This window comes from Lepidochelys kempii, chromosome 2 (genome assembly GCF_965140265.1).
Source record: "Lepidochelys kempii isolate rLepKem1 chromosome 2, rLepKem1.hap2, whole genome shotgun sequence".
Classification (NCBI taxonomy): Eukaryota; Metazoa; Chordata; order Testudines; family Cheloniidae; genus Lepidochelys; species Lepidochelys kempii.
In genome coordinates this window covers 10,154,539-10,298,717 of record NC_133257.1, presented here as the reverse complement: position 1 = coordinate 10,298,717, position 144,179 = coordinate 10,154,539, and the positions used below count along the sequence as shown (strand labels likewise).

General features: G+C 40.9%; 2 protein-coding genes across 12 annotated transcripts; one reads left to right on the top strand and one right to left on the bottom strand.

The window, feature by feature from the left end:
* Nucleotides 1-19,911: 19,911 nt before the first annotated feature.
* CHRAC1 (chromatin accessibility complex subunit 1) lies at nucleotides 19,912-24,555 on the top strand. Of its 2 annotated transcripts, none has more exons than XM_073330050.1 (3): nucleotides 19,912-20,144; nucleotides 22,126-22,252; nucleotides 23,477-24,555. In XM_073330050.1, exons 1-3 carry the CDS (start codon nucleotides 19,956-19,958, stop codon nucleotides 23,614-23,616), a joined length of 456 nt encoding a protein of 151 aa, XP_073186151.1. In that variant the 5' UTR covers nucleotides 19,912-19,955; the 3' UTR covers nucleotides 23,617-24,555. The 2 variants fall into 2 exon arrangements, with proteins under 2 accessions (XP_073186151.1, XP_073186152.1); XM_073330051.1 differs by having other exon boundaries at nucleotides 19,915-20,102.
* Nucleotides 24,556-38,045: 13,490 nt separating this feature from the next.
* Nucleotides 38,046-143,943, bottom strand: AGO2 (argonaute RISC catalytic component 2). Of its 10 annotated transcripts, XM_073330047.1 has the most exons (21): nucleotides 111,162-111,245; nucleotides 110,587-110,650; nucleotides 109,640-109,733; nucleotides 107,319-107,439; nucleotides 97,076-97,260; nucleotides 81,751-81,887; nucleotides 81,461-81,595; nucleotides 76,913-77,000; nucleotides 73,901-74,048; nucleotides 73,597-73,716; nucleotides 73,040-73,162; nucleotides 70,912-71,045; nucleotides 67,650-67,834; nucleotides 66,366-66,525; nucleotides 62,507-62,597; nucleotides 61,174-61,368; nucleotides 60,194-60,328; nucleotides 53,846-53,947; nucleotides 52,486-52,602; nucleotides 51,597-51,796; nucleotides 38,046-51,011 (listed from the first exon to the last, which is right to left on the bottom strand). In XM_073330047.1, exons 4-21 carry the CDS (start codon nucleotides 107,421-107,423, stop codon nucleotides 50,903-50,905), a joined length of 2,469 nt encoding a protein of 822 aa, XP_073186148.1. In that variant the 5' UTR covers nucleotides 107,424-107,439; nucleotides 109,640-109,733; nucleotides 110,587-110,650; nucleotides 111,162-111,245; the 3' UTR covers nucleotides 38,046-50,902. The 10 variants fall into 10 exon arrangements, 9 of the variants coding, with proteins under 9 accessions (XP_073186148.1, XP_073186142.1, XP_073186143.1 ...); XM_073330041.1 differs by lacking the exons at nucleotides 109,640-109,733; nucleotides 110,587-110,650 and adding an exon at nucleotides 143,717-143,943 and having other exon boundaries at nucleotides 111,162-111,357; XM_073330042.1 differs by lacking the exons at nucleotides 109,640-109,733; nucleotides 110,587-110,650 and adding an exon at nucleotides 143,717-143,943 and having other exon boundaries at nucleotides 97,076-97,257; nucleotides 111,162-111,357.
* Between the last annotated feature and the right edge of the window lie 236 nt (nucleotides 143,944-144,179).

The following is a 144,179-nucleotide window of genomic DNA, read 5'->3' as shown; positions in this document are numbered from 1 at the left end:
ACCAGCAATGGGGCTGCTATGTGATGAGGACAGAATAGAAAATTTTGAACACAGAGTGGAATATCATATGACAAACAAATTAAGATTTAACTTCAACTTCTTTATCATCACTAGTGGTTCGACCCAATCTTTGTGCTATGTTTCTTGGGATGAAAGAAGTAGGAATTCATATCTTGATACTCCCAATCACAACAGCTACAGTTGAGCATTCTTTTTCCTCATTGAATAGAATTTTGTGTTCTGAAAGAAGTCATCTTCTGCCTGATCATGAGTATATCATGAAGGACTGGAAGTAACGGAAACATAAGAAAGCACCAAAGAGGGCAAAATTACAACAAGAAATCAAGAAGGATGTAGATGTAGTGCTTCATAGTAGGCTTGAGTAGCCAATTTTAATGTTTGTGATGATTTTAAAACATGAGTTAAATCTAATAAAATGGTCGTGAAACATTTTTCAGTTTTTACTATGGTGCCATACAGCTCACCTTCGCCCTCACGGTCTCAACCCTCATTGGCCCTCACCTCCCCCCCGAATATTCCAACACCCTCCAAATTTCAGTTCCTAGGGAAAACACTGGCTTCCTACTTTTAGCGTAGGGTGTACCTGGGTGCAGGGGTCATCCTCAGTCTCCCCAGGATATACCTCCAAGGGTAAGAGTAGCAGCTCCTCAGTGTCGGGAGTGGCAGGGCTCTCTAGAAGCTCGTACAGGCTCTCGGGGCAGCCACAGTTCTCCTCAGTGTCCTGCTCCAGCAGCAGGGAAGACGCGTCTGTCTCCCTCAGCAGCTCCTCCCAACAGAGGTCCTGGGTCAGCCTTTTATATTTCTTCTTCCTGTCCTGCCCCTCTGCTTCCGGCATATGGGGCATGGTCCTCTTGGCTCTGCCCACCAGGTGGCTTGTGGCATTCCCTCCGTGCCTGTGAGGGAGGCCACGCCTCCTGGATACATAGGATGCTCCTTAATAGCCTGTTTAATCTTGAGAGGCCTCCTTAATGGGCAATGGTGGGGGAACAATTCCTGTGCCTGGGTTCACAGGTTCAGAGCAAACGGTTTCAAAGTTTTCAAGCAAAGCTTATATAATTCCTTATAGCTAGGGCCCTACCAATTTCACAGCCGTGAAAAATGCGACCCGGACCGTGAAATAAGCCCTTCCCCGTGAAATCCAATGTCCCCTTGTTCCTAGGAGTGCCCCAGTCAAGGAGGCTCCTTGCTCCAGCTGGGCTGGGGCGGGACAGGACTTCTCCATCTCCTGCACAGCTGCTCGGGGGGGTGGGGGAGACTAGACCCACCTCTGGGTGCCTCCCCCTGCTGCAGGATGCCCAGAGGTTCCTGCAGCTGGAGAAGACTTATGGAGTTGTGTCTGATTTTTCCTGTGTCGCTGGGAGCACCCCAACAGGGGGATCCTACCTGCTAATCCAGGCGGGCCTGGGGCAGGACAGGAATTGCTCTTTCGCTGCAGGGCTACTCTTGCTTGGATTTCTTTCCCGGCTGCAAATAGCAGTGCAACCCTTCTTCCCCACTCACTTCCTGTCCCCTTCCCTTTGCAGCTGCCTGGGGAGGGGACATTGTACAGGGAACTGCTCCTCACCCTCCCACATGCAATTATTAATTTATTTAAATTAAAAATGAAAAGAAAGGTGATGCACTTGACAAAAATTTTTGATTGACACTTTACGTGGCAAATCACACTCTGAGCACTTGGTAGATATGGACATTGGGGAGGTTTTGTTGTGCTGTGATCTCAATTGACTGCCTACCAGAAGACACATACAATTATTGTAAAATGAGTGTCCAAAGGAAATTAAAAACCTCAAAAATGGTTACAGCAGTGGATCATGTGAAAGAATTTGGAAGCCAAACTTTACATGCTGATGGTGACAAAGCATTTTGTACAAACTGCAATGTTTCATTGGCTCACACACGTCGGACAATGGTTCAGTGCCACTTAGACTTGGAAACCCATCAAAGCAGAAAGACGGCTGCAGATAGTGCACTGTTGGTAAATGAAAAGTTAAAAAAGCAAAAAACAATGTCTTCTCTTTTTAAGAAGACGACAGAGAGCTCTTGAGACCTGTCATTCAGCTAGAATGGAATTGTGGATGCATTTGCAAATGCTAATATGCCGTTGGAAAAACTTGATCACCCAAAGCTCGATGAGTTGTGCAATGGAATGTGCAAAATGTCAGTTGCTTACCAAGTCCGAATAAGCTACGACAAGACTACCTTCCAAAGGTTTTTGCTACACATTTTGAGGTGATGAAATCTCAAATTAACCAGGGTGGATAAAAATCAATTATTTTTTCAAAAAAAATTTTAAAAATTGATTTTTTTATTTAAATCGGATGTTTTTGATTACATGCTTTTTGAGGAAAAAACATATCTAAAGATAGTTTTAATTAAGATACATTATAGTGCAAAGATATCTCATCATGGAATACGGATTATAAATTCTAATTCTACAGTATGAGACAATATAGTCATGTAATGTTTAAGAAAAGTTTTGTAAATGAGTTCCATGGATTAGGGACCCAATCTTATGGGGTTCCAGGGGCTTCTGTATAGATTATTTAGGTTAATCTTTCTATCTACACAATGAGACTCAGTGCTCAGTCTAGAAGATACCATCAGAAATGCTTAGTTTTGCAGTTCTCAAACTGTGGATTTGTGTCTCCAGAGATGATATGCTTGTTAACAGCAAAAATGTTTTTAAATAAATAAATAATATAGAGAGGTGAGAAATAACAGCCTCAACCCTACTGTCCCTCTGCAATTTGTGTACACAGAGTGAACCCCTTACCTCTCTCTAAAAGTGCAAAGTTTCAAAAAGTTCAGAAGATTGTTGGTGGTGGAATAGATCTGGACGAGGAGGAGAAGTCTGGAGATAAATGTGAGAAGGAAGGGACAGGCAGTAGAAACAAAAGTGAAATGGTTTGAGCAGCATATTCCAGAAGTCTTGAGGTCTTTCTGAGTGTAGCCTTCATTGATTTGAGATCTACCATACCATTCTCTCACTAGAAGGGAAAATCTATCATGGCAGCAGGGTGTAAAAGAGACCCAGTTTGGGAATATTTTAATGAAGTTCCTCAACCTGTGGGTAAGACAGGCATGCATGCAAAATGCAAACAGTGCAACAAAGAAATGCAAGGCCTGGTTGCCTGAATGAAACAACATCATGAGAAGTGTTCTTCTCAGGAGGAAGCTGTGTTGAAAATGGTTAAAGGAACATGTCTGAACATGCAGGATCTTCAGGTTGGTAAACTTTTTTATTTCATACTTCTTTCTTAAGGACTGCCTGTCTTCCTTCTGGACTATTCTTGAATTCTCATGTTTGAGCAAAAAATATAGTTGTTACTCTATGGTACTATCATTTTAGATGCAGTTGTGATAAAAAATAAATAGCTGAAATAGGCAGATCTTCCTTTTACAATTTCACCTTTAAAGTAGTACTGAGTGTCTGTGAAGGCAATCAGTAATACTAAATGAGCTGTATGGTAATAATAATTAAATAACTGCATTGACTTATTTTGTTTAGGAGAATCCATCCTCAACATACAGGATTCCGAAGACTATCCACCTTCAAGATCACCATCATTTTCAATAGTTTCAGAATTATCTGCCAATGATAGTGTTTCAGTCACATCATGTATGTCACATAGTCACAATATATCACCTGTAGCAAAAAGAAAAAAAAATCTCTATCATCCAGAAACAACCACAGATAAATTTGTGATAAGAACCAGCAGATTACAAAAAAGGTAACTGATGAAAAAATTTCCCAGTTTGTTGATGCAACAAACTCTCCTTTCCGTAAGATTGAGAGCCTACACTTCATGAACATGGTTTAGTCATTAAGACCAGGATACAGTCCACCCAACAGAGCAGATGTCGCAGGCAAATTGCTGGATAAAGTGTATGAAAGAGAAATTGAGCATTGTGCAAAAGGGCTAGAGGGTGAAATTATTAACCTGAGTCTTGATGGGGGAGCAATGTCCACAATGGTCCTGTTGTATGTGCTTGTGTGACAATAGAAGAAGGGAATGTCTTCCTTTGATACATGAGGAAATGCACACACAGCAGAATACTTGCAAGAAGTAGCAGTGAAAGCTTTAACAAACTGTGAAAAAAAATTCTAATGTCTAGTGCACAGCTTGATCACAGACAATGCTGCAAATGTATCCATGAGATGAGAAGAAATTTAGAAGAGAGTGAAGAGAGTCCCAAGCTAACAACATACGATTGCAGTGCTCATTTGATGCACCTCCGAGCCAAAGACTTCAGTGTTCCAGAAATAAAGGCTAATGTTGTTGAAATTGCAACATACTTCCGTAACAACCACTTTGCAGAAGCTGCTCTGAAAAAAGTGGGAGGAACCAAGCTAACTCTCCCACAAAACATGCAATGGAACTCAGTAGTGGACTGTTTTGAGCACTATATCAAGAACTGGCCTAATCTGATGACAGTTTGTGAACAAAATAATGAAAAAATAGATGGCACTGTCACAGCCAAAGTTCTCAACATTGGGCTTAAGAGAAATGTTGAACACATGCTGAGTACCCTGAAGCCTACTTCTGTAGCCTTGAATAAAATGCAGGGAAATAGCTGTTTTATTGCTGATGCTGTTGAAATTTGGAAGGAACTGAGTGAGATCTTAAAAAGAGAAATATGCAATGACAGAGTTAAATTACAAGCATTAAAAAAACAAATGGGACAAGCACTATCTCCAGCTCATTTTCTAAATACTTGGTACTAGGGTCATAGAATATCAGGCTTGGAAGGGACCTCAGGAGATCATCTAGTCCAAGCCCCTGCTCAATACAGGACTAATCCCCAATTTTTGCCCCAGATGCCTAAATAGTCCCCTCAAAGATTGAGCTCACAACCATGGGTTTAGCAGGCCAATGCTCAAACCACTGAGCTATCCCTCCCTGAGGTCAAACCTTAACTGCTGAAGAGGAGGAGCTCGCTATGACATGGACATCCAGCAATCATCCTTCCATAATGCCTACTATAATAAACTTCAGAGCTAAGGGTGAACCATTCAAGAAATGTATGTTTGCTGAGGATGTTTTAAAGAAAGTCACACCAGTGAACTGGTGGAAGTCACTTAAGCATTTGGATTCAGAGACTGTTGAAGTGATAATCTCACTTTTAACAGCAGTAGCCTCTTCTGCTGCTGAAGAAAGAATATTTTCTTCCGTTGGACTAATTTATTCCAAATTGAGAAATCGTTTGGGACCTGAAAAAGCAGGAAAGTTTGTTTTTCTTTTCCAGATTATGAACAATCAGAAAAATGAAGGTGAAGACGACTGAGTTAGTTGCAGAAGCCAGTATTTTAAGTTTCTCATGTTGACTTGGTTGACATAGTAGATTTAATTTTGGGGGTTTTTTTAAAATATTTAATTTAACTATTTTAGTTAAAAACAATTTTAACAAAAACAAACCTGGTTTTAAAAAATTTGAATGTTTCACTAAATTCAAAAATTCATATGTTTGTTTTGTTAAAATATTATATGTTTGCTGTTGAATAAAAAAATCCAGAATACATAATGTTTTTTTAGTTAAATAAAACAATTTAAATGTCTGTCTGGTGATGTTCTCCTCCTAATACAGCATGGCAAGAAAATCCTCCAAATATTAGTGATTAACCTGTTGAATTGGAGATAGTTCACCTCCCAATGACTTCATAAATATCTAGTTCAATTACCTTTGGCAAATGAAATAACCAAACAATTATTCACTTTCTGATAGAGCTGTAAAACTAATCTGAAAAGTTTTCAAAATAAATCGCTGAAAAATATATAGTGTGTACCTTCTAAAAATGAAACCTACATCTAACTCTGAGTTGTGAAGAATATATATTAAGGTTATAACAACCAACAAGAATGCACTTTTATGTAGAAATCCATGATTAAATCAAGTCTTCCCAATTAGTGATTTAAATCATGATTTAAATCAAATTGAATTAAATCAAATCCACCCTGAAATTAACTCATATGAGTCTTTTGCAATTAGTTTGGATGAATCCACAAATGAGCAAGACAACTAGGTACTGCATGTTCTGTTTGATTTTATTTCTGGCAAGGCCGAAGATGTACAGACAGGAAAGCTAACAACAATGCTCGCTGACTGCATTTATTTGGATGCTGTTAACTACAGTACAGTTTCTCATGGGATAATTAAAACTGTTTCAAAATACAGTGCGAACTTTGACAAAGTATCTGCTTTCTTTAGTGACAATGCAACTTACATGACGAAATCTTTCAAATTGGTTCTTTTAGGTCTAATGCCAAGTGCTGTCCATATTACATGTAATGCACATATAATTTCTCTTGTCAGTGAACTGTGGAGATGTGAGTTTGGTAAAGTTGATAAACTGGTCAGCTACATTAAAAAGATCTTTAAACACTGCCCTAGCCGCAAACTTCGAAACAGGCAGCACATTGCAAACACTACTAAAATGACTAAAATTGGGAAACAAAAAATTGCACTTTCCCCAGAGCATGGTTTGGGGCTCTACAATACCATGCAGCCCAGCTGAAGTACTACTCTGAGTTTGTCTCAGAAGAGCAGACACTGACACTGAAAATGCAGGTTTTAACAGAACTGTCAACTCTTCTAAACCATGCTCAGATGAATGAGGAAGTTCAGTTTGTTACCAAGAATGCCACAGGACTCAAGGACTTAATCACTTGGTTTGAATCTCAACATGTCACAATCCACCAAGCGTACAACAAAGTAATGGATGTACTGTTCTGGATGGAAGGACAGTCAAAAATCATTCTGACAATGCTGAGTTAAATGCCAATGCTCAGCAGGTGTTTTCTTGCGTGGCAAAGAAGCTCAGACAATACTACTGCTATGGGGAAGAGTCAAGCGATGTAGCAAAAACGGCTCAAACGTTTCAAAAACTTGCAGCAATGTTCCTAAAAGCAGTGCATGTTTTTGACCCTACACAAATGTCTGTTGATGGTGGATTTAACCTCGCTTAATGCAATTCCTGGCTTTGATAAGAATTGTAGGCTGAAGATACCTGCTTACCAAAATATTGCGAAAGAAGCAGATTGTAGTTTTCCTGTGCGACAGTTTTGGAACTCAGTGGAAGGCAGAATCCTGCATCTTGCAAGGCTAGCTCAGCGCTGTCTGACAATGCCAATGAACTCCATGGATGCAGAGAGAGCAGTGTCTAAACAGGGACAGGTGTTTTCAGCACAGAGACAGGGAATGAAGAAATATATGGTTGCTGGATGCTCCATGCTGACATTCCAATTGAGATCACTTACCCTACAAAACTCTCAGTTGCCGGTATCTCCAATCAGGGAGTTGAGCCCTGAGTGTTACTTGCTGCTGTAAAGTGTCAATCAATAAATCCTCTCAAGTTCACATGACATTTATTTATTTTATTGAAACAAGCTAATAATTGCATCTGGAAGGGGGGCACACCCTGTACAGTGACCCCTCCCCCTGCAGCTGCGGAGTGATGGGGGCAAGAAGTGAGTGGGGGGTAGGGGTGCGGAGCCTTGTGAAGCTGGCAGAGGTACCCAAGAGCAGCCGTGCAGAGGAAGAGCAAGTCTTGTCCCTCCCGAGCCGGTCAGGACTAGCAGCTAGAAGTGCCTGGCTGGGGCATTCCCAGCAGCACGGGGGAGATCAGACCCACCTCCACCTCCAGGAACCTCCTGCGGCTGCAGGAAGCCCTGCGGTTGCTGCCTTCAGAGTCTAGCTCTGAAGGCAGCACAGAAGTGAGGGTGGTAATCCCATGACCCCCCTACAACAGGTTTCAACTCCAGCCACCCCACAATCCCCTTTTGGTTTGGGACCCCCACAGTTATAACAGCGTGAAATTTCAGATTTAAACATCTGAAAATGTGAACTTTATGAATTTTCAAATCCTATGGCAGTGAAATTGACCATAATGGACCATGAATTTGGTAGGGCCCTATTTATAGCATAGAATACAGACATTACAAATAAGATTAATGCAGCAATGTACAAGCTGATAAAAACTAAATACACTCTGATAAGACTAATACCTATTTTTAACAAAACTAACTAACAGGTGAGCTGCCTTGGTTTCCAGCTTTGAGTTTGTCGGTTCTTAGCTAATGCCTACAAACTTGTGCAGAGCTGGCATTTGGTTATCAGCATCACAGTTTAAATCAAGGCTTCCTGCTTACTGATTTAAATCATGATTAAAATCTGTGATTTAAATTGCTTTAATTTACATCAATTCAGACTGTTTGAAAGTGTAGAGTTTTTCACCTTCTGCCAAAACCCTTGGCTTCCATCCAAAAACGCTTGAATTTTTAATTCCTGACCTCACCTGCTGTTCTAATGAGGTATCGCTTGTATTTTATAGACTTATTTAAAGCTTTTGGAGCTATACACACCCTTAACTTATTTGGTTTTATTAAGATGACCACACTATTAAATCAGTCATTTTTTGTGTGTATTTGTTCAGTAACACCTAATTTTACCAGCCTGTCAAGTTCTGCTTCTGCTTTTAAATGTAATTGTGATATGCCCCAGGATGCAAGCTGGATTGTTGAACTGCCATGTCCCCTTAACTCTCCAGCCCAGGGTGCCTCTTACACTGCTTTGGTAGTGAACAACAGACCTCTGAAGGTGTTGATTACTCAGAGCCACCAGCATGTAAAGTCACTCCCACCTGAGTACATGAATGCTACACCCAGTCATCCATGAATAGGAACAGAGTGACACCCGCATACCACTCAGTCCCAGCCTTGCCACCCAGAAATGTGTGTCTTGTACCATTCAGTAGCCCACTGGACTAGAGAAGATCATAAATTAGTTTGTCACACCAACAAAGAGTAATGGATATTCATCAGCCCTGTTGACATGAGTACAGATTTCCCAAACACTTCAATCAAACACACTGGTTTAGATAAAACAGTAAAACAAGTTTATTAACTAGAAATAAATAGAGTTGAAGTGATTTATGTTGTAGGAGCAGCAGTGATCTGTATGCTCTGTATGACTATGCTATGTATAACCTGTATGCTCAAAAGGTCTGTTACACTTCTCCCCCCCACCCCGCCTTTTGTCTCCTCTCCCTCTCCTCTCCTCTTTGAATACTCTGAAGTGGCTTTCCCCCTCCCCCCCCCTCCTGGAATGCTTGTGGGATGAATGGGCTGGTTGAACAGCTGGAAGATCAGAAGAGCTCCCAAGCAGACAAGGTGTCTGGGACTCTAATTAGGCAGTACTCACACACCCAATGCATGGACATTGCATGGACACTGCCCGAGGTGGAGTGTGACCAACCAGATGTGGCCAAGTCATCTCTAGTCACAGGCCATGAGGAGCAGGTCCTTAAAAGGGGAAGGGGCCATGTGCTCGGAAATGCACTCACAAGTTTGTAACTCCCCTGAAAGCCCTTCGCCCAGACCGCCTGGCCAGTGGTTTGCCGCGTTGCACTCCATCGTGCCTCGGGAAGACTTACCTTAATCGAACCTTCCATCACTGTGCTGTGGGATGCTTACCTTGAAGGATCCTAATATCTCCAGTGCTGTGCCTGTCCTGGGAGCGTGAGTATGCGAGTGTGAGTGTGACCTCCCCCCACTTCTTTTGAGCTTAGCTATCAATATAATAAAAGTGGTGCGTCATTAGTCCTCCCTAAGCTTACCAGCTGGCCCAATTTTGGATAACAATTTACAAGTGGTAAGACATAAAGATCAGAATTGGTTACAAAAGAAATAAAAGATAAACACACAATCTAATTCCTAAACTTTACCAAGCTAAGTAAGATTTGAAGCACGCAGTTTTCTCACCCCACCAGCTGCTAAAGGCAATTCAGAGTTCTTATTTCACAGGCTGGATTTCCTTTCACTCTGGGACCACTTCCCTTAGTTCAGTGCTTCAGGTATTCACTGATGTTATGAGCAGAGAGATGTAAGGTGAAGAGTGGTAATTTGTGTTGTGTATTCTCCCTTCTTATACTCCAAGCCCCTATGCTGGAAAAGTCCTTGCTGGATCATAGTCTAAGTTCCCTCTAAGAGGCATGGTCGCACAGCAGGCTACCAAGAGCCATACAGGTGCGCAGCCCTAAAGGTAGGTGGTGGTTGGGGAGCAAGTTGGGGCATGCAGGGCTGCGGTAGGGAAGGGCACCTCTCTCGCAGCCCCAGCCCCAGAGCTGCTGTGGTGAGGAGAGGCACCTTTCCCTGCCACAGCAGTTCCAGGCTGCAATGCGTTTACTTCAACTAGTTTCACAGGAGGTAAGTCAGGGTAAAACTTGGCTCTTAAGACTATCACACTCCTGGGAAAGGGTGCTGGGGTTACCTATGGTTATAAAATTAGAACCTATTTAAGATCACTAATTATAAAGGCAGACATCTCTGCTATTGACTAGAAAAGAACTGGGAGTGCAAAAGAGTGTACACAGTAAGGTTTATATGGTTTTCTACCGCTAGCTGCAGTTTAATTGTAACTACTATTGCCATTTTTTACCAGCACAGAGCGTAGGTGTAATTTAAATGACAGATGCAAAGTTTTCAACTATAACAAACAATATCATCAAATAGTATGAGCACAAAAATCTGTGTTACCTTAAAATTGGTTGGGAATGCACTCTGACTTAAAGATTTCTATTAAATAATTAAGCAAAATTCCGTATCCCAACACGGACCGAATGCATGCAAGCCTGGTATAAACACAAGCCAGTAAAAAACATGGGGTGGGGGAAGAAACTGAGAGTTTCTGTACAATTTTATTCTTGTTTGTCAAAATTTCAAGGGAAAAAGGCTTTCCAGGTTTTGAAGCGTGAACATTTTTTACTATCTGTAGTAAAATCCTATTGCCATGTTTACGCTACCCTGAAAAGTAATTTAGCTCCCTCTGCTGGTTTTACGCCAGCAATGCTCTGTCCCTGAGCACATCCTGACATCAAAAATACCAATGCCCAATCAAGCAAGCTGTTAACAGAGAACTGTTGATAAAATGTAGCTTCATTAGGAAGAGCAGGTGATAGCACACAGCTGTGCTTTCAAATGGAATCATAAATGATTGAGGTTGGAAGAGACCTCAGGAGGTCATCTCGTCCAACCCCCTGCTCAAAGCAGGACCAATCCCCAATTAAATCATCCCAGCCAGGGCTTTGTCAAGCTGGGTCTTAAAAACCTCTAAGGATGGAGATTCCACCACCTTCCTAGGTAACCCATTCTAGTGCTTCACCACCCTCCTAGTGAAGTAGTGTTTCCTAATAGCCAACCTAGACCTCCCCCACTGAAACTTGAGACCATTGCTTCTTGTTCTGTCATCTGCCACCACTGAGAACAGCCGAGCTCCTTCCTCTTTCGAACCCCCCTTCAGGTAGTTGAAGGCTGCTATCAAATCCCCCTTACTCTTCTCTTCTGCAGACTAAATAACCCCAGTTCCCTCAGCCTCTCCTCATAAGTCATGTGCCCCAGCCCCCTGATCATTTTTGTTGCCCTCTGCTGGTAAGAAGAAAAATTTGGGAGGATTAGCTAGTTTAAAATAACAGCAAATATTATAAACTTCTATAAAGATATCTTTAAAGACATAAAAGGCAAACACCAGTGTTGTTGTGTGGGTTATTATTTTTTAAATAATCAGCTTCAGTGTGGAAGATACGACAAAGTTCTTTTAAAATTATAACTACTCCCATTTGTGTTAATAAAACTGCATTTGAGGAAGTAAGGACTAAAGTTTCTTGATGGGATTTCCAGAAGCACTTGTTGTTTGCTTACCCCTCCTTCACTGGAGTCAATGGGATAACTTCAGTGGGAGCAGAGTTAAGCCAATGCTGACTGCTTTTGAAAAATATCCCGCTCTACAAAAACAAGGTATGCCGACTCAGCATTTCACAAGCAAACCACTTGAATTCAAGTGGTAGGGCCTAAACCCCAACCCTCTGCCCCAGCCTGGAGCCCCTTCCCACACTCCGAACCCCCGGCCCCACCACACATCATCTCCATATTGGTGCACATAACAAAATTAATTCCACACATGGATTTAAAAAATTAGAGGGAACTTGGTCATGGGGTTAGGCAGGTCCATGGCATATGTGTTCTGCAGTCAGTCCTTCAAATGAATTGTAAATTCTTTTGTTTATACCTTCCCCCCTTCCATTGAACGTCCGATTAAAAGGTAATGGCTCCAACACCTTGCTGGTGAGCCAGTGTGCCTTTGTCTCTGAGAAATTGGCTAGGGGGTGTACCCAGAATTACAATACATTTCAGTAACAATCATACAGTAAAATCTTATAATTCCATGTACAATGTTGGTACACACATTATAACAGTACAACGATGTTCGGCAGATTATGAGTTTTCAAATGATACCTCAAGGCATACTTTACACAAAATACAACATAATTGAATAAAAGTGCTGAATATGGGATACAGGGTGTTATGGGGGTACAATGTGTCACAGTAATGTCTTACATTCTTTATGTATCCCAATCCATTAACTACTCATCAAATCCTATATGAATAGCTTTTCTCTCCTGTCCAATAGATAAGGAATACACCTTTTTGATTATCTGTATTTGTAGACTGCTATTCAACTCAAGCAGACGTAGGACTTCCTGTTCCACTACCCCAAACTCTACTGAAAAGTATCTGTCTTTATAAACAAGTGGAGCTGTGCCACTTGGGCTCCTTATAATTCACACTCTGAAACAAGAACCCTGTTTCTCATCATGAACTTGTGTAGTCCTCCAACTGAACATTCATGAATGGATTTTGCTTTTGTGAATCTTGTTTGTGTTTAGAGAATGCCATTACAAAATAGCTGTTTTATTACTTCCAAGACACTGTACCTCTTGTGCTGTTTTATTACTTTTATGACACCTTTGCATTCCCTTGCAAATAAATTTAGTCTCTGCCATTTGTTTATGCCTTGCCTGGATCTTTAATTAGATGCTCTTCAGTTCTTTCACTGCTTGTTAACAAGCAATTTAGGAAGCATAGTGTTCACTTGCCCTGGAAATATCCATGGTTTTTTATAGCGTCAAGTCACTTTCTGGTAAGAACCTTACTTGTTCTAATTATCAGTTACACCACAAATAATTCAACCTCTAATTAGTCCATCTATTAGCTGTTTAAATGCACAAGATTTAGCTTTAAGATATAGGTCTGTAACATAACAGTTGTTTCAACTGGCAGCTTGTTTAATGAGCAAAAAATGTATTCTTGAAATTTTTGAATGGCTTTGTCTAGCTGCAGTTTGCAGTCACCATCAGTCTCCTTCTGGAATACATTGTAGTGCAGGATTTCACCTAAGTTCTCTGCCATACAAATTGCTTCCAGAAAATACTGAAAATTCTGCAACTGTTTCCTCCAGTTCTCTGTCAAGTTACCTCCTACACTGGGGGATTTCAAAGATTAAATTTTCTTCTTATAACATACACCTCTACCCCGATACAACAGGGTCCTCGGGAGCCAAAAAATCTTACTGCGTTATAGGTGAAACCGCATTATATCAAACTTGCTTTGGCCTTGAGCATTTCCGTTATTAATACAGTATTTGACACAAGAAGTTTTATTCTTGGTGTTGTTTTAGAAAGGGCGCATCTGAAGTTGTCCTTCCCATCAAGCCCAGGGTCGGGGCTCGCAGCTGCGCGCCAGGGTCGGGGCTTGCAGCCAAGCGTCCCTGTCGGGGTCGGGGCTCACAGCCTAGGGCAGGGGTCGAGGCTCACAGTCCAGCACTGGGGTCAGGGCTCGCAGCTGCACACCGGTGTCATGGCTCGCAGCCACGCGTCCCTGTCGGGGTCGGGGCTCACAGCTGCACACCGGGGACAGGGCTTGCAGCCATGCATCCCTGTCGGGGTTGGGGCTCACAGGCTGGGTTAGGGCGTTGGGGCTCACAGCCTGTCACTAGGGTCGGGGCTCACAGCCACGCACTGGGGTCAGGGCTTGCAGCCACACGTCCTTATCGGGGTTGGGGGTCACAGCCCAGGGTCAGGGCTCGCGGCCACACGACAGGGTCGGGGTTCACGGCCCAACGCAGGGGTTGGGGCTCACAGCCCGGCACTGGGGTCGGGGCTCACAGCTGCGCACCGGGGTCAGGGCTTGCAGCCATGGGTCCTTGTCAGGGTCGGGGCTCACAGCCCGGGGTTGGGGCTTGCAGCTGTGCGCCGGGGTTGGGGCTCATAGCCTGGCGCAGGGGTTGGGGCTCACAGCCCAGCACTGGGGTCGGGACTCACAGCCGGGCACCGGGGTCAGGGCTTGCAGCCACGTGTCCCTGTTGGAGTCAGGGCTCACAGCCCAGGGTCGGGGCTCACAGCCTGGCACCGGGGTCAGGGCTTGCAGCTACGCGTCCCTGTCAGGGTCAGGGCTCACAGCCCGGGGTTGGGGCTCGCAGCCCGGCACAGAGGTCGGGGCTCACAGCCCGGCACCGGGGTCACGGCTTGCAGCCACGCGTCCCTGTCAGGTTTGGGGCTCACAGCCAGGCGCAGGGTTCAGGGCTTGCAGCTGTGCACTGGAGTCGGGGCTCACAGCCACGCACCGGGGTCGGGGCTTGCAACCACGCATCCCTGTCGGGGTCGGGGCTCACAGCCCGGCACAGGGATCGGGGTCTGGACTCACAGCCGCACGCTGGGGTCGGGCCTCATAGTCTCACAGCTCCAAACAGGGTCGGGGCTCGCAGTCATGCGTCACGGTCGGGGCTCACAGCCCGGCGCAGGGGTCGGGGCTTGCAACTTGCAGCCGCGCACTGGGCTCGGGGCTCGCGACCCCCCACATAACCAGGTTGCGACCCCCATTTTAAGAACCAATGTTGTAGACGAGATAGAAAACCATTGTTGCTTTACCGCATTATATCCGAATTTCTGTTATATTGGGGTAGAGGTGTATAAGAAAGAAAGGGGTAAAAATCATAGGCAGGAGTTGTAGACCAAGCTGGATGAGCAAGCATCTCAGAGAGGTGATTAAGAAAAAGCAGAAAGCCTACAAGAAGTGGAAGATGGGAGGGATCAGCAAGGAAAGCTACCTTATTGAGGTCAGAACATGTAGGGATAAAGTGAGAAAGGCCAAAAGCCATGTCGAGTTGGACCTTGCAAAGGGAATTAAAACCAATAGTAAAAGGTTCTATAGCCATATAAATAAGAAGAAAACAAAGAAAGAAGAAGTGGGACCGCTAAATACTGAGGATGGAGTGGAGGTTAAGAATAATCTATGCATGACCCAATATCTAAATAAATACTTTGCCTCAGTCTTTAATGAGGCTAATGAGGAGCTTAGGGATAATGGTAGGATGACAAATGGGAATGAGGATATGGAGGTAGATATTACCAGGTTTCAGAGTAACAGCCGTGTTAGTCTGTATTCGCAAAAAGAAAAGGAGTCCAAGTACTCCTTTTCTTTTTGTAGATATTACCATATCTGAGGTAGAAGACAAACTCGAACAGTTTAATGGGACTAAATTGGGGGGCCCAGATATTCTTCATCCAAGAATATTAAAGGAACTGGCACATGAAATTGCAAGCCCATTAGCAAGAATTTGTAATGAATCTGTAAACTCAGGGGTCATACCGTATGGCTGGAGAATTGCTAACATAGTTCCTATTTTTAAGAAAGGAAAAAAAAGTTATCTGGGAAACTACAAGCCTCTTAGTGTGACATCTGTAGTATGCAAGGTCTTGGAAAAATTTTTGAAGGAGAAAGTAGTTAAGGACATTGAGGTCAATGGTAAATGGGACAAAATACAACATGATTTTACAAAGGGTAGATCATGCCAAACCAACCTGATCTCCTTCTTTGAGAAGGTAACAGATTTTTTAGACAGAGGAAATGCAGTTGATCTAATTTATGTCGATTTCAGTAAGGCATTTGATATGGTTCCACATGGAGAATTATTAGCTAAATTGGAAAAGATGGGGATCAACATGGAAATTGAAAGGTGGATAAGGAACTGGTTAAAGGGGAGACTACAACGGGTCACACTGAAAGGTGAACTGTCAGGCTGGAAGGAGGTTACTAGTGGAGTTTCTCAGGGATCAGTTTTGGGACCAATCTTATTTAATCTTTTTATTACTGACCTTGGCACAAAAAGTGGGAGTGTGCTAATAAAGTTTGCGGATGACACAAAGCTGGGAGGTATTGCCAATACAGAGAAGGACCGGGATATCATACAAGGAAGATCTGGATGACCTTGTACACTGGCGTAATAGTAATAGGATGAAATTTAATAGTGAAAAGTGCAAGGTCATGCATTTAGGGATTAATAACAAGAATTTTGGTTATAAGCTGGGGACACATCACTTGGAAGTAACAGGGGAGGAGAAAGACCTCGGAGTATTGGTTGATCACAGGATGACTGTGAGCCGTCAAATGTGATATGGCCGTGAAAAAAGCTAATGCGGTCTTGGGATGCATCAGGTGAGGTATTTCCAGTAGAGATAAGGAGGTGCTAGTACTGGTATACAAGGCACTGGTGAAACCTGATCTGGAATATTGTGTACAGTTCTGGTCTCCCATGTTTAAGAAGGATGAATTCAAACTGGAACAGGTACAGAGAAGGGCTACTAGGATGATCCGAGGAATGGAAAACCTGTCTTATGAAAGGAGACACAAAGAGCTTGGCTTGTATAACCTAACCAAAAGAAGGTTGAGGGGAGATATGATTGCTCTCTATAAATACATCAGAGAGATAAATACCATGGAGGGAGAGGAATTATTTAAGCTCAGTACCAATGTGGACACAAGAACAAATGGTTATAAATTGGCCACCAGGAAGTTTATACTTGAAATTAGATGAAGGTTTCTAACCATCAGAGGAGTGAAGTTCTGGAACAGCCTTCCAAGGGGAGCAGTGGGGGGGCAAAGGACATATCTCACTTCAAGAATAAGCTTGATAAGTTTATGGAGCGGATGGTATGATGGGATAGCTTAATTTTGGCAATGAATTGATCTTTGACTATTAGCAGTACATATGCCCAATGGTCTGTGATGGGATGTTAGATGGGGTGGGATCTGAGTTACTATAGAGAATTCTTTCCTGGGTGTCTGGCTGGTGAGTCTTGCCCACATGCTCAGGGTTCAGCTGATCACCACGTTTGAGGTCGGGAAGGAATTTTCCTCCATGGCAGATTGGCAGAGGCCCTGGGGGTTTTTCACCTTCCTCTGCAGCATGGGGCACGGGTCACTTGCTGGAGGATTCTCTGCACCTTGAAGTCTTTCAACCACGATTTGAGGACTTCAACAACTCAGACATAGGTTATGGGTTTGTTACAGGAGTGGGTGGGTGGGATTCTGTGGCCTGCATTGTGCAGGAGGTCAGACTAGACGATCATAATGGTCCCTTCTGACCTTAAAGTCTATGATTCTATGATAAAGTGTGACACATGAATGCTGCTAAGAGACTAACCCTTATTTCCTGGCTTCAGTCACCGCTCACCAAAAATGGGTGAGAGCTGCAAAAAAATTAATACCCCTGCCACATGCCAGGAGTATTAACCAAATCCAGCCTAGTACACCTTCCATTGACCAGGAGGGTTAATGACAGTTGAGTAGTTCTGATTTCACCCAGAAAAACCAGTGATTCACATACTAAGTACTACACTTGATCTTAGCTCCAGTTGATTGACAGTATAAATTATTTCACTGAGATAGTAATACTAACTACTACCACAAGAGGTCATTACAAGGTAAGATCAAAGAATAGTTAGACACAGGGTTAAATACTAACATATAGGACCATGATGAATGATGTTTTACAGCAAACATAATATTTTATACCAAGTAAAAAAACAAATCCCTGTCCTAAAAAGGTTACAATCTAAATGGAATTTGTAACCCATGAGCTTTAGTTTGCACATGGTTACTAATTGCATAGGAGACCTCCAAATATAATGCTACTGGAGATGATGCTAGTGAGGCAGGACTTAAGCAGTGCCCCCCCACGGCGTTAGGGTGTAGGGTAGTGCTGCAGATGCCTTCTTTCAGATTAGATAATTATTTGGGTTCAATTCCGCGACACTTTTGCAAGAGATTATCCCTAGTTTACCAGTAAACTTCTAACTGCATTTGCAATTGGATATGTCTGTCTTCCATTCCAGTCCTAGGTTCATCAACTGTGTCCCGCTGAACGGAGCTGTCCGCCACGGGAATTGGGACAAGCAATGCAGGAAGCGTGGCTATGCTAATGAGACACTACCCCATGTCCTTTGTAGCTACAAGCCCCATTCCAGAGCCTAGCAGCTGTGCCACAACACCATCCAAGACTGACTAGTCAGAGCCATACTGCCACCTGTGAGAAAGGTGACCATGAACTCTGCCATCCCCGGAACGGACAGCCAACTGTGACCGGACATCATCATCATCAGTGAGGACCAAAAGATCATCATGTTGGTTGTCACAGTGCCCTTTGAGAATAGGACCCCGGCTTTCCACAAAGCCCGAGGTTGAAAGGTGGAGAAATACACCCCTCAGGCCGACACCTTGAGAGCTAGGGGTTACCAGGTTCTAACTCACACTCTGATCGTCGGAGCCCTGGGAGCCTAGGACCCCGATAAGGAGCGAGTGTTGAGAATGCGGAATCGGTGAATGCTACGCTTGGCTGATGCAACACTTCATGGTGTCAGACGCCATCAGGTGGTTGAGGGACATCTATCTAGAACACATCACTGAACATTGGCAATACCAGGAGAGATGAGCTGGAGTGCCAATGAGAAACAAAATCGGAAAGTAAGAGAAATACTTCTCTGGTGGATTATATTTTCTAAGGGACAACCTATCCTAAATGCTCAATTGCTGAGGGACAATCTACATTTATTCCTATATTTGCTCACTACAACCAACTGTCTGTATAACTTTTCCTGAGTGATGTACCTGAGTATTCAGAATCTCATATCTAAACTGTACCATTAAATGTATTCACCTAAATTTGGGTTATTGCAGATTATGTACTAAAAGTATCTTCTGACTTTTAAACCAGATTTTGTACTTTTGGATAGTCGAAGCACTTCACCCAGATGTACAGACACTCTTTCCTTAACCTATGTATTATATAATTTTAACATTATTATATACTGTTGAAAGATCCATGTTTCACCCTAGATATGAGCAGTGATAGGTTAGTTAAGGGCTCACCTTCAGTGTCTTACCTACATCACATGGGTGCTAAAGCCTGTTGTTTGTAGAATACTTTGAGAACTTCTGACTGAAGGCGCTATAGAAATGCAAAGTATCCATCATGACATGTAACTAATGTTACATTAGTTTAGCTAATGTGATTCTGAGCTGTAATGCAAGCCAGCCTATAACAATGGGCGCACTTACAGGTGCTCAAATACTATAGGGAAAATTGTGGCTCTCATTTAGCACACGCGGATTTGCATGGGACCAGGATTTCACCTGATTGTCTGGGTAGGTAGACAGATAAGACAAACATTATATGCACACAGGCAATATATAATAATGAAAGACGGGGAGCTCTTGAGTTTTCTTCCTCACAATCCGTCCTGTTGTACATTCACTCTGAAAGCACAAAGGTCCTGCTCTAATCTGCTCTGCAATTAGGACTACCCCTGAGCGCATCCGAGGAAGTGAGCTGTAGCTCACGAAAGCTTATGCCCCACTAGACTGGTGACTCCCTCCGGCGCCACAAGTCCTCCTTTCCTTTTTGCGAACACAGACGAACCGGGCTGCGGCTCTGCCACCTGCCACTAGCGCGCACTCAAAGCACGCTGTGGGCTCGCTACGGGCGGGGCCTCCGCCAGGCGCCGGGCGACAGAGGTGGGCAGATGCATGACGGGAGTCGTAGCCCGCCCTCTGTCACCCGGCCGCAAGGAGAGCAGGGTGGGCGAGGCGAGCTGAGGAGAGGAGCATCATGGGAGTTGTAGTCCTCCGCCTGCCCTCCTCCCAGCGTGCCCGAGCTGCCTTGCGGCAGAAAACTACCACTCCCAAAGGGCTCTGCTCCCCGGCCGGGCGCCTTTTAACGACGGGTTTGATGCCAGGGCTTGGAGCGGCGGCTGGCGGCGTAGGAAAATGGCGGCGGCGGCGCGGCTGAGCGGTGGCGGCTGCGAGAACCGTCTGGTGTCGCTGCCCCTCTCCCGGATCCGGGTGATCATGAAGAGCTCGCCGGAGGTCTCCAGCATCAACCAGGACGCGCTGTTCCTCACCGCCAAGGCCACGGTACCCGGCCCGGGCCTCCCGCCGTCCCTGCCCCGGCGCCTGGTGCGGGGCGTGGGGGGGGGGGAAGCAGCCCAGGGCCGAGCGGCTCCCCGCCCCGTGGGGCTGGGGCTGTGGCCGGGACGCCAGGGGCCTGAGCCGAGCCACGGGGCGGGGGGGGCTACCCTGCTTTAGACAAGGCTTTGGAAGCAGCTGCCCTCGCCCGCTTGCCAGCCCCTGGAGGGTGGGGGCAGGAGGAGGGCGTGAAGGAAGTAGTTCACACCGGTTCTCCAAAGAAAGGTGACTTGGTCTGACTCTTCAGGCTGTGGGTCTTTTTTTTTTTTTTTTTGGTATGTTGCAGCCTGTCACGTGGCAAAAATCCGCCTGTTAGGGGGGGCCTCTGCCATCCCCTGGCCTGCTTCCATTAAACACGCAAAAAGAAAAGGAGGACTTGTGGCGCCTTAGAGACTAACCAATTTATTTGAGCATGAGCTTTCGTGAGCTACAGCTCACATCATCGGATACATACTGTGGAAAGTGTAGAAGATCTTTTTATACACACAAAGCATGAAGAAATACCTCCCCCCACCCCACTCTCCTGCTGGTAATAGCTTATCTAAAGTGACCACTCTCCTTACAATGTGTATGATAATCAAGGTGGGCCATTTCCAGCACAAATCCAGGGTTTAACAAGAACGTCTGGGGGGGCTGGAAAACAAGGGGAAATAGGCTACCTTGCATAATGACTTAGCCACTCCCAGTCTCTATTCAAGCCTAAGTTAGTTGTATCCAATTTGCAAATGAATTCCAATTCAGCAGTCTCTCGCTGGAGTCTGGATTTGAAGTTTTTTTGTTGTAATATCGCAACTTTCATGTCTGTGATTGCGTGACCAGAGAGATTGAAGTGTTCTCCGACTGGTTTATGAATGTTATAATTCTTGACATCTGATTTGTGTCCATTTATTCTTTTACGTAGAGACTGTCCAGTTCAACCAATGTAAATGGCAGAGGGGCATTGCTGGCACATGATGGCATATATCACATTGGTGGATGTGCAGGTGAACGAGCCTCTGATAGTGTGGCTGATGTTGTTAGGCCCTGTGATGGTGTCCCCTGAATAGATATGTGGGCACAGTTGGCAATGGGCTTTGTTGCAAGGATAGGTTCCTGGGTTAGTGGTTCTGTTGTGTGGTATGTGGTTGCTGGTGAGTATTTGCTTCTGGTTGGGGGGGCTGTCTGTAGGCAAGGACTGGCCTGTCTCCAAGATTTGTGAGAGTGTTGGGTCATCTTTCAGGATAGGTTGTAGATCCTTCATAATGCGTTGGAGGGGTTTTAGTTGGGGGCTGAAGGTGACGGCTATTACCAGCAGGAGAGTGGGTTTGTGGGGGGGGGGGGTGGAACCTGGATTTGTGCTGGAAATGGCCCAACTTGATTATCATACACATTGTAAGGAGAGTGGTCACTTTAGATAAGACATTACCAGCAGGAGAGTGGGGTCGGGGGAGGTATTTTTTCATGCTTTGTGTGTATAAAAAGATCTTCTACACTTTCCACAGTATGCATCCAATGAAGTGAGCTGTAGCTCACGAAAGCTTATGCTCAAATAAATTGGTTAGTCTTTAAGGTGCCACAAGTACTCCTTTTCTTTTTGTGAATACAGACTAACATGGCTGCTACTCTGAAATTTATCATAAGTAGCAGAAAGCAGCAAGCTATTTTTGCAGTATTTAATCACATACCTGCAGAAATAATTTCTTGCTGTCTTCTGTTCCCATAAAGCCTGCTGCAGTGGTTAACTTGATAGTGGCACAAATTAAGGGTTAGTCTAAGACCCCAGTTTTGCAGTTGGCTACTCACAGAGGTACACATCATCTGCTCTCACAGAGCCATATCGAAATTGGTGGGACTCTGTGTAGGTGCAGGGCAGTGGCTGCATGCAGTTAATGGCAGGACTGGGCCCTAAACAAGGGCTTGAAGAAGCATTGCAGTCAGCTGTGTACACAGGAATTAATTTGACAGATTTCTTTTTGTCGGTTGTTTTTTATAGGAGCTCTTTGTCCAGTATTTAGCCACTTACTCCTACAAACATGGCCGTGGAAAAGAGAAGAGAGCCCTAACCTACAGTGACTTATCCCATACAGCGGAGGAATCTGAAACGTTTCAGTTCCTTGCTGGTAGGTATAGCAGTTGTGGCAAATCGATATGGGCAACTGGAAAATAAGATGCAGCTCTTACTGTAGCAGTCACTATTATTATTAAATTCTCTTTTTGGCTGTTAACCTCTGTTGCATTTAATTTACTCATGGTCCAAATAATTGACAAGCATTCTGTGTGAATGAATGAGCTGCTTTTTTTATTGATGCAAAGTACACAAAGTCATGGGACAAAATAATTGCACCTCCAATTATTGTAAGTCATACTTGACATTCCAATAACTTCAAGCTACTTCTTTCCAACGCCTTTTAATAGTATCCCTGGGTGGTGGATAGTGTCCCTAATTTAAAAAATGGGAAAGCTCAGGTTCAGATTGATTAAAGTAACTTTAAAGTCAGTTTTTAAGATCTAGGAATAAAATCAGGGAGGTAAGTGACTCCCATCTTCTGCTTTAACCAATAGACAACACTCCCTTAAATCTTTATAGTGTTTGGGGAAGCAGAAGAAGGATTTTATGAAACATCATATGTGCCCAGAACTCTCTATTGATTTTTAAATTTACAAATGTCCTTTCAGACATTGGTTTATGCCACAATCCCTGTTGTCTTAAATCCTGTACATTGATTGGGCATTTAGAATAATGCTTGCCCCTCTTCAAATAAATTCTTTGGTCTAAGGAGTGAGATCTCCTTGTTAATATTTAACTAGCGCATCAGCCCCACTTGTGGCACCTTTTAGCAATATTTCCTTACTGTTCTTGGACTCATCGTGATAGCATTACCCTGAACAGGCAGCCTACACTGAGTAGAGGGAAATAGCTTCTAAGGAGTATAAATAGAGTAGATATAATTAAGTAATACACTTAAGATGTACTTGATCAGTGTAAGTAAAAAGCAAAGCAGCATAAGTGAGTAAGACTTAAGAAATTATTATATCGGCATAATCACTTAAATTCCCTCATGGATTACTAAGAAATGATTATATCGGCATAATCACTTAAATTCCCTCATGGATTACTAATACCCTTAATCTGACAATCTCTCTAATATCACAATGGCTACATTCCTATTCCATGGATACCAGTTAGATTAGAATAACCTGACTATTCCATAGCCTAAAAAATTGCAGCCCATAGACTGTGAGGCTGTTAGTTGCTATGATCTTGATGGTACAGTAATAAATTATTCTAAATCTCTTTTGTAACTGTCAAAAATGATTACAAAAGAAGGAATTGTGCCTTTCAGATATCTTACCAAAGAAGATCCTCGCTAGCAAATACCTGAAAATGCTTGAAAGAGAGAAGAGGGATGGAGAGGTGGAGGAGGAGGATGATGACGATGACGACCAAGAGGAAGAGAGTGAGGAGGAAGATGCTGAATCTTAAGGGTGTCAAATAGCTAGTCTTTCCTGCAGTATAATGTATTGAATTGGCCCCCTGATTTTTTCCAAGCTAACCCACACTGAGTTTTTTGCGGGGAGGGGGAAAGGGGTTGTAACTTGGGAATACAGCAGCTGTATTCCCATCTGTCTGAGAATTGCTATCTTGTTTACTTTAAATTGAAACAACTGAATATTAGCCTGCTTGAAGGAAGGAATTCTGCCCTTGGAAATGGAAAGCCAGGGGAACTATACATGCAGATCTTGAGACAGAATTGGCTCAAAATATTTTAAAATATCTTCAGACAATCATTATCCAAATAGAAGCAGGCTTGTAGGCAACTTTCAGCATCAATTCCAAAGGCCCTGGCTCCATCTGGCTAGATGGGACTCCTCTTGTAGCTAATGCTTCTGCTTAACCAGTAGGGCTGTGGTGCATACTTTATATACAGTTCTTACTCTGTGGCAGCCAATGAACCAAGCACCTGAGACAGAATCTCCACCTGTTTTCTAGCATTCTGTTGGAGCGATACCCATGGACCAACGCCACAAAAACTATAATGTGGCTACTGTTGTAATACAGTCTAAATAACCAAGTCTGCAAGGAATCTGGATACAGGGATAGACCTTTTGCAATCCCTGGTGGTGCTCTGCAGCTGCATTGGTGTTAAGAAGTAGAAGCGTTAGCTCATGATGTAAATATGTATATCTAGATTTTTTTTTTTCACCCAGAGGATTCTACGTTTGTAGTTTGTCTATAGTACTCTACCTATCGACACTTGTTGTTTGAAGTTTATTAAATATAGATTGCTCTATGGCAAGAAAATGAACAGTTTTACCATTTGAGTGGTAGAGCTGGCATATTTTTACTACTATAAAAATGGAAAATGTCCTGTGTATTTTTTAAACATTTTTTACAATAAACTTTTTAAAATGTGGAAATTAATGCAGACCCTTGACAGCATTCTTTTTATAAAGGCTTTTAACTTATGCTTTGTACAGGGTTACTGTATTGTTGGGTCAGATGTGCCCACTATATATTTATAAGTGTGGATCATCCTAGCTAGTAAATAGGGGATGAGCGGTGATCTGCCACCCACTAGAAATGTGACAGATCCCTAATCCCAATTTGCCCTGGGGGCTGACTTTAGTATGTTCAGGGGAAATTGAGCCTGTGTTAGTCACCATGTCTCTGCATGAACATTAGCTGTAACATATATCTGAGAGACTGGAAGGCTACTTTACAACTGCTCTGAGAGCAGCGTGGGTGATGTCTCTTCAGTTTACACAAACTACTGCACAAGTAATAGATCAGATTGATTTAGATCTCTATTCAGGAAAAGAGATTAGGGTGTTAGGCCACTCATGACCCCCACATAGGCAACAAATGGAGAATCCTGATTGGTGACGGCTCCACCTGCAGAGATGAAAGGGTAACAGAGGAGAGAGAGAGATGGAGGAGACTGAGGGAGGGGGAGCCAGCACATGTTAGAGGCCTGCCTAGCATCAGTTCAGAGGAATGAAGGAAAATGTGCAAGCAGAGGGTTAGTTCCAACCTGCTTTTAAAAAAACTCAAAAGAGCATGTAGAAGAATGGGTGGATGGATGCTGCTTAATTCAGCACCTTTTTGTTAATGGTCATCAGTTTTTTCAGTTCAGATATTTGGGTCCCCAACATTCTTGCCCCAGGTGCCCCTTTCTACTTTCCACAGTGATGCTTGAGTTTAATCTGTGATTTTCTCCTTTTACAGGAAATATAATTAAAATGTAGCAATACAACAGCCATGAAAACTTTCTTTACTCATCTCCAAAAAGTAATTAACACCAGGTCTTATGATAAAGTATGTTTTGTAACAGATCAGTAGTACAAATACAGTAAGGGCATATCTACACTTCATAGTTAAGTTGACAGCTGGATGCCTCAGTAATTAAGTTGGTCCAGAGTATCTACACCCCACTCATTGTGTTGGTGGAGTGCATCCTCACTAGAAGCACTTGCATGATGCATAGAGCAGTGCACTGTGGGTAGCTATCCCACAATGGAATTAACCCCAAGGGGTTTTTGGGACAGGCTTGCGATGCCTTGTAGGACCAGAACCTTGTCGGGGGGAATGGGAAGATAGCTTTGATCTCCCATAATTCAGTTTCCTCCCTGCATCGTTCCCCAGATATCAAAGGCAAAGCCTGGCTTAGCAGCATGTACACCATAGCCCAAGAAACATGGACCCCCCCTCAACTGCATGCTTGTTTTGAACATTACAAACCCCTCATGCCTTAGCCTGTAGTATTTCCAGACCCAAAACGGGCCATCGGTGGATCATTGCAATATCATTCAAGCAGCCCTGCTGCAAGCCATAGAATGAAACAATTGCTGCTGGCAGTTGTGCAGCTGCTGAACATGGTGTAGCGCCATTTCTGGTCCTGGGAAACAGCACTGACTGCTGGGATTGCATTGTATGGGATGACAAGCAGTGGCTGCAGAACTTTTGCATGTGAAAGGCCACTTTCCAGAAACTTTGTGCAGAGCTTCCCCCAGCCCTGAAGTGCAGCAACACTAAAATGAGACCTGTTCTGACAGGGGAGAAGCAAGTGGCGATTGCTCTGTGGAAGCTTGCATTGCCAGACTGCTACTGGTCTGGGGAATCAATTTGGAGTTGATAAAGCCACCATGGCAGCAGTTGTGAGCCAAGTGTGCAGCGCCATTAATCAATTCCTGCTTAGAAGGGTAGTGACCTTGGGCAATGTGCAGGACATAGTAGATGGTTTTGCCACAATGGGTTTCCCTAACTGCAGTGGGACGATAGATGGCATGCATAATCCTATCTTGGCACCAGACCACCTTGCCAAAGAATACATAAATGTTGAGGGATACTTTTCAATGATGTTGCAAGCACTGGTGGATCACATGGGGTGTTTCACTGACATCAACGTGAGACAGTCAGGAAAGGTGCATGACACACGCATCTTTAGGAACACAGGTCTGTTCAGAAAGCTGCAAGCAGGGACTTTCTTTCCAGGTTGCAAAATAACCATTGATGATGTTGAAATGCAAATAGTGATTCTGTGAGACCCAGCCTACCCCTTGCTCCAATGCTCATGAATCCATACAACAGCCACCTGGACAGCAGTAAGGCTCGGTTCAACAATAGGCTGAGCAAGTGCAACATGGTGGTGGAATGTGCCTTAGGATGGTTGCTGGTGCAGTTTGCTTATTTGGTTAGACCTCAATGAAAGCAACATCCCCACTGTTATCGCTGTGTGCTCCATAATATCTGTGAGGCACAGGGAGAGAAGTTTCTGCAGTGTTGAGTTGCAGAGGTGAATAGGTTGGCAGTTAGTTTTGTGCAGCCAGATACCAGGGCAATAAGAAGAGCCCAGTGAGGAGCTCTGCATCTCTGGGAGTCTTTGAAAACCCGTTTCAGTAATGAGCCACACTAATATGCACTGCTGTCAAGGTTCCTTCCCCACTCTGAACTCTAGGGTACAGATGTGGGGACCTGCATGAAAACCTCCTAAGCTTACTTTTACCAGCTTAGGTTAAAACTTCCCCAGGGTACAAACTATTTTACCCTTTGGCCTTGGCCTTCCACTGCCACCACCAAACATTTATCTGGGTTTATTTTTATTAGAAAAGCGTCATTTGGAAACGTCTTTCCCCCCAAAATCCTCCCAACCCTTGCACCCCACTTCCTGGGGAAGGTTTGGTAAAAATCCTCACCAATTTGCATAGGTGACCACAGACCCAAACCCTTGGATCTTAAGAACAATGAAAAAGCATTCAGTTTTCTTACAAGAAGACTTTTAATAGAAGTAAAAAAGAATCACCTCTGTAAAATCAGGATGGTGAATACCTTACAGGGTAATTAGATTCAAAACATAGAGAATCCCTCTAGGCAAAACCTTAAGTTACAAAAAGACACACAGACAGGAATATTCATTCTATTCAGCACAGCTATTTTCTCAGCCATTTAAAGAAATCATAATCTAACTCATACCTAGCTAGATTACTTACTAAGTTCTAAGACGCCATTCCTGTTCTGTCCCCGGCAAAAGCATCACACAGACAGACCCTTTGTTTTTCTCCCTCTTCCTCCCAGCTTTTGAAAGTAGCTTGTCGCCTCATTGGTCATTTTGGTCAGGTGCCAGCGAGGTTACCTTTAGCTTCTGAACCCTTTACAGGTGAGAGGGTTTTTCCTCTGGCCAGGAGGGATTTTAAAGGTGATTACCCTTCCCTTTATATTTATGACAACTGCTTATCTGCGTTGTGCCTCAGATACCATCCCTGCCGTTGCATCAGTTTCCCTGTGCTGCTGCTCCTTCGCCCCCCAGCCCCCCAACCAGAGGGCCATGCTTGGAATAAATAAAGAGTATTTCATTCTTGAAACATTGACTTTTATTGCCCAAACATAAAGAAACTGAAAGAATAGGAAATAATTTAACTTTGGGCAAACGGTGTGATAAAATTGGGCGGGGAGAAACCAGGTCAGGCTGTTTGTGAAAGCGTGGAACGATTGTCCATCAAAAGATTTTTGAATGGCTGCCTTTTGTTCTTACTACCCTCCCTGGGTGTTGAGTGGCTGGGATAATGCACTCCCACCCGCTGCCTCCTGGAGCCTTTGGGGTAGGGGGATTGGGAACAGTTTGATGTTTGCAGGCCATTGTGCAGGGGCTGCAGAGGGCATCTAAGATCAAGCTGTTTTTCTTGAAGCGCAACCAGACACCTCAGGTCCTTCATAATCTGCAGCATCTCATCCTGCATGGCACATTCATGCTCCTCAGATGCTCTCCATGTCCAATTTTTCAACGTATGAACTCCAGGCTCTGAGCTCTGTATCTGCTGTCACAGAGGCATTCATTATCTCACTGAACATGTCATCGCATGTTCTGATTTTCTGCTTTCTAATCTGCAAAAGCTTCTCCACTGGTGTGGAGGGTGTGCAGGAGGCAAAGGCAATGTGCTGCAACTTGTGGGAAACCTGTGTCGGGAGCATAGGTGGTCAGGTGACCAATGCCCCCTCCTGCCTAGCAACATGGACATTGCTTTGAGACCAGGGACCATTAAGCCTCCCAAATTGTGGCTTTTGTCTGAAGTGGCTCACGGGGGTGAGGGGAAGGGTTGCAACCATGAGAGAACACAGGAAACCCACCACCCCCTTCTCGTAAAGCTGCTGGTAGCAGTCATCTTAGGCTTGCAGATGTTGAGGTCAATGTCCTCCTCACTGTTGCCTGAGGTGGCCCGGGACTCGGACTCCTGTGAGGGATCCCTGCTGTGTTTAGTGGTAGTGGTTGGGTTACCAGTTAGACTCGCATGCAGTTGGATTGTAGAAGCAGCATATCTGTGCTGCAGAACCAGCGCAAGTGTTCGCCTCCCTTGTCTTCTGGTATGCTTGCCGAAGTTTCATGTGGCACTGCTGTGTGTCCCTGGGGTAGCCCTTGTCCCCCATGCCCTAATGATCTTTTCGTAGATGTCTACGTTTCTTCGGCGCTTCACCACTTCCTGTGTATTCCAGCCTGGAGCCCGTTTGGGGCATTGAGGTGCCGTGATCAGCTGGTCTGGCAAACTTTCTATGCTGCTCAAGCAGGAAATGAAAAGTCAAAAGTTCCCAGGACTTTCAGAGGGAAGGGGCTGTTTCCTGTATATCTCGCTGCTGTGCGGCAGAGTTGAAAACCATCTCCAGCGCAGTCGCAGCGGAGCATTGTGGGACACCTCCTGGAGGCCAATTCAGTCTACTTACACAATGCTGCGTCTACACTGCCTCTCTGTCCACCCATCACCTTCAAATTAAGTGCAACGCCTCTCACAGAGGTGGAGTAATTAAGTCGATGTTACAGGCAAGTTTGGAAGAGACCCAGTAGTGTAGTCATAAGGCGGCTTCCATCAAACTAAGTTTGTATTGTAGACCACCCTAAATAATACAATGACATGTTTTTCTGGTAACTATTTCTGACTTTTATGCCTCATTACTTATACTCTTTGAAAATCTCTCTCTTTGCAGTTAATAAACTTGATTTACTGTTTTATCTAATCCAATATGTTTAAATTGAAGTGTCTTGAGAATAATCTGTCATATGATTCCTTTAATATACTTGTAATGTGCAGGAGAGGGCTAGGCAGTACCGGACATACATTTCTGGGGGAAGTTCCAGAACTAGGGGTGTGTTGGTGTTACCCTAAGATTTTAGATGCCATTTAAATTACCTACATATTTGTCTGACAAAGGGTAAACAAGGTTGTAGTCGGCCCTGAAGTGTTTTCCCAGGGTTCTTGTCTCTGAGCTGCAGAGGGCTCCCTAGAGCAAGCTAGTCTTGCTGACCCCTGAAAGGACACAGATACCACCCTACACTCAAGGATTGATGTTGGATCATATTAAAGAAGTTCTGTATTAAAATCACGAATAAGTTTGATTCCCCATAGTTTAAATTCCAGGGTATTACTAATTAAGGGGTCTCTTGGTTTTTGGTACTGTTTCTCGCCCTTTATGTGTTAAACTTGCAAGCTGCTAATTGCGTTAGTACATTCTAAGACAGAGTCTGTTCTCAAAGCAATTCTTTGTAATAACAACTACTCACACAGAGAGAGACTCAAAACAATACTCTGTAACAACAGAAACAGCACCCAGAGACTCCCCGCCCTTTTGTTGTATTCATCTGGCTTTGTTAACAATTGTGATTAAAATAGAGATAGAGGATGTATATGCATGGATGCTTGGTGTGGATAATAACTGAATGATCAGGGAGGTACCAGCCTAAGAATCCAGTGTCCATCGTCTGAAGAAGGCGTCAAGTGGAAATAACCAGAGGACCCCCAGAGGGCAGACTGGAATCCACCCAACAGCCTCAAGGAACCAAAGAACAAGATAACATCTAGCAGCACGGAGCCATCAGGAATGTGCCATCTGCTGATTGATTCAGCAACAGCATGATGAAGCAATTCCCATAGACTGGCATAGGAAGAAATTCCTATAAAAATGGATTCTAGAAAGTGAGAACTTTGGGGTCTGATTCTGCAAACCAACTTCCAGGAGCATCAGATGAGCATCTGACAAGGCCCTGCTCCCTCCTCATGTCCAGGCCCCCTGGCCAGTGGCTTGGCATGAGCAACCCTAAGGCTGGTAACTATGATAACAACCTTGCAGAACCTGTGTGTGTGTGTGTGTATGAATGAATGTGTGAATAAATATGAGATTGAATGGAATGGTATAGCTATAACTAACTGCTTACTATGATTCTTTCTGTATTCACAATAAATGTGGTATTTTGCCTTTTTCCCTTTAATAAGATCCTGCTGGTTTTTGTTTTTATTGGTATAACATTGACACACACAAGCAGCATTTATTCGAAAACAGAAATAATCATTTATTAAAGGAATTAAGTAGTTACAGAAACGCAAGAAGAAAAGAAGTCAAGTATGATAAGATATAATGGAGTTACAGTTTAAAATAAAACAGCACATCAAAAAAAGACACAGACTTTATAATGTACAACAATGTAATCATTCACAGAGTACTAACAGTAACATTTAACATGTAACACTAACACTTATTGATCATTTAATACCTAACATTAACTGTTTACATTAATATTTGCAGCTGGCTTTCTTGACAGACACACCCATACATTCCTTAATAATAGGTGGAGAGTTCCACACTTTATTTTTCTTCAGTATTTCTTGAACCCTCAATGTCCTTCTGCTCGGTCTCACTGCTGTTCCTCTCAGCTGGTCACAACGCCAAAGCTGGTTCTGGCGGGCAGCTGAGGTCCTTGGTTGCTACAGCAACCGCCTCCAGAGCAACCTCAGGGTTCTCTTGCTGATGCACGTTGAGGCTTTTTGCAGGCAGTGTCTTTCTGGAACCCCGAAGTAACCCCCTGCCAAAGCCTCACAAGCCTCCACCCCAAACATAGCTAGTCTTGCTTGCTGAGTCTTGTTGCCTCTTGTAGACAGTGGCTCTTCAGAACCCGCAAAGCAACCTCCACCCAAAGCCTCACAAGACTCCACCCAAAGCTGCCTAGGAACCCTCTTCTTTCCAGGTGGGAGTCTTACAGCTTCTGTTCTTCTTGAAGATCTTGAACCACTAGGAGTTCAACCTGTTGGCTGTCACCTTTCTATACACTTTTCAGCCTACTCTACTCATCTCTGATTGGTCGCCTTTCAGTTGGGGGGGGGTGTCATGTTCTCAGTCTCTGATTGGTTTCTCTTTCAATGGGCTGGCAGCTGATTGGCTAACTCTTGTGCACCTACATGTGACGGCCTCTCCTCCACCCCCCCCCTCCAATCTTGGGTTCTATGAGTTCCCAGAAAGGTCTAGGTGATCCTCCCCTATAGCCACCATTTGGGTCCACCATATTGGATTTTTAAAATTTAAACTATTATTAATTTTTACTTATTTAAGTCTCAATTTTAAAACTAATTACTATTTTATGCACACTAAAGTGTCCTGATACTATCACCACTTTTTTATACATAATTAAAAAATATAATTTTACAAATTTGAAACCCCTTCTGAGGTTTTTCTGCAAACCTCTGTTCAGAACATTCAAGGCAAAAATCCCCCACTACATAGGGGTCACCCTGCAGAATAACCGAGGTTGGTGAGAGCCAGGGTGTAGCTGGCAGGTTACAATTACAGACAGACACTCAGGGTGTGGCTTGCATAGTGGAAGGCTGTTTGTGATTTCCCCCCCCCCAGTCTGGATTGTGCCCCGGTATGTCACACTCACTCAAGATACATTTAGCTGCAATTGTGACTTTTCACAATACTGATAGATGGTAAATCTATAGTCTTACATGATATTGTTAAGTGATTGCTGAAAGATTTACTAAAGCGTTATCCCCCTGTGAGACAGCCTCTTCCCTCATAGAATTCAAACTTTGTATTATCACAACTTAGGTCTCCATTCTTCAACCCTTTATCATGTTGTTCCTTATTCCATCTGTTAATTAAAACTGTGTTTATTATAGCAATGTCAGCCAGGAGGATTAGTGAATTTCATGACTTAACGGCTGCCTATCCATTAAAATTTTTAATCAAGATAAAGTAGTTCTTTGGCCTCTCAAAATTTATACCAAAAGTAATATATGATTTCCATGTCACTCAATCCATTATGCCACCAGTGTTTTTTCTCAGACCACATGCAAATAAGGCAGAGTCAAAATTACAATATGCTTTTAGCATACAGACTATATCTTTCTATTTAAATAGAACCACACAAATGTTATCTTGATGGATCATACTATAGAAAGTTATAAAAATACCTTACACTCACTAGCGTGATGGCTGCTTCTACAGCATGTTTAAAGCATGTTCCCCTAATTGAAATGTGTAACACAGCCACATGGAGCTCAATATATATGTTTACTAAGCACTATGTATTAGCTATCACAGCTAAATTGGATGCCCAGTTTGGTAGAGTGGGTCCTGCAGTCCTTATTTAATTAGGACTCATTACCTGCCCTCTATTTTTTTCATATAGACGACTAAACTGTCCAACGAGTGGAAATATGCAGCTGACGCTGGAAGAAGAAACAAAGGTTATCTGCTTGTAATCAAAGTAATTTGAGATGGACTCTGTATATTCACACTCCCTGCCTTCCTTCCCCTTTTCTGCAGAGCCCTAACTACTCTGTATGCATCCGATGAAGTGAGCTGTAGCTCACGAAAGCTCATGCTCAAATAAATTGGTTAGTCTCTAAGGTGCCACAAGTCCTCCTTTTCTTTTTGCAGCTACAGACTACCACAGCTGCTACTCTGAAACCTAACTACTCGTGGCTCTGCATTAGTGCAGCAGAAACCAGAGCAGCAACTGTTGCGATACTCCCATTTATAGACCCACCCTCACACTCAAATGTTGAGAAGAGGGGTGGGAAAGGGCATGTGAATGCTTTAATAGGCACTACTAGCAGAAGACTGCACCGTTCAGCAGCACAAGTCAGTGCATAGCCCCAGAGTGTGAACATGTAGACTCCATCCTGAAGCATCTCAGTTAAAAAAAAAGTAACCTTCATTTTCATTCTTATGAAAAGATTTAAAGCACCAGCACTCAGTGCATGACCAGGTCAGCTTTACTCTTTGAATTAAATCACGCTTCAGATTCAGGGTCTATTATAGTGCTCAAACAATAAAACATGACAGTTACAATGAATTTTCTTAATCTGACCCCAGCATGATTTAGGAACATTCAACCATTAAATGAACCACACAGGCAGAATATTTCTTATAGGACTAATGTTAGTTTCATTCTCTAACCCTGATAATGAATAGTAGCCAATACACCCTAGGACTAAAACAACAAAAGAGAGAGAGTCTATTTTTTCTGCCCTCTGCCCCCCCCCCCAAACATCTGCATGAATATCTACAACCTGCTTGCCTCTGACACATTGGACTTGAGAATATGATTACGTGCCACAGATTTTGCTCTGTGAGCAAAATGTGCCTCAGGTGTGATAAAGCCAGGAAGCAGCCACTGTTAAACAATAAAAATAGCGGGGCTTTTCAGGTGCATATCCCTGCCAAAGCTCATGGTGCTCTTTGCAGCAATAGCTCCCTTTCAGAGACTTCTGACCGCCCCTAAGAGGCGACAAGCACCCAGTTATACAGGATGACACAACGGCAGCTTGGCTCCTGAGTGAACTATCTGTAGGCGGGAAGAAAGAGAGGAGAGACAGACATGCTGCATAGTCTTAGACTCAACAGGATTGGCATAGTGTGTTCCACTGAATCCATGGGCTCTTAAGCTTAAAGTGCACTCTCCTTTCAGGCCTCTCTGTCCACCCTACTAGGCTAACCTTGCAAATATTTCCTTCATTTTCTTTTCCTTTGCCTATCTATTTCTAGTTTTCTCATCCAGCTGTTTCCCCCCCATTTCTTTCCCTTCTTCACAGAATGTCACCCTGGCCTGCACTTCACTTTCCTTCAAAGGAGGTCTCTAGCCACTTCACCCTCCCTTTTCTTCACTTTTAAAAAAACTCTCTCTCCTTTCCTTTCTTTTCTCCTTGCTCTGTTTTGCTCCCTCCCTTCCTTGGATTACCCTCCTACCCACTTTCCTAAGTTTCCTTTCTATGCCTCTTTCCTGTTGTGACTGTACATGCCTAGAGCTGGGTACTTGGGGCCTGATTCTCTGCCACTGGAATCAAGTAACTAGGTGACCATTAATTGTGAATTAAATCCCAGTTCTGAGGTTTTACTAAAGTTCAGACAGGGTCCCCATCTGCCCAGTTAAAGAAAAAATGTCATGCGGAAGGAGAAGCAGGTGGAGAAGAGATCCTGCTCAGCCGGCTCAAGAGGGATAGGAGGCAAGCCAACAGTTAAGAGTGTTGAGGAGGGAACAAACAGTTAATGGTGGCACAATATTGTAGCACAGGCATGCGATTTTGGTATTCTTCTGGAGTGTGTTATCCTGAACAGCTGACTTCTCATACCGTACCTAGAGCTGACACTGGCTTTTAAGTTTTTTTTTCCAACAGGGCCACTGCCTCATTCAGTGCATAAGATGGTCAGTGCTCATTTAATAAGCAGCTAGTCAGTATTTGATTTTATATTTTTATTATGCTTTATTTACTGCACAACATTCAGACTCTGACCATTATTAATCTCATGGGCTTTTCTATGGCATTTATCACTATAATATACCCCTGTGAGATGCGGGCTTATTATCCTCATTTTACAGATTGGGAACTGAGGCACAGAGCGATGAAAGTAAAAAGCATACAGTTATTTTGAGTGACCAATTTTAGATGTCTAGGACTTGATTTTTCAGAGTACTTAGCAATATATAGTGCTTTACATGTCAAAGCACAGCTCCCATGGAATGTGTCTAACTATAAGTACCCAAAGCCAAGGAAAAAGAGCTAAAGGCATGACTGTGGTGGGAACAGGAGCCAGGAGGAGAAAAGGAAAACCTAGCAAATCAGCACTGGGCTCCTGCCCCTGAGAGTAGCAGTTTAAGGTGATTACCTCCATCGGGACATAGTCCTCAAAACTGCCTTTTCTTCCTCCCACTAGGAGGAGATATGGAGAGATTAGGGCTATGTACACAGTACAGTTTATGTCAGTATAAGTTATGTTGCTCAGGGATGTGAATAAGCCCCCCCAGGGAACATAAATTACACCGACCTAAGCGCCAGCGTGGACAGCGCTATGGCGGTGGGGGAGCTTCTCCTACCAACATAGCTACCGCTGCTTGCAGGAGCTGCTATAATGAAGTCAAGAGGAGAGCGCTCTCCTGTCAGCTTAGCGCGTTTGCACGAGCAGCGGTCCAGCTGAGCTGCTGTAAGCTCGGTAGTGTAGCCATGGCCGGTGCTGTTCAGAAATAGCCTACAGCTCAGATCTGCGCCTGCATCTGCCAGAAGTTGCCTGGAGAGGGCACCTGGTGATTATGGGTACAGGGTCCATGACAGAAGCCAGCATAGTTTTGTTAGTGACTGGTTCCCCTCCCCAGCTTCTTTTCTATGATGCTGTACATGAAGACAAGTCTACAATGCACTAAAGCTGACATCTCAGAGAGACAAGGTGGCCTAATGGTAAAGCACAGGAATGGGCTGTCAATTATTTTGGGTTCAATTCTGAACTCTGACAATGAGAATAATATAGTACCTGTCCCACAAGATAACATGGTTTAAGGTTTAATTAATTGGTATTTGTAAAGCACTTTGATTCCTTGATTGGATTTAATGACAAAGTATATTTTTGTAAGAAGGCAATCATAAGAACGGTCATACTGGGTCAGACCAAAGGTTTGGTTAGCCCAAAATCCTGTCGTCTGACAGTGGCCAATGCCAGGTGCTTCAGGGAGAATGAACCAAACAGGTAGTCACCCATTCCCAGCTTCTGGCAAACAGAGGAGAGGGACACCATCCTTACCCATCCTGGCTAATAGTCTTTGATGGACCTATCCTCCATGAATTTATCTAGTTATTTTTTGAAACTTGTTATAGTCTTGGCCTTCATAACACCATCTGGCAAAGACTTCCACAGATTGACACTGCATTGTGTGAAGAAATACTTCCTTTTGTTTGTTTTAAACCTGCTGCCTATTAATTTCATTGGGTGAACCCCCTACTTCTTGTGTTATGAGGCGTAAATAACACTTCCATATTTACTTTCTCCACACCAGTCATGATTTTATAGACCTCAATCATATCCCTCCTTACTCGTCTCTTTTCCAAGCTGAAAAGTCCCACTATTATTCATCTCTCATAAACTGAAACTCAAAACCCGAACCTCCTATTATGCTAATAAAGTGCAACAAATGTGTTTGTATTAAAAAAGACTCTGAACAGACAATTGTAGAGATGAGGAATTTTATGGTTTTTTTTTTTTTTTTTGCTGACATACTATGAGGCAAAACAAAATTGACACCATACAAAATAACTTTATAAAATATCATTCACATCATATTTTGTTAAGATTTACAGCATTTTGCGCTTGTTACAAGTCTTATGGAGGTGAAAAACACTATACTAAGTCTTTAGTATTAGTTTATATATACACAGTAAGAAAACAAAACAGAAAATAACGGTTAGTTTTTCATGAGTTTATTGCAAAAGTAGTGCAAACTATTTTACCTAGCAAGCTACAAAACAAACTTGAGAAAGGACCCACCTAAACTTAAAACATGACAATAAATGCTCAATTTCACAGCGTTAGAAGCTTCCTTCAACAGTTTCTTTTCTCAACAAAGATAATTCCCATCTGTGCACATTTTATATTTTAATTTACTTGGAAAAAGAACTAGAAAACTCATTAATCTGAATAATCAGACAGCCTACAATTTCAAGTCAGGATACATTTTGCTTTGAGTCACATGGGTGCAATTCCCTCTGAGATTTGCATTTGTGTGACAGAGTACAATTTGGCCCAGCCTTATTAATTAGGTAATACTGTTTATTCATTGGCCTGTATTTAAAGACCAAAAGGGCAGGGTTTTTTCCCCACTTAACAAGCTGCCCATCTTCTCATTCATGTTTGAGAAAAGAGTCAAGAAAGCAGCACGAGCAAAAAAAAAAAAAACCAAAAAATAAAAACATTAAAAAAAAGGATTAAGAACATATATTGTCTGTTTTAGAAATGTAGTATCTTTCCCCCGAAATCTACTATGTAAAGCCTACTTCCCCACACCCTCTATTGTTGAATGCAGGGGAAACCTTACATCAACTACTGCATTAGAAACAAGAAAGGATACTACATCCTACAAAATGAATACAGACCAACTTTCTAAACTCTATTGGGGTCCCAAAAAGCAAAACAGGTAGCTAGTAATAATATACAAAACAAATAATAAAAAGCAAACAAAATACTACATGAAAAAAGTTAAAGGAACAAAATGCAGCATATTCAGGCTTTTTTTTTTCTTGAGGTACCTATATAAATCTTACCTTCTGCCCAAAGTACTACTGTTTTGTTAAAAAACTGAAGTCTTTATCATGAGCCAATTGCAGGGCATACATTATTACTGAGAAAGTGCAACAATGCTGATAATTTATATGCAGCATATTAAAGGATGATTACGCTTCATAAAATATAGCTTAAGTGTAGACCTGACGGAGCAATTTTATAAAAACATTTAACAGAGGCATTTTCCCATTGTTTGAGTCTCTCTGCAGCAAAAAGCCTTAGGAAACAGTTATGAAGTCCTGCCACTAAGGAATGTTGGTACTCTTACAACTTCCACATAGAACTTTTTTTTTTCCCCCCCAATATTAAAACTAAATACAATTTACAGTAAAGATTCCCACTCTGTATTGGTTACTGGTATTAAAGTTTAATTCTTCAAACTTCAAAAACGATCGTATCACAACTTAAAATTTCTCCAAAAAGGATTTTTCTTAAGTAAAAAAGGTTTACTAATAGAAAAAATGTGTACATAATTGTAAACTGTTAAGATACAAAACTGCGCGGAAAACTCACTTTGACATTTTATTCCCTTACCTATCACACACACACACACACACCCTTTCATTTTCTATATATATATTCACACACAGATATACACACACAGAATCTTGTGCACAGTATGTACATACATATATAGATGGAGATGGATGCATAGAAGAGAGTTTGGGATGTATATATTTTGAAAAACATCAAGTTATTGGATTTTTATTTCTGTTCACATTACAAGAATTCTGCTGTGACACTGTACATTTTATGATTTGATACACTGAAAAATATATTTTCACTTTTTAAAACTCTTTTCCATTTTTTTTTTTAATTTGCTGTTAAAATTATTTAATTTGCTATTTTTAGTTAGGAGTCTGATGTTTGATTGTTATGCATTGGGACTCAACACAAAAAGGCACAAAGAATAAAATCCAAATATTTGTTGTTTCTAAACAATAAACCACAAAGATTTGGTTTGCAGAGTACTGCCTCTTAAGAGGTTTGTCATCACTTAATGTTTGGTCACTTTTTACCCAATCTCATCGACAATTTGAGTAAATAGCACCCAACTGTTTAAATGAGGTAGATCCAAATTGTAAAGAAAGCTGGGTCCCCAACACTTTTTTTTGCCTCTAATTAAAAATGTTGTAAGGATTAAATGTCAGTCATAAGAAGTAAAAATGATGGCATGCTCTGAAGAAACCACAGAACTTGAGAGCAGGTTTATAAACATAAATTTAAATATTGAATAATAATCCTCTTTCCGACATAAATAAATTTCAAATTGGGAAAAAAGATTATGGTCATATGAATCTTAGAAACAAAAAAGCCAAGATTTTAGGATACTTGCTTTCTGTATACTGCCATAGAAATGCACAATAACCCAGTTTCTGTAGCGCAACAGTGACAGCCAGTGCCTTGAAAGGTCAGTCACGGTATATATCAATCACTATAAGATTCCCTTTATTTCTTAGGTGAGAAACCTTTTTCTTCTTTACCATCTCCTTTACAGAACAACCTATCCTGTTAAATTAATGTTTTTGCATACTCGGACAATCAACGAATTTAACAACTTGTTAAGGCTTAAAGTGGCATCACCACATAGCATCATGCAAGCATTTAATTAAGTATTCAAGATACATACAGTGTATTTAAACTAAACAATATCTACATGAAGCCTCAATTTATATATAAATGTGTAGAATGAAGTTTACATCAGTGTTGTAAATGGAAATTATACAATGCATCTAATGTGTATAAATACGTTTTTACAAGAAGTGCCAATTTTAACAAAACAGCACCAGATGGTTTATATATATTGCAAGCACAAGACTTCTTCACACAGATGCAATACACAGGTATAAACTGGTTAATATACATTTAGTACCGCTTGAAACGAGGCCCTTAACTGCTCAACTTCTTAAAAAAATAGTAAACTTTAAATGGTCATAAAAACATTTTGATTCAAAATGTCAATTTTTTTTATAATCAAGAAATAAAAAGGGAGCATGTACAATCAAACTTTTGAGTTCTTTTTTGGTTCTTTTTCAGTTATTTTACAAAAATAAGAAAAAAACGGTTTAAAATTAAGGGTTAAAACCCTCAGTAGGTGTCAGTTAAATCTGAAGTGTACCAAAGGTAGGAAATATCTGGATTTAAACAATACATTCTCTTTTCCATACCACCTCCCTCATGATCAGTTAACCACTTTGTTGCACAGAAATTTGCAACTGGTCTCAGTTTGTGAACTTGACTTACCGTAAATTCTAAAGGCCAAATATTCTGCTTGTGTCAACTGATAAAACTCCACTGAAGTCAATACAGCTGTGTCTATTTGCCCCAGCAGAAAATTTGTTCCTAAATCTCTTATATGGAGGCAGCCCCTTCTTTTAACCAAAAACAAACCAACAAAAACCTCAAACAAAAAAGTATATTTGGATCAGAATAAGATAGCAATTTGTCCAATATGAATGGTAACATTTTTCAGAACAGAACACAGGAGAAAGTTGCCAGCTATAGTGCTTCATTATAACTAGTTTACATTTTAACAATAAAGGCCCTGATTTAGTAAAGGAAAAATATTTATTACAGATTCTTTTTAAAAGGAGTTAAATATTTTCTTGCCTGTATAAGTGTACACTATCTTCCCTACAACTAGTTTAAAACATGGAATCAGTATCTAAAAAAGCAAAAATCAAACATACATAAACTATTTGAAGTTGCCCAAGTTCTATCACACAAAAAGAAATGCAGAAGTTGGGCTAATTTAACTGAATCTGATTTTAATAGAGGCATTCCTGGGGTTAAACATTCCTGACAAGACAATGTATGTTAGTTGGATCTATCAAAAGACTTAAGTTCGTCAGGTGGTTTAGCGACATGTTATTTTACTTTATTGCAAATAAAAACAAAATAATAAAATATACCAAAAGGGCAAAAAAAAAAAAAAATAGAGCCCAATCTTTCAATGTACATGAGTAGTCCTAAATAGTTTAATGATTGTTTGAATGTAAATATGGGGTCTCAAAAATAGGGCCAATGTTTGCTTAAAAAAAAGCAAACAAAGTATTAAGGGCTTGACCCTGTGACAACTGAAGTAAATGTGAATATTGTCAACTTCAATGGGAGCTGGACACGTTAAGAATATCTTTATTGTGTGGTATATTCTCACACTAGGGGCTTCATCCTGCCATTTTTGCACACCCCAAAACTCCCATTAAGTAAATGGGAATTTTGGGTGCACAAGAAGTGTAGGAACAGACCCTTTGTAGTTAGACCTACTCACAAGTTATTAAGCTACTATAAGCCAGAATGAATGGAGAAGACATGGCAGCCTTAAAAAAATAATAAAATAAAATAAATAAAAAAAGTCCCAGACCAATGATATTCAGACATGACCAGCATTAATGTGCAATTTTACACACAGCTGCAAGATTTAGGGACAGTGTGGGTGCCAGGCCAAAGTACTGTATAATATTTCAACTTTTAAATTTGGGAGAGGAAAAGTTGGTAGGCACAGAACGAACCAAGTCCAAGTAAACATTACATACACTTTTTGAGTGGCAGCATAGCCTAATGGAACAGATATGGGCCTGGGAACCAGGATCTCCTAAGTTCCTAATCTTACTCTGTGCCTCAAATCCTTCCTCTGTGTACCGAGCTGGGCTTTTGGGACGTTTAAGTAGTTAAAGCTTCAAAGCTCTCAGAAAAAATAAAGTGTGAGGTAAGTATATATTTAAAAAACAAACAAACTTAACGTCCTGATCGTCATGTTGATCAAGTGTGCAACTTATACTGATGACTTGGCCCCAAGTGTTTCAGCAGGGTTTAAGGAAAAGAAACAAGTTGGAGCCTAGTACAACAGAGTGCATGCAAGGAATGGGGAAAACTGTGGTAAGGAGAATCAAATGTTTTTAAACAAACAGACTTTCTTTTAAAACGTAAGCGTACAAAGAATGCCACTTTGTTTTAATATGTCTAATTTAATTAGGCAAAACAAAAATTTAAAATACCTTTTTTAAAAAAAAATTAAATATAGCCATTCAATTTAAGGTCCATCAATACAATAAGCGGTCCAATTAAAGAGTAATCCCTCCTTTGAAGATATTAAGATGTATCCTGGGAACAGATATTAACAAAAGTCTGCATCTTGTGCCATGGATCCATTTTTTGGGGGAGGGGGGTGGTAGGATTCTTGTATCCTTATAAATCTTCAAGTCCAGTTCTCCCCAAATCCCTATACTTAAGCCAGTGCCCATGCCAATGACCTTGCAATAGCAGCCATCCCAAGCCAATCAGAATAGTCTTTGGCAGTCTGGGAGGAAGCCAGATGGATAAAATTCTGACATTCTTGTGGAGTTGCCTGCCAAGCCTCCCCTTCTTGTGAAATTCATAGGGTTGATAACTCAGTAATCTGTGCCAGCAGGAGCAGTTTGAATGTTGATTTTTGCTTCCAGACTGATTTATTGCCCACCTACCCCAAGAGCTGTGTTGCTTTTGGGTTGGCACCTTGCAGCTGGTCAATAGAAGCCACAAAGAGAACCTAAAGGGAGCAACGTTCATTCTCATTTGAATAAAGGCAGGATAAGCAGTGCTCTGGAGAACAGTCTCCACAGCCAGTCTCCGCACCTATCGTCCTTGGCGAATGGGGCAGATAATGCAGTAGAGGTTGCATATGCTCTCTCATACAGATCAGTCTGTAAAAGGCTCCCTCTTTCCACAGATTCCCAGGAGGATCTGGGCGTGGGTTTGGGAACAACAGCCAATTATCCAAAAGGTAACACATAATGCTATTGTTGTGTTATGAAGATGGGCTCATGGTGTGTTATGCTTAATAAATCTACACCGTGGAACACTCAGGGGCACTTCTTCTAGAACCAGTATGGCATAGAGATGGCACAAAAATCCGTAACACCAGATGTAGTGAACTGTCTTCTAAAAAGTAGCTATTGTACATGGGGCCAAATCCTGTGCTCCACACTCACTGGGCATTTTGCCTGAGTAAGGGCAGAGTAAAAACTGAGCAGTCTCAAGGATTCTGCCCATGAATAGCTGCTACTTGGCAAGCCTTCTTTTTGGGATGTGAATCTATGAGCAGTCAGTCAGTCTATAATTTACTAGACTATTTTTAATTTGTAGACAAGTTTGTTAATTATAGGAACATCAATGAGTCTAGCTCTCCCATTCATACACATAATTTACACTAGTGTCCATGGGTGCCATGCCCAAGCATTTCAGTGAGAAGAAACAGCAAAAAAAATATAATTATTACTTCTCACTCACCAACTTCTGTGGCTTAAAGAACCAAATGATTTTTAAGCATTAAATTTAGAAAATTCCTATAATACCGAGCTAATGTACTGTGCATAAGTTGATAAAATTTCTGACAACAAAGTGGTTAAATACAAAATAAGGAAGCTTGTCTGGATTCATTGTAAACAAAATATGATGTATTAACAGAGTTTTCTACAGTTCAGTTTCAGATCATTCAAAGCACCTTTTGTGTATGTGCACTTATTTTAAGATCGGAGGTGTGGCCAAGGCCTTGCACGTTATTGAGAGAACATATTCACAATACAAACATATTCAAGACATTTTCTGTGTTTAAAATTTATATCCTTATCACTTGGAATATAGTATCTTCAAGGTTACAATCTCAAAATTACCTAAAAGGTATTTTAAAAAAATATTCTAATACATAATTTTTGTCTCAGCTTCAAAATATGTTTCAAGCACCTTCAAATGTCACCTTCAATTAAAACATGATATATTTTTCAGCAAATCATAGAGCTAACACATGAAAACAATTTTTGCTGGAAACAGCAGCGTGAAAACTACTACAAGAGCGGACTATTTTAAGGTGGTATCCCTATTCACAAAAGTAAACATGAATGAAAATGAACATGCCAGACTTGTGAAATCAGTTGCCTCACTATTTCCAAAACTTTGACAGACAGCATTCCATTAACACCATCCCAACCTGCCCTACATAAAAATAATAAGTGGCAAGCAGATATCAAGAATCACAGTATGGCACATAAGTTCTCAAGCCAGAAGAAAACAATTCAGCTCATTTGGGAATATTCTGGCTGTTTACAACAAACGAAAGTTGCATTTCAAAAGCAAATATTAATCTGTGGAACAGTATAGGAGGTAGCTTTTAACTGCACCTGGTTGCGAACTAAAAAATAATAGGAAATCACCTTCTGTAGTGATTTGGCCAAGCCATTACATTTACTTTAACATTTCAGACAAAGAAACATGGGGGAAAAACAGCTGAAGAACTTTAAATGTTATATCATGGATTACACTTTACACCATTAAACACAAACTTTTGGATTAAAAATGACTCACTTTGAGACTTTCCAAGGTGCTATACACTACAGCCATTAAGCCTTAGAGCTGAGAGGAGAGATTTACCAACGTACTGTGTATAAAACAGTAGCAGTGCTGTAGTTTTGGTCTCTCCAGCCTCTAAGAAGCAAACAATCAATTAATGCAAATCACTAGACTGGTAGCTTTCTAATGTGGGTGACCAAGAAGGCAACTTGGTAGCCCTGTTTCCTAAGTCACAGCTCTAAAAAATACTATGGGGAACAATTCTGCATCAGCAGAGGAATAGCCTAGAAGCTACATTAGGCTTTTCCATCTCTAATTTCTATGATTCTATTAACACTGCCTCACAGACTAGTCCTTTAGAATCTGATGCCAGAATCAAGTGCTGGAAGGAGCTATGGTTATTAGCACAGATATTAGCGCTATTAATTATCTACCAGTGATATTAAAGAGAGGCATTTAAATGCTTTACAATCTGAATTTTGGTAACTTCAAAATGTTTTTACATTTTGTGCAGTGTGGTGCGGAAAACATGGGTTGAAGGGAGACGGTTAGGGAAGAATTGCTATGTAAATAAAGACGAAAAAACGTGACTCCATATTACAGAAACCAAATGAGAAACTGTACCCTTTATGAATGTATCTACCACATGCAAAATGAGAGTGTAATAAAATTAAAAAAAAATATACAGCTCATATCTTAATACTGTAAAGTGGGCAGTATCTCTAAAAATGCAAGTACAACAATGAATGGTATGTAGAACATTTCAATGTTTTGCTATTCATACTACTATTTACAGTATTTTCAACCAGCTACAGCAGATGCAAAAAAGTCTGTTACAGTAAAAGGGAAGTTTTCAAAAAATCAGTGCAATTATTTTCTGTTTAAATTGAAATTTTCCTTAGAAAAGATTGTAGGTATGCATTTAGAAGCAAGTTACTAAATAGAATATAAAAATCAAAAATATACTGTCCTGTGTTAGAAACTGAGAAAGTCACACTGGGTCCAACAACCACAGTGACGATTAAAGCAAAGGAGATGTTACTTTTGGAGAAATTTTCAAAATAGAAAAAACAATTAAGAAGACTATTTATAATCTGATTACAACTGGCTTTGAGTGTGAAAACCTGGAGAGAGAACTTATTTACATTCCTTTTCTCATGTGTAAGAAATCTCATACATTATAAAAAGTCTTATGGCTTATCTATGCCACCAGAAGTGTTCTCTGGATTACATCAAATGCATCAACATTTCCATCTACATCCCCCAGTAAAGGTCCCAATTCTGCATTTATAATTTGTGCAGAACTGATGGACTTTAGTGTGAGCTTTGCATGAGTAAAAGCTGCAGGACTGGCCTATTCTAGTCTTAAAACGTCAGCATTCTTAGTCAGAAAGAAGGTAATCCATTAAACACGCACTGTAACCTATAGCATCTAACTGAAATTTTCAAGACAAAAAGGCAGATTCGCACGCTCATTGCGGTCAATGAGATGTTTGCTAATGACTTACTAATGTGTGGTACACATTTAACTCGAGGAATTTACTGCTGCAATCCATAAGTGCAAAAGAAAATCTGAGTTATCCAGCAAAGTGCAATGCACTTGTGATTACAATTTGATCCTGAGTGCACATACAAACCAGACAAAATTTGGATAAAATTTTCAAAAAAACCGGAATGATGTCAGAGCTTAAGTTACATTTTCAAAAATGATGTAGGCACTTTGGAGCCTAACTGACTAGGTTCCTGATGTTTAAAGATATTTAGATGTTGTTGTGCTCAGCATCACAATGCCTAAATACCTTTAAAAATATGGGTTTCAGTGCCATTTTCAAAAGTGATTTAAATCTTTTTGAAAATTTCACCTTTAATCTTAATAATAAAAAAGTGATTTACTAAAATATATAATTTTTTATCAAGTCTTGTTTGATAATTGTTTGTTAAATTTACTCATTTAAATCTACACAAAGGCCACAACATTTACTGAAATAAGTTAATCTAACGTAAAAACTAAACATATGTTAGACAAATTTTGGGTTAAATAATTGTGAAAGATATGTTTGAGAGTACAAGAAAGAGGGGAATGGGGTCAAGAACACCTACCACACACTTACACAATGGAAATTTCTTTCAGCATAATTACCTGTAAAATTTGCAAGCAGACTCTAGCAGATTATCACACAACACCTCCTTGTGACTTGGGCAATTGACAAAAGCCACCTGAAGGTTTTTCTCATGACAGTTCTAGAAATATGCAAGTCAATATGAAAAGATTTTGGAAAATAGATTACCAACTATTCCAATGACCTATGCAATAGTCAATAAAATATTTAATTACAGGCGTGAAAGTATTTTAGTCTGAATCAAGTCAAAATTATGCATACTAATGCGAACTGACAAATATGCACCTACACATGGGCTAGGGCAAAGCAGGAGGGGAAGGGAAGGTGCAAGGACTGCAAGGGCTACCTCAAACAGTTAACCCAAAGAGGGCAGAGGGGAGAACACAGAAGCATAACTCCATCCCTCACCAGCAACTGCTAGCAGAGCACAACCTCTTAAAGGGTGATTCAACAGTTTTTCCAGGTGCTCCAGAAGGCTTTGTGACTCTGAGCAATCCCATTGGGTCAGTGTAACCCTCCATCAGCCCAAACACCAGAAGTACCTAAAAAGGCACAACAGAGCCCAATAGTAGTTTTGTAGCTAACTTTTTTTAAAAAATGGCTTCCATTGAATATTTTGTCTTTGCTGGTTTTGTTTTGCACCTTTGAATAGCAGCATTTCTATTAGCCTCTGAAGTCTCTCTATATTTCAGTAGTGTTAATATTTAGTACAAATAAGGCAGGAAATTCAAAGTTATAGCTGACACTTAACTCATAATTGTTTAACCCTTCATCTTCCAGCACACACACACACCCCCACAATGTAAAGCCTCACATACCTATTTCTAACGTGTCCATCACTTATCAGCCTTTTTCATAAGGATCATTTTTATATAAATATAATGCTAATAAAGGATCTGAGATTGACAGTTGTAGAGCCTAGATCCCGTTTTTCCACAAAACGGTACATTGTGAACGCACAATTGTTCCACATTGTTCAATCCTGACCTGGTTTTGCTAACAAGAAGGCCAATTTGCACCAATCATGAGACCAAGATACTGCAATTGGTGCAAATGTAGCTCAGAGCAGAACCACTGTAACAGAAGAGGGTCTGCTTCATGGTTCTCTAGCAACTGGAGTTAGATATCTTTTTGCACAGGCCAACGAATTGCAGATAGTAAGTACTTTTGGTTAGTGCTGACCTGAGTTGAATTTGAACCAGTGACTTAATGGTTAAAACTATCAGCCTTACGTATGAATTCAATAGCATCTGTGGGCATGTGTCACAATCCTAAACTTCGTATACACGATATTTTGCAACCACTTTTCCTTAGTTCTTAGAGAGAATATTTTGTGGGTAAATTTATACACGTTTACCCGAGATATTGCTGTCCTTGCAGGCTGGAGTAAACTGAAAAGGATAAAGGTGTATTGTTTATTTGATTGGAGCTGTTTTGGTCTATGCATGTTGTTTATATTAATCTTTACAAAAAGCAGTTATTATGCAACAGAGTGCCTACTTTTCAAAGTGCATTGCCCATTAAAAAACTTTTCCTAAAAATATTTAAATCAATTAAATTATATGATGGACTAATTCACTGTATATTTCATTAGGAAAAAATCAAAGCCATTTTAAAAATTAGAGTACTCTAGCGAATATATATATCTACAAACTGTAAACTCCCCAGTCCCACCATACTGACAATCATTCCTCAGGGGTTTGCATCCTTCATTACATTTGAGGGAACTACACACAATTCCCATTCGTGCTAACAGGACATAGGGGCAACAGACACTTTGGTGGAGCGTCTGCAGAGCCCCCACAGCAATCCTCTGCACCCAGGCCTTTTGGATATCTTGGCTGCATGTTAGGGGTCTTTGGAGTGGGGGCTTCTGGATCTTTGCACAGAGCCAGTAGACCGGAACTCCCACACTGGAGAAGCACCTGGTATTCTAGCCCATAGACTAGAACAAAAGCCACAGGAAGAGGCACCATAGCCCTTTGATCGACCTTGAATTCAGGACGTGGGATTGAGGTGGATCCTTGCTGTCTCTGGTTGCCCATATAAAGTAATTTACTCCAGGTTTGTGCAGCAGAGAAAGAGGAGAAGAAGATGAATATCATCCTGAGCACCTAACCATAACAAATAGCAAGAACCACCAATGGGATTTTAAAAATGGCTGACTAATTATTTTAACTTCTTAAAGAATAACTCATACAATTGTCTGATAATGTGCCAAAATTAAAGCCAGCAATGAATTTCTACACTGCTCAAAATACTGCAGAGAAAAGTGCAACACACTCATCATAGAAAAGCTACTGCAAATCAGCTAAATTTGTTTTAGTGGTGGCTTTTATAACCTGCTTAGTAATTACAAAGGGCTGAATTCTATTTTCAGTTACCAGTGTAATCAGGAGTAACTGTATTTACACAACTATAACTGACAACAGATTCTGGCCCACTGATTTCAACAGCAAGACAGGAATAATAAACTAGCATGACGTACATATGACTGACTCATCCATTAACAGAATTTACTTTGTTGCTTCAGCCAAACAACACGAGCAACAGCATGCTGTGCGACAAGGTGCAGACCTGAACTTGTACACAAAATTATGCACCTAAACCTTTTAGGCAGCAAAGATGGGCATTTTCTGGCTTACTCAACAGCAAACAGTTCTAGTCTATACAAAATATGGCACTGACACTAATTCTGGATGAGGCTGTTTGCCCACCTTGATGGCTAGAGGTAAATATGCTTGTCGGGGGAAGGGAAAGAGAGAACGCGCGCTGAATGAAACAAAGGAAGAGAATGCAACTTTAAAAAAATCTCCATGCTTAATATGTACTTGATTTAGCATACGAGAACATTAAACAAAATCAAGTCAGCATAAACAACTTTTGTTTCCCCCCCCCCCCAATCCTCTTCTAAAATTGTTTATGGTGTCACAATTAGTGCAATGGTTTATACATGTATTATGATGTATATGAACCCAGTGTGCAAACTAACAGAAGCATATATGTCTAATAATTATCAGTTTCAATTAATGCTTCTCCTAAGAGAATGGCAAAAATCTCACTCATACTATTGACCTTATGTATAACAAAGAGTTTCATTTTCTTCCACAAGTAAACTTCAAAAGTTTCCTAAGAGTTATTTTTACTGCATAGATTCTATTAAATTTGGCTAGCTAAACTATAAAGAGTGAACCATTCTCCTCAATTTGAACTGCTGCTTCACCAATAATCAACAAATAAATAAAGTAGAATTGTTTTGTGCTTGAATGGATGGAGAATGTTGGTCTCACGGTGTTTCTCTCTGAATGCACAGGTGAAACCTGCCATGTTGTATGCATGCTGAAAAAGTCTTTCCAGAAATTACAAGCTATACAATACATACTGTATGCATCTCTGACCTCTGTCATATCCAACTCAATTGCATATTCCTGCATTTGAATAATAATGTCTCCATGATACGGTTTTAATGTCTAAAATCCAAAGCTTTCTTGATATGTTAACAGAAATATGATGAGCACTCTTTAGTAAATAAAATAAATAATAGCAACTAGTCTATCACATTAATACTGTGAAACATATAAAATTTACAAAAATTCAAACATAACAGTGAAGGATTGTACTGTATTTATCACCACAGACCCGTATTCTTTTAGAAACTTTGGAAAGTAAGTGTCAGAGTCCTATAGGACAAATGCTATGATTAGCTGTCAGTATGATTTTAAAAAAAGTTTAAAAAAATTTAAATGGCACATTTTCTTTTTGCCAATCTCACTGGACTTAAAGGTTCAGATACAAGTTAATTTTTTTCTGAAATTATTTCATAAGTCTATGAAAAAAATCTTTAAATGCAGCACAATAAAAGACATTCAAGAACAAATTTCAGAAAATACATTTGCTCTTAGACATACAGAATGATCCTGTAAGACAGTGGAGGACCAGAATTATTATCTTTTTGCACTTTGAAAATAAAACTTTTGTAAATGCATACAGAATGATCAAGGCTTCATAAATACTGAAGTAGTGCTTTTCCTTTTCTTTCTTTGTTTTAAAAGCAAGCTCACAGCATCTGAGCCCATCAAATTTGACGTGAATAAGGTATTTCCAAATTATTAACACACAAATAAATTGAATAGCAAACTACATGAAAAAGTTTTGTTTTGTTTTTAGCCCTGAGATCACAGCTTTTGATTTAACTACAAAATATGGGTTTGTTTTCTGACAAGCAGCTTAGAGATTTTGGCAAACCACATTTCCAACAACTGTGGGGTTTTGTACGGGTCTGCAGTTCATAATCAAGTCTGAAATTCCGGACGGAAGGCTTTCTTGCAAATGGAAAAACTAATAAAATAAAGATGCATCACTCATTGCTGGCTGTCACTGTAGCGTGGGCAACTGTTGGTCTAAGTGCAGCTGGTCTCACGTGAATCCAACTCTACTAAATCGCTAAACATTAAAACATGTCAAGCAAAGTACATGGTACGTAACGTGTCCTGATGAACTTGAACTGCTTTAGCAAGTGCTTGATGATCTCTGCCATTACTTTGACCAGAAGTGTGGCTTCCTTCAGCACTAAGACATGGAAAAGAAAAGAGAAGTCCTATTTAATCTACCTCTCCTAAAATACATTTTATTTTCAAATAAAGCAACTCTTCTGAACATCGCCTCGTCCTCTAAGCACCACAGATGGATCATTTGAGGAGCAAAATTGACTAGGAACTTGAAAAGGGGAATACAGTTTTGCTTTCCCTGATGGAGGTAAGGTGCTGCTGTTCAGAGCCACTGAGTAAGAGGACCAATGTAAGGACCACTTTTGCAGCATTCCAGAGAGTTTAGGGTCAAAGAGAATCCACCACCAAAGGGGTACAAGATTCCTTCATTCCAGAAGTTAACAACCCTTAAAGCATATTTTAATTTTTGAAAGTACATACAGGTAACACTAAAAAAGGGGAAAAAAAGGAAAAAAGAAGCAGCATCTTCCTTCTATCTCACAGAGTTTTATTATAAACCTTATTCTTCTTCTTCAGATGCTGTTATTCAGCAGAAACCAAATTTACCCATGAACTGCTCAGAGAGAATGCCACAGAACCCAAATTTAAAAAGCCGCATACCTTCTTCCTGTTAAATTTTGTAGCACCTCATAACACTGTAACTCACCTATCATGTTCTTTATCCACCAGATGATACCTGGCTCTGAAGGCAACCAGGTGTGCATAGTATGCTGGTGCGGGGATTGAGACGGAACGAGTACAGCGTACATATGTATGACACAGCTGGTAGGTAAGAATTTGCAGTTCATCTGACGAGAAACGATTGTCATCCCAGAGGACATGGTAATGAGAAGGTCTGCTTGTTCCCTAAGGGCAGATCACAGAAGTCATTAAAAAGGCTTTTCAGAAGTTCTCAGTTTCCACATCTAGTAGAAAAAGAAAATGAAAACACTATATTTTAAGTATGTTACCTCTACTAAACCACATGCTATCAATCAAACTTGATTCTCTTACCCAACATCCTCCTGCTGGATGGACAGAGGACTATGCCCCACAGTCCAAGTTCTGGGGGGCAGGTTCAAAATATAAATTAAGGACACTTAGGGGACTAAGCTATCCCTCCTGACATGTTTCATTTAGGTGTTATTCCCTTTAATGGAACATAAATCTGATGTATTTGCGTATGCATGCCCACCTGATAATGATAACGGTAATATGAAGTGTGAACTTTGTTCTGTCACACGCTGAACACATGCATTTTTTGACAGGTGTAGAGAATGTGTGAAAGGTTGGCATGTGGCTGTTTGCATCTCCAACATTCACTGTGTGTTGCCACTCTCCTTTAAACGAAGGTTCTGGAGCACAGTAGTACCTATTTAATATCTTGCATTGGAAGAATCGCAAGGATAAAGAACTTGAAGGATCTTTCACATTAAGCCAGATATCCCTCCAGGTTTCTCTTGTGATAGGAAGGCTAAATTCTTTTCCCCATTTTCTTTGAGAATGACATTGAGAGGGTAATGCAAAGCATTAAGCCACCTATAAATAATTCCTACCAAGTGACTTTTGTTTCCATATTTCTTAATACGTTGTTCTAGAGGTGAGAGAGTTGAAAAAGACCAATTGTCGCCTATCCTGCATGAAACCTTGAGCATAGCTGCTGAAAGAAAGAACTGTGAGACAGTGGTAGCCGATATTTGTTACACACGTAATTAAAAGAAGCCAGTCTATTATTCTGTATTATATCATTAAATTTTTGTTAATCCTTTTTCTATGCAAATTGTCTTAAGCATGGAGTTAACCTGTGCCTCAGGATCAAGGCAATCTCACTGTGGCATGAGAAGACAATTAGTAAAATTGCATACTGTAATCATCTTAACGTGTTGGAGGATGCCCCATGCAGATGCAAAGACTGGATTTTTCTTAAGTGCATGGGTAGCTCTTAAGGTATTTAAAAGGAAAGAGGAAACCAAATGGCATAGCTAAGCTTTTTTCAATTTCAAACCAGGCCAGTGTATATACAGAACTACTGGACAGGAACCACCTTACAATAGGATGCATTTGGAATGCTAGATAATATAGATACAAATCTGGCAACCCCCTACCTCCCATTGCCCAGGATTTTTAAAGTATCTTGTGTGACAAGCAAGGCTGTTTTTGTCCCACATAAATTGCATGATAAGCCTATTTATTCAAGCAAGGAGCAACAGAGAGATCTTGAAAGGCAACAGGCTAATGATACAAGTCATTCTTCGGCAGATATTCATTCAGTCACCCACTACCTTGACTTGACTTAACTCCACCTCTGTGAGAGCTGTTGTACTTGGGCAACAGGGTTCCAGCTGTCAGTGCCCCACAATGCCTCACACAGTGGGGTCAGTGGAAGTGCTCCTGGTGAGGATGTGAACTACCGACAGAGTCTAGTGTGGAGATGAAACACCAAAGTGATGGCTGGACGTCGACTTAAGTAAACCTAATTTTGTAATGTAGACATGCCCCTAGTTTGTGTGTGCGCGCGCGCGTGTGTGTAAGTAAGAGGATCTACAAAACTGTGGCTTTGATAAAAAAAAAATCACTGTCTGATACATCTTGCAAGTGAATTCAACGCAAGAGAAATTTTTTCCCTTAAAATGTTTATTTGTACAGGTGTAAAAGTGAGATGCTTTTCAGACAAATAAGAGAACAAGGTACCTGCCCCCCAAAATTAACAATCTAAACAGATAACAAAACGTATGAAGCACAATAAGTGCATGACCTTTGAAATATAATATATGCCTTATTGGTCCCATTGAATTTAGGGGTGGGCGTGGTTTGTTTTTTGGAGCTAAGTTATTAAGATTCTTCAGAGAAATGGAAAGGCATAATAGATAGCACCGACAAGAGTGAAAGGACATGATTAACGCAATAAAAGCATACCTGAATACCAGCATGGCTACAAAGGTAAAAGTCAAACTCTGATGGATGGGTGATTTTTGTGTCCACTGTAGTACCTGCTGGAATGTTTCCACTTTTTCCAACCTATGTAAACAAAATAAATCATAAAATACCATAAGGTATATGACAGTTTACTTAATTTTTTTCCTTCCGTTGGACAATAAAAAGTATATTCAAGGAAACAAACACCAGAACTAGAATATATTCAAGAATCCCAAAATATAAGTTTTTTTTAAAAAAAAAAAAACACAAAAACCCAAAAACCCCAAACACTAGGGACTAGAAAAAGTGACAATTTATTCAACCAGGAATCCTGAAGTGGGGCTGCAGCAATTCAGATACACCAGTAAAAAACAGGAGTTACTCATTCCTTTCTTCGATCAGTCAAACTTCAATACTAATTGATAAAATTTAGAGAAAATTTCCTGCCACTGGCTGATCACCTCCCATTCTCATTTTAACATTCCAAGAGGGATTATTCCACTGTTGCCTCTCTTGATGGAGCCTGAAGAAGAGAGAAAAGGAGTACTTGTGGCACCTTAGAGACTAATAAATTTATTTGAGCATAAGCTTTTGTGAGCTAAGTGAGCTGTAGCTCACAAAAGCTTATGCTCAAATAAATCTGTTAGTCTCTAAGGTGCCACAAGTCCTCCTTTTCTTTTTGCAGATACAGACTAACACGGCTGCTACTCTGAAACTTGAAGGAGAGAGGAAGATTGGAGGCAGGCCCCTTCCCTAAACTCAAGGTGTAATATTCAGATTCGTATGCAAACAACCCTTAATTTTTTGTCAATTCCTTAACTGGGATTGTGTCATCTATAAAGAAGTACACATATATATTAGTTCTGGGAGTCATTAATCTGAACCCACTACAGACTTCAAAGCAACGTAGTTCCAATAATACATAAAAAGAGGCTGATATTAAGACATAGAGAGGACTGATTTGGAGGCCTGAGTATGGGTTTAGGAGCCAGGAAGTCCTAATTTCTAATACTGACTCCCTCTGTGACCTTGGGAAATTTTGTTCTAATTTCTTCACTCTGAAAAGGACAACACAAGTTCTTACACAGAAATGAACTTTTATACGTATCTAATAGGGGCGTAGACAGGGTTAGTTAAGATTTATAAAATATTTTGAAGAGAAGAGATATTAACATGAACGCTGTGACGCTTTGAGTACGTGTAAATGAAATTCCAGGTCTGTCATGTATAGACTTAAAAGAGGTGCCATTTCTCTGATGACAGTGGACTACAAAGGGAAATTTAGCTTATTACATGTAGACAACTACTTTGCTCTAGAAGCTCTATTTCGGCCTCCAAGCAATTTAAAGAAAAACAGTAAGAAGTGATGAAAATGGCCATATTTAGGTTTTAAGCTAACACAAAGCTTGAAGGTAAGCTGCAAAGGTATTTTGAGCGTAGGGACTTTGGCTACATCTATACTACCACTTATGTCGGTATAACTTATGTCGCTCATGGGTGTGAAAAAACACCCCCCCCCCCAGCTACATAAATTACACCGACAGCGCTATTTTGGCAGCAAAGCTTCTCCCGTTGATGTAGCTACGGATGCTCGTTGGAGGTGGATTAGTTATGTCAATGGGAGAGGTATTTCCTGTTGGCATTGAGGGGCTACACTAGAGATTTTACAGTGGCGCAGCTGCATGGGTACAGCTGCACTGCTATAAGCTCTCTAGTACAGACATAACCTTTACAAAGATGTGTAGACACATGGTTAATGGACACTTACCGCTGCAGTTTAATTTTTTTTCAAAAACCTCACACTTTTTTTTTTTTTTTAAATAAAAACAGAAATGAAGGTTTCCTTCTGAAGAAAAAGCCTGAGTGAGAGCCACTACCATCCTTCTGTGCCAAAACATGCACGTGAACAACAGGGAGATCAGGAGAGGGAAAAGAACCATAGCCAATGCCAGCACAACTAGAAACTAGGGCTATCGATTAATTGCAGTTAACTCAAAAATTTAACTGCGATTAAAAAAAATGAACTGTGATTAATTGCAGTGTTAAACAACAGAATACCAACTGAAATTTATTAACTACTTTTGGATGACAGGTTTCAGAGTAGCAGCCGTGCATTCATCCGATGAAGTGAGCTGTAGCTCACGAAAGCTTATGCTCAAATAAATTGGTTAGTCTCTAAGGTGCCACAAGTACTCCTTTTCTTTTTGGATGTTTTCCTACATTTTCAAATATATTGATTTCTATTACAACATAGAATACAAAGTGTACAGTGCTTACTTTATATTATTTTTGATTGCAAATATTTGCACTGTAAAAATGATAAAAAGAAATAATATTTTTCAATTCACTTCATAAAAGTACTGTGGTGCAATCTTTTTATTGTGAAAGTGTAACTTACAAATGTAGATTTTTTTTGTTACATAACTGCACTCAAAAACTAAACAATGTAAAACTTTAGAGCTTACAAGTCCACTCAGTCCTACTTCTTCTTCAGCCAATTGCTAAGACAAACAAGTTTGCTTACATTTATGGGAGATACTGCTAACGGCTTCTTATTTACAATGTCACCTGAAAGTGAGAACAGGTGTTCGCATGGCACTTTTGTAGCTAGCATTGCACGGTATTTACGTGCCAGCTATGTAAAACATTCGTATGCCCCTTCATACTTCAGGACATGCTTCCATGCTGATGATGCTTGTTAAAAAAAATGTGTTAATTAAATTTGTGACTGAACTCCTTGGGGGAGAATTGTATGGCTCCTGTTCTGTTTTACCCACATTCTGCCATGTATTTCATGTTTTAACAATCTCTGATGACGACCCAGAACATGTTCGTTTTAAGAACATTTTCACAGCAGATTTGACAAAACTCAAATAAGGTACCAATGTCAGATTTCTAAGGATAGATACAGCACTCGATCCAAGGTTTAAGAATCTGAAGTGCCTTCCAAAATCTCAGAAGGATGAGATGTGGAGAATGCTTTCAGATGTCTAAGAGCAACACCGATGCGGAAACTACAGAACCTGAACCACCAAAAAAGAAAATCAACCTTCTGCTGGTGGGATCTGACTCAGATGATGAAAATGAACATGCATCGGTCCGCTCTGCTTTTGATCATTATTGAGCAGAACCTGTCAGCAGCATGGACACATCTTCTGGAATGGTGGTTGAAACATGAAGAGACATATGACTCTGACATGTGCATCTGGCATGTAAATATCTTGCGATGCTGGCTACAACAGTGCCATGCAAATGCCTGTTCTCACTTTCAGGTGAGATTGTAAACAAGAAGCGGGCAGCATTAGCTCCTGCAAATTGTAACCAAACTAGTTTGTCTGAGCGATTGGCTGAAGTAGGACTGAGTGGACTTGTAGGTTCTAAAGTTTTACATTGTTTTATTTTTGAATGCAGTTATTTTTTGTACATAATTCTACATTTGTAAGTTCAACTTTCATGATAAAGAGATTGCATTACAGTACTTGTATTAGGTTGTAATAAAAATTAATATAAAATGAGCACTGTACTTTGTATTCTGCGTTTTAATTGAAATCAGTATATTTGAAAATGTAGAAAACACCCAAAAATATTCAAATAAATGGTATTTATTATTTTTTAAATATGCAATTAATCTTTTTAATCGTGCAATTAATTGCTTGACAGCCCTACTAGAAACAGATAGTAAAAGACCAACACAAGCAAAGAAACAAAATATACAACTCAGTACGTTCCCAGCAACTGCAGTGTGATGGATAGGGCACGGAATTGGAACATGGGAAACCTGGGTTCTACTCTCTGATCTGCCACTGACGTGCTGTGAGATTGTGGACAACTTACTTCTCTTGTAACTGTTTCTCCTCCCATCCTTTGTCTTCACTATTTCGACTGTAAGGTTTATGGGGAGGGACTGTCTCTTTCTAGGTGTTTATACAGTGACTTGTACAACAGGGCATCAGTCTTGTTAGAGCCTCTAGGTACTACTGTAATATAAATAATAATAGGCATTTTTCTTTCCAATATGCCTGGTTCAACAACTTATAAAATTTTCAATGGGATGCATGTCTATCCTGGTGCTGAATTTGCTGGTTTAGGGAGAAATGGTATATTCTATTGAGATGTTATGTGGGCCAATCCTGGGGTGACTGGATATTGGCACTCCACAGCACTTGTTATATTGCATGAGCCCCACAGGCTTCTGACAATCTGAGGGAAGCTCAACCATGTCGATAGCAGACAGTGGTAAGGCAACAGCTGGGAATGACAGTGACTGGGTTAGTTCCATGCTAAGATTTTGTTTACCTGAGCACACCCTCAACATGACTCTCATCTCCTCTCTTCACAGAATAAATGAGGAGACTCAGCAAGCTGCTGAGGGTAAAACCACTGTTTTTTCCTCTGGCACAACAGAGGCTCAGATTCCCAGCTTTAGGGTATTGGAGGGGGGGGGGGGTGTCTCTGTACCCTTTTCCTGAGAGCCCAAGAGAAGAGGTTGTGATCAAAAGGTGGCTCTAGCTAGGATGGTTTTCTACTTTTCTACCTTCTTTTATCCTCTAGTACCACTCCAGGAGGCAGGGAAGGAAGTTAAGGAAACTGCACTGGACAGCAGAAGCTCAGATTGCAGTTTAGGTAGGTGTATATACTAGTGACATTACTTTACCTTGCAAATGAAGGCTCCCAAGGAATTGAGCATAAAAGGCATGTCAGAAGTGTAAGTTTCAAGGGGCAGTCAAACAATTTAAAAAAAAATATCAGGAGGACAACAACACAGATGTTGCATTTGAAGGCTGTAATGAGAACTGTTTTTCTTTAAGTGACAAAGCCAAATAAAGGAAACACTGACCTCAGTCCAATTCAAGGGACAGATAAAACTTTAGCACAACAGCCTACAGACTGACATAGAAAGCTTTTCCCACCTTTACATATTTTTATGCAATTAATTGCTTGACAGCCCTACTAGAAACAGATAGTAGAAGACCAACACAAACGAAGAAACAAAATATACAACTCAGTACGTTCCCAGCAACTGCAGTGTGATGGATAGGGCACGGAACTGGAACGTGGGAAACCTGGGTTCTATTACCTGATCTGCCATAGGGCCACTACCAATAGTGCTGTGCTACTGCCAAGCCCAGAAACGACAGCTTGGAACACAAAGTAGCTATTTCGTCTTCCCTCCATGCTGGTAAAACAGCCTCAAGAAAGAGTTGAAAAAGAAAAATTTTACTAAGGGACTGGCCTTTTCACTGTTAAAAATTCATTGTTTGAAGAATAAAAATCACCATCAGATCTCAATGGAGGAAAATGGAATAAGTAATGAGAAGTTCTTAAACACCAAAACCTATGTTTTAACACTTAAAACCTATGTTCCATGTTGGTGGCTCAGAACAGATTGTCTTTAAAAGGCTGCTGTTAGTACTTAAGAGCCCTTTTCAGTGCTCCTTATGCAGAAAGGATTCCCACCAATATCAAATGGGAGTTTTGCCTCAGAAAGGAGTGCTGAATTGAGCCCAGAATAGTAAATTAGGACCAGATCTTGAAAACCCTTCTGATTAATTCTGATTAATACTGGTAATCTCACTGCAATGAATTAGGACTATTTGTGTAATGGTTGCTCACTTGGGTAGGATTATGACCTTAATGCAGACCTCCCCCATTACAATGATCCCAAGTTTTACAAGAGGTAAGGTACATGTATAATCTAGGAATTTTGGAGGAGCTGCACAACTAGGAATAGTGAAATTAAAGAAAAAAAAAAACGGAGTTGAGTATTAGGGAATCTTGACAATGATCTACTAGGCTGTAGAAGTGTCTCCTAAGGAAAGATCATTGAATGGGACATTTGAAACTGAGCTGGACAAAGCACCAGAAAAAAATGCATCGAAGGGAACAATTCTGCACTGATTGGGAAAGGAACTGACAGTTAACACAACTCTCTTCCATCTCTAATTCCATAATACTGAAATGTATTTATATATACACAGTTGGAATAATGATTTTTCAGTATGCCACAGAAAATGTCTTTGAAATGTATTTGACAGTCCTTTCAACTGTGTTCCAATCTAAGAAAAAACTCCTTGCATTCTAATTTGTGTGTGTCAGGAATACATTGAGATGGGAATATCCACTGATGTTGGGCAAAAATGAGTTTGCTGCTCTCCTCACCCCTAATATGCATCCCAAAGCAGATCAACTGTTAGACAAATGCAAATTTCTTCAAACACAAATATAATTTACTCATTAATCCACAGATATTTTCAAAATTACCAATACTCAAATAGAAGGCAGTTTTGATACAGTTGTGTGGGGTATTCAGGCAATATGCCAAAACTTGAGTGAATATTTAGAACATACCCGTTCATTTTTGTCTGTACAGAAGAGCCTGGTGTGATGCCTTTTCTGCACAACAATAAATGTAATTCCAGGCTGGTAGTCCTTCTCTAGTTTAATGCATGCTTCTCTGATAGCCAGCAGTTCATGGTGGAGAACCTAAGTCAGAAAGAAACACAACCGACAGAAAAATGTGATAAATAGGGTGCATACAAAGTTAATAACATCCAGCAGATTATAAAAATAATTATACTGCTACTCATTAGCTATTTAGGGCTTGTGGAGAAAGACATGGAAGTTCATACAAAGTTGAGTATTAGAAAGAGGATTTGGCATATATACAAAGACTGGGGAAAGAATGGGGTAAAGTCTAAGAACTGATTCAAATGAAGACAACAAGCATGGAGCTTACCAAATTTTATGAACTTTTTAACGCAATAAAGTGTGAAATTATTTTAAAAATACTCAGTAAATATTTTTAAAAAATTAAAGCAGAAAAACTATGTATATATCTGAAAAAATATACTAAAATACTTCATTAAAACATGAGGCTTCTAAGAAAAATAAATACAAAAAGATGTTTGCCAATTTTGTGTGGGGCAAGTGGAAAGAGGTAATGTATCAAAGTAGGATTTAGAAAAATGGGAGAAAATCAGAAATCTTACATACTTTTTTTTATTTTTTAAAAATCATTGTTATTAGACTGTGCACTCAAACTTCAACGGTAAACCCTTGATTTGGTCCCAGATATCAAATACACACCCAATTTTCAAAACTGAATGACATTAAAACATTTTCTTTTGTTGTGAAAGAATGTGCAATCCTTTTGGAAAAGGGGAAGTAGTAAGATCCTGAAAGCTGTGATGATACTTTTCCTACACTGCTTGGCCACTGCCTGAGACCTTTACAGAGGGGAAACCAGGTTTACTTCTTTTCATAATTCTAATTTTGCATACTGCATGACTTTTGATTATACAACAACTCATAAGTGTGAAGAATCTAACCTGTTGAAATTGCCCCTCAGAAACACCATCTCTGTAGAAAATAATGCGAGTTGGTTTAAATCTGGTTGATTTGTAGAACTGAATAAGCAGCTCCCTGACCATGGCAGCCAAGTCTTGGATGATTTCTTGACGATGCTGCTGGACACGCACAGTGGCGCAGTATCGATTAGGGTGAGCATCCATGCTTCCTACAACCTGTTTAAAACAAACACACATACACACACACACGACCCATGCTTAATACCAAGCCAATACAAAGGATCGTCTTTAAGGTTATTTTTTAAAAGAACACATTTAAAAACAAAGACTAATGATTCATTACCTCACTAAAAATGCTATAATCTATACAGTTCATAAAGAAAAGAGAAAATGCAGTCAAAATTATCGTGTGCATGGGAAAAGTTTTCAGTATTGAGCTCTGGGCTACCTGTGACTATATATAATACTAAAACTGAAGAATTAATATTTTATTAGTGAAACAAATCTATGAACTTGTGTTCTGAAAAACTGAAGGAATTTTTAAAGCACAATCTTAACATAGACTTTAACTAGAAAAATATGTTTTCACAACTGGTTCAAAACATAGGGGTGCCCTGGATTCCCAACTGATCCTAGAGTCCCTGGTGGCCTTTGTGGCAAGGAATGCTGCCATCCCACCCCATCTGCACTTAGCTGACCAATAACAATCATTCCTCTTGGATACAGACTTCACTGTTATCCACGTCTTTGTCACTTATAAACTGGATTAATCCAGTATATTAACTCTCCATAAAACCACTTGCAAGGTTCCGATAGCACTTAATGCAGCAGCTTGTCTGAGTGCATCAGAATGATCGAGAGCTCACTACACCAACATTCTATAGACTTTATTCAGCATGGGACTACCAGTGCATTTCTGGGGATTACTGCATAGTTTGTGTTCATTATAAGACAGTTCACCACAGCCTCGTAACGAACCACAAAAAGTACAAGGTCTCCAAAATACACTGTGTAGAGTGTCTCAGTACTATTATAATATACGTATTTCTAATATATGTATTATATTATGTAGATATGGGGGGTTGCTACCCATGTTTTATGACATTACAGTCAAAACTCCATTTTTGTGCAATGTTTGAGTTATTGTATAAATTAGTGTTCCCTCACAAATATCTGAGTAATTATTACCACAATAAACTCTCCAAAAGAAGTTTCATTAGACTATGTAGTAAAATACTATTTAATACCATAGTGTAGGATAAACAGTATCCTTCACAACCTCTGTAAAAAAAACAAAACAAACAACTAAATTTAAACAGCAACCTCCGCTGAACGATTACCACTGTTTACTCACTGCAGCAATGGAAGGCTTTTTTCCGTCTCCAGCTGGTGGATGAGTTACATCTGCACCCAGGAATATGACAGGCTGCTGAAATACCGGAGGCCTAATGAAAACAAAGTGAAAGTGATAGCTAGCATTTATAGAATGCTTTTCCAATATTAACTAATTAATCCTCAATACACCTGTGACATAGACAAGTACTATCCTCTTTCACACCTAATTGTGAAGTATTTGTATTGCAGCAGCATCAAAGGTCCTGATCAGAGTTCCATTGTCCTAGGTGAGGAACACACATACTGACAGGTTTCAGAGTAACAGCTGTGTTAGTCTGTATTCGCAAAAAGAAAAGGAGTACTTGTGGCACCTTAGAGACTAACCAATTTATTTGAGTATAAGATTTCGTGAGCTACAGCTCACTTCATCGGATGCATACTGTGGAAAATACAGAAGATGTTTTTTATATATAAGCTATTACCAGCAGGAGAGTGGGGTGGGGGGAGAGAAAACCTTTTGTAGTGATAAACACCCATTTTTTCATGGTTTGTGTGTATAAAAAACATCATCTGTATTTTCCACAGTATGCATCCGGTGAAGTGAGCTGTAGCTCACGAAAGCTTATGCTCAAATAAATTGGTTAGTCTCTAAGGTGCCACAAGTACTCCTTTTCTTTTTACACATACTGAGGAAGACACAAAGAGCTTGCAATCTACTTTAATGGGGAAACACAGAAAGTTGTAAATTGTATTTCTCACAATGTATAGCATCTGAAAAAAACGTGCCCAATTCCACAATGCATACCTTAAGTATACCAAAATATTTTTTTTAAAAAAATCTGAGTTTTCTGTCTGTTTTATAAAAAGACAACAAAGTCCCAGAGCTTTAGCTATTTCTCAGGGATGCTTCAAAGTAACTTTTATTGAAGTACCTCTCCATCAATTGTGTTGTGAGTTTTTGGCTAAATCTGGTCAGTCTGAAAGCTGACATTCTAAGAAGCGACAGAGGAAGTACACTGAAACACCAGGCTAGATGTTGTAAATTTCAACTCCCCTCTCCCAACAAGACACTTTATTTTAAAGGGAGTTTTTGTTTTTTTTATCAGAAGGGTGGTGGGCGGAGGAGGGGGCGCAGAGGAGAGTCACTATGTAGACTCGGCAGCTAATTTTAAAAATTAAGTTTCTCAGTATTTCAAAGGCGAAGAGCACTTTGTGTTCATCTTTCAGAAGAAATGCTTGGACAATGTCATTTTAAAACTAATATTTCAGAATAATTTTTTCTTTTCCTGGCTGAAAGAGTAAATTACAATCAATTAAAACAATTCTATGATCAACAAAAAAAATCCACTTGTTTAGAATGTCAATATCCAACACCAGTCATGTTTTGGTGTGAATTTTCTGCAAACCCCGATGTAGGAGGTGGACTGAGATTACAGCCCATTCCCAACTCCGGGGCTGGAGTAGCAGCCAAGAAGAAATTGCAATGTGAATTCCTCTCCCACAAATATCCCACCTGTCATTGAGTAACGGGCGTACTCTGTTCTAGCTCTTCCCTTCCCTTCTAGATTGGTCCTGGTGTCAAGTCATAAAAAGAATTATAACAGTGGTACTGCAGTGGACAGAACTGCTTCGTCTTTGGGAGAGGAGAGTAAACATCCAATGACTAGAATCTTCAGGCTATGACATTGGTCATTGGTCTGCTGTGAAAAAACATGTCGGTCCCTCAAAAGGAAGATCTTAAATGCTGTGCTGGACCTCGAGGATGCCCTGATGACTGGAACCATGAACATCTATGTATTGCAATGGATAATGCTGTGGCTCTGGCAGCATCCAGTGCAGCCTGAACCAAGGCCCTGGCTACCAACCTTTGCGTATCCAATTCTGTGAGAAACTCTTGTCTCACCTCCTTTGGCAACTTGCCTGTAAATTGTAAAACACTGTCCCAGAGGGAGAAACGAATAGTTGCTAACTTTCCATAACTGTTGTTCTTCAAGATGTGTTGCACATGACCATTCTACTATACGTGTGTCTGTGCCTCAAGCACAGTCGCCGGGAATTTTTCCCCTCAGTGGTACCTGTCGGGGTGGCTCACGTGCTTATAACGCTGGTATAAAGCATCCAGCTGATCCCACTCCCTCTCAGTTCCTTCTTTCTGGCCAGCTCCGACAGAGAGAGGTAGGAGAAACAACAAGAAGTACCAGCGGCACCTTAGAGGCTAACAAATTTATCTGGGCACAAGCTTGTGTGGACTAAAACCCACTTCATCAGATGCATGGAATGGAAAATACAGTAGGTATATATATGCATATATATGAAAGTACAGTAGGAAGATATTTTATATATATATATGTATCTATCTTCTTACTGTATTTTAGCAGTGGCATTCTCTCGAGAGAGAGAATGCGAGAGAGAGAGTGCGCGCGCCCCAGCACCATGAAATGGACACGTGCAACACATCTCAAAAGAACAACAGTTAAGGAAGGTCGGTAACCGTTTTCCCTTTGAGTGATTGTACATGTGCATTCCACCGTAGGTGACTCCCAAGCAGTTGCATAGGTGGTGGGATCGGAGATCATGGACACACTGACTGCAAAACAGCTTGACAAAATTTGGCATCATCCCTGGTCTGTTGCATTATGGCGTAAAGGGAAGCAAACATGTGCACCAATGACAGAGTTGCTGCTCTGAAAATGTCCTGAATAGGGATCTGCACTAGGAATGCCACTACTAAAGGTTGTGACCTTGTGGAATGTGCAGTCAGGTTAGCTCGTGGCGGAACACCCTCCTGACCATAACACATGAATACATGATGTGATCCAGGACAAAATTCTCTGAGTAGAGAAGGGGAGACCCTTCTGTGATGTTATCTGATTAAAATATAACCATGTAGATCATTGTTGCTACCACTGTTATATAATTGCAAAGAATCTTGTACAAAGTATGTCAAGTAAGGTGTCTATGGAAAGGTTATGATTTGCTGAATCTGATTATGCTATTTGCATGCACTTACCATTTTTGTATCTGAAGTTATGAATATTAACTATGTATCTGTATTTCAAAAGTTTGCTCCTGGGGCACTTAGCCAGCACATTGTGAAGGAACTATTCAAATTAAATGGCCCATCAAATAACACTTAACTCACAATGGAAGACTCCTATCTACACTTAATGGACTTCCCTGTGAACCTTCTAACTGGAGTATGGGTAATGGCTTCTGCTATGATTAAGTGAAATCATGCATGTAATCACATGTAGAGTCAGTGGGGGAGCAGGAAATAGAATCCAGATCCCTTGCCGCCTATGCCCTGAAAGAGATGTTCTAGTTCAAACAGAAATTAATTCAGGGAAGAGCTGTGGCCTATTTTATACAGGTCAGACTAGAGATAATTACAATGGATCCTTCTGGCTTTATAATCATGGTTGTTTACTCCATAGATTACAATCAGCCTGTCAATAAGGGAATATTAATTTTCAAGATGACGTCTATTTGTCATTAGATACAATAAGTAAACAGATTGGGTAAGAGTTATTTCAAGTAGAAACTCTGAAACAGTATTGCAAGCTCCAATTTTCAAATAAAGCAGCAATGTTTTTTCTTTATAAACTGACAGATTCCAATGGGAATGATTTTTTTAAAAAGTAAGTATTTCTTTGCAGTATCCAAATATTGCAGCAGAGTGCTAATTACATTAAAATCCAAAAGTGAAATGGACTAGAAACTGATTATAAAACCAGAGTGAAGCATCATAATTAACAAAAAGTAAATTCATTTTTAATAGTTTTAAGGTTATATTAGTAACAGGTTAAAAAAAGTAAACTATTTCATGGGTCCCTTAACATATGGAAATAAAATAAAAAAAAACTTCCAAATCAACTTACCTCCCTTGAGGCAGCAAAATGTTATTTACTCCTCCTAATTTGACATTGATCTTTAAACAAAGATTGGACAGAGTTTGTGGTGTTGTTCTTTGCACATTTTTCATCTGAACACACTGCGTAGCCATCCCCAGCACAGTGTCACCAACACGCTTTACTTCCGCTGCCAAGACACAAAGAAAAATAAAAACTATTCAGATATTCTTAAATAAGAAATAAAAAAAATGGCATTCATTTAGCTATGATCACTTTCTCCCAGAATGTTATTGGTTCATTTGTTTAAACTTATTTTCTCCTCACTGCTACTGAATTTATACTACCATCCTTCTACTGAAAAGATACAAGTTTTATTGGAGTCTAAATGTACAATGATAATTGCAGATTTATCATTTCAATTGCTCCCTCCCCCCTTTTTTTTAAAATACCGTTACATACATTTTAAAACAGTTTACGGAGGCACTGGTTGCAACTCCCTGGCTAAGGCCAAGTTTTGAAATGGACTTAAGGGTATAAATTTCTATTTTGTTCCACATGTAGGTAACTCAATTTTCCAGTGAAATTTCAGAACATTAATTTATTAGACCTTTGAAATTTTTATGCAGCCTTTTTATTTCACTCTGTCTAATAATTTACTATGAAGTGTTTGAAATTAAGCTCTGGCTGAAATCTTTCAGAGCTTTTAATATTTTATTATCAACATACCTTTAAAACAATGTTGTACATCTATACAGAAACTGATACAGGTGAATCTTGAGCAAATAAAGTACAAAAGATTGTTTAAGAGAAATTTTTAGGATCATTTTTAGGTTTTTCCCAGAGGTTGGTGGCTGGAGTAGATGGAGTTTTTTGGGGGAGTTGATTGTCAGGTTTTCTTTGTTACTTGTGACTTTCCACTGATTGCAGGTGGACCCAGAGATTACGATGGTTGTACCTTTAATTAAATTTAAAAAAGTAGCGAAAACTTGGCCTTCAGAGGTGGCCATGAGCTCAAGTTTCCAGCTTATATTATGTGCCTCATTGGTAGCCCAGGAGAAAAAGGATAGGAGGAGAAGAGGGAATTAAAAATAAATAAAAAGAGCTGGTTGAGAATTAAGAAGTGGACAGTTTCAAAGGTCTGGAGCACCCTTGAAGGAAGGAAAGAAAATGTAAGGCCCCTACTATTTTCTTTGTGGAATTTTATCTAATTACTTTGAAATACGTTTTTGGTGATGGTATTCTTCATACAACTTACATACTGGTGACTCAAACACCCTCCATCTCCCATATATGTGATCCATACGCACTGACCATAAACTGGAGTCTTCCCTGGCAGAATGACTACCACAAGCTGTAGCCCAGCATAGGTGTTCTTTAGATGTCTGAACATAGGTTCCACACTATCTGCACCCTGGGCGTATTTACAGAAACATGGCTGCCCCTGGATTGGCATTCCTGCATCTCTTGATATCTTCCTCAGTTGTTCTGTGAAGGACCTAAAGAATGCAGATACATTAGATTACTATGAAGAGAGAATGAAACATTCTGTTCTCAGTTATACTGGTACAATGCTGTTGACTTTGACGAGGTTGCATTGGCATAAGAACAGAATCGGACCCAGTATGTGTACATTTTTTCATATCAACCAAATATCATTTAGCTTTTAATGAAGGGACAAAGGGGAGAAGGAACAGGGAGAGAAACTCTGTCAATACTCCCTAATATCGGAAGCTTCAATATGCACCAGCACTCTCATTCACTACAACAATACAGTGGGTATCAAGGTACATGTATATAAAATCACACCATAATGGCAGATATTATTTCTTTTTAACTTCTTTGTGACAACAGTGTCTGGAGGGCATTTCCTATTGGACTGAGCTTAATTAATTAATTTTACACAGGTAAGCAAAGTCAATTTCAGCGTTGGTTTACTTATAGAACCCCTATTTTTAATCTTCTGACCTAAACCCAGAAGTCCTGGTGCAGTGGTCTAAGCACAGGTCTGAAAGCCTGGTTCTAATCCTAGTTCTGAAACTGGCTCCCCACTTTTGGCTTCTACCAAGTTACAACCTCTCTACTTCAATTTCCTTATCTATAAAGTGGAAATAAGATACCCTTTGACTCCACAGTGGTTTTATGTGGACTTCAGTTATTATATGTAGTAGAATAGATAAACGCCAACTTATTTTTATTAATGCTATCATCCTCCAAAAAACAAGTCTCCAGAACTAATGCTAAATTCCTAGGATCAAAGTTTCCCTTATCTTAAAGGAAAACTCTTCAAACAGATTTAGTTGAAATTAGTCAAGTTCAAGACCTTGAAGACTCCAGCCTAATGCTTGTTACACCCAAAAACTAGCTACACTTCTACCAGCCAGCCTCCCTCCTCAAAAGAAACAGTAGCACTGAGGGAACGCCATCCCTTCTCCCTGCACTCCCAACATCTGAATTCCAGAGAGAACCAACAGAGGATATCTGGGAGCGAAGAGCCCCTTCCTTCTGCCCCCCAGCCCTGTGCAGGGGTTTGGGGAGTCTTAAAAGAAAATTTCATGATCATCCCTGACAACAGCTGCTCGCCAGCTCAGAACAGGGCCCCAAACAAAAGGAGATGTGTTCCTGACTCAAAAGTCAAAAACACCAGCAGCTCTGCGGCTGCGCTGCTGGTAACTAACTTCTTACAGGATCTGCCAAAGTGCATTCCAGCAAGCTCCTCCAACAGAGCAGCACATGAGAGGGCTACACCTGCCCACCAGCTAAGGAAGGTGTATTGTCAGTTTCAGAGGAAAGTTTTGCTACAAAGGAAGCAAAACTAAAGAGAATTTTTTTTTTAAATAGTTTTTCTGGGCTAGTAATCTTAGGTAACAATTTTTCTTCCTAGTTGCTGTGCAAGACACATATATACAAAAAAGGAAACTGACTATATACATAGCACTCAAATGCACAAACTAACTAATGTTTTTCATTTGGTAACTTAAAATAGTAACATTAAAAAGTTGATGTTCACGTTTGTCATCTACTGTACAGCTTCCAGTGATGCAGAATGAATCAAGGCTGATCTCACAGAGAAGGATCTTAAGAGGGGGGCAGTTCACCGTATATTCCATTGTTTGGATGGCTTCTTCACATTCAGGTATGGATTGTCCTTCATTTTCCAAGTGTGTAGGAGATAACTGCAACACCCATATGAGCTTCTGGTACAGTTCACTGTGATCCATCTTACGTGGGATACTGAAACGAGGTGGTTGGTCTGCAGGATCCATGTTCAGGTTTTGATTCATGACCCTTATGTTTACTCACAGCCTTCGCCACTTGTCTTTTGATGACAGTCCCGAGGTTTTGAGAGCTTTGGCAGCTAACCAGAAGGGGTTCCTGGACTTAAGGCAGCATAGAATCATAGAACATCAGGGTTGGAAGGGACCTCAGGAGGTCATCTAGTCCAACCCCCTGCTCAAAGCAGGACCAATCCCCAACTAAATCATCTTGGGGTACACTGGAGATCTTTGTAGATGGGCAAGTCTGGATTCGTTATTGTGCAGTCATATTCACGTATTACTGCAGCTTCTCTTTGTGGGGATAGTGGTAAGATATGCATGAGGGCAGAGAGCCAGACAGCTGCTGTTGACTTCAGCACTCCTGTGACAATTCTCACAGTGTTCAACTGCACACTGACAAGTTTCATATGTACACTACCATACAGACAGGCAATATTCAGCTGCTGAGAAGACAAGGGAAAAAGTGGCTGTCTATAAGGTCCAAGCATTTGTGGATTATATTGTTCCTAGTCTTTATTTTGGCAGCATTCTCCGTCAGGTGTAGTTGCCTCACATACCACTGATCCAGCACCACTCGGAGATCTTTTAGGAAATCCTCGTGCCTAAGTTTGTTTTGCAGGAGGTGACATTCAAGCTCTTCTTTGCAGTTTACTGAAAAGTTTACTAACTGAAAAAATATTTCCCTTAATCTTTCAACTACAGTAATTTTGGGTATTGTAACAACAGTGGGTAGAAAGCTTTATGAATAAATTTGATTTGTAAGTTGACAATGTCCATTTAAATAGGTCCAATGCAGATATAGATTTTTTCAGATTAAAACAATTTAGAGAGACATAATATAGAGACACATGTACATTCGACATTTCAGTGATGAAAAGTGTTCAGTAGTAGACATTTTTCTTTGCTTCGATTGCCTTCTTTCTTCCTTGCTCATCTCCATTTCTTGGAAACCCCTATCGATGGCAGGCACCTTGCCTTATCCAGTGCTGTGCACATTGCTTTTGATATTAAGGATTTTATGATACTAGCACACAGAAAAAAACAAACAAGAGAGACATACTGGCTTGTACACCATTCAAAACATAGAATTCTATGTTTGTGACAGGGAAAATACAATAAATAGTTTACAGCTTCTAAAGTCAAGTAGAGATATAACAAAGGGAAAAGATTTTTTTTTTTTTAAATACAGCATTTAGAATATTACTGCAAAAAAGCACAAGGTACAGTAGTGCTACACAATCCACTTCTTTCAAAACCAGTAAGGAACCAAAAATCTTTCTAAGAAAAAAGACACTTACTTAAGATGAACTTCAGTGCACTGTCGCTGGGGAGCAAAGCAGGCAATTGCCCAGACCTTAATTTCAATTCCAGTGTGAAACTGTTTATTCCTCATATCCCAAACCCCTTGAACTGGTGTAGCAATTGCTTTATTCTAGAAAAAGAAGGAAGTGGTAAATGGGTAATACTTCCAAAAAAAATCCCCAAACCCCTGCTTTGCTATAAGTATTGGTCTATTCTATAGTCTCAAGTCTGTGCCTAAATATTAATCCAGTTATTACACAGATCACTATCCTTCCTATCATTACAGCAACATATGTTCAAGTACGTGAATCTGATAATTTGCGAAATTTAGGAAGAGATAATACAGTTTATTCAATTTTTGAATGCTTTTTAAAAAAAAATACAAAACCCTATATTTGTTACAATAAAAATCAGCAGAATATATATGGGTAGTAAATGGGAAGAGTAATGAATGGCTGATAATTAATACATACATACAAGCTTGCAGTTCTATAGCTACTTTCCAGGAGTTCAATACAGTTTGCAGGAATTAATTTAGCCTCACAACAGTCCAGTAAGATAGGTAAGCATCATTACCTATATTTTATAGATCTGTAAACTAAGGCACATAAAGGTCCAGGGATTCACACATGGTCACAGAGAAAAGATATGTGGAAGATCCGAGAACAGGATCCTGGTTTCTGAACTCACAGTCATATAGAACTAAGTCTTTTCCCCTATCTAGTAGACACTACTCTGAGGAATTCGCTACAAGATCACGAGTTATATAGGCAACAGAAGATGAAGACTGAAGTAAATCTCAGGATGGGAATTATCTTAATTGGTATGGATATCAAAGTGTGCAGCTTTTCCTCATATCTTTGACTGAAAATGCATTCTTCATGATGTTTTGTTTTAATTTTAAATTGTACTGCAAGGTTTCATGAAAATCCAGGATAAACTGAAAGATCAAGATATGTCCTTAAATTACGACCCTCACTGAAATTGTAGGGCAAACATTTCAACAACAAGGGTAGACACAGAGGCAGTAGCAGGAACAGTGTGAGCAAAGGAGCAACCTATACATCCACTCCAGACCACTCAAAGCCCCAAACTCTAGCTTTTACTCTGTTTTATTTAGGTTTTTATACTGCACCCACCAGCATGGTATTTGAGTATCTTCATTACCCTTTGTGACATTAGAGACCACCCTCTATAGCAGTCTTTCCCAAATTGTGGGTCCTGCCCACCAGTGGGTCGAAGGAAGGATCTAGCTTGGTCACCTGTCACTGCCTCCCATATCACCCCTTGCCTTACACATACCCTCAAAGAATTCCACCATCAGGGCTGTCCGGCATTTAGGGGATGGGGGAAGAGTTAGGCATAAGGGGAAGTTTGCCCCAGATGCCCAAACCAAGTGATGTTGCAACATGGTACACAGAGTTGCAGTGCCACTCACTCAAATTTTATTGTGTGGAGGGATTGCTGGGCCAAATCCAAGTGGTGCTGCGATTCAGTGTGCCAGGTTGCAATGCCTGAAATGGGGGGACAGGAGCTGCTGCTGTTGGGTGAACGTGGGGTGGGTTCCCTCTCCAACCCCTTTCTCCCCACCCCGGGCCCCTCCAGCTAGCTGCGGCTGAAGTAGTAGGGGGCAGGGCTGGAAGAACAAGATCAAGGGCCACAGATTACTGATTGGTACCTTTTTGGTGCTACTACAATATAATAAATTTCAGAGCTGTTGAACATTCACAACTCCAGATAGAGTTTTCCTCAAGTCAAACAGAGCTTTGGGTGTTTAGCACATCTGAAAATGGAGACCTTAGGTGTCCTAAGTTAGGTACCCAAGAACAGAAGAACCCAAAATTAGAGGCCACTTCTAAAAAAGTTGGGCCTTAGCTTTCTTGTCTCAGTTTCCACATCTGTACTATGGGGATAGTATTTCCACATCTACCTCACAGGAGTGTTATAAAGGATTAAATTAGTTCATGTATGTAAAGTGACTTGACAATGATAAAAGTTATCTAAGTATTATGGGGGTTCCCAATGGAGTTACACCCAGGACTGAACTGAAGCACTCATATTAAAGAAGTTGTCAACTACTACAAAGGAATCATCCCAGACACTGCAGCATCTCTGTTTACATACTCTGCCTCCATACAGGATTGAGGGAGGTTGTAGGACTCTCCCAGTCACATCAGTCATTTCATCTTTGACCATTATTCCAAATTCACGAACATAAGGATCAGTATTAAAACTTGCACTTCGCATCTAAAAAGAGAAAACAAATGAATATTTCTAGTGGCAAAACAAAGTCCTTTTTGCATAAGTGACCCAAATTTTCAAAAGTATTTTCTAATTTTAGTGCCCACCTTGGTCACCTGGGACCTGAATTTTGGTGATGCCAAGAATTCACAGCTCCCATTATAACTCCACTTGTAGGTATGGTGCTCAGTACTACTTAAAATTTGGTTCTGGGTGTCTGGAACAGGGCACCTAAAATTAGATGACTCTTGAAAATTGAGGAGGTTATAAATATTTTTAAGCATCTCATTAACTGATGACATGAGAAAGTGTTTTACAGTTTATTACAAACTGTGTTTATTACCTGTAATAAGCACTAGATAGTAGTTCATTAACTTCAAGAGAAAAGCTTTGTTCCATACTGTACCTCTGTTCCCTCCACAGACAAACACAGCACTCACCAATTTGCTAATCTCTTCTTGACGGTCAGGTGCTGATCTGGCAGTTGCCCGTATCATAGTGGAAGTTTGATTGTCAGTTAGCTTCTTTATACACCTTTGTCCTGCCACTATGTTGCACACCTAAGGTAACCCCATACAAATTGAGTTAAAAATTCAGAAAATATCTGTTATACTTTTCTATATTTATTCCTGCAACAATTCCCTAAGCAGTAAGATAGCTGTAAGAGAAAACAAACATTTTTAGCTTGTGCTTTTTTTCCCTTTCTTCTTTCCAAGAATACAGTATTTTGATTAGTTTACTTGCCTCAAGAGGAAGGTATGTATGTTTCTGCTCCTGTCCAACTTGTAAACATGGAAGGTGAGGATAACGTAGAACCAACTTGTGTCTGTCCTTAAAATATTGAGCTACAGTGCATTCAACTGTTTGTCCACTCTCCTGCTGAAGTGGGAATCTATAGGAAACCAAATGTGAAAACCAACCATTTTACCAACAATACTTTCCCAAACTTTCTCATAATGTATTTTAGCACAATGAAAGACCCTATGACAGAGAGAGAGAGAGAGTGAGAGAAATACATTATTCTCTGTAATGGAGTGGAGCGAGCCTTCCTACATTTTCACTTTTCAGGAGAGAGAAGTCTACAGAGGGTTAAACACCTATCACAGGGGTTCTCAGACTTCATTGCACTGTGACCCTCTTCTGACAATAAAAGTTACTACACGACCCCAGGAGGGGGACTGAAGCCTGAGCCCGCCCGAGTCCCACTGCCCCGGGTGTAGAGGGACCAGGGCCAAAGCCTGAGCCCCACTGCCTCTGGTGGGAAAGGGGTCGAAGCCAAAGCCCAAGGAATTCAGCCCCAGCCAGGGGGCTTGTAACCTGAGCCGCACTGCCCAGGGCTGAATCCCTCTGGCTTTGGTCCCAGGTGGTGGAGCTCGTGCTTTGGCCCTGAGCTCCAGCAAGTCTAAGCCAACTCCGGCAACCCCATTAAGTTGGGGTCGTGACCCACTTCGGGATTCGAACCCACAGTTTGAGAACCGCTGATCTATAAAAAAAAAAAACAGTGCATCTTAGGGAATGGTCTACATCTACAATCTTCATCCCCCTTTTCTTGGAACCAAAACAGAGTGTATTGTTTTTGCTGCCTGAATCCCTTAAGATCTAGAGCAAATATCCAGAAAATGGGCATCCAAATGGCCTGACTGACAATCTCCATTCCCATGCCATGGGAAATAACAGATCTGCTATAAGATGTAGTACCGGAGGAGTTAACGGCAAGTCAGTCAGAATAAACAGCTCTTCATAAACCTATATACTGTTAAACAAAATGGGGGTGTAAGTCTCTCACATCTGTTAAACGTTTCACATGTAACCTGCCCAACACCAAGAGATTGAACTACATCTCCTAAAAACAGTTTAAGTGAGGGTCTGTCAGAAGTAAAATATTATAGGCATTTTAGCGTTGAGATATAAATGTACCAAATGCAACTTAATTCTACTTCACTAATTTAAGATATTAATATAAATTAGTGGAATCCTGACAAAGCTTTAAGGCCCATGTTGCTTTAAAATGAAAAAAGAAAGAAAAAAAAAGTGTATGTATGTATGTATGTATATAAAAAACTTATCACGTTTTATTACCACTGAAAAAATACAAAGAAGCCCAGCAACAGAACAGTTAACTACCAGTAGTTGCTAATATTGTTCAGGTGTCTTATAGTAAAAAAAATATGCTGATTGCAGCCTCATTCTTTGCATTTCTTTTAATACCACTCAGCTGAAATATATATGCATATTTTGAAGTTACTCACAAGACTTTTAAATAAAGAATTCCAAAAATAAAAGGAGAAAATTGATAAACATTAGTGCCACGAGAAGCACCAAAGTTTAGGAGAACAGCTGGCAAAAGTTTTGGCTGTTAGAGACAATGGAGTGTAATACTCATTTTTAAGTATGTAAATCAGCTGTAATTATACCAGTGTAAATGAAAAGAGAATCGGGTCTATATGTTGCAGAGGTAACATTCAGCCTACCTAAAAAAGGTATCACTTTCTTACTAGCCAATTATTAAAATGGCCAATGTCATCAATGGGCTTTCTATTCCTGCAGCAAGTGGGGAAATCCAAAGGGGGGGAAAAGAAAAAATTCAGGTGTGAACAGCTGGTGGGGCCAGATTGAAGAGGGTAACTGAGCTGTCACAAAAGTCCATCTTATTAGTAAAAATATAATTAAAACATAGAAAAGGGAGAGATTAGTTTGTCTATTTTTAGTATAGTTTATTTTTAAGTGATACAGAGGGCCCTAGACAAATTAGAGGATTGGGCCAAAAGAAATCTGATGAGGTTCAACAAGGACAAATGCAGAGTCCTGCACTTAGGATGGAAGAATCCCATGCACCGCTACAGACGAGGGACCGAATGGCTCGGCAGCAGTTCTGCAGAAAAGGACCTAGGGGTTACAGTGGACGAGAAGCTGGATAGGAGTCAACAGTGTGCCCTTCCTGCCAAGAAGGCTAACAGCATTTTGGGATGTATAAGTAGGGGCATTGCCAGCAGATCGAGGGATGTGATCATTCCCCTCTATTCGACACTGGTGAGGCCTCATCTGGAGTACTGTGTCCAGTTTTGGGCCCCACACTACAAGAAGGATGTGGAAAAATTGGAAAGAGTCCGGCGGAGGGCAACAAAAATGATTAGGGGACCGGAACACATGACTTATGAGGAGAGGCTGAGAGAACTGGGATTGTTTAGTCTGCAGAAGAGAAGAATGAAGGGGGATTTGATAGCTGCTTTCAACCTGAAGGGGCATTCCAAAGAGGAGGGATCTAGACTGTTCTCAGTGGTAGCAGATGACAGAACAAGGAGTAATGGTCTCAAGTTGCAGTAGGGGAGGTTTAGGTTGGATATTAGGAAAAACTTTTTCACTGGGAGGGTGGTGAAACACTGGAATGTGTTACCTAGGGAGGTGGTGGAATCTCCTTTCATAGAGGTTTTTAAGGTCAGGCTTGACAAAGCCCTGGCTGGGATGATTTAGTTGGGGATTGGTCCTGCTTTGAGCAGGGGGTTGGACTAGATGACCTCCTGAGGTCCCTTCCAACCCTGATATTCTATGATTCTAAGTGCTTGAGACGTGACAACTGAAAGTATCATTATACTGTGACAGCTTCCTATGTTGGTATACGTCAGTAAGGCAGGTTGATAGCTTTCCATGACAAGAACTGGACCGGATATCCACAAATTTGAAGATATTCACTGTACTACCATTTTAAAATACTATAGGAGCAAAAGGAAAAAAAAACAACAAAAAATCATATTTTACGTTTGGTGACTTGCTGGTCGTCTGGTGACATTGCACACTCGGTATTTTCTCTTCATTTGCCCACAGTGTGTTATCTCCACCTTTAGACCTAACAATATGAAAACATGTATCACTACTTCATTTCTTCAAAACCATTTTCAATCATTTAAATCTTTGGTTACTTTTGTTCTCCTATTACAGTCTTGTTATAATTTGTAAGTAATTAGGAATTCTTTATTTTTTGGACTATTCAAGTACTATACTATGCATGCTCAATAAACACGAAAGTTAAAATCCTTCTCAAACCTTAAATAAAAAACCAAAAAAGGTGGGTAATGCAGCAAGTTGTCCTTTTAACTTTCCTTTCCTCTTTTTACAGGTTTCTCCCACTTACGGATACGTGCATTTGCTAGTAGAGATGGGGGGAGGGGGGTGTCTTGGCTACAAAATGTACAAAACCAGTTGATATAAATGGCTTGACTGTTGCACTGCAATTCTAGAATTAGCATCCATTCATTTTCTCTAATTTCCCACACACGGAAATAAAATTACTATAAAGGAGCAAAATATATTTTCAGTTCAACTGTTAATGAAACACTGAAGACCAGACTGGCTAAGGAAACGAGCTGTAAAATGTCAGCTACCTCAAGGATTTTAATGTCTTGTCAGTGTTCATGGAGATGTTGGAAAAGTGTTAGCTCTTATAGAGAAATTATTTAATATGTGCCACATGTTCGGGCTTACATACAATTTCACTCAAGTAATCAACATTTTTCCGCATATAAATCAATATGTTAACCCACTCAACCAGTTACTAAACAAGATCAGTCAAACTTGCAGCAATAAAAAACTAACTACTAAATAACAAAAACAACGAGTAGTCCTTGTGGCACCTTAGAGACTAAAATTTACTTGGGCACAAGAACCCACAAAAGCTTATGCCCAAATAAATTTGTTAGTCTCTAAGGTGCCACAAGGACTCCTTGTTATTTTTGCTGACACAGATTAACACGGCTACCACTCTAAAACCTGTTACTAAATAACACTGGTTAAAGATTCATAAAAGTTTTGCTTGGTAAGAATCCTGAAGGATATCCCAAACCACAAAAAACAGAACAAAACTTTGTTTGTCTAGAGTTAAAGAACAAGCATTACAAATCCAGGAAATTCAGAGGTAAGAAACTTAAAAGCCCAAACACTTGAATGTATGAAAATGCACAGTTAAGGACTGTAACTACCACCACGCAAGTGTCTAGGACACAGATGGAAGGCGGCTGAGGCAGACCACCTCATTATTCATAAAAGTTTTACGTCAACCATCACTACAAATACAAACAAATGCTTTACAGGAGGTCAAACTAGATGATCACAATGGTCCCTTCTAGCCTTAGAATCTACAAATATACCCTTAATCAGACAGTGGCTGTGCAAACTCCAGCCTTTACACAGCCATACCCTGTGCACAGAAAGGAACACACACATTTTATATTTCAAATTATTTTTTCAAAATAATCTATCCCAGACTCTAGCACCCTTGGATACAAGGCAATTTTAATTAAGACAAAAATATCAGGAAAAAAAATAAAATTAAATAAATAAATAAATAAAAAATAAATAAATAAAAAATAAATAAAAAAAAATAAAATTAAAAATAAAATAAAAAAAATAAATTCAAAAGCCTTCTACCACACGGAAGAAGCCAGCTAATTAACCTGAACTTTCCCCATTTAACTACAAACTTGGGTCAATGGAAGCTGCCCTACATCAACCTAATAATGCATGCATCTCAACTACTAGCTCCCTTCCACCAACCTAACTCACCCGCAACGTCAACTTAATTACTCCACCTCTATGAGAGGCACAGTGCTTAACTCAATGCTGATGGGTCGTCAGAGAGGTAGTATAGGCACACCATTGTGTAAGGCAACTGAATTGGCCTCCTGGGCAATTCCTATTTTCTGTTTGACCATGTGGAGAGCTTCTGGTGACTCAACATCTCAAACACGCTCCAGCCTGGAGTACACAGGAGGTGGTGGATCTTATTGGTCGGTGGGAGCGGGGGAAGAGTCTGTGCAGGCACAGCTCTGATCCAGCCAAAGAAACAGACATCTATGAAAAGACTGCACGGGGCAGAAGAGCTACACCAGGGACATGAAGCAGTGCTGCTTGAAAAATCAAAGAATGTCAGCAGGCATACCAGAAGAGGCCCTGTTTACACACAAACTTGCATTGCATTAAACTGGTTTAGTCCAATTAGTTTAGTTGAACTGGAGTAAACCCCTGTGTGGATTCTCATTTCAATGTAGCTTTAATCTGTTCCTAATTAACTTTTGCTAAACCAAATAAGCCTGGTTTAAACCAAAAGAAGAGAGTGCCCATAAAGCTTTTTGCACTGGTTTAAGTAAATCAGTTTAAAAGCACACATTTTAGTTAAAAACTCATGCAATGTTGTCTGTAGACAAGTTCTCATTGACTTCACTAAAATTATATTAAGGATAAATATGGGCACACACTCCTACAGTAGGAGGAAAAACAGGATGGTTGAGGACTGAAGTATAGACCTGACTGCTGCAATTCTTAAAGTCTTGTTAAATATTTTAGGTTATGGCTACACTATAGCTTAAGTCAACATAAGTTATGTCACTCAGGGGTGTGTGGCTAATTCACACCCCTGAGTGACAACTTATGCTGATTTAAGCGTTGGTGTGGACAGCACTGTCAGCTTCTTCTGCCGACATAGCTACCGCCGCTTGTAGGGGCTGGAGTAATTAAGCTGACAGGAGAACTCTCTCCTGTCGGTTTGGAACAGCTACAGTAAAGAGCTGCATGGGTGCAGCTGCACTGCTGTAAATTCTCTAGCTTAGCCATAGCTTTAGGCCTTATCTACACTACAGAATTTTATCGATGCAAGTTACGCATATAGCCACTGCTGTAATTAAACCACTGTTGCATGTCCACACTATGCTTGTGTCGGTGGAGCGCATCCACAATAGCGGTTCTTGCATTGACACAGACAGCAGAGTATTGTGGGTAGCTAGCCCACTGTGCAATCGGCCACAGAGTGCTTTGGGGAGGTTGCAATGGCTCACGGGGGCAGGTACAGCATCACAAGATGAAGGTTTCTCAATCCCATTGTTCCATGGGCATCCTACTGGATTGCCAGATGCTTTTCAACTGTCCTGGTAACCTGCCACTCAACCATCACTGTCAGCATGGATCCTGCACTGCTGTTCAGTATTGTGCTGTGCATTATGAACAGAAGGCTATAGAAGAGGAGCCCAAGGGGGGGAAAAGGGGGATGGGATTATTCAGCTGGGGGATGCTTGAAGGAACATATTAACACTGAGCCACAGTACTGTGTGTTGTTGTAATGTGCTGAACCTGACATGGTTTTTTGCACCGTGCTATGAACCTTGTAATGATTGCTATGTGTGCCCAAAAAGTAACACATTTTAAATCAGCTCTCAGTAATATGACAAAACTGACACTGCTGAACACTAACACAAGAAGCCCACAGAAGTATGTGGCGGGGCAGGGCAGGGGAGAAGAGAGAGAGAGACATACACACACACAGAGTGTTGGGGGAGAGTGAGTGTGTCAGCATGCTGTCTCTTCTCTACATTAAGACAGCAGCCAGAAGCAACCAATCCTGAGGCAGACAGCTGGTGTCCCCTGGCCCCCCCTCAGCTCAGCGGAGATTGGTACACCAGCAAGAGAAGGGGACACCTGAACATCAGCCTCAGCCTCCACCTCCCTCCCTGGCTCTGCACAGCATGAGTCTCTTTCCCCCCCCCCCCTCCCACTCCCAGCAGCATCCCACCTTGCCTGCCTGCCGCAGTGTGCCTAGTGCAGATAAGAGCAGAATTCCATGTTAGTGTTTTGATTCCACGATTCCCTCCGAGTTCTCCCACAGCCTCCTCTCCCCAAAGACCAAAGAGATTTACCCCCTCCCCTGTAGTCCAGGCAGGAGTGCTTTTGCTGCTCAGAGCCAGCCTGCTCAGCTGGGCAGTAGCTCTCCACACTAAGGAATTTCAAAAACTTTTTGGGGCTTTGAAAGGGGTGGGGTGAATGTCTGTTTAGCTGGATGCAAGGCAGCGGAGTTCAAAACAGAGAGCAGAGCAGTTACAGCGGGCACTGTGGGATACCTTCTGTAGGCCAGTTACGGCAACATAACAAACGCAGTGTCTACACTGACACTTTGTCGATCTAACTTTGTCACAAAAAGCTCTACACCTCCCATTGAGGTGGTTTTATTTTGTCAGCAAAGCAGGAGAATTTAGTCAGTGGGAGGAGCATTGTAGTGTGTACACCTCCACTGTTTTGTTGACAAAAGCTACCTTTTGCCGACAAAACTGTGTAGTGTAGACAAGGCCTGAGTTATAAGATGCTTCTGCTTAGAATAAGACACTTTTGTTATCCAATCTCTGTTCAAAAGCATACATATAGGATTCTACGTCTGTCAATTTCTATCAGAAATAAATCTCCCCCTGGCACCCAAACTTACCTTGGCACTTGGAAGTTCACATCACAAAGAATTAAGAAGTTTTGCTCCAATTATGTAATTCATACCTTTTATTTCTTTGGTAAACTTTACCCTTTGGGAATCTGTGAGAGGTTTCTGTTGCTCTTCAATACTCTTGAAATCCAAAACTTCACATACAAACTCAATTACTGGCTGTGCCTTATAAAATGCTGTTGCAGACACTGCAGACAAAGAGAAACACACCTGTGCAATTAATTACATTACTGGAGACTTTACAGCTCTGAAGAAATTCTTGAGAAGTCCAGCAAATGGGATTAATTTGAATCATTTCAAATGAACAGGATGGAACACAAATGGAGAGCAGCACAGTACATACCATCAATATTAAGCATCATTTTCCAGAGTGAAGGTCTGACTGATTGATGGAACCCAAACCAAACTTCTCTGCCACCACCCAGAGGGTTTGAGCACCCTTCAGATGCAGTAAAAAAAGAACGGCCAACAGGAGTATACCTGCAATCAAGAAAATAAACCCATTAACTACTGAATCAGATCTTATAATTAAAATAGGAAAAAATCCTATATTAATAAAGCTGCAACAAATACAAAAATAATTTACATTCCTTTCAATGCTTCAAGTTTGTGTGTGTGTGTGTGTGTGTACGTGTGTGTGTGTGTGTACACACATCAAATAAAAACCCTACCCACACACACACACACACACACACAATTTACAATGTCAGGACTAAGTCTATGTATCTTTTAACTTTTAATGAATCATTTTAAGAGATTTGCTATTCTTCATGTTTTATATGTTATACTGTTAACTGTTGACCTTACAGAAAATATAAGCCAAAGAACTTTAACATAGTTCAGTATGCCAGTGCAGCCACAATTCAGTAAGGGAAAAAACCTAAACAATTTTTATTTAAATCTTGCAGTATAACAATTGACCCCACTTAATATTTTCTAAATAATCATTATTTTTCATAGTATAAATGCATGACCACCATAAAAGAGAAACTATGGATTTATCACTTTGTTTCCTTTCTAAAATATGTAGTAATGGGTCAAATCTTGAAGTCCTTGCTCAAGAAAACTTCCAGTGAAACCAATGGAAGCTTGGTCTGAGTGAGGTCCAGCTGAGATATTTTTAAGGTGTCAATCAGATTGGTATCTCAGCACAATACGAAATCAGAGTCTAACAAAAATCAGGTTAATCTTTTCCATTATCCCATGAAAAGAGGTATGAATGTAATTATGCAAGGGAGGGAATTTTGCGTGTTGTGACAAACTAACGAAAGTGAAAAGAAAAGGAGTACTTGTGGCACCTTAGAGACTAACCAATTTATTTGAGCATGAGCTTTCGTGAAAGTGAGTTTTCCCCCTTAATGTCAGGATTTGGCAATGATACTTGCACTTTTAACATATAACGCGACCTGTTACATTTTGGGGATCACACAGACCAGTAAGGGATTCTATCACTGCTTGCCTTGAATGGTGGAATGTCTTCATGCTGCGCTGCTATGGCTAAGATCCTTGACACCAGTATCAAACCCACAAGCAGAATGTCTCACCCTGGTTCTCACCAGCCTAGTCACTCCTCGCAGGATGACACCAACATCCCTTCCAGTCTTAAGTCTCCCCAAATCCATCCTCCCCAAGTTCTTAAGTACCAGACACTTGGATTGTTTCCCTCTGGTTCATCATCACCTCTTCAGGAGTGAAACCTGCTCCCACCCAGTTATCAGTTCACTTTGGCGCACACACACACTCCCCAAAGTTTGCACAACAGACACCTGCTTCATGTGAAAATAATCAAAATGTTTATTTAACAGAAAAACCACAGACACAAAGATGAAATAGTAAGGAGGAGCTAATATATAAACGTTTCAGAAAGAAAGAAAGAAGCAGCCTCAGGCTTTACACTTCCATTTAGATAAAATCCCTTTTCTAATACAAAAAGAAAAGGAGTACTTGCGGCACCTTAGAGACTAACCAATTTATTTGAGCATAAGGTTTTGTGAGCTACAGCTCACTTCATCAGACGCATCCGATGAAGTGAGCTGTAGCTCACGAAACCTTATGCTCAAATAAATTGGTTAGTCTCTAAGGTGCCGCAAGTACTCCTTTTCTTTTTGCGAATATAGATAACACGGCTGCTACTCTGAAACTTTTCTAATACAAGTTACCCATTGCCCTTGAACAGTTTTCCTGCCTATCCCTAACTATAGTGGGGATTCCCCATTTCCTTGGCAGGTTTCTGCCCAGAGGCTGTTGCTCGGTTTCTGGATGCCTTTCACTTGAAAACCCTTCCACTTCAAAGGATTTGCAGTTTTTTTTCCCTTCAAATCACCATAGATATTTAAAGTGAGACAACTGGGGATTTCCCCAAATGTGTTTCTAATAACTTTAACAGCCCATCTTTGTCTTTTCTTGGGTTGCACAATGGATTGTTACCTAAGTCTGGTTTTGTGTCTTGGGAGGTGTCTCTCTCTCTGTCTGATTGTTCATTGTCCTGCTATAAGGTGGAGCTGAAGTTTATGAGCACAGTTCTCTATACACACAACCGCATAATCTCATAATCATAGCTTGTATAGAAATCACATAATTAAGTTTAGAACATTCAAGCTTTCATAAAAGATCTTACTCAACAACATATTTTGATAGCACAATAACACTGTGTACAGTCAGTTGATTCAACTGCTTATTCTTTGGGGTTCAACCCCCCATCCTCCCTTTGGGGTGTCTGGACCCTGATTATCACATGATTTACAGAGATTTAATTGGTTTCAGAGTAGCAGCCCTGTTAGTCTATATTCGCAAAAAGAAAAGGAGTACTAGTGGCACCTTAGAGACTAACCAATTTATTTGAATATAAGCTTTCGTGAGCTACAGCTCACTTCATGAGATGTGATGAATATCAAAATAGGATCTTCAGGTGGTTTTTAAATCTACATCTGATTGACTGCCAGGAGCCATTAGGGGGATGATGGCTGCATAGCTTTACAGCTCCTTTCCCTCCCTCCTAAAATCCCAACCATCAGCAATTTAACCATTCCCCCCTCCCCATCTAATTTTTATCAGATATTATTTTACAACTCTTGTCTTTCAATTTAATACTCTTGTGAATGCTGCTTCATCTCCAGACTCTCCACAAAAATCCCAAAAAACAGAAGTTGTCAGACAACCCTCTTTCAGCCTGACCAGGGACAGGCTGCCCCTCTGAGACTAGATGAAATTATGGACTGGTTAACACACATCTCAAATGACTAGACATTCTTGAGAAAAATATCTGAAGACAACTGAGATCGAAAATATTATAAGTATATTTCAAACTATTTACAAGGTTTGGCATCTAAACTAGAGGAAGCTGAGAACAGAATCGCCTCACTAGAAGACACAGTGATTACTATGAATATAACTGCAGACCAACAGGAAAGAACTATTGAAAGCACTTCAGGTTTCAGAGTAGCAGCCGTGTTAGTCAGTATCCATAAAAAGAAAGAGAGTACTCCTTTTCTTTTTATTAAAGCACTTCAGGAGATGGTTAATGATCTCAAGGGAAGATCAAGGAGAAACAAGTACTCCTTTTCTTAATGTGAGAGATGTGGGACTCCCAGATACGGGCTGGAAAAAGGCAGGACTGTTGAATTTTATCCGCCATGCTGACAGCACTTTTACCTCTGCCCCCTGATCAGAACTTAGATATTGAGAATCCATTACTCCCTTGCAGCAAACCCTCTCCAAATGCGAAGCCTCTGGCCATAATTTTAAGATTTTAAAAATACAATATTAAGGAACTCATTCTTAGAAAAGCCCATGAACTTAATAATCTAACACAGAAACAACACAGACTGATGATTTTCCTGGATTATACCAAGGACATTGTAGAAAAGAAGGCTAAAATCAATAGGTCAAGAGCCCTAGCCAAAGGGTAGGTGTGGACTACTTAATTTCCTTCCCTGATACTTTCAAAGTTAAAAAGGAAGGTAAGATGATTCGCTTCATGACAGCAGAAGAAGCTGAAAGGTATCCAAGCTCATAACAGCAAAAGACTTCTCAAAGATACAGACAGGATGCATTAAAACAACTCTACCAGATTTGTCACTGCAATGTGGGAATTCACTTCTCAGTCTAACAACAAACTGCACAGGGCAAATCCACCACTTCCTCTCCTCCCTTCCCTTTAGTTTTATTTCTCCGGACTTCCACAGTTTCACTAGCAGGGGAAGCAAACTGGGGAGCGAGTTGGTGGGGAGAAGGCTCTCATCTCTGACTGAATTTTGACTCTCCTGACCCTCCATCCAGACCCAGGAAGCTGCTATTGGCTCTGGCTGCCGCTGTTGGCAGGCAGTGTTACAACATGGACAGCCTGCTTTGCCTCATCTACCCCTGTGTACCTCATGATTCCAGTGCACAGGTAGCATACCCACCTTTGAAATCTTAACTCCAAGAAAATTGCTTCAGTGGACCTGGGGACTCCTTATATCTGTGGATCAGCAAGGCTCAACAGAGCAGTGTGATCGTTTTCTATATCTGCAGTGGTACCTTTTCTGACCCCTTCCCTCCTCTCTATTTTAAATCCTCTCCTTCTCCCCTAATGATTTTACTTCGTTTCATCCCCATCTCATTTCCTAGATTCTGGGTTTATAGTAAATCTGGAAATATTCAATCCATTTGCCTTAAATTTACACTTATAAGAGATACCAGATCTAAAAAATGTAATGAAGATTTCAGTTTAATGCTGAATTGTTTAATTTCCCCAACTGTCAAGAAATCTGATCTCCTAAAATCTTATCCAATTATTTTGCTGGTTATGATTCACTTAAATTACTGAGAAAGTGTTAGTATGAGACAGTCAGTTGTTTTTTCAGTAATATTAGTTTGTTCTTCTGTTTAGTTTTTATTTTTGTTAAATGAGCTGTAATAAATATTGTGTTGATTTATATTGCTGATAACACTATAGGGCAATGACATTCCCCCTATATTCCAATGTGGACAAGGCTCTAAGGGGCAAAATTTAGGCAGAACTGTTCTGCTAATGAACCCTTATCTGCAGATGATCCAGTTATGTTAGAATAAGGTTATTTAAACAATTTGCATAACTTTCTTATATATTTACTATAGTCTTGTTCTTAAGTTTAGATGCTAGCCTTCTCCTCTGCACACACACACCCCCAGCTTTGGATGATGGTGAACAGTGCAGAAACCAGGACCTCCCTTGAGATGAGAGTATTTCTTCTTTATAAGGCTAAAGGGAATCCTGTTAAACCCTAGTTGGGTGTTTTAGAGAGGCTGGGGAAGTGAGTGAAGAGGTCACCCCCTTGCAAACCTCCTGGACTTAGGTCCAATTTCTTTTGAATAAGAATTATATATTTTAAGTGATCCTTGGTCAACTTTGATCACTTAATTTATTTTTCTGTCCATTTCCCATATTATACCTATCTTTTTAGCTTTCCTGGTCTTCAGTTTACCCTTTTGCCTCCCCCTCATGTCCCCTTAGGGAACTCAGATATACTTTTCCTAGATATGAAACTAACAATGGCCCAAGCAATGACACTATTCAGGTGCCCGATAAAGAAATATTTGAGCTACACACTCCTTATGGCTAATGTTATAAATCTTGTTTCTTGGAACATCAAAGGGATAAATCACCCAATAAAAAGAAAAAGAATGATCATTCATCTAAAACACTGAAAGCAGTTATCTTCTCACAGTGAACCCACCTTAACGGCTTGGATGCAGAGAAATTTAGGAGGGACGTTTAACTATTTCTCTGCAGCCCAAGGTGCAGCAATGTTGTCTCACAAAAAACTCAATTTACAAATTTTAGATGTAAGTAAATATGAGGAAGGTAGATTTTTGCTGGTGAAGGCTAAGATTTCTAACTCTCTATATATCCTAATTAATATATATGGACCTAATAAAGACTATCCAAGGTTTTTGATTTTTTTTTTTCCAAAAATTAATAAAAACATAAGAAAGGCCATACTGGGTCAGACCAAAGGTCCATCTAGCCCAGTGTCCTATGCCAGGTGCTTCAGAGGGAATGAACAGAACAAGTAATCATCAAGTGTTGAATCATCAATCCTCTGTTGCCCATTCCCAGCTTCTGGAAAACATCCATGCCCGTCCTGGCTAATAGCCATTGATGGACCTATCCTCCATGAACTTATCTAGTTCTTTTTTTTAACTGTTACAGTCTTGGCCTTCACAACATCCTCTGGCAAAGAGTTCCACAGACTGACTGTGTGCTGTGTGAAAAAATACTTCCTTTTGTTTGTTTTAAACCTGTTGCCTATTAATTTCATTTGGTGATCCCTAGTTCTTGTGTTATGAGTAGGAGTAAATAACACTTCCTTATTTACTTTTTCCACACCAGTCATGATTTTATAGACCTCAGTCATATCCCCACTTAGCTGTTTCTTTTGCAAATTGAAAAGTCCCAGTCTTATTAATCTTTTCTCATATGGAAGCTGTTCCATACCCCTAATCATTTTTGTTGCCCTTTTCTGAAGCTTTTCCAATTCCAATATAAATTTTTTTTATCCCAAAAGAATCAATCGTCATTGCAGGATATTTTAATGAGGCACTGGACCCTCTTTTAGATAAGTCAGGCTGGCCCAAGCATACACAATCACATGCTAGAAACATTATAAAAGACTTTGTGAAAGAATTGGGATTAAAAGATGTATGGCACTTGCACAGCTCTACAGTGAAGGATTTTACTTTTTTCTCCTCCCCACGTATTCATGCACAGATTTCTTCCTGATTTCTACCAGTCTGGTGGAATCTATACTTAATAATGAAATCGAGTCTATCATGATCTTTGATCATGGACCAGTGATACGACAATTTTTTCCTCCCAAGACAGTCTGGACTTTCAAAAGAGAGTCTGCATCTTTTATAAGATACAATTTTTCAGAACCATGTCAAAAAATTTGATTTTTCTTCTATACTAATGAGACCAGAGACACCCCCATTCCACCCTGTGGGATACACTAAAAGCTATTATTAGGGGCATGATCATTTCCTACCCATCAGGTAGAAAGAGAGGTAGCCAGGCTGAACTCCTGAAATTAAGTGAATTTAAAGCTATGGATTTAGAATGCACAAATTACCCCTCCTAAGAAAATCTTAAAAAATTAATCCACCTTTGGTCTGAAGTAACTAGACTAACTTTAGCAAAAAACTGAATTTTCTCTTTTTAGACTCAAACTTACATACAGGGAGTCAGGGGAGAGAGCAGGGAAAATTATTGCATATAGATTAAAAGTGAGAGGTTCTGAATAGTATCACTCAAATCAGAACAAGGCAGTTTACTACTGATCAAAAAGAGATCAGTGATCATTTTTTGAAATGTTACCACATTCTTTAAAATAATGATTCACCACCTGACCCAGAAGAACTGAATAATTTCATTAGAACTCTTAACCTCTCACAAATCCCAGCAGAGCAACAGGCCAGAGTAGCCTCTCCCTTGTATTCAGAGGAAATAATCAAGGCCATGGAGGAAAGGAGTCCAGGAAAGACCCCCAGCCCTGATGGCTTATCGATAGAATTCTATCAAAGTTTCAAAGAAATTATGTCCCCTAAGATATTATGCATTTACAAAGAAAGATGTCTTGAAGAAAGATAGCTTACCTCCTACTATGAGGGAAGCCCTAATTACTGTACTACTAAAACTGGGTAAGGATGTGCAAAAATCTAACAGTTATAGACCCATCTCTTTAATAAATACGGATATAAAAATATTTTCAAAAATTTTGGCTATGAGGCTTGAAAAGGTAATGAGTGATATGGTTCATCCTAATCAGGTGGGATTTTTTAAAAAAAGGCATGGTTCAGAAAACACAGCAGTTGATTAATGTTATGGCATTCCATCAACATTCTAGAAATTCCCATGGAATCATTTCACTCAATGCAGAGAAAGTCTATGACAGCAATAATTGTTTGGTACCCTGGATAAATTTGGGTGGAGAAATCCTTTATTTCATGGATAAAGCTGTTATATTCCAATCCTAACTCTCATATCCTAACTAACAGCACAATATCCCCCTCCTTTGATCCGTTTTGAGGAATTAGACAGGGATGCCCCTCCTCCCCCCTCCTGTTCAATCTAGCATTAGAACAACTTGCAGTACTAATTGGGGAACACCAGGGTAATTCAAGAGATTGAGTCAGGGTCTCTGGAGACAAAAATTCTTGTATACACAGACGTCATCCTCCTATTTATTAAAAATCTGGATCAATCTATTCTACAAACAATACATAACTTTGGTAAATCCTCTGGCTACAAAATAATTTGGGATAAATTGAAAGCAACAAAAATCTCATGGGATTTAGTAAGAAGTGGCTCTCCTATAGGGACATTTAGATGGCAACAAACTTCCAATATCTTGGCATCCTGTTCCTGAAGGAAATTAAAAACAGTCAAGGTTAACTCAGACCCATTAATCATGCTGTTAGCAAATGATTTAAATAAATGGCAAGCACTACCTTTCTTCCTCTGGGGAAAAAACAAACAATTAAAATGAATGTCCTTCCCAGAATCTTTTTTATTCTGAATTTCCTCCCTGTCCATATCCACTTTATTTTACTAAAATTGCTAACATGTTCAGGTCCTTCTTCTGATGTTCTGGTAAAAAACCCAGAATCTCCTTACAAAGATTACAGCTCCCTATCAAAACAAGTAGTTTTAGATCTCCCAACTTTAAACTTTATCAGCCAATAATTCTTAGCCAAGCAGCACTGTGGCTCATTCCCTTGTGCTTTGGAGCCCCAGATGGGCTCCAGCTGGACGCAGAATTGGTTGCCCCTTTACTAAAGCCCTGAAAATCTGCAGATATCCACTTCATATCCGTGGATCATGTTTGCAGATCACATATGGATGCAGAAATTTTAGGTTTAGAGCCCCACAAATCTGTGGATGAGGATATCCGTGGACTGTGTTCGCTGATCTTGGATTGGATTTTGTATCCACGCAGGGCTCTGCCCTTTACCCCTTTCCAATGCACTGCACTCGGATTACTACCAATTCCCTCCAGAACAATTACCAACTATTGTGGCAGCCACAAATACTTGGCACAGTAGGTCTACTAAATTTAAAACCCATCCTTTCTGCATACCAAGGCCTCTATCTGGGGTAACTCGAAACTCTGTATAGCAGGCAACTCCATCATTTAGCCAGACTGGATTAGAAAAAGGATTTTGACCATCAGTCAATTTATTGAAAACAATACTTTCCTTCCTTTTATAAAATTAAAAGAAAAGGTTCAATCTAGAGAGTAAGAAGCAGTGGCAATATATCCAACTTAAACGTGCCGTCTCCCATCTGTTTGGCCACGATTCTTTTGCTTCTCCTGACCCACCTGAACTTGCATTTCTCCAAAGAATACCCAGATTACCAAGACCTATGGCAACACTATATTCATACTTGACCAGCAAATCTGAACTAAACACAGATTCCCTAAAAAAGAAATGCGAAGAGGAACTAGGCCAATTATTTTCTGCTAACCGATGGAAACAAATTTTAGCCAGTGCTCTCAACTGCTCTTTGGACCTCAATTTAAAATTAATCCAGCAGAAAATCATATGGAGGATGCAGTGTACCTCTCTCCGACTATTCAAAACAGGTGCCACTAAGTCAGTCAAATGCTGGCACTGTGATTCAGCGGGTACTAACTTAACCCATATGCTGTGGGAAGGCTCCTATACTCGTAGGTTTTGGGCAGAACTGAATTGCAGTTAATTTTCTCTTATCAGATAAAATTGTGTTACAAGCTAAATATGTAATTTAACAGCTAATGGATGTTAATGGGAAGCTCAATAAATCTGAAAAACTTGGGCTAACCAGAGCACTAATTGGAAATCCAAAAAGCGACCAACAATTGAAGACCAGAGCATAGATATTGTAAGCTTGGCCACCATGGAAAGAATTGTATTCCGTAACAGAAATACCCTTGAAAAATTCTCAGTGATATTGGATGCTTTTCTGGAAGTATCTGAAGGATCCTATTAAACACACTCCCCACCACCTCCTGCTCCTCTCAGCTCAGTTCCTTCCCCTTCTGTCTCTATCCCCTGCTCTGGATTTTGCTTCTATTACCTTATCTTAATAATTTTTCCTTAACTAGCTGGATTTTTATACGCAAAATGTGTTTATAAATTGTGTAATACAAGTAATTTATTTATATTGTAACCATTCATATTATATATAATTAAACGTTTCAACCATAGCTAAGATTAGGCAGCAAGTGGTTAATATATTATGAGAAGATTATGTTTATGTATCTTTTGTTATTCTTTATATATACATATGGCTGAACTTTTCAGTTTTAAAGAGCTAAGTAATCAAATGTAGATTTTTTCTACATTTGATTACTTAGGGCTTTAAAACTGCAAAGTTCAGCCATTCTAATAAATGTTATTCCCTGCTTCCTAATCAGTTTTGGTTTCTATTCTAGTTTTGAATAGCAGCCATAAAATATTCACACATATCAGTGTCCCAATTAGCATCTGTATTTTCGACGCCGATATTTTTACTAAATCAAGTAAATGTCATTGCTCAGAAAAATTAGTCTTTGGCGTTTTAAAAAAAAGTCACATAGAATTTGGGTACAAGATTCCAATTTCCATATTTTCACTGACAGGGTTATTTAGGTCCTTCCGGTTCCCTCCTGCAGGCCTATACTGAAGGGCTCAGGTCAGGAAAAACTGCTATTCTGCTGCTTTTGTAATTTAAGTATCTGTTTATTTGAGCACCTAAAGAATTCCTTCGGTCACATAAATTAAAGATAGTAGCTCATTCCTGATCTCTGTTTGCAATTTCCTTTTTGAAAATCAAATAGCTTACTCTGAATTTACACCAGTGTAACGGAGATCAGAATCTGGCCTTAGAGCTGCCATTTTATTCATTAGCAAATGTCAACACAAAGAAACAGGTTATTTAAATAAATCCTAGGTGATAAAAACATTTAAGTAAATTAGATTAAAATTTGAAAAAGGCCCATGAAGATAACTAAAATAAACTGTTTGCTGATAATCATCCATAAGTAGTCATCCTCTCTGATTTAGTCTCTTAACTCTCTCTCTTCCTGTCTTCACACTATCCCACACTCATCCTCAGTGACTTCATTTTCCAGGCTGATGACCCATCCAACCCCTTAGCTCTAGTTTCGTTGCCTTCACCTCTTCTTCAATTCTCCACTCACCAAAAGAGCCATTCATTTCACTTGTCATGCTGTCTGAAGTGGAACATGAACATGAGTACCAGCCTCAGGGCAGACTATTACAAACACCACCACAAACCCCAAACTGATGGTGAAATCTAAGCGTAGAATTCACAAATAAAGTATCAAGTGTAAACTCCTAAAGCACTTTAACTACCTTAACATGGAGTCCTGGACAGTCCCCTAGGTCCTCTGATCTATCTTGCCACCCAAGCAAACCTGCCTTTGTGACAGATGGTCCCTTAGACCAAAAAAATCACAACAATATTCAGGTTATCCCAAAGAACCAGTCATTTACTCCAGGTCAGTTGTATCTGAGATCTCTCACCAAAAACAACGCTTGAAGCCAATCCTATAATAAATGATCTAAAGATTTATTGACTAAGAAAAGAAATGAGGAGTTATTTACAAGATTAAAGCAGGTAAACATACAAACAAACGAGTTATCGTCTTAGGTTTCAAAAAGTAATAGCTGTTGTAATGTGCAAGTTCCATAGGTCCTTTAGAGCTAACCCAAGCTACACAGCTGGGGATCCCTCACTTATGCTTAGAAGTCTTGCCCCCTCCTTGAAGTCCACACAGCACAGGGATAACCACTTCTTCTTGATGGGGATTTTTATTCCCTTCCGCCAGAGCTCAAGCTGATGGGACAAATCTTTCTGTACATCTCCTCTACTTGGGTATGGAGGGAGCAAACAACAAATTGTCTGTCCACTGATATTCCACAATGGCTTGTCTGGTGTCTATCGGCCTTTTATTGGAAAGGAGACGACATCTCTTGGGGTAAACTAGTATTTCACACTTGGCAATGCTTCCTTCCTGACTGGGGGAGGGTCTACATTTTAGAGCAAACATTTTTATGTGGTTACAGAGCAAACAGCACCAAGGCTTAATGATTACAAGAAGTATGAACAGAGGACCAAGGTGCCACTCTACAGACATCTGCAACCGGCATATCCTTAAGTAATGCTATAGAAGTATATAGTGCTTGTGTGGAATGTGCGATCACTCAAAGGGGACTGAACATCAGATCTTACTACAACTGGAGATCCACTTAGATAAAAACTCTGTTTCAAATTTACTGAACACTTCTTTCTGTCTGCAAGAGATACCAATGGTCTGGGAGATTTTCTAAATGGTTTGTTTCTTTCTATCTAGGTAAAAGGCTAATACCCTCCTGACATCTATGGAATATGGCTTCTTGACTAGCCTATTGCGGTTCTCAGGAAAAAAACCAGGACATTAATGGTTTGATTAATATGAAATTCTGAGAGCATTTTAGATAAAAATTTTGGACGAGCCTATAGCAACACTTTCTCTCTGGTGAATACTGTAAAAGTCGGGGTTTGCCATTAAAGCCCCAAATTCTCCAACCCTTTGAAACATCCTTTTGAGACTCTAGCTAGGTGTTCTTTATTGGATTCATAAATGAGACAGCCTTTCTGGTAGCCATAATTTCTGCCCAAAGGGTTGGAGAATTTGGGGCTTTAATGGCAAACCCCGACTTTTACAGTATTCACCAGAAAGTGTTGCTATAGGCTAGTCCAAAATTTTTATCTAAAATACTCTCCTTGGGGTACCTTAATTCTTGTGGTACCAATGGTATCAAAAATGGGAGCAAGTGAGAACCTGTGGAAGACGGCTTTGGTCCCAATGCAGTTAGTACCAAGCGCTTGGCATGAAAGTAAGTCGGCTCAGATTTCATCAGTACTGTAGGTAGCTGAGCAGTTTTGGTGTTTGCATGTTACCGGTATCAAGTGTTGTTCCGCAGCAGGCTTAGAACTCTTCTCAACAGCATTTCTGACATTCTGACAGGTTTCAGAGTAACAGCTGTGTTAGTCTGTATTCGCAAAAAGAAACGGAGTACTTGTGGCACCTTAGAGACTAACCAATTTATTTGAGCATAAGCTTTCGTGAGCTACAGCTCACATCATCGGATGCATACTGTGGAAAGTGTAGAAGATCTTTTTATACACACAAAGCATGAAAAAAATACCTCCCCCCACCCCACTCTCCTGCTGGTAATAGCTTATCTAAAGTGATCACTCTCCTTATAATGTGTATGATAATCAAGTTGGGCCATTTCTAGCACAAATTCAGGTTTTCTCCCCCCCCCCCCCCCACACACACAAACCCACTCTCCTGCTGGTAATAGCTTATCTAAAGTGACCACCATCGTGGCCACTATGGATGTAGAAGCCCTCTACACCAACATTCCACACTTCAAATCCAGACTCCAGCGAGAGACTGTTGAATTGGAATTCATTTGCAAATTGGATACAATTAACTTAGGCTTGAATAGAGACTGGAAGTGGCTAAGTTATTATGCAAGATAACCTATTTCCCCTTGTTTTTTCCTACCCCTCCCCCCAAGACGTTCTTGTTAAACCCTGGATTTGTGCTGGAAATGGCCCACCTTGATTATCATACACATTGTAAGGAGAGTGGTCACTTTAGATAAGCTATTACCAGCAGGAGAGTGTGTGTGTGGGGGGGGGGAGGTATTTTTTTATGCTTTGTGTGTATAAAAAGATCTACACTTTCCACAGTATGCATCCGATGAAGTGAGCTGTAGCTCTCGAAAGCCTATGCTCAAATAAATTGGTTAGTCTCTAAGGTGCCACAAGTACTCCTTTTCTTTCTGCCATTCTGGGAAAGAGTATTCAAACTTGGTACCAAGCCTGTCTTAGATGACAAACTCCTCTACACCTCTGTGGTACCAGCATCACTTAGAGCCCATATGGAACTCCCCTTAGGATCCGAGATCTCTATACCCTTCTCGTGCATTGGTGACCAAGATTTGAAGGTGTACTCCTTATCTCCTTCTGCTTAGCAGGGGTCAATGAGGACTTTGGTAGCATAGATGTACTCGGTGCCGCAGTACCATCTATATCTCTAATGGTTTTTGGTGACAGAAATATTGATTTTGATAGGGCACTAGTGGTACTGGGAGGTCTATGTACAGGCAGTATCGAAAGCTGGTCATAATCATTAGTTTGAACTTGATATCCCTATTTCCCACCCCCTGAGAGCTACCCTTGAAGGAAGTGCAGACCTTGCACTTACAGCGGATACGAGTAACACCCAAACAGTGGATGCACTGGGAATGTCGATCACTGATCAGAATAGTCTCATGGTAGGAGAGGCACCTCTTGAATCCCGGGGAGCCTGGCATTACCAAGTAAAATATTGAAAAGTAACTCCTAAAAGGGGAAACTATTAACTAACTAGATCTATGAAAAAAAATTGTATTTTATGATTTTTTTAAAAGGGAACAACCGTTTCAACAACAATAAATGCTAGAAGGTAACTAAGGGTGGTTCACCCATGCAGTCCCGTATAGCCTTGGCACGGGGCATGAGGATGTGCGAGGTACATGCGCAAGCTGAATAGGCACCACTACCAAAAATCTCCAATCAAAGGCACAGACTTACCTCCAGTGCAGTACTCACAGGGACACTACTTGAAGAAGAAAAAAGAAGTTTCTCATCCTCTAATCCAGCCACTTGCCCCAATGGCTCCACCCCATCCCTGCCAGCTTCCACCCCACACTTGTTATATTTTCAAACAAGCACCTTTGTATTTCCTTTCATACTGCTCTTCAAGCTGGGGCGGAGCACCTCGTAAATATCCACAAAGCTACCTCATTATCCTCCTTAAAACTCTCCTTTGCCATGATACCCATAAAAAAAAATACTTGACAACAGTTGGGCTGCTGGTGCACTGATACCACTGCCTATCACACTGACCCATATCATTTCACTGTACTCCCTCAGTCTGCATCCATTATCTCATCTGATACTTAGCTGTAAGCTGTTTAGGGAAGGGACCATCTTTTTGTTCTCTGTTTGTATAGCACCTAGCAGAATGGGACCCTGGTCCATGACTAGGGCTGCTAGGTGTTATGGTAACACAAAATAAAATAAAATAAATAAATAAATAAAAAAACCCTGGCAACATAAACATATAGGGAGACTGCCAAAAAATCAGTAGTGCCATTGTGCTGGCAGACCTGGACCTCTCCTCATTCCACAATCCCTTTCCTGCCCCCTCCAGGCCAAGGACCTGTGATAGGGCAAGAACATTCAGACAGTGGTGTGGTAAAAGACTTTATAGCATTGCTATGACTGCAAATGCTCTGGGTTCAAAGCTTGCTGGAAGGGAAGTTTTAAATTTTGCACAAGCCAAAGCAACATATAAAAATGCAAGGAAAGGGGGGGGGAGGGAATATTCTCTGTACAGAATATGGGGAAGCAGGCTTGTAGTCTTAGGTACTGGGGACTAGAAGTTGACCAGGCCAGTCCAAAAGCAGCGGTACTGCTACTTTCCCAGTTAGCTCCCTGCACATGAAGAGACCTGCTGCAACAGAAACAGAGTTGCTGCTGTCATGAAAATACACATTAAATTAGAATGACCATTTAAACAATTCAAATAATTTTATAAAGACCTTCAAGGTGTTTCCCTCACCTCATGGAAGGCAAATGCCTCATCACTACATCCAGAGCCTGGATAGTTTCAAAAGGAACACTTGGCAGCCGACCAGAAAGAGCATCATGTAAAGCCTGCAGACTCACACAGGACATCCATTTTATAGCCACCTTAAATATTCTGTCCTTTCCTTCTCCTGGAAGCGTGACCTCCAACTCCACCTGCAACAATTGGAAAACAAAACAAGATGATTCTTTCCATTTAAAGACACAAAAAAGCAGGGGAGATGGAAGGGGCATAGAGTTGCTTTGCGTAGCAATCTAACACTTTGAAGAGAGCACAAAAAGAAAAAGATGTAAGGGGGAAGTGTGGAGAAACACCATCTATTAGTTTAGATCTTCTTACTACAATTATTATTTCCATGAATGTGCTTTCCACCTCCCACCCCTTTAAGGCAATACTATAGATTGGCAGTGCTCTTATATTAAGTGGACAGTCCCACTGGGAATATGATGGTCTGATTGCAGATATAAAGACACATATTGATGTAATACATGCAGGAGTCAGCTATTGTATAAGCAGAATTGAGCCTGGTCTGTTGTCATCGTCTGCTTAGGATTCATGACTCTCCGTTCAGACTTTCCCTTCCAACGTACTGCTTATATTGTTACTGCTAATCCATTGTAAATGATGTGAAAAAGAATTCAGAAACAGTCTTCCAGAACATTATTCTTAATAAGATTTGTAAATTAGTAAAGGATAAAGCCAACTTGAGTGCTAGGGAAATTAATATCTACAAAGAGGGGGAAAGGATATTTCTTTCACATATTATGATTAACTTTGGACTCATGAAGTGAGCTGTAGCTCACAAAAGCTTATGCCCAAATAAATGTGTTAGTCGCTAAGGTGTCACAAGTACTCCTTTTCTTTTTGCAAATACAGACTAACACGGCTGCTACTCTGAAACCTGTTTAGAGCCTGCCACTCCCATGTCAAGTTTAAAAAAGGAATGTGAGGATGTTTTGTCACACCCCCACACAATTTTTTCCTAACTAAATTTAAGAGTCAGGATTGTTCTTTATTTTTCTATTCTTTATTATACATTGCAAAGACATCTGAGGAGAGAGAGGTTCTTAACCTTTATAACTATAATTAGGGCTTCTTGAAAATGCGCTTTTGTTTCCATTTTAGTAGCTCCCAGAAGTCCCAATTAAGTTCCCACTGTGGTGGGATGCTAAACAAAAAACATTAGAAGATGGACCCTGCCTTTAGGAGCTTACAATTTTAACATAAACAAAAGGCATCCAGTGGATCTAACAGACAACTGGAAGGAATGGCAAAGAGAAGATAAGGTTAACAGTGATAGAACCAGATGGTTGCATAAATAAATTTGTTAGTCTCTAAGGTGCCACAAGACCTCTTTTTCTTTTTGTATTAGCTGTGACGATTAGCTTGTTTCAGTCAAAAAATTGTAAGTAAAAATAAAGCAGAAATGTCAGTAATTCTTACTGGACAGCTCCCTAGCCATTATCAGTTGCGAATGTACAACAGGCAATTTGAAACTATACTATCTACTGCCTCTGCACTCCTCCCAGAATAACATTATACATTAGATAATGTGTCTTGTGGAGCGAATTGTACTACTCAGAAGAGGACAATAGGAAACGGAGCCTTTCATCTCTAGGTCACCAGTTTGAATCAAACCCAGACTGGGAATTCTCTACTGATAAAATATGCACATAAAAATTTAGGTTTCCAACAGCCATAGGCTGAGAGTTTGAGTTTTTTTTTTTCCCACTTTAAACTTCCATCAGAATGTCTCCTCCTTACATGCAAAGTACAAAGGCTTAAAGGGGAAGAGAGTTAGAGTATGTCTACACTGCAAATTAAACACCTGCAGCTGGCCCACATCAGCTGACTCAAACTCACAGGACTCAGCTACAGGGTTGTTTAATTGCAGTGTAGATGTTTGGACTTGGGCTAGACCCCAGGCTTCTGGAGCCCACAAGTGGTAAGGATCCCAGAACATGGGCTCCAGTCCAAGCCCGAACATCTACACCACACTTAAACAGCAAGCTTAAGTCCCGCAAGCTCAAGTCATCTGACACTGGGCAGCTATGGGTGTTTAATTTGCAGTGTAGCATACCCCTAGTGTTGTGTAGCTGACCCTAACTGTACATTTCCACACTTTTTTCACCCTTTTACTGTAACCTTGACTTAACGGATACCAGAAACAATGAAAATGACAAACATAACAAATCTTCTGTTAAAAGAATAGTATAAAAATAATCCATGGTCAGATAAGTTATGTCCATTTCTTTTTATCAGTTTTCAATTTACAAAGCCCCTCATTTGTGATTTGTAAAAAGATAAGGAACCAACTCGACTACTTGTCTGGCAGTAACTTTGCATCCCTGATGGAAATAAAAAGACACGTGATTCAAGTGTTTGTATTCCAATAACCACAAAGTGAACTTTTGCTTAACCCATTCCATGATACAGCCTAATTTAGGTAGCTACCTTACAGCCTTTATTTCTTTAGGTCACGTATTTGATTAATTCTGTATGTTATTAAAAAACATGAACCCCAAAATCCTAACATGTACAGAAACACCTATTTTAAAAAGACTACTATAAAGGTAAGCCTTGTAAGAGAGGATGTGATGGATGAATAGAAGTTAAAGGGCCAAACTCATACCTAATATAAGTAAGCACAGGTGCAATGAGTTGCTGATTTAAACCAGATTTGGATCAAAGTTTTTACTACTGAATCCAGACCCATTTGAAAAAGATCAAAGCACAGTCATCCCTAAAATATGTAGGGTTTTAAATCCAACATTCTCAGGTTATTTTCTCAACAGATGGTCTTGTCTGAATCAGATGTTACAAAAAGTTTTATGTTTTACAGAGTTCTTTATAAAAATGCACTTGGTCCAAAGGGTAGCCCATAATCCATGGCTGTAAGAAGCTCTTATAAACTTTTAAAGTAAGAGCTGCAAATCACAATTTTAATTTGGTAATAAACATTTTTAAAGATCTCATTTACACATTCTAGTTTGACAGAATAAGCAGAATATGATGAAGTAAGAGATTTCAGTGAGACTTTTTCCATATGTTATGCTAGCAGGAATAAGAGAACTACGGAGGGCCAAATTCATCCCTGGTATAACTCTACTGACTTCACTGGAATTGTACCAGGGATTAATTGGCCCAAAGAAAAAAGTTTAGTCTTGGCCAGTACCGTCTCTCTACTGATCCATCACCAGAGTCTGAAGTGCAATTACGCCCATTATACAGATAAACTGAGGAACACAGGAATATTACGTGTGTTGCCAAAGGTTATACAGGAAGCCAATGGGAGAATTGAACTTTGTTCTTCTGAAACCCAGTCCAGCATATTAACCTCTATAATGTACTCCTGGGGGCATTCTGCGTGACCTCACACCCACAGAAAACGCCCCCCACAGAATTCCTGTTTCCCTGGGGAAAAAAAAAACAACAAACCAGCAGGGAAGCAAAGGGAAGCTGCACAGAGGGGAGGGGGAAAGGTGGGGGGAACCATGGGTGCAGTTTTTGGGGGGGGGGGGGACTGCCCTCCTCCAAACAGAGGTGAGGCATCGGGGCGGACACGGGATTACATGGCACTGCCCTCCCTCATTCTGCAAGCGCCCAGCTGAAGGAAGCTGTGTCTCGGCTCTGATGACTCTGCAGCCAAATGCTGCCTCCTGGATCCTAGTGCCAGTCTTGCTCCCCCTCTGTGTGCTGGGAGCCTTCCTGTTTTTCTATTCTGTGCAACAGTGAGTGCCCACGGTGGGGCTGGGTAAGGAGAGGGTGGGGGAAATGAGGGAAGGGGGAGTGAGAGGGTGGAGGGGAAGGGGGAGTGGAATAGGGTGGGGGATGGGAATGTGGGAGTGAGGGGAAGGGTTGGAGAAGAAAAGGGAATAGGGGAATCACAGGAAGAAGCAGGAGCCCGGCATGTAGCGTCCACTTGGCAGCAGCTGGGGCTCCCCCCGGTAAGCTGGCCCATCCAACTGTCAACCTCACAGACTCTACCCCCCTACACCTGGGCCCCTCCAATGAGCCTTCCACATCCAGACCCCCACCCCAGTAATCCCCAACCAGCTGCATCTGCACCCCCACCTCATAAAGCCCCACTTCCCCAGCACCCAGCCCCCCCCCCCCCCCGAGCCTCCTCCCTCACCCACCTTCACCTGGATCCTCTGCAGAGTCCTATTGCCCCCGCACCTGGAACCACCCAATGAGCCTCTGTGCATCCAGATCCCCCACCGAGCAGCCCACATCCAGATTGCGCAACACAGAAACCTCTCACCCCACACCAAGCCCCTCCACACTGGGATCCTGCTGGGCTGAGCCTGCCCACTCATACCTGGTGTACCTGGTGCAGAGCCCCGGGGTGTTTCTGGGGCAGGCCCAGCCTTTGCACTGTGTCAGGGTCAGGTGCAGCCTCACTGCCGAGTCCCTGTACAGGGGGAGGAGGGGACTTCAGGGTGATCTCCCACCTCAATGCAGTCAGTGGCCTGTACTCCCCACTGCCATTGTGGAGCCAAATTTATTTATTGACAAATAAAATTTTCAGAATTTTAAAATATTGTGTGCATAATTTTTTTTTTTTTTGCATAGAATTTTAAATTTTTTGGTGCAGAATTCCCTTTGGAGTAATAATGAAAGGCAGTATATCAAGTGTTAGAGAACAGTAGCCGGAGACAGGAACTCCTGACTTCTGATCCCAGCTCTACCAATGACTCAGTGTAAGATTCCAGGGAAGTTGCTTTCTCTGTGGCTTGGTTTCTCCATTTACAAAATACATATTAAATAAGAATGGAGTAATAAGAATAATTTGACCATATATAGGTCCTTTCATTCAAGAACCTAAAATGCTTCAGGTTGGATTTTCAAACAAGCCTTAGGGAGATAGGCACTCAAAGCTCAATGGAAGTAGAGCACCTAACTCCCTTAAGTTCCTTTGAAAATCACAACAGCAGGCCATGTCAACACTGTGGGGACTATAGCAGCATAGCTACAGCACCATAGCTGTGCTGGCATAATCCCTTAGCGGAGACACAGTCTGCAGCAACGAAAAGCGGTTTTTCCATCACTATACAAACACCACCTCCCTGAGCAACGGTAGCGAGGGCAACAGAAGCATTCTTCTATCTGGCTACCTACATTTACATCAGGGGCTAGGTCAGCATACCTATGGTGCTCATGGGTGTGCACTGTTCACACCCGAGTGCCATACCTATGCTGACTTAAATTTTAAGAGTAGGCCAAGCGTTAGACATTAATGAAATAAGCCTCATGGTGCCCCATTGTAGTCGGTATTGTTATTCTAATTTTTAGAGATGAAAAAAGTGAGGCAGGGAAAGGTTAAGTAACTTGGCATTTGTGGCATTAACAGAAGAGAAGGTTACTAACCCTGTGCAGTAACTGAGGTTCTTCGAGATGTGTCCCTGTGGGTTTTCCACTGTGGGTGCGGAAGTGCCCCCTGTCCCTGGGATTGGAGATCTTTGGTAGCAGAGCCTATTGGACAGCACGTACGCACCTCTCCGTCTTGCGCCATGAGCAGCATCTATATATATCGGTGTGTGGTTCAACCGCCCACACAGTTCCTTCTCTGCTGGAGAGCTTATCTTTCAGCTCCAAAGCAGAAAAGATGAGGGCAGGTAGTGCACCCATAGGGACACACATCTCAAAGAACCTCAGTTACTGCACAGGGTGAGTAACCTCTTCTTCTTCTTCTTCTAGTGAGGTGTCTATGGGTGCTTCACTGTAGGTGACTATAAAGCAGCCCCTAATTGGAGGGCTGTGGCTTAATTAATACAGATGATAGAACAGTGTGTCTTAGTAGGGCATCTGATGCTATGTCATGACTAATCACGCAGAGATGGCTAAAAGTGTCTGCAGATGCCCATGTGGCTGCTTTGAAAACGTTGAGAAAGGCAATCGACGTGGCAAGAGACCAAGTGGAATGTGCTTGAGTTCCAAGAGGAAGCTGTCTATTGTGTAGGTGGTGGGAGAGGTGTATACTCTGCAACATCCACTTGGAAAGACATTGTTTACAAACAGCCGTGCCTTTCAATCTTTCCACCGTTGACAGGAATAAGAGTGGTGACTGTCTGAAAGGTTTAGTTCTGTCCTGATAAAATGCAATGCCACCTCCTGCTGGTTGCTGTTTGGTTTTGAAAGAAGCAGGGAAGGTGGATTGATTGATTTAGATGGAAGGAAGATGGTATTTTGGGTGTGGACATAAGGTAACCTTATCTTTATTAAAAATTGTGTACAAGAGTTATGCCATGAGCACGCCAATTTCTCTTACCCATTGAGCAGAGGTAATAATGACAAGAAATGCTGTTTTCATGGATAAATGAATACCAGAGCACATTGCCATTTGAACCAATGGCAGTCTAGTAAGGGAGCGAAGTACCAGGCTGGGGTCCCAAGCTGGGGGGCCCAAGCTGGAGTGGGATCCCGTATGTGAGGGTAAAGATTTTGGAGGCCTTTCAGGACTCTTTTCATGAATGGGTGGGTGAAAACAGAGTGGCTGTCCATACCAGGGTGAAAGGCCATGATGGTGGCTAAGTGTACATGAAGGGAGCGGGTGGATAATCCCAATCCTTTAAGATGTAAAACATAACCTAGGATGAGCGGTAAGGGGGCGTTCATTGCATTGACATGGTTGGTGGAAAATGCCCTATGAGAAGCTAAAACTAGAAAATTGTAACAAACCTCTCTGTCATACATGTCTTGCCATACTACAGTAAAAGCCTCCAGTCCTTAACCTTTCCACCCCCCCGCCCCACACACACTATCTAATTATCCTGAAGCAAAAAACACTTAATATATATACCAACAGGTTTCAACTGAACTTGGATCAAATTAGCTTCATGTGATAATTTACTTCAGACTAAATCTGTTTACGCATGATTTAAACTGGCGTATGTTTGTTTATATTAGATGTTTCTTCCAGGGTAATTAAATCAATTTATTAACCTCCGTGCAATTTTATTTTACAGACAAAATTTTACATATGTTAGAAGAAACATTAAGGAAAAAAGTCCCTAAACTCTGTCTTGGTCCACACCTTTGTTTTTATTGGGAAGAAGAGGAAAGTTAATTTAAGGTTTTTGTCTAATTGTGAGCCAATTATATACACATAAAAACTATGCTCAGAACACACACGCTGCATGAGATTAAAACATTCTGCCATTAGCCCTTTGTAAACTATCAGTAAGGCTACGATTTGGTCACAGAGGTCGCAGAAGTCACGGAACCCGTGACTTCCGCAGACCTCCATGGACTTCAGTCCACAGTGGCTGGGAGCTTCAGGGTACCCCCATCTCCCCTGGTGGCCGGGAGCTGCAGGGTACTCCTGCTGCCAAAAGTGGCAGGGATCCCCAGAGCTCTCCAGTCCCCATGGGTGGCAGGGGATCCCCAGCAGCTCCTCAACTGCCACCGCTGTCCTGTAATATCACACCCAGCCTCTAAGAGGCACTTACAAGAGGTGAGTGTCCCCCGTTATACCAGGGTTCTACCCAACAGCTAACTTATTTAAAAGTTTTGTTAGATAACACAGAGGGAGTTATTTCTGTAAATCGAACAGCTGGAGTTAGTTTAACCTCAGCAACTGATAGCTAAAGCTACAATTTTCTCAGACATTTTTAGTAAAAGTCATGGACACGTCACGGGCAATTATTAAAAATGTCCATGACAAAACGGGGAGGGAGGAGGGTTGAGCACCCTGCCCTACTGTGGCTGGGAGCTGTGGCTCCTGCCCTGTGGCTGGGAGGGACACCCGCCTGTGGTGGCTGGGGAGCTGCGGGGGATCCCCAGGAGCTCCTCAGCTCTTCAGTGTCTTTTCCCTCCAGCCAACTCACAGAGTCAAAATGAATGAACCCATTCCGGTGTAGCCAAGAGTTCAACAAACTGCTGGTCCTCACCAGAGTCTTCAGCCCCATCTCTGGGCTCTTTAAATCCCACCCTTCACTCAGGCTTCTAAACAAGCCTTGTCCCCTTTTCAGGGCTTAGGTCACTTCCCCAGTGACTGGTGGAGGAACCCAGGCCCACCCACTATTACAGTTCCCAACCCAGGGACCCTATAAACAGCAGCCATGTGCAGTATTGCTTCCTTTAAGCCCATCAATGAGCTGCTGCTGCCTTCTTTGGGCCTCTTCCCATCTAGTCCCTTTAATCCTAAGGGAGGTAGAAATTTCAGGTCCTCTCTCTTTTAGGTCCAGTAAAGGCAGCCAGTCAAGCTCCTGTGGCCAGAGCAGCACACCCTTCCTCACCCTTCTTGTCCCAGCCAGGAACTGATCACCTCAGGCCCTGCAGCTCCTTTTATCTCAGCATATTGGGCTCTGCTTTTATGCTTCCGTGCAGCCTTTCTAGGTAGGCCTGGAGGACCCACCTTTGCTGCTCCTTCCTGGGGGGAAGAGGAGGATATAGTAGGATTGATGGGCCTCCAATAGAGGACCACAAAGGGCCAGGTACACCCCACACACCTGAATACTTCTTCCAAATTATAATTACAGTATTCACTTTGAAGCAAAACACTGGAATTACAGTTCCAAAACTATTTCCTCTATACCCCCCATTTTCATTCTCACAACTTTTGAGGCATTTTTAATTTTTTAACTAAAACCAAAGTTTTTGAGTGCAGGAATTTGAGGTCAGTTTTTGCAAATGTGTGCTCTGGGGAAAGGTAGAGCAAGAATTCTGAGGATCTGCCTGTTGTGTCTTCCCCTGCCAGCTGCAATTGAGGCTTTCCCCATTTTGAGAGGAATATCATCTCTACCCAGAATGCCAGGTCTGACCTCAACTCCATACAGTTGAACAGAAGGAAACCCATAGGAATGGCAAATCTAGATGAGAGATAAATATGTTTCCTGCTGAGAAGTTGTTGCCACACTTAATTCCCTCCACATATCATTTAATACAGACAGACTTTTTAATTTAAAGCATCAAGAGTAGGGCGCCCTTTCACAAACATGTTTGATGACAGTCCCTGCCCTGAAGAGCTTACTCAAGATATAAAATGTAATTAGGACCATTTAAATGCTACCATTAAGCACAAGCAATTTCTCTTAAAAAAAACAAAAACACACACACACACACAAACACTAAGCTAAATGCAACACATCAAGGTTAATTCAATACTGAGGTTACAGTAAAACAAAAAGCAAGGAACTCAGAGATTCAACACCAGCATTAGCTTATCCACCAGACATATATATGGTATTTTCTATTTGTTTTTCTGGTTAAATGCATAGTTTAAAATATTTCTATTTGTCATAGAATGGACACTAGAAAATACACAAGCTGGGCAATACCGCTGTTGCCAATTAACTTTTGCAGTATGGGCTTCAATAGGACTTGCCAAACTCATGAAGACAGCTTTAGAAGTTAGAAGTACATTTGCTGAGAATACTTTAGATTAGAGATTCTTGCTTGAGTTAAATTTTGTAGCAACACAGAAGAAGAAATCTTCTAAGAAGTAAACAGATATAAATTTTAAGCGAAGAATTTGATAAAGAGTCTTTTGGTCGCTAAGAATCTTAAATCCTCAATTCATAGTTTTCTTAGATATTAGTTTGTGCTTAAGTAATAATTGTTCGATAAAATGGGGCATAATCCAATTTTTTCTGTAGCACACCTATTTGATATCATAAAATAGTAGACATTTGTATAATCGTAATGACTAGAGGTCTGGTTGAGTTAGGTACTGTACAAACACATTGTAAGAGACAGTTGGAGACAGCGTGGTTTAGCATATGGAACACTGGACTGGTGCTTAGGAAGCCCCAAGGTCTATTCCTAACTCTGCCACTGATCTGCTGTGTGACCTTGAGCAACTCATTTCATCTCTCCAAATCTGTTCACCCTTTGTCTATCTTGTCTATTTAAACTGTAAGAAACCTCTTAAGGGTCTCTCACTGAGAATTTGTACAGTATCTAGCACAATGAAGCCCTAATATTTGTTTGAGCCTCTGAGCACTACTATAATGCAAGTCATTAATAATAAACTTGTCACTACCCTAAAGAGCTTGCATTCTAAATGGACAAGTATTATAATATGAACTCAGACCACAGACACGGTGTGAGTTATTTTATCTGGAATTTGTGTCAGAATGCCCTAATAAGACTGGTCTTTGTCTAGGGATTTACTCTAAGTATAAAATCACCTGGTACCTAAAAGGCTTGAAGTCACAATGTGAGAAGCCATTATATTAAAACCTCTGGCTAGAAATTTATTTTTAAAACTTACTTTATCCCTCCCAATAGGAAGTGGCATAGCTGTATAAAGGTTTTTTCTTCCATCAAATACTGGTTTACGATCCCCAAAGATCTGTGTTTTAAAGTGCTGGACCATATGCTCAACTATTTCTCTGAAAATATAAAGAAAATTAAGTTATCACAATTTGAACAGAGTACCAAAAGAACCCCAATATGTTTATGAAATCAAGAGGAAACAAAAAACAATGGCTGTTACATGAAGGGTTATCAACAACTCAGCATGAAAGATCATATTCATTTTATTCATCTGAAGAGACAACGGAAGTTGATTTTGTTCTATGAAATTTTCTTTGCATAAACTGTTTCTTGGGACTACTAAATTTGATCCTGATTTCTCATTGGAAAGTTTATAGCCCCAGTGTTTTACCTACTGTTTATTCTAGGAGACAGAACACGTACGTAATATAAGCTGCTCTTCTCCATGGCTCTCATCTGCAGAACACAACTGATGGGCTAGGCAGCAGGACAGCATTGGGAAAGGAAGAATTAAGGCGAGGGAATGATTTGGGTCTGTGCACAATGTATACACCAAATTCCTCTGCATCACACTCAAATAACAATCTTGACTCTGACCTCTACTCCTGGTGGAATTCTGCACCACTGGGCATGCGGAGAATTTATGTCCCCCGTAGATTTTTTTGCTTCCCCACAGAAAAAATAAACTTTCTGATGGGAAAGCAAAGGGAAGTCACAAAAGCGGTCATGCAACCCTCCTCAGCAATATATATTGGGTGCCCAGGGCAGCCGGCAGAGAGGTAAATCACTGTGGGGCAGAGGGCAGGACTGGGGAAGACCCAGCTGGTGGCTCCTAGCCTGTGCCGGGCTTAGCTGCTAGTCTCTGCTGGGCTGGGGAGGACGGGACTTCCTCTTCCCCTGCACAGCATCTGGGGCTGTGTTAGACCCACCCCTAGATTTCTCCCCCAGCTGTAGGAAGCTCTGCAAACTCTTCCCCCTCCTTCCCTGCACCCAATCGCTCCTCAGCTGCAGGGGGAGGGATCACTGTACAGGGAGCTGCTCTCCCATCCGCCCAACCCCCAAGCATCCGGATCCCCTCATACCCAGACCCTCCCGATGAGCCTCCCTGCAACACCCAGACACCCCACGCCCCCTGCTGAGCTCCAACCACCTTCACCTGGACCCCCCTGCAGAGTCCCATTACCACTGCACCCAGAACCCCCCCACCCCAACAAGCCCCTATGCATCCAGATCCCCCACATACACCTGGATCCCTCACTGAGCCACCCGCACCCAGACTGCCCCACACATAACCTTCTCAATCTACACCTGGATCCCCCCACACTAAGCCTCTCCACATTTGGATCCTGCCTTGCTGAGCCTGCCTGCCCACACCTGCTACACTTGGCACAGAAGGGCATGGCTCTGGGGCAAGCCGGACCTTGTGCGGTGTCAGGGTTGGGTGCAGCATCACCGCTGGGTCCACGTCCTGGGGGAAGCTGCACAGAGATCTCCCACCTCTGTGCAGTCAGTGGGCTGTGCTCCCCAATACCATGATGGAGCCTCCACATTTATTTGACAAATAAAATTTGCAGAATTTTAAAATATTTTGCACAGAATTTTTTGGCACAGAATGCCCTCAGGAGTAGGTGAGCTCGTACTTTTTCATGTAACAACAACAGCATTTACCAGTACATATAACTATTAAGACTACAAATTAAAAAGTGTGATTGGAATTATAGGTTGTGCATTAGAGTATGATGCAGAGGAATTTGGAATGTGTATTGTAGCTGGTTATATGTCAGATATGCAAATGAGTTTGTAGTGGAATTTGTAGTCTATTGGAATTATTTTCTTCCAGACATCTGGGTTTAAATCTCTTGAAGGACATCACTGAGACTATAAGTACATTTAAGTTGAAATCCATGAGGCATTTCATCTTGAAAATCTAGTTAACATGGGAGGTACACAGTAGAGTGGTATGTGCCAGTACAAAACCCTAAGACAGAAGTCTGAGTGCGTTTAAGTAGTGTGAAGAATGAATATTGCCTTAATTGGTGATTTCCTTGACATTTCATAAATTTAGATTTTTTTTAAGGCAAGAAGGGACCATTTTTATCATCAAGTCTGCCCTCCATAACATAGACAATAAAACTGCACTCAGTAATTTCAGCATCAAACCTGTAACTTCTGATTTTGCTATGACATACTGTTTTAGAAAGATAACCACTTTGATTCCTCTTATCTCCTCCAAAGAGATCCTCTTAGATTTAAATACTTCAATAGAGAATCCACTACATTACTAGGTAAATTGTTCTGATGGTTAATAACACTCACTATTACAATTTTATGCCTTATGAATTTCTCCAACTTTGTCTTCCAACCATCTTTCGTAGTGGTGTCCATGGGATTTGGGGTTGAGCAATATTAACTGTAAGCAAATTAAGTTTTCTGTTTGAGTCTGAAGCAAAAAATTCAGACTTCACTAGGTTTGTAAATAAATTCTTTTTTCTTCCCACGCTGCATTGGGAAAACAGACATAGCGTGGAATTATGAAAAGTGCAAATAGGATCTTCATTTCCAGTAAACGGTGTCTCTTCATCCAGGTTCTTACAATGGCCTTCATCACCGTATCATGATGGCTACTGATGAGTAAAGGCAGATCTGAGCAAACAGTTATATGTATTCAACATTATACTGGTAAGCAACTACCTGTTGTGAACATGGATTTTCCCTGATCTGCACTGACGTGGTCACTATTACGTCAGTTGCCAAGATTCTTAATAATTTTTAAACAACCTCCACTTAGATTTTTTTTCAAGTACTCTCTTACACTGATGCAACTCCACTGAAATCAATAGAGTTGCACTGGTGGAAGAAGAGAAATTGGTCCAATGGAGTTACTACACAATGTAGATCTTAGCCCATTATGTTTGTTTTTAAGTTAAATACAATTTTTAAATGGTTTTTAAAATATTACATTTAAAAATAATCCAACAGAGCAGGAAGATGCAGTATAGAACAGCTATTTGTATTCCATGCATGTTAAATATTGTCTAATAAGAGTGCAGTTAGGTTAAAAAAATTCTACATTTGTAAATTGCACTTTCATAACAAAGAGATTGCACTACAATACTTTTAACAGGTGAATTGAAAAATACAAATTTTTTTTGCTTCCCTGGCCATCAGTAATTTGCAGAATTGATCCATACCTTTTTGGCCTCGCTACCTGTATTCACTTGCATATCTTCCATTAATACAGAAGATGGAGGGTAATTTCTTACCTGTTATAATTTAGTTTCTCCAAAGTCCTCTTATACCAGCACAGACAAATGGGTTTACTTCCCCCTGTCAGTAGGTGAAGACAGGAAAACAAGTTGTTGGTAATATCACCTCCCCTTTTAAGGGGCTTGCTAGCTGACTCCACTTAGTTATGAACTAAGCAGTAAACAACAATGGTCAAATTCACAGCTTGTACAAACTGGAATAACTCCACTCAAGCTAATGGAGTTTTGCCTGCCTATGCCACCAGTAATTTTGGATCAAAAGCTGAAAACTTCACTCAAAATAAGCTACAACCACCACCAAAGTCAGGTGGGATTTCTAGGTTGGTACAGGAAGACTTGGAGAAACCAAACTAACAGAAATAATGCTTGCTGATAGATATCACAAAGCAGGATGTATTCAAATGGGAAGATACTACCACATCTGATGAACAACAAGGATATCCATGTCCCCAGGTGCCCTAAGTGAAAGCTTGTACAGGACCCTAGCTTCTTAAAAGTTCCTCTTTTTTAAAAGTGTAAATGGAGGGAAAACATAAATAAAACTGGGGGAATGCAAAGTATAACGATATTACCGGTTAACTCTTCTTGGGCATTTCTCTGGCTTTATATCCAATTCATAATGGTAGATATCAATTTTAGGAATGTCCATTTCAAAGAAGTTGGCCTGCAGTTTGATTGTTCTTCCAGAAGTACCAAAATCTGGTCGAGGAGGAGGTTTAAAGGCATATCCCTGTATTGGTGGTGGCAATGGTGGAGGAGGTGCAAGCACTGAAAGAGGGGGGGGGGGAAAAAGCACAAATTAAAATATTCATCACAAAAATTATTCACATTAGGTACATGCAGTGAGAAGAGTAACACACACACACACACAAAGTTCAATACCATTTTAAAAATGCATTTTTAAACCTAGTCTTCATCCCTTGCTTTTTTTAAAATAGTGAATTAACAGATGAAAACCTGTATCCTGGGCTGGAAGCCAGCAAACCTGGACTCACCTGTTCCCCAACTGATGTTAACTACTCTGTATATTTCACAACCCTTTTTACTGAACAAGGCCACAGGAGGTAGGTTAGCATTCTGTCCTTTTACAGGTGAGTTAACGGAGCACCTGGGAAGCTAAACAAGAACTTCTTTAAGGGCTGGAACTAGGACCCAGTTGTCTAATATGGAGAACCTAAAGCTCATTACTTAGCCACAATGCTCCTCACAAAATTAGTATGCTAAATCTTTTGTGCTTGGCTTCAGTATTTGCTAAACGGAGCTACGCCCAAATACTCAAGCCAAGCACAAAGACCTCGCATTCTAAACTACATTAAAAATAGTAGTTAAGGTTGCAAACCTAAGGGTTAAAAAATGCCAGAATTCAGGTTTTCTGTACAGACTTCTAATGTGACATTGGACAAGTCACTTAAACCTAAACCTTTAAAAGAAGATTTAGGCACCTAAATCAGGCAGAGTGCTGAGCGCAGCAATGCCTAAATACCTTTAAGGCCCAGATTTTTAAAGCAAAAGTTTCTGGAGGTAGCCACTGTGTGCGCCTCATTTTCTGGATGAGGATTTGAGACTCAAAAAACCTAATTTTCAGAAGCATAGAACACAACTCCTACTCTTACTGGGAGTTAGTGTAAACTGAGGTTACTCAGCACCTCTGAGAAACAATTAGGCCACAGGTGTCGCTGTCACTGAGGACCCAACATTAGCAAATTTTGGCCTTAATCTGTCTCTCAGCTCCTCAGTTGTAAAAGGGGAATAACTTCCTACTTCACAGGAGTGTTATGAAGATTAATTAATTAATGTTTGAGACACCAGATACTATGGTGATGAGCACAATACAAAAGTACAAGAGGATTTTTTTTTTAAAATGTATTCAGGTGCAGCTTTTGAGGCCACATATTCAGTGATGAGGATAAGAAGAAATATTGAATAGATGCCTGTTGCAGTGAATGAAGCAGAGGTTCCTGTGAAAAAGATATGTGGTTGTGTAATCAAAGTGTTATAATTAATATATATGAGGGGGCATAATTAAGGTTACCCAGGCACAGAGAACATAATCGCTCACCCTACATTTTTATAAATTATTGTTTAATGAATTAGAAATGGCTTCCCTTTTTACTGTAGCATAAAAATGAAGACTGAAGAAAAAATAAGACAGGTCATTGCTCAAAGGAGATAAGTAATGTTTATTAAACAGCAGTTTTAGCCTGGGAAGCAGCTAACCTATATGAAAATAGATACACATGGTTTAGCTTTACCACCACCAGATGTGAATTGACTTTTCTTTTGGGGAAAAAAGATTGAAAACAGTGATTTAAAGAAATTTTTTAGATTACTGCTTTAAATGAAGAATTTAAAACCAAGATATCCTGTGCAAAATGCACTACAATAATCCAGTCTGGAGCTGACAGGAAATCCAGCCATAAAAGAGCCCTAATTTAAATACTAAAGTAAGCCAACTTTGATTAATAAGGTGCTAGTATATTGTCCCCAGTAAAAAGAGGAGTTTATTATGAAAAAACACAGAAAACAAATTTGACCTTTCTACAATAGTTCATCTAGTCTCTGGAAACCAAAAGATTCACACCTATCAATGTCTAAGTGCTGTAGTTTCTGTGGAAAAGGGAAGCGACAGACACTAGAATAGTGTTAGCTACATGGCCCATTTTAAAAGCCATAGGAAACTTCAGATTACATTATTCCACAAAAAACTGCTATAATAAAATTGAGCAGCACACAAATTACAATCAACATTTAGGAATCCTACTCTAACCCAAAAGACAGACTTGAGGTAGATTTTCTTCCACCCCAATTAAAATGGAAACCCTGGTGCAACCCTAACTGTGGTGGCACCACCACTCCATCAGAATCTTGCTGCACAACACGAGAGCCAGGAGTAGAGTTAGGGGAACACACTGGACTCATGTGTTGGCCAAGAGGTTCCCAGTATACAGTGCCCCACGACATGAGCTGCTTTTACATATTCAAAATGCTCTAAAATCCACAGGTGTACGGAGATTAGTACATCCTGACAACAGTTTTCAGAGGTGTGAACTCATCCATTCATCTTATAAGGTGTTCTCCTCCCCATTCCAAAAAGTCTACCTTAGTCCCTGGTGTTGAATACTCATTTTCAAGATAATCTCGTACCTTAAATTTGTGTCTTTAAACCCAGGAAGTACAGAGTTATTTCACCTTAATTAGTTATTTCCTGGTTTCCAGATGTTTAAATACTGGTGCCTTCGAGGTCTGAGGAACTGCTGGTCAACCATAACTCTGCATTAAATGTGGTTTTTGGCAATAAATTACTCCAATTTCTGTGTTTAGACATGACCTTAGTTCAATTAGAAAGGTTCCAAACTAGTTATGCCTAAGGGCTTGTCTACACAATGAAATTTATCTGAATAGTTATTGTGTCAGATATGGCAATTTCCTCTAACATCCTGGGCAAATCTTATTAAATTAAGCATTATTCTATTAATTATAAGTATTTTAGTTCAATATATTAAAAATGCAAATGCTGATGTATTATGGTGGAATCATATGCAACTTCTTCATATGCAGGACTAATGTAAACCCTGGCAAGTGTTATGAGTTTCAGAGAACTCTCTTAAGGCAAGATCAAATTTTCAGTTGAGTAAGTTTACTAGGAAATACTTGGGTAATTTGCATTCCCTTCCTCCCATCTCTGGACCCATCCTTTTGAAGCTGAAGGAAGTGCCCTGCGGAAAAACCCATTGTCTGCTAGCATCTGTTAGGCGAGAAAAGATCAAAGGCCTGATCTACATTAGGAAATTAGGTCAATATAACTATGTTGCTCGGGCATGTGAAAAATCCACACCCCTGAGCGATGCAGTTAAACTAGCCTAACCCCAGGTGTAGACAGTGCTAGGATGATGGGAGAATTCTCCTGTTGACCTAGCTGCCACCTCTTGGAGAGGCTGAGTACCTACACTGATGGGAGAAACCCTCCTGTCAACATAGATAGTGTCTTCACTGTAGCTATGCAGCTGTACTGCCGTAGCAGTTTATGTGCAGACAAGCCCCAAGACTTGAATGAGAAACAGAAGGAAATCTCAGATTCATGGGCATACTTGTTCTGAGCTAACAGCTATTCCGAATTTGTGACAACAGAAAACCCCCTAGGTGGGGTCTGAAGGACTTTTCACCAGCCAGAGCCCTTACTGGAGTCAGGGAGTGATATCTGGTAACCTTATTAAAAGTGTGTGTAGATTCTTTTATTGTTTTTAACATGTTTTCTCTAATGCTTTTACCTTAAGAATATGTAATATAATTTATGGAGAAGATAGTATGATGGGATAACATGATTTTGGCAATTAATTGATCTTTAACTATTCATGATAAATAGGCCCAATGGCCTGTGATGGGATGTTAGATGGGGTGGGATCTGAGTTACTACAGAGAATTCTTTCCTGGGTGTCTGGCTAAGGAGTCTTGCCCACATGATCAGGGTTCAGCTGATAGCCATATTTGGGGTTTGGAAGGAATTTTCCTCCAGGGCACATTGGAAGAGGCCCTGGGTTTTTTTTTTTTTTTTCCCCTTCCTTTGCAGCATGGGGCGTGGGTCACTTGCTGGAGGATTCTCTGCACCTTGAAGTCTTTAAACCATGATTTGAGGACTTCAATAGCTCAGACGTAGGTGAGAGGTTTATCGCAGGAGTGGGTGGGTGAGATTCTGTGGTCTGCATCGTGCAGCAGGTCAGACTAGACGATCATAATGGTCCCTTCTGACCTTCATATCTATGAATCTATAAGAATGGCCACACTGTGTCAAGGATCCCCCTAGCCCAGTATCTAGTGCTCCAGAGAGAATGAACATAACAGGTCAGTTATCAAGTGATCCATCCCTTGTCATCCAGTCCCATCTTCCGGCAGTCAGAGGTTAAGGAACACCCAAAGCATAGGTGGCATCCTGACCATCTTGATTGACCAGCCATTGATTGACCTATCCTCTGTGAACTGGTCTAATTAGTTTTTGAACCCACTCACACTCTTGGCCTTCACAACATACCCTGGCAACATGTTCCACAGGTTGACTCTCTGCGTTCTATTTGTTTTAAACCTGCTGCCTATTAATTTCATAGGGTGACCTCTGGTTCTTGTGTTATGTGAAGAGGCAAACAACACAACCTTATTCAGTTTCTCCACACTATTCATGATTGTATAGACCTCTATCATATCCCCTCTTAGTCATCTCTTTTCCAAGCTGAATATTCGCAGTCTTTTTAATCTCTCCTCATATGGAGGCTGTTCCACATCCCTAATCATTTTTGTTGCCATTCTCTGTACCTTTTCCAATTCTAATATATCATTTTTAGATGGAATGACCAGAACTACATACAATATTCAGGGTGTGGACATATATAGTGGTATTATATTTTCTGTTTTATTATCTAGCCCCTTCCTAATTGTTCCTAACAGTGTTAGCTTTTTTGACTGCTGCTGCACATGGAGCAGATGTTTTCGAAAAGCCATCCATGACTCTAACCCTTCTTTCTTGAGTGATAACAGCTAATTTAGACCCCATCATTTTGTGTATATATAGTTGGGATTAAGTTTTCCAATGTGCATTACTTTGCCTTTATCAACACTAATTTTCATGTGCCATTTTTGATGCCCAGTCGCTCAGTTTAAGATTCCTTTGTAACTTCGCAGGCAGCTTTGGACTAACTATCTTGGGTAATTTTGTATTGTCTGCGAACTTTACCACCTCAATATTTACCCTTTTTCCAGATTATTCATGAATATGTTGAACAGCACTGGTCCCAGTACAAATCCTTGAGAGAGCCCACTATTTATCACTCTTCACTGTGACAACTGACCATTTTTTCCTACTCTTTTTTATCTTTTAAGCAGTTACTGATCCATAAGAGGAACTTCCCTCTTATCCCAATTAGAAAAGGAATACTTGTGGCACCTTAAAGACTAACCAATTTATTTGAGCGTAAGCGTTCGTGAGCTACAGCTCACTTCATCGGATACATACTGTGGAAAGTGTAGAAGATCTTTTTATACACACAAAGCATGAAAAAATACCTCCCCCCACCCCACTCTCCTGCTGGTAATAGCTTATCTAAAGTGACCACTCTCCTTACAATGTGTATGATAATCAAGGTGGGCCATTTCCAGCACAAATCCAGGGTTTAACAAGAACCTCTGGGGGGGGAAGGGGGGGGAGGAAAAAACAAGGGGAAATAGGTTACCTTGCATAATGACTTAGCCACTCCCAGTCTCTATTCAAGCCTAAGTTAATTGTATCCATTTTGCAAATGAATTCCAATTCAGTAGTCTCTCGCTGGAGTCTGGATTTGAAGTTTTTTTTGTTGTAGGAAACTACAATCCACCGGTGATCTTCCTGATAAAAGGCCATCCTGGCCACTATGGATGTAGAAGCCCTCTACACCAACATTCCACACAAAGATGGACTACAAGCTGTCAAGAACACTATCCCCGATAATGTCACGGCTAACCTGGTGGCTGAACTTTTTGACTTTGTCCTTACCCATAACTATTTTACATTTGGGGACAATGTATACCTTCAAATCAGCGGCACTGCTATGGGTACCCGCATGGCCCCACAGTATGCCAACATTTTTATGGCCGACTTAGGGGACGAGAGCTGAGGAAGCGTTGTTCTAACGCCCCTACCCTACTTGCGCTATATTGATGACATCTTCATCATCTGGACCCATAGAAAAGAAGCCCTTGAGGAATTCCACCATGATTTCAACAATTTCCATCCCACCATCAACCTCAGCCTGGTCCAGTCCACACAAGAGATCCACTTCCTGGACACTACAGTGCTAATAACGATGGTCACATAAACACCACCCTATACCGGAAACCTACTGACCGCTATTCCTACCTACATGCCTCCAGCTTTCACCCTGACCACACGATCCATCGTCTACAGCCAAGCTCTGCGATACAACTGCATTTGCTCCAACCCCTCAGACAGAGACAAACACCTACAAGATCTCTATCAAGCACTCTTACAACTACAATACTCACCTGCGGAAGTGAAGAAACAGACTGATAGAGCCAGAAGAGTTCCCAGAAGTCACCTACTACAGGACAGGCCTAACAAAGAAAATAACAGAACACCACTAGCAGTCACCTTCAGCCCCCAACTAAAACCCCTCCAACGCATTATTAAGGATCTACAACCTATCCTGAAGGATGACCCAACACTCTCACAAATCTTGGGAGACAGGCCAGTCCTTGCTTACAGACAGCCCCCCAACCTGAAGCAAATACTCACCAGCAACCACACACCACACAACAGAACCACTAACCCAGGAACCTATCCTTGCAACAAAGCCCGTTGCCAACTGTGCCCACATATCTATTCAGGGGACACCATCACAGGGCCTAATAACATCAGCCACACTATCAGAGGCTCGTTCACCTGCACATCCACCAATGTGATATATGCCATCATGTGCCAGCAATGCCCCTCTGCCATGTACATTGGTCAAACTGGACAGTCTCTACGTAAAAGAATAAATGGACACAAATCAGATGTCAAGAATTATAACATTCATAAACCAGTCGGAGAACACTTCAATCTCTCTGGTCACGCGATTACAGACATGAAAGTTGCGATATTACAACAAAAAAACTTCAAATCCAGACTCCAGCGAGAGACTGCTGAATTGGAATTCATTTGCAAATTGGATACAATTAACTTAGGCTTGAATAGAGACTGGGAGTGGCTAAGTCATTATGCAAGGTAACCTACCCCCCCCCCCGACGTTCTTGTTAAACTCTGGATTTGTGCTGGAAATGGTCCGCCTTGATTATTATACACATTGTAAGGAGAGTGGTCACTTTAGATAAGCTATTACCAGCAGGAGAGTGGGGTGGGGGGAGGTATTTTTTCATGCTTTGTGTGTATAAAAAGATCTTCTACACTTTCCACAGTATGCATCCAATGAAGTGAGCTGTAGCTCATGAAAGCTTATGCTCAAATAAATTGGTTAGTCTCTAAGGTGCCACAAGTACTCCTTTTCTTTTTGTGAATACAGACTAACATGGCTGTTAGTCCTAAACTTATCCCAATTGCCTGCCTTCGATGGGGGACATTGTCAAAAGCTTTCTTGAGTCCAGTACACTATCCACTGGATCACTCTTGTCTAAAGTTTGCTGACCTCCTTAAAGAATTCTCAGAGATTTGTAAAAGGAAGACATGCCTCAAAGCTGTGTTGACTCTTTCCCAACGTACCATGTCCATCTATGAAGCTGATAATTCTTTACTATAGTTTCAGCCAATTAGCCTAGTACTGAAGGTAGGCTTAGCAGCCTATGATTTGCCAAGTTTGCCTCTGAAGCCTTTTTTAAAAATTGGCATATTAGCTATCTGACAGTCATCTGGTAAAGACACTTATTTTAAGTGATAGGTCACATACCACACTTCTTTCAAAACTGATGGGTGAATACCATCTGGCCCTGGTGACTTGTCATGGTTTAATTTATCAATTTGTTCTATCGGCTCCTCTATAGACAACTCAGTCTGGGACAGTTCCTCATATCTGTCACCTAAAAAGAACGGCTCAGGTGTGGGAATCTCCCTCACATCCATTGCAGTGAAGATGCACGCAAAGAATTAATTTAGCTTCTTCACAACAGCCTTGTCTTCCTTGAGTATCTCAATTCACTAGTGGCTGTTTCGCAGGCTTCCTGCTTCTGATGTACTTTAAAAAAAATAAAAGCAAAAAAAAAAAAAACAAAAAAACCCCCGCTGTTAAATTAAGTCTTTTGCTAGCTACTCTTCAAATTCTTTCGGGCCTGCTTAACTGCACTTACACACTTGACTTGCCAGAATTTAAATTCCTTTCAATTTTCCCCACTAGGATTTAACTTCCAATTTTTAAAATGTTGTTTCGCCTTTAACTGCCTTTTACTTTGTTGTTTAGCCATGATGGCATTTTTTGGTTCTCATACTGCGTTTATTTTGTTTATTGTATACATATAGCTTAAGGTTTAGCGGTATTAAAGTGGTTCCCAAACTGGAGTCAACCCCTGGGAGTTCGCGAAATGTTACAGCGGGTTCTCGGGAAAAAATTCCCTAATGGCGGACAGAGCTGTCCCTACAGGCCCCGGGCAGCATGGGGCCAGCAGCATGGAGCCCCTGGACTTCCAAGAGCTAAGCAGATCAAAGCAAGCATATCTATCGCACTGAGGAGATTTAAACTTCAAAACTCCTTATAAGAAGTGGAAAGGGAGGTGGATATTTTTTGCTGTTTTTAAAATTAAACAGGCAGCTAGTATTGTTTTTAAAATTATTATGAACAAGTTTAAGCTTTGTTGTAATGTGCGTTGTTTGCCTGGACTGCTCAAGACCTGAATGCTTGTGTAAGAGAAACTCTGAATTGGCTTCTTAAATACCTTCATGCTGTTTCACATCTGATACTCCTTGATGAAACCTAGGAGCCTTGTCTTATAACAGGCTTATTCAAAGTGATACAAGCTACAAAAGTGAGATCTTGGAAGAGTGTTGCAGTTTTCATAATGTAATAAAAATACTATAATGATAAATAGTGTGTAATAAACCTGTCATAAAAACAAATTTTACAGTTCCAAGATCACTGTTTTTATAAAATTTATACTCAGGTAAAGGAGAAAATCCCTGTAAATATTCATTTTTAGGAGTGGGTTCGTGAGACTTGACATTTTAGCGAAAGGGGTTCACAGGTTGCTAAAAGTTTGGGAACCACTGCTCTATTAGGATTTTAAAAAGTTTCCATGCAACTTGCAGGCAGTTCACTCTTGTAACTGTTCCTTTTCATTTCCATTTAACTAGTCTCCTCATTTTTGTGTAGCTCCCCTTTTTTAAGTTAATGCTCCTGCGGTGGATGTCCTTGGCGTTCCCCACACCCCAATAAGGATGTTAAATTTAATTACATTATGGTCACTATTACCGGCTCCTCCCCAGCACCTCACCCAAATCTGTCTAGATGTCATGAGAGGTCTACAACCTTCACACCCGCAGCCAATTCACCATGTGGTTCTCCCGGTCATCACAAACCCAGCTGTCTACATTTCTAATAATTGACTCTCACATTACTATTACTTGTCTCTTCCTAATAACAGGGGTCCCCTCCCCTGGATAGGTATCCTCAGTGTGAGAGGACACCATGACATCATCTGGAAGGAGGGTCCAACTATGGAATTGTTTCCCTCCACTGCAGCTTGGTGCTCTCCTTCCTCGAGACTTCCATCCTCCTCAACAGCACAGACGCTGTCAGACTGAGGATAGGACCGCTGTACTATGTCCTGGAAAGTCTCGGTTATGTACCTCCCTGTCTCCCTTACTTCCTCCAGTTCAGCCACTCTGGTCTCAAGAGCCGGTATTTAGACTCTGAGGGCCATGAGCTGCTTGCACCAAATGCACACATATGCCACTGGCCCACAAGGCAAGCAATGATTCATGTGCTGGCTTAGAAAGAGTTGTGTGGTAACTCATAGCTGTGGCATTTACCCTTGAAGAGAAAGTAAAGCAGGGGAGCTGGCCTGTTTAGGCAGACTGACTTTGCTGGGGAATTCACAGTGAAGACAGGGAACTGTGCAATCTGGGAATACAGGTCAGGAAGGAGAGAGGGTGCACGTCTCCACACAAGAGAGGTGATGGCTAGGGAGCCAGAAAATTAAGAGTGGGTGCCCTTGCTGCTGAGCGTGCCTTTCCCCTCAGGGGGAAAATACAGATGCAGTTGCCTTCAACTGTCAAAGTTTTACCAGGATAATTATGCCTGTAAATTTCCAAGTATAGACATGCCCTAACTTGTATTTAATAGTCAGATGTTTTCTTAGCGTGTAAAGGAAATTTTAGAGTTTGGTTAGCAAGATCCGGGTGAGTAGGCTGGGTTACTTAGTGACCTTGTTTTTAATATTTTAATGTCCAAATTTTCTATCAAGGGAAGAAAATTTTAGGAACCTTCAAAATAAACTTTCTTTATGCAGTGAGAGATCTTGATAGCTGGACTGTATTAATTCTCTCAGCCAACAGAGCAGACATCTCCTCTGGAGGAGCAGTGCAGATGTCTCCATATGCATGCAGCAATATCTGGGGTGTGGCAACTACCTTTAGTGTCATTTCAACAAAGGAGTCTTTTAAGCTGCTGCAGCTGCAAAATTTCTCTAGCAGTGTTCTTTTCATATTTAATTCTGTAGTTTAATTTTTGATTATCTGAGATCATAAAAGTGAACTGAACAAGTTGCCTGTGTTGCTATAGGAGAACTTACAGAAACCAAGCTAAGGGCATGTCCAGTCTAGAATAAGAAGAAGATGTAGGTAACAAAGACAGTCCCAATTTCATTCCAGTAAGTGCATCTTTATCTTGCTAACCTTTCTAGAATATTTGAAACAGATGTTTCCTTACTCCCAACTTGCTGCCAGATAAGACTCATAGTACATCCTCTCATTTGCTAATCAAGGCAGGATGACAGCCAACAAGAATCTTATTTTAGCACCTTCAGCCAGTGAGGTTCTCCCTTTTCTCTCTTCACAGTCTTCCTTCCTCCTTAGCTGTCTTCCCCTGCCTAGCAAAATTTCCTGTCCACTCCACTAGCGCAATCACCTCCTTCTGGACTAAAGTGGGAGGAGAGCAAGACTTAGAGGGCAAACTGTGCAAAGCAGTCAACTGGCTCATTCCAGTCACACCCTGAGCGTACTATCCGGACAGGACTGCATAAGATAAGCTTTCAGATGGCAAGTGCTTAAGGGAGTTCTTTCTGTGCAGTCTTAGGTCTATTTTGTCTGAGCAGAAGAATAGAGAGAATTGTTCTACCTCTTTTATTGTTCAGATTGATCAGTTTTCTCCCCACCCATACCCACTCTCCTTCCTAACTGCCAATGCTGTCCAAACCTTGTCAGTTCATTTGCTGTGTTGGGTTGGGTCACTGCTAGACGACCATTTCTGTGCAGTGGTGAGCCACACAACAAAAAGAGTCCTCTTATCTATTAATTGTGCTCTGTGGTGTGATGAAACCTGGGCAGACACCCTGGATTGGTCACTACCTGCTTGAGTGACAGATGTGGACAACATACCAATGTTCTCCAGTGGTGAGAAACCAGTGATCACTTGAAGTAATATATGGAAAATGCACTCCAATTAAAACTGAACTAGTTTGTCAAAAACAGATGAGTCTAGCACAGCAGTTCTCTAGCTCTCATTCTGTGGAATGCTTCATAAGGGTCTGTGAGACTGCATGTTCATCTCTCCTCTCAGCACCTCACCCCTTCACAGACTCGTTCTCAAAAATGTTTCATTAACTAAAAGGAAAGGCTCCATGATGGACCTTTTTTAAGATTCATTGGCCAACTCAGTAACACCACCAGACATCCAACAGTGATTTTTGATATCAACACCTCCAAGACCATTAAAAAAACATAGTTGCTAAAAAGTCATCCTCCTGCTCATTTTTCTCACTGGTTTAATCTCTCCATTGGCTTCTCATTTTCCACCCATCAAGTTTAAGCTTAACCTCCCCTTTAAGACATCTTACAATTTTGGTCTTCTCTAGTTATCTGCTCTTGCGTCTTAAATTTCACCCCTTCACTGCACCAGTGATGCAAGCTACAACCACCACTTGTTCACATCTCCCACAAGAGTGTCTGTGCATTCTTCCACCTTGCCCTTCATGCATGGAACACCTTTCCCATAAAGCTACTATACCCTCCTCCTTCAAAACTTTCCTCATTTCTACCATGATACCTACAGGAAATCATACAATAGACAAAGAGCCAGTGGGAATTACTGACATTTATACAGAGATCATTTAAATGTTAAATGATTCAGACCATCAAGTTATGAACATAGTGATTCTATGTAAAACAATTATTTTTAATGTTGTCTTTTTTCCTTTTACCCAGCACTTCTCTCCTATTGGTTTGCTTGCTGGATCTTGTTTCAAGCCCAATGGTAAACTCTTTTGGGACAGGGAGTGTCCCTTACTTTGTACAGTGCCTAGCCTAAAGGAGCATCAATTTTGATTGGGGCCTTTGAATGCTAATACAAAACAAAAACAACAAAAAAAAACGTGTCTGGGTAACTCCACAATCCCACAGAATGTGCATAAGTGAACACAAGATAAAGATGTATACATTAAGACAGGTTCAAATTGATGTCTGTCTTACACAGCACTGCGAGTCTTAGTAGCTGCTGCTTAGCAGAGCTCTCCTTATCTTTAATAAAATGTTGCAGGTCTTTTTTCCTATCTTTCTCTAACAGTCCTTAACAGAAGACCAATGCTACAAAACACCAGGCTGTACTTCTTAGAGAACAGTTTTAAAATACCCAGGCTCTTGAAGACTATTTCTAATAAAGAAAAGGGTTTTGTTAAATGCCATTTTCTTGTGAAAAATATTTGACTGACTTTTTATACAAGCAGTATTTGACTAACTAAGAAGACTTATTATATTCCTGTTTTCAAAGTAGTTAAGAGAGAGCTTTCCACTGTTTTTCGTGTGAATTTCTCTTTCTGAAGTGAACTTTTACATTTTAAATCTTATAATTTCCCCTTAATGGTGCCAGAAAGATCAATCAACTCTCCACATCTACCTATGCTTGCATCCACCCATGGGATAGAACTGAAAGAGGAAAATAAACCCTTTCAAGTTTCTCACTTTTGAGCTATCTTAATTTTTCCATCTCCATATGAGAAATTCATTACTTTGCAGGATTCCAGTATTTCACCCATTGCAATGGTGTTGTTTGGTAGCATATACCCAATTTTATAAACTGAAGTTAGATAAACTAAGCTCTCTTCTATCACTTGGTAAAAATTTCTCTAACATTTCATTAGCACATATCCTCATTCCTAAAAAAAATGGAGTTTGGAGGAATGTTGAGAAGGCAGCAGCTGTTCTGACACCCAGAACATTCTGGGTAATTTTCAGTCTTCCTCTAGAGTCCAGAATGCATCGCACAGGGTAAAGAGCATTCTGCTGTTTTTTAAATTTGCATCAGTTGGCCATTTTGGACCTCTCAGAAGTCTTTCATATAATAAACTGTAAATTGTTGCTTCATTAACCAGTAGATTATTTTAATTTGGGAAACTGTTCCCTCCTGTAGTTCCAGTACATACAACAGAAGAGGTCTATAAAATCATGAAATATGGGGAGAAAGTTAATAAGGAAGTGATATTTACCCCTTCACATAACACAGGAACCAGAGGTCACCCAATGAAATTAATAGGCAGCAGGTTTAAAACAAAGTACTTCTTCACACAATACAGTCAACCTGTGGAACTCATTGCCAGAGGCTGCTGTGAAGGCCAAAAGTATAAATTGTTTTATAAAAGAATCAGATAAGTTCATGAAGGATAGTCTATTAGCCAAAATAGTCAGGGATGCAACATAGGCTATTAGCCAAAATAGTCAGGGATGTAAACCCATGCTCTGGATGTCCCTAAGCCTCTGACTTCCAGATGCTGGGACTGGATGACAGAGGATGGATCACTCAATTTAAAATTTTTATTAAAGCTAATGTTAAAGAGTATATAATACACAGGTTAAGAAAAGAGTGTCTGTACATCTTGGTGTAGTGCTTAGATTATCCACAATACAAAGTTTTAAGAAGTCATAAGATACATATAGTGCATAATCAGCAATAACCGAAAAATTCAGGTGAATAAATTTAACAATACAGTTTAGATATTAGAATCTGAATACTCGGGTACATCACTCATGAAAAGTTATTCAGAGAGTTGGTTGTAGAAAGCAAATACAGGAATGAGTGTAGATTGTTCCTCAGTAGACTGTCCATTCGGAAAATACAATCCATGAGAAAAGTATTTCAGTTACTTTCCAACTACCCTCTGATCATTCCAACTGAAGCATCTGGCATTGGCTACTGTCAGAAGAGAGGATACTGGGCAAGATGGACCTTCCCCCCAAAAATGATCACAGCAGGTCTCTTAAAATAATTTCCAATCTTGATCTAAAAATTGCCAGTGTGACAAAGTTCCTCCTCTATCTTGGTGGGTCTTGCACTTATTGGCAGATCTGCTCGCCTCGGAGATTCACGGCAGCCCTCAGTTTGGCTGTTTTCATGAACCCACAGTCCAGGTCAACACCTTCTGTGTCTGACCAGGAGTTGGGACGTTTGGGGGGGAACCTGGGCCTGTCCTCTACTCTGGGTTCCAGCGCAGGGTCCTGTGGAATGCAGCTGTCTAGAGTGCCTCCTGGAACAGCTGTGCGACAGCTACAACTCCCTGGGCTACTTCCCCATGGCCTCCTCCCAACACCTTCTTTATCCTCACCATAGGACCTTCCTCCTGGTGTCTGATAATGCTTGTACACCTCAGTCCTCCAACAGTCCGCATTCTCACTCTCAGCTCCTAGTGCCTTTTGCTCCCAGCTCCTCACACGCACGCCACACACTGAAGTGAGGTCCTTTTTAAACTCAGGTGCCCTGATTAGCCAGCCTTAATTGATTCTAGCAGCTTCTTGATTGTCTTAATTGTTTCCAGAAAGTTCCTGATTGTTCTGGAACCTTCCCTGTTGCCTTACCCAGGGAAAAGGGACCTACTCAACCCGGGGCTAATATATCTGCCTTCTATCATTCTCCTGTAGCCATCTGGCCCGACCCTATCACACCAGTGATGGAGAATCCATCCACTGGTAAATTGTTCCAATGGTTAATTACTCGCATGGTTAAAAAAATATGCCTCATTTTGTTTGAATTTGTCTATTTTCAACTTCCAGCCGTTCGATCACATTAATACCTTTCTCTGCTAGACTTAAGAGCCAATCATCAAATATTTGCTCCCCATGTAGTTAAGATCAAGTCACTCCTTAACCTTTTCTATGTTAAGCTAAATAGATTGAACTCCTTGATTCTATACTATATGGCAGGTTTTCTACCCTTTAATCATTCTTGTGGCTTTTCTCTGAACCATCTCCAATTTATCAACATCATTCGTGAATAGTGGACATCAGAACTGGACACAGTATTCCAGCAGAAGTCACGCCAGCATGAAATACAGAGGTAAAATAACTTCTCTACTCCTACTCGAGATTGCCCTGTTTATAAAGTCCAATACTACATTAGCCCTTTTGGTACAGCATTAAACTGGGAGTTCATGTTCAGCTGATTATCCAACATGACTTCCAAATCTGCTTTCCAGATGTGAGAAATGAAAGGGGGAGGGAGGCTCCCTTTTATGGGCACCCAGCCAGCCAGTTAGCTATAAAATCCTCTTAGTAGCTGTTCTCCACTTGCTTTACCTGTAAAGGGTTTAAAAAGTCCATAGGTAAAAGGAAGGGAGTGGGCACCTGACCAAAAGAGCCAATGGGAAGGCTAGAACTTTTTTAAATGGGCGGGGGGGGGGGGGGAAAGAGAGACGACTTTCCCTTTGTCTGTGTTGTTGTCCGGAGAGAGGGGACAGAGCAAAGTCAGGGCTGAAACTACGCTGTAAATGATTGGGCCAGGTATGAAAATCATCAGATGATACCTAGAAACTACTCATTTGAAACCCCAGATATGTAAGTAGATCAGGAAATGTCTAGGAAGACGCGATTAGGTTTCTCTCTCTTATTTCTTTATGGCTTGTGCCCTCCTCTGTGTTAACTCCAGGTGCTTTTGTTTTGATTGTAACCTTTAACCTGGATCTCAAGAAGCTATCTTGATGCTAAATCCTTGTAATTGTTTTTTTAAAACCTAGCAAAAAGCCTGAATTCCAGATGTATTTTCTTTTTGTTCTTAATAAAATTTACCTTTTTTTAAGAACAGGACTGGATTTGTGTGTTCCTACAAGGTTTGTGCATAAGTTGTTTAATCAGTTGGCGGCAACAGCTGGTTTTGTTTTCTTTCTAAGCTCTTCCCCAAAGGGTACCCTCAAGCCCTTTCACGTCCCCTATAGGAAGGAATTCCCAAGTGCGCCTTCCTGGGTTCCAAAAGTGGTTTTTGCACTTGGGTGGCAGCAGCATCTACCCATCCAAGGTCAGAGAAAAGCTGTAATCTTGGGAGTTTAATATAATCCTGAAGTGGCCAGTATTAATTTTTAGAATCCTTGAGGGCCCCAACCTTCTGCACTCAAAGTGCCAGAGTGGGGAATCAGCCTTGAGACCAGAATAGAGTCTGCCATCTTGTACGTATAGCCTACACTCTTTATTCCTAGATTAACTCATTTATATGTAGCTGTATGACAATGCAGTTTGCTTGTGCCCAGCTTATCAAGTGATCCAGATTGCGCCGTAGTAGTGACCTGTTCTCTTCATGATTTACCACTGTCATAGTTTGTGCATCATTTCTATGGTCCCCTATTTACAATAATATTTTTAGACCTGTCAGTTTTTAATCCACGTAATGTGTACCATTTGTATCACTTTGGTTTCTGAATCCAAATGTCATGCAGTACTCAGTCAAATGCCTTCCAGAGCTGTAAATATAGAACATCAACACTATTACCTTTATCAACCAAACTTGTAGTCTCACCAAAAAAGATAAAATTAGACAAAAGCTATTTTCCATAAACCCATGTTGATTGGCATTAATTACCGTCCTTTAATTCCTTATTGAATAAGTCCTGTATCAGTAGTTCCATTATTTTATCCAGGATAGATTGATTGCAGGCTGACTAGCCTATAGTTATCTAGGTCATTTACTTGCCCTTTTTAAATATTAGCTTTGCAGGCAGGGAATGGAAAGCAGGATTTGATTGGCAATAGAGATCATGATGGATTGTAGTTGGAGGACATAAGGATGGCCAGAGAGGGGAACTGATGAGGAGGACGGGGCTAGGATCATAGTAGGGAGCAAGGAAGTACGATAGGCTGTAAGGAGAAGAGGAGGCCAGGCAGAGAGTCTAGGAGACAGACAGAGATCACTGTTTCAGGAGAAAGTAGAAAAATTAGCAATCCTTTGCCATTCCCAGCCTACAAATCTTTTGTGGCTTGTTAGAAGGTACGTCTACACTACAAGGGCTACAGTGGCACAGCTACAGCATTGCAGCTAAGCCGTTGTGGCATAAACACTCTACAGTGACAGAAGGGTTTCTTCCATTGCTGTTGTAAATAAACCCCTTTGATAGGCAGTAGCTAGGGCAAAATAAGAACTCTGACAGCCTAGCTGCATGTATAATGGGGGTTAGGTTGACTTAACTACATTGCACAAAGCATGATAATGTTCACGGGCCTGTAGCTAGATTGACCTATGTTTTAGGTGTAGAGCAGACTTCAGAGCTATGGCAAGTAGCAAAATACCAGTGCTTCCCCATGCCCTTCCCTCCCGAAAGTTTGATCTCTTCCTCAACACCCCACATGAACACTCTGCTCCCAGCACACTGATCCGTTCACCCTGGGTAGGCATGTCACTTACGTGCTTATCTTCCCTGCCAGTGCTGCTAAAGGGGGGGTAGATTGGCTAAAGAACGGCACTGCAGTACAGGAAGAGGTGGTAGGGGGAGAACTTATTTCCCTACTTTCAAAAGTTAGCTAAAGAAGGGGTTATTGTGTTAAAATATAGAGAGATTAATTCAATCATGGAAGTGAGAAATAAAAGGAATTTTAATCTTGTTTTAAATGCAATTCTCACTGCCACCTTAATTATGAAATTACTACATTGCTAGATTAAATTGAATCACTGATTAAAGTTCCAAATCTCACCAAAACAAGAGGTGGGTGCTTATTAGATCCCCCATACACTCTTTATTCATCTGCTACTTTGTTTGAGAAGGGGAAGAAAATGTTCTTTAGCTTGTTTATCATCTCTGGCCATGATACTTTTTTCTATATCTTAAAAATAATGCTTTTTGGGGGGTTAAGGCCCAGTTTTTTAAAGGTATAAGTGTTGGTGCACTCAATGTAGCAATGCTTAGCTGACTTTGGAGCCTAAATCACTTCTGAAAATGAGACTTAAGCACTGCAACGCTGAGTGCAGGAGTGCCCAAAAACCTGAAACTAGGCCTAAAACAAGCAGCAAATTAGCCACCTGTGACAGATTTGATTTTGTGGGAACCAATAAATACATAAAAAAAAACTAAAAAAATCAAGATTAAAGCAGAATTTTCTATATCTATAAAGGACTAACTGTTTCCTTCTCTGTTCAGAATCTGCTACTCCACCATTCTATAAAAACAGAAGAATCAGGTATATTATGTTAGTTTTTCTAGAATAAAATCCCAATTTCTGCCTCCTCAAGACCTTTTTCCTCATCAATGGGAGGGACAGGGCCTCTGATGGGTTTGTTTTGTTTACTGAAATGCTGGCATTATGGCAGAAGAGAAAAATATTCCCACCAAAAAAATCTTCCTCTGCATTTGAGTTCTTAAAACTTCTATTCTTGGCACTGAGGACTAAACGCTCAACAACTATGGCAATAAGCACAATGTGAAAACCTAGAGAGGATTACATAGGTGTAACTTTTCTTAATCTTGTGAATCACTACTGAGAAATTCACACATGGCTGTTTACAGGATTGTTAACTTCTCCTTCAGGGCTTTTTGCTCCACTTCAGGAACATGATGAATAGTAAGGGGTCCTGGGGAGAACTATAGTCTATGTCATCATCGCTCCTAAGGAAGCCTTGAGTAAGAGGAGGACACCCCCAATCTTGAGCTCAGTACAGAAGGGAAGGCCATTCCTGGCAATGGTCTAAGGGCATGGCTACACTGGAAACTTCAAAAAGCGCTGTCATGGGAGCACTCCCACGGCAACACTTTGAAGTGCGAGTGTGGTCGCATGAGCACGCGGGGGAGAGAGCTCTCCCAGCATTCCTGGTAATCCACCTCCACGAGGAGATTAGCTCCCAGCGCTGGGAACCTGTTTACACTAGTGCTTTAAAGTGCTCCGACTTGCTGCACTCAGGGGGGTGATTTTTCACCCCACTGAGCCAACAAGTTAGAGCGCTATAAAATAAGTGTAGCCAAGCCCTAAGACTCCTCAAGTTGAGCTCTGTTTTTCTTATGCCCTCTCTATGTGAAAAGGGCCACTGACAACACTGAATTTCTATTCTGAGTTTATCATTAGTTAGTACTTATATGTCACTATAGTACCTGAGCCCTTACAGTCATTAAGAGATTTTACCCTCAACACTCCTCTGAGGTAAAAGTCTATCTTCATCTTACAGGTTATGAACCGAGACAGGATAAATCAGTGGTTCTCAACCAGGGGTACATGTACCCCTGGGGGTACACAGAGGCCTTCCAGGGGGAACATCAACTCATCTAGATATTTGCCTATTTTTACAACAGGCAACATAAAAAGTCACTACAAACTAAATTTCATACAATGATTTGTTTATACTCGTCTATATACCATACACTGAAAAGTACGTACAATATTTATATATTCCAATTGATTTTGTAAGTAATTTTTCCAGTAATAGCATGCTGTGACACTTTTGCATTTTTATGTCTGATTTTATAAGCAAGTAGTTTTTAAAGTGAGGTGTAACATAGGGGTACGCAAGACAAATCAGACTCCTGAAAGGGGTACAGTTGTCTGGAAAGGTTGAGAACCTCTGGGATAGAGTAAGTGACTTGATCAAGGTTCTATAGGAGAGTCCCTGTATGGTGCCCTGTCCACTAGGACATCTTTCCTAACCTATAAACGCCAACCAAGATCAGAACCCTATTGTGCTAAGCACTGTACAAACACAATAAGGCCCTGCCCCAAACAACAAATTATTGCACCTTCCTATGGAATAAGACCAGGAGAGCAGGCTTTTCAGAGTTTTTAAGCTTAGTTTCCACTCTCTGTGACTGCCTTTTCTACATTATAGAAAAATAGGGTCCAGAAGAATGCTGAGTTTCTAGGTCTTCCCCACTCACATAATGTCAAACACTTAAAATTACTTTAGGTGGTGATTCAATCCACGAAAGGATCCCTTTATAAGAGATGCATCAAAAGTAATACCTGCCTTCCTAATTGAAAAAGCCTTGTGCAAGGGCAAGGTGACTTATAGCTAAAATATACTCAGTTTTTAACTCTGAATTTCCTAACTTCAAATAAAGCTCTACAATTTTAATATGTTGTATTTAATCTATTTAGATAGTGAAAGCAGATGTGGGCATGTCTTTAGTTTACAGGAAACCCACTCATGTGTAACCCTGTTTTCAAGAGATAATGTTGTGGTTTTCTACATCAGTATATAGAGGCAGTAAAAAAGAACCTTCTATAATAGAATATTTTCAGTACAGGATAAAATTGTATTCTTTATTGTGATAATTTTATAATAAATTTTCCCCTTTTTTCACTATGATTTATTTTCTTGTTCTCTACCTCCTGAATTTCTCTGGGACCTAGCCAGAGCTCTAGGCACTACAATAATACTATTTGGTATCAAGTGAGCTCCAGTTCATGCATCTCCACTGATCTCAATTGTGACAATATAGCAAGAGGACTCAAGTGGCCAAATCATTTAGGGCTTTATGGGCTAAAGACCAGCACCTTGAAGTCCACCCTTAAACTTAACAGAAGTCAGCACAACTCTGAGCACTGGTAGTGTGAACTCCTTACAGGACATACTACTCAGCAAGCAAGCAGCTGCATTAGTCTGATCTTCTGAATTGTCCCAGTATGTAGCCCCCTCATACAACATATTACAGAAACCTAATCTCGAGATGAACACATGAAAGATTTAAATTGGCCACTCATAGAGCCACACATAGGAGAACATGGCCAGATATGGTCACAGCTGCTATCTAATCTCCTAAAAAGTAGCCACGAGTCAAGCAAAACTCCAAGATTGTAAATCTGAGTCAGAAATGGTGGATGTGCTCCCTCAGCTACAGATTTAAAAAAAATTAAAGCTAATGTACAAAAAATTATATAATACACAGGTTGAGAAAAGAGTGTCTGTACATCTGAGTATAGTGCTTAGATTATCCACAAATACAAAGTTTGTTTTTAAAAGTCATGATACACAGAGTACATAATCAGTAATAACCCAAATTTAGGTGAATAGATTTAACAGTAGAGTTTATATATTAGAATCCAAATACTCGGGTACATCACTCATGAAAAGTTGTACAGCGATTTGGTTGTGGAAAGCAATGAATGGAGACTGTCTCTCAGTAATTGAGAATTAGGTTGGTTGTCCATTTGCTACACTTTCAAGCTCCTGCAGTTGGTGCCCCCGACATCACTTCAGTCTTATCTGGATTTAGCCTCAGACAGCTCACCATCATCCACACTCCAATTTCATAAAACACTGGAATACGTGTTCCTCTTTACCATCCAGGTCTGTTGTAACCCAAGTGTGGAGCTGGGTTTCATCAACATACTGAATACACCGCAGGCCAGGCGTGCAAGTCACTTCCTGTATAGCCCCAAGATACAGCACTTGAAAACTTCAGTATGCAGACATCGACGAGATTCCGCTCAAGATTCCATCACCAGTTTTACTATTACTTTTTTTTATATCAATGTAGCAACTGAAGGCCCTGATCAGGACTGGTCCCCATTATACTAGACAATGCACAGACTAAATAGGACAGTATTTTCTGCAATTTAATTTACCACAGGAAACAATGATGGCTAGAAGAAACAATAGGGAAAAGGGAAGGACAGGGTAGTAGCTTTAGGGACTAGTATGGGGAAGGCAACCCACATGTGAGTAGCAGCATGGAAGAAAGAATAAATTGCTTGCAGGAAAAGCAAGCAAACAAGAGAAAAGCCCTGGCACAATTGGCAGAATGAGAGGGGCAGCTGATGCAATAAGTTAAGAGAATAGATGGGTTGGGGATAGGGTGGAGAGGTTATGAATTCCCTTACCAAAAAAAAAAAAAAAAAAAAGAGAGAGACTGGACAAGGAGCTTGTATTCAGCGTAGTCAGTGGAGGGATTTCGAGGAGGGTGAAATGGTAAGAGCAATAGCCTACAAGATGATTGCTGCAGCATTCTGAATGGAAACTAAGGAAGCTAAGTGGTTGTTTACATTGCTAGAGAAGAAGTTGCAGTAATCAAAATGAGAGATCAGGGTCTGGATTACCTTTTAATTTTGTTGTCCAAGATAAAAAGGTATGATCTTAGAAGTGTTATGCCAGAGGAAGTGGCAAGACTTGAACATGGCCTGGATGCGAGTGTCTAGAAAGAGAGCAGAATCAAACAGGACACCGGGGTTGTGTATATTAACACTTTAGAAGATGGTGGTGCCATCGATGGTGAGGGAGAAGCTTGTGAAGGAAAAAGAAGAGCCCAGTTTTGACCATGTTAAGTTTAAGTTGAATGCAAACCATTTTAGCCATTCTGCCTCTCACTCAGTCACCACCCACCTGTAAACCATGGTAAACTATGGGAACAAAGCCAGCAGAGAGGCTGCTTTGAAGCCACTATAATCAGAGGAGATCAAAATAATGTTAACACAATCCTCCCAAACCACTAATGGACTGTTCCAACAGCTCAATGGTCTTCCTCCGAGTTGTCTGGAAACTCATGTTTCATCAACCTCCAAGAGTTTAAACGTATACATAACAATAAGTGGTAAATATTAGCTTCTATATCCTGTCTCATGATAGAAGAACAAGGGAGCATTCACCAGAACTGAAAAGCAACAAATTCAGAATTGAGAAACAAAAATTTATTTTCACACAACACATAATGAGACTGTGGAATTCAATACCAGAGGATATCAGTGAGGCCAAAAATTTAGCAAGATTCATACAGAGATTGAGCATTGATACAGGTAACAAAAATACCCAGAGTTATAATAGATTTCAGAGTGGCAGCCGTGTTAGTCTGTATTCGCAAAAAGAAAAGGAGTACTTGTGGCATCTTAGAGACTAACCAATTTATTCGAGCATAAGCTTTTGTGAGCTACAGCTCACTTCATTGGATGCATTCAGTGGAAAATACAGTGGGGAGATTTATATACACAGAGAACATGAAACAATGGGTGTTACCATACACTCTGTAACCAGAGTGATCACTTAAGGTTATAATAGTAACTGCTAACACCAAAACAAGTTTTTGAAGGGATACAAGGACAAGTTATCCCACATCCACCTACAGCACAGTTTCTTGCACCTTCCCCTGAGTCTTCTGCTGCTGGTCATTGTTAGAGAGAGAATATTGACCAGTATAGCAATTCCTACATTCTTAAGACCTTATTTATCTACGTGATAAAGTTGCATCAGTTTAATTTAAATTGTTTTTTAAACTGATTTAGTTAAGACATGGAACCCTATGTAAACTCTTATTTCAGTTTAGCTTAATCAGATTCCTTCAAGTTTATGTTTGTTTTCTATTTGAACCCATGCTTGCTTGCGTGGCTAGAGGCATGGGTTAAAGCTCAAGCTGTGCCTTAGTTCAGGCTGCAACCCATTTGCGGCGAGGATACAGGCAAGATCACTCAAGTGCTCATAGTATTCCAATGTCCTTTCCACAATTCCTTCTCCCTCCTCTGTCACCCACCCCCCACAAGGGGCAGACAAGCTCTCCAGAAATTGACATAACTGACTGGGAAAAAAATCCCAGAGCATCTCAACACAAAGAACCGCACACACTGGTGAGGGTAGACACAGTGAAGGCAAATAAATGGGGAAGGGCTTTGCTGCAGGAACACTCGTACTCAGGCTGGATGAATCCAAGTGCTCAGACCTAGGTCTTAATCACCCAGTTAAGCGTAGACATACCCTAACTAATATCCTATCTGTGACATTACCAGCTATAATGGCACTTCTTGCTCTCACCTCACAACACTAAGCACTGCATCCTTATAAACCAGTTTATAAACACATGTGGCATTCTAGTTTGTGACTCTTGCTCTAGTCTAAGTACATGGCTTAGGCCTGGTCTACACTGGGGGGAGAAGAGGGGGAAAAGAAATAGATCTAAGTTACGCAACTTCAGCTACATGAATAACATCCGATGAAGTGAGCTGTAGCTCACGAAAGCTCATGCTCAAATAAATTGGTTAGTCTCTAAGGTGCCACAAGTACTCCTTTTCTTTTAACGTAGCTGAAGTTGATGTACTTAGATCTACTTACCACAGTGTCTTCACCGCAGTAAGTCGATGGCTGACACTCTCCCATTGACTCCGCCTGCGCCTCGCACCCCGGAGGAGTACCGGAGCCGACGGGAGAGCGCTCGGCAGTCGATTTATTGCGTCTAGACTAGATGCGATAAATCGACCCCCGCTGGATTGATCGCTGCCCATCGAGCCAGCAGGTAATTTAGACAAGCCCTCAGAGACAAATTTAAGATTTTGGCCCTGTCCAAATCAGGCAGCCAAAACCGTGTTCTACACCAATATAAAGCTGTAGAAGTTTACACTGGTCTCATAGCCATCTTCTCAAGTATAACACTTTTAAACATGGCTCTACCCGGCAACAGCAGGAACTACTATTTCTGTTAAAAACAATATTGGTAGATACCACGCATGTGTAGTTTCAGCTACATGACACTGAAATTTGTAAATATAGAAGACAGGTACTTGTACTAATCCACCCCCACTGCATGAATGTACCTTCGAAATAATTTTACTTTCATTCTTCCTTCCAAACCCATCCCACCTATCACAATGTGGAGGACAGGACAAATTATCTACAAACTAAAACATTGTTTTATTCCTTTTATAGCATATCTAGCACACAAAAGCATATGTCCTTGTATTTGTTTTAGATGCATATTGAAAAGGCTCCTGTTAATTATTTCACCACTATGTTTGCAGAGATTACATGTCTGACATAAATTTAGTCAAAGAACTTCCTGCTGTACAAAGCAGATAAAAGTTATTGAAGCCAGAGACCAATCAAGTTTCTATTTACAATACTGTACTTTTGGCACAAAAATGTCCTTAGTTAATTACTAAATCAAAGCTCAATCACAAGTATTGGTCAACATCTGGCCCCTGTAGCGTTTCATGTATCATCCAGCCATTGCAGCCATGGGCTATTCGTGGGGCTGCAGGGCTCAGAGTGAACTGACCCTATAAGGGCAGCTCAGTGCTCGCAGAAATCTGGAGGGGTAGGGGCAAGTGATTCCGCATTACCTCTGCTCAGGGTGTGGATTTTTCACACTCCTAAGAGAGACAACTATGCAGACGTAACTTTTCAGTGTAGACCAACCTATGTTTTGTTTTAAATCAAAGCTTAGACTCTGGAGCAAGGGGTGGATTCTATGACAAAATTATGTACCTGCAAAAAAACAACAAACAAAAAAAAAAAACACAAAAATCACAGGGCCTTCACAATGGTCAAAGTTAGAGGATAAAAAACAACCACCACCACATATACTTATAAGTACATAAGTTATCATGTGTAAGAACCTGAGGAACAAAAGATGAGGGTAAGTTTAATTAAGGGCAACCAAGTTGTTACCAGTATTACTGTCAAGAAAGTGAAACACCTAATTATGTACTATTCTGCATTTTGTATACTCATTTCACCTGTGAGAAGAAGTGACATACTCTACCATCTTTCTCATTCCCATCATCTAGGGACAGGGTCTGTTGGGCTCTTCCCCTGGAACCTGCTAACCATAGACCTCACTAGTAGGAGTCCCATCCATTTTTCATATCTGCCTCTAGCTAGGTTGAGTCATTTTAAATATTTCAAGCCCTAGTTTAGTCAAGTCTACAAAAGACTGAGGAACTTCAAAAATAACTGAGCAGTGCTATGACAGATTAAATTTGATGTATCCAAGTGCAAGCGAATGCACATTAGAATCCATCATTATTTGCATACTTCAGGTTATTCTTTCTAAACTAATTATACTGACTCAGGAAAGAGACCTAGGCAGCACTGTGGACAGCTCAATGAAAAACAGCTGCTCAAAATGTAGCAGCAGTGAAAAAAGCAAAGATGTTGGACTGTATTAGGAGGACAGCACTTCTGATGTTATACTGATACTGTCTAAATCAATTGTTTACTTTCACCTTGATTACTGTGCTCAGATTTGATCACTCCATTTCAAAAGGGATACAGCAAAAATAGAAAAGAAAAATTAGAGGCATGAAACTACTTCCCTCTGAGGAAATACTAGAAAGACTGCCTGTTGGAAAGCATGTGTTTTTCTCACTGCCAAGTATATGGGGAGAAGGGAGAGGGCTGGTATTTGGGGCTGATAGGTATTTTTTGTTTTGTTGATGTTCTGGTTAATTATTCTCTTTGGGCTATGGTGAAGAAAGGTAACTGGACAGGTTTAATACGAATGTCTAGTATTTCAGTTATGTCCAAGATGACTATTAGAAATATTGAGAGGTGACAACTAAGAGACAAGATAGAGGTATATAAAATAATGAATGGTATAGAGAAGCTCAGTCTGATAATTTTACTGATTGCACAACTATCAAAGAGGAAAAATACAACAGATGTTAAATTCAAATGAAAAAAGTGTGTTTTACACAAAGTATAACCTGTGATGCTCACTAACAAAGATGTTGAGAGAAACAGACTACTGGGTTGAAAACAGCCATTTATATGAACATTCAAAATTACACTAGGTAGATTAAAACCACAGTCAGTATTATCCCTCTTGCTTCAGGATATAAGCCAACCATTACATGCCCCTGGTTAGAGAAACTTATGGGAAATTTACATCTTCCTTTGAAGCACCAGTTAGTGACCCCTACTGGAATCAGGATACCAGACTAGAGAGACCAGTATAGCAACTACAGTATTCCTGTGATGAATCCAGAGTAAAAGCCGCAAAAAGGTTTCTAACTCCAACCCTTTTTGTTCTGAGGGGTTCATAACTTTCTAAAACTTTTCACTTTTCAGGCTGACATTTTCTAGGTCTGGCTTCTAGTCCAAGAAAATTAATTTGAAAATTTAAGCAGAAAATCTTCAGCTATTTTTGAATGAAGAGAAGAAGAAATGCTTCCTAGTACTAAAAAAAGGAGAATGTGCTCAAGTTCTACAGTTTACTGGATAGAGGTTGAAACTTGGAATGCAGAGAGCTTTCATTGTCAGTTATCTTTGAGTGCTGTAGAAAAAATTTTTATTTATTTATTTTGGACTAGTCATGAACTTTTGAAAAATCGCTTACTGTACATGTTCAGGTCATCTGAACAAATTTTTCACCAAGCATAGGAAATGCACAGATAAGGAGGGCTGCATGTGTGCATGACTAATTTAAAATGCACTGAACACACATATGGACTCAGTCCCTGCAAAACTTGTAAGGAGCAACAGGATTAGGAAGAGCTAGTATATACTTAAAGTGCCTGGGAGGGAGCTGTGCTCATATGCACCTGCAGAACCTGTGGAGGCAAAGGTTCCCTTCTGCAGTCCTAAGTTGTGTGGGACAAAGCTGCCTGTGATGTTCAACTAACTAGTTCTCTATAACGGAATTTATACACATTGTCAATTTTTTTGCAAGCCAGCAGAGCTTCAAAATCCTGAATAGTTACGTTTCTCTTGCTTTCCTTTTTTTCTATCCTCTTGCTCAAAAAGTCCTACGGAATTCCACATAAAAGCTGTTCTAAAAGAACATTAAGGTTGCACAGTTAAGCATTCACAAGTCAGGAAAGTTCAACCTTAACTCTTCCTTCCTTCATGTATACATTACAATAATCTCTGACTGTATATTAAGTGTACTGTACGCCAGAAGCTACATGTCATTTATATGAAAAATGAAGTAGTAACATACTACCTTTGAAGTTTACAAGAATACAGTGTTTTTGCATATATAGGCCACCTTAATTTGCACTGCCGTAATTACCTCATCTCTTCAGGCTGTACAGCTGGTTGATAAGCCATACTATTAGTGCTGACAATTATTAAAATATACACCTTAAAAGTTTGAGAAATCTAAATCAAAGGTGTATTAACCATGATGGCTGTGAGCTTAGAGTATAAACAATTACAATGTGCTGTGCATGTAACTAAGACTGTAGAAAGAAATTTAAGTTGGAGAAACAACAATCAGTGTATTCACACAAACGGACAGAGTAAAGTTAAGTTTAATGCACATTTTGTTATCTGTGCACTTAACCTTGCAATACTAAATTTCTCAACACAGGTTTTGGGTTTTTTCTTTGTATTATTTTTGTTTTGTAGAATTAAACCAAGGACAAGACAGTTGAAGTCACTTAGTTTAAAGTACAATACTGATCCTCATAGCATGGTCCAATGCCAACTCAAGTACGTGTCCCTAATGGTCTTTCAGAACAGACAACAACCAGCATCTTCCCATAGTAGATCATCAAGACAAAAAACCCAAGTATAAAAAATGTCACACAATGGCAAAATAGACATCCTAATCGCCTCAAATTCCAAAAACCAGGTAAAGCATTTGTACATTTCTACATACAATCTCTTCCCCCCTCCTCGCCCCCCCCCCAAAAAACCACTTAGTTTTAGAGGCTACAGAATCCATTAGTGGCAACTCCACCAAAACAGACATGAGCTCCTGATTTTTAAGCATATTTGGAGTCCTGTTACACTAAAACGGATATGAAAAAAAGAAAAAAAAAATCAATGCATGCTATTTTCACTCAATTTCTCAACAAAATTATTTCAAACCTGTCAAGATTACATTTGCCAGCTTTTAAAATAAAACCTTCTAAATTAGAGTACAAGAATAGCTTCTGACCAATGACACAAACAGACAAGCAGTTTTAAAAGCAATTTACATGAGTAGAAACCATACAAGGAAGATCTCAAAGTTAATTTCGATGTTGACAGAGGAAAACAAACTTAAAGTAACACAACCCTCCCAAGTATTACTATAGTGGTGTTATTTATCAAATGAAAAGCCACAACTTTGTCTTTGTTGATAGACTTAGAGAACCAATGACACATTAAAGAGAACTTAGAAAACTTGTTTCTCAAACTTTTAGAATGTATTTTCAAATATATCTGTTTTTTCTTATTCTAAATGTGAAGCAATACTCATGTTTATGAAATCTACTCCAAACATCAGATTTAAGCAAAAGCAAGTGTCCTTTTAAAAAAAAAAAAAAAAAGCGCGCAAGAGAAAAAAATATATTTAAGATGTAAACTTTACAGAAATTGTTTCTGTACAGAATTTTCTTTGAAGTATTCTAGGAGGTATCAGGACACCCTAAATATTGTAATTTAAAAGTTTAGAGATTAAATTTACTACTTCTTTTATTACTAGTTACTCAAAATATAAAGATTCATTAGTTTAATGAATAGTACTATATTCTCTTGACTTGCCCTGGCCTTCTAGAACGCAGAATTTAAAGATCGTGCAATCAAACTCCCCCCCCCCCCCCGCTTTTTTTTTTTTTTTAAAGACAGGGTTTTCCTATGGTGTTCTAGAAACTCATTTTTGAATAATGTTTTTGTGAGAAAACTAAGTAGTAAAGCACCAGGCTTTGTATCCTCACATGAAGTGTCACAGCCAAGTTGTGAATCCAAAACAAACACTTTGGGAAAGAGGACAGAAGGAGAAGCCCCTCATCACGGCACCTTCTCTAATCCCCTTTTCAAAGAACATTTAGATGAAAGCTAGGATTGGTGCAAACAAATTTTCTCTCTTCCAAAATCCCTTTTAAGCACAATCCCCCTCACACAACAGCCTGTTAGAATTAAGTTGCCATATTTAGTACCAATAAAAGAAGCAGCAACACAGGAGTCAATTTTTTTTTTTTTTTAAATGCTCAGTCCAGGAGGGGACTGGAGATTTAACACCAAATGCTATGGCAAATGAATGACTGGATTGGCAAAAGGGACAAGAGACCCTAATGGCAAGATCTGAGTGGACTGTGGAGACCAGTTTGGTGATGGAATCTGAATAAGGAGGTGGCTACTTGCGTGTGTATACTGCAGCAGCACTGTTTGATAACTCTGACGGCAGTGAGGTTTAAGTGCACAGTATTTAAGTGGTGATAGACATGTATACGGGCAGTTCTACGGACACCTATCAACTCTGATCCAGCTGTATGTGTAGTGAGTACTCAAACCATATACTAACTAACTCAAAGGGGTGAATGTAACACCAGCATACATTCATTTAAAAAAATAGCAAGATAGCGTAGAGAACTGTGATGGAGGTGTGTCAAATAGGAAGTGGATAGCGTAGTCCTGGCAGCAATGGCAGATTCTGAGCCATGACCCTTGAACGTTTATTGAGGGTGAATGAGATGAACCTGGCAGCAGTAGTGGGATGCACGCAGAGGCCCCAGTGTGCGTAAGTGGGAGGATGAAAATAATAGCACTAGTGTCTGCACTAGCAGGGCACGAGCACAGGTGCATAGCAATAGCAGAATCTGAGTTTGATGCTGCTGCTACACAGCATAATCAATTTCCCCAGTATGTCTAGCAGCAGGCCTGAGCTCCAGGGGTTAAAAGAAAGAAAAGCACAGCTCCCATTCCCTTGCTAAAAGAGAGCTTCGTTTCATCTCACTGATTGGGAAAGCCCTGCCCCCTAGATCTTCACTCTCCTCCTCTGCTAGGAGATGAAATTTAGAGCTAGGTGCAATTTATTTTGCTAAACGTCCCCCCACCTCCCTACCACAAATGCAGATCTGAGTTGACTGAAACATTTAGTGAATTTATATCCATTCTGCCATACTGTTTGTCCAAAAAAAGGAAAAAAGTTTCAGAAGTGTCACAACAGAACATTTTGCTTTTTTAGACGAGATTCATAAGGGGACTTAGGAGCCAGTCACAAAACCGAAGTGAAGGTGCCCCCCTTACACCGAATAGCCTAGTGCTTCGGGCATTCATCTAGGATGTGGGAGACCCAGGTTTGAATTCTCACTCTGGAACAGGGACATCAACTCAGGTCTCCCCCTTCCCAAGGGAGTGCCCCAACCACCAGGTTATTAGCTATTCTGAGGTGGATCTTTTTCAATCTCTCCTGCTGAAACTGTTCCATTCTGTATTAGTAACTAAATATTCACTGGCCCAGAGAGAGTGCGAGCTTGACCTTATAGCCTGGTGGTGAGGGCACACATTTGGGAAGGAGAACACATGGGCTCCAGTCCCTGCTCCGATCAATATTTACTCTTCATTGTTTTTATGATCCGGGTACACAAACTCACACTTTCACTTGCTAGTTACAAGCTTGTTTGGGGACATGAACTTGTTTTGGATAAATTTCTTCTCTAGTCCCTAAGTCTTCTCCTTGATGAGTTCCAGCTCTCCAGAAAGATTATTTGTCACCACATGATCTAGTATGACAACACCCACCAGAACTGGTGAATTCCTCCTCACTTTCACCACTCCAGAACAAACCCAACTGCCACAGCAGTGGTGGCAGGGCTTCACACTAATGTTATAAACCCAATCGGCGCTGCAAAACCCTGAATGGCAATACCAGCACGTCTAATGGTCGTGCCCTCAGTGGTGATCACAGCATGTCCAATATCGGCAGCAGTGCAGCCACAAGTAGCGAGTGTGTGCAACAATGATCCTGATGGTCCATAGGACAGCCAGGGCATGCTCCTGGGCAGTGACCCCAGCACATATAGTACTGGCAGAAGCAGCAGCAGGGTATACTGGAATTAGCAGCTGGGTCCTGACTGGCGACACCAGTACACAGCGCGGGTAGCAACAGGCCATCCCAGTGCATGCAATGAGGACCGCGGTGGTTACAACGGCCCCGCTGTTGCCATGCACTGTGCCCCCAGCACGTCCAGTGGCCTCTCCGGCTGGCGTGAGAGGTCCTGAGCAGGGGCAGCAACGGGGCACTGTGCCAGTGTCTGCGTGCGAGGCTCTCGGGTGAAGGAGGCGAGCAGGCCCCCCGAGTTCCTGCGGCTGCTTTGCAGCCGGGCAGCCCCTCCCCGCGTCCGCAGGCTTCCCGCGGGGCCTACACCCGAAGCCTTCCCTACCTCCGGGGACAGCCCCCACCGCGGCAAAGAGAGGCAGGGACCCCTGCCCACAAAGAGGCCTCAGGATACGCACGCTCGCTCGATCCCTCCCTGAGGAGGAGGGGACGGCAGCGGCCTGACCCCTCCTTCCCCGCCCGCTTCTACAGCGCACAGCCGGGCCGCGCGGCCATTCCGAGAGACTCCATAAGGCCCGGCCGGGGGTGGGGAGCCGACGCGCGCGCTGAGGCTCGCGAGTGCTTCACGCCCCCCTTCCCCCAGGGCTGGGCGGTTGGCACCTCGCGCACTCTCCCCAGACAGTCCCCCCAGCCCCGTCTCGCGGGGGGGACTCGCGCTGCGTCTCGCGCTGCCGGAGTGGCTCACGCACCAACGGTCCCACGCGTTCAAACCCAGCTCGAGCCGGGGAGCAGCGGGTGGCTGGGGACTCACCGGGTCCGGGGGAGGCGGCGGCGGCAGCTCCCGGATACATGTCTCCGTGTGAGGAGGCGGCGGCGGCGCCTCTCTCCAGGGCAGGCGGTTCCTACTTCAGCAGCGGCTCTGGGGAGCTAGCCCGAGCCCCGGCTGCACTGACGCTCAGGGAAGGGAGGAGGAGGGCCGACTCCGAGCCGGGAAACCAGGTTACTCAGCGGCACTGGGCGAGGAGGAGCCGGGTGGTCACGGGGGAGGCGGACGCTCCTCCCTCCGGCTTCCTTCTCGTCCCTCCCTCTACTGGCGGGAAGCGGGGACAGCCACCTCAGCGTCCCGGATCTGCCGCCCCCCAGAGCAGAGCGACTGGCCGACCTTCCGCGCCTCCCCGAGGCGGCGGCCCACCCCATCCTTCCCTCTGGGCGGGCGGGCCAATGACACATCCCCGCTGACACTGGCATCCTCCTTCCCCACTACCATAGCTGCC

Coding starts and splice junctions, on each gene's coding strand:
- AGO2 (XM_073330041.1), bottom strand. CDS start 143,756: ATGTATCCGGGAGCTGCCGCCGCCGCCTCCCCCGGACCCG. Junction 97,261..107,318: donor TTCCTATTGGGAGGGATAAA/GTAAGTTTTAAA, acceptor TTCCAATTGTTG/CAGGTGGAGTTGGAGGTCAC. Junction 51,012..51,596: donor GTGGATAAAGAACATGATAG/GTGAGTTACAGT, acceptor TCCATGTCTTAG/TGCTGAAGGAAGCCACACTT.
- CHRAC1 (XM_073330050.1), top strand. CDS start 19,956: ATGGCGGCGGCGGCGCGGCTGAGCGGTGGCGGCTGCGAGAACCGTCTG. Junction 20,145..22,125: donor CGTCCCTGCCCCGGCGCCTG/GTGCGGGGCGTG, acceptor TGTTTTTTATAG/GAGCTCTTTGTCCAGTATTT. Junction 22,253..23,476: donor AACGTTTCAGTTCCTTGCTG/GTAGGTATAGCA, acceptor TGTGCCTTTCAG/ATATCTTACCAAAGAAGATC.